This window comes from Lytechinus variegatus, chromosome 1, assembly GCF_018143015.1.
Source record: "Lytechinus variegatus isolate NC3 chromosome 1, Lvar_3.0, whole genome shotgun sequence".
NCBI lineage: Eukaryota > Metazoa > Echinodermata > Echinoidea > Temnopleuroida > Toxopneustidae > Lytechinus > Lytechinus variegatus.
The window spans coordinates 19,421,431-19,543,326 of NC_054740.1; the positions used below are offsets into that span (position 1 = coordinate 19,421,431).

At 36.1% G+C, this 121,896-nt stretch overlaps 3 protein-coding genes across 4 annotated transcripts; 2 read left to right on the forward strand and 1 right to left on the reverse strand.

Annotated features, from left to right (window-relative positions):
- The first annotated feature begins 10,783 nt into the window (after nt 1-10,783).
- On the forward strand, nt 10,784-14,195 carry LOC121408411 (beta-1,3-galactosyltransferase 5-like). The gene has a single exon (XM_041599889.1). The coding sequence runs from the start codon at nt 10,954-10,956 to the stop codon at nt 12,067-12,069; it is 1,116 nt and encodes a 371-aa protein (XP_041455823.1). The 5' UTR covers nt 10,784-10,953; the 3' UTR covers nt 12,070-14,195.
- A 7,961-nt stretch (nt 14,196-22,156) lies between these two features.
- Nucleotides 22,157-44,345, reverse strand: LOC121408420 (lysosome membrane protein 2-like). The gene is made up of 13 exons (XM_041599901.1): nt 43,909-44,345; nt 40,283-40,423; nt 38,993-39,150; nt 36,271-36,418; nt 35,208-35,408; nt 34,293-34,434; nt 33,590-33,659; nt 29,670-29,851; nt 28,735-28,853; nt 27,877-27,950; nt 26,694-26,745; nt 22,875-23,057; nt 22,157-22,508 (listed from the first exon to the last, which is right to left on the reverse strand). The coding sequence occupies exons 2-13, from the start codon at nt 40,403-40,405 to the stop codon at nt 22,458-22,460; spliced, it is 1,503 nt and encodes a 500-aa protein (XP_041455835.1). The 5' UTR covers nt 40,406-40,423; nt 43,909-44,345; the 3' UTR covers nt 22,157-22,457.
- Nucleotides 44,346-47,368: 3,023 nt separating this feature from the next.
- Nucleotides 47,369-121,065, forward strand: LOC121408430 (E3 ubiquitin-protein ligase HERC2-like). Of its 2 annotated transcripts, none has more exons than XM_041599909.1 (75): nt 47,369-47,655; nt 48,562-48,800; nt 54,378-54,495; nt 62,145-62,336; nt 62,787-63,009; nt 63,657-63,917; nt 64,808-65,099; nt 65,655-65,819; nt 66,332-66,541; nt 67,159-67,310; nt 67,690-67,847; nt 68,176-68,289; nt 68,657-68,828; nt 70,457-70,739; nt 71,342-71,542; nt 72,089-72,317; nt 72,691-73,045; nt 73,578-73,771; nt 74,117-74,272; nt 75,372-75,566; nt 75,980-76,165; nt 76,405-76,496; nt 76,830-77,519; nt 78,656-78,857; nt 79,527-79,753; nt 80,068-80,241; nt 80,522-80,658; nt 81,081-81,433; nt 81,814-81,989; nt 82,507-82,699; nt 83,378-83,572; nt 84,289-84,473; nt 85,312-85,462; nt 85,961-86,160; nt 86,694-86,912; nt 87,393-87,552; nt 89,033-89,319; nt 90,028-90,280; nt 90,914-91,095; nt 91,433-91,594; nt 92,167-92,392; nt 92,864-92,972; nt 93,482-93,618; nt 94,831-95,021; nt 95,486-95,683; nt 96,084-96,377; nt 96,799-96,880; nt 97,265-97,405; nt 97,622-97,712; nt 98,270-98,447; nt 99,043-99,296; nt 100,813-100,957; nt 101,344-101,569; nt 101,884-102,055; nt 102,355-102,523; nt 102,859-102,951; nt 103,536-103,730; nt 105,208-105,760; nt 106,188-106,318; nt 106,678-106,803; nt 107,319-107,590; nt 108,133-108,331; nt 108,952-109,166; nt 109,615-109,792; nt 110,327-110,580; nt 111,221-111,360; nt 111,736-111,831; nt 112,230-112,525; nt 114,212-114,437; nt 114,910-115,104; nt 115,528-115,662; nt 116,078-116,246; nt 116,862-116,967; nt 117,424-117,636; nt 118,011-121,065. In XM_041599909.1, exons 2-75 carry the CDS (start codon nt 48,681-48,683, stop codon nt 118,278-118,280), a joined length of 14,889 nt encoding a protein of 4,962 aa, XP_041455843.1. In that variant the 5' UTR covers nt 47,369-47,655; nt 48,562-48,680; the 3' UTR covers nt 118,281-121,065. The 2 variants fall into 2 exon arrangements, with proteins under 2 accessions (XP_041455843.1, XP_041455850.1); XM_041599916.1 differs by having other exon boundaries at nt 47,369-47,630.
- Nucleotides 121,066-121,896: the final 831 nt, after the last annotated feature.

Here is a 121,896-nt window from a genome sequence, read left to right on the forward strand (position 1 = left end):
ACTTTGTTATGGTTTGCCCGATATTGTTCAAACTTTGACCTATAAACTTGTCTGATTTTTCATTTTCCTCTAAAAACAAGTGTTTATTTGGGTTTGATTCCCCTTTATAACGTCATATAATAGCGCAGGGTATTAATCACTGTCAATAATATTTATAGGCTTTTTTTTGGGGGGGGCGGAGAAGGTCCTTAAAAACTGACAACATAAAAATATAGAAGGTTAAAGGCCATGACCATGAGGAAATTAAACACTCTTAAAAAACACCCCTTACAGTTTTTATTGGGGGGGGGGGCTTTAGAAAATTGCCACATAAAGATTAAAATGAAATTATAACGACTAGGAACTTAACCCCCCCCCCCAAAAAAAAAAAGGGAAATCCTTTACACTTCAGTATATTAATTTAAAGCCTCAAACATTTTTTCCGGAATTAAATGTTTTATTTGAAGCATGAAGCAGGGGCTGTCACAGAAATATACTGAAAAAATTAAATGAAAGAAAATATAAGGCTAAAATCTATTGTGCACATAAGTATATTTTTGATATGGTATGTTTCTGAGTCATGGATTTGCAAGTGAATTTCTAAAACAAGTGCAGATAATTTTGTATATATTTATATTTCTATAATAATTAGTTGCATGATTAAAGGTACACTTTAAAATATGTCAGAAAAAATAAACTTAGAGAGACAGAAAACAGAAGGAGATGGCATGGTGAAGCTCAAAATCAAGAGTGATGTGAAAGTTAAAAAGAAAGTAGGAACTGAATATGAATATGAATAAAAGACTGAGTAGGAGAATATAAATAAACAATGGTTAATTGGGTACTGTACACAATTTTTTTTTTATCAAATCAGAATGCATTAAGCTTCAAATGAATGGTCTGAAGTGCAAAGGACTCTTCTTACCTTTGAAGGGGGGGGGGGCATTTTCTGCTAAAAAGTATTATCAGCCCCCTATTTTTTCGGGGGGGGTTAAGTTCCTAGTCATAATCCTTTAACTGTAATTTTAATGAGGTCATTTTCTAAAGACCCCACCCCCCCCCCCAAAAAAAAGAGTAATGTCTAGCTTTAAAAATGCATTGACCCCTGAGGGACAAAGGTGTAGACTGGTTTGAGCATGGGGAAGTAGAACTAAAAGTGGTATGGGGAGGGGTGCACATCTCGGGGAGGTGGAACTAAGGTTTGGAAAATCAGCTGTTGAAAGTAGAAGGGGTACACATTTTGTTTTGCTTGCCAGTGTTGGAACTCCTCTGCTTCAGCGGAAGGTTTCATATTCACCCACTGTACCTCCAGCCTATATGCCCTTAAGGGGATGCGTTTTTTAAGAGTGTTTAACATTTTTTTTGTTTCTAATGGCCACTGCCTTTAACCTTCTTTGATGTCAGATTTAAAGGACTAATCCTGCCCCTTCCCCCAAACCCAGAAATATTAATGAAGGTGATTAATACCCCCACATTCTAATGCAGAGAAGACATTTAGAATTTAATATGAATCTTTACCCTAAGATGAATATTTCTTCCAATTTAAATGAGCACTGACTAAAAACAGGGGAAGAAGTTTGATCCACAATAAGTTTTCCTACATTTCTGGCTATCATATGTGGCTACCCTGGTACAGTAATGCACTCTCTGACAAATGCAAAAAAAAGGTTCTTGCACATCTTTACCCCAAGGCCAATGTGTAAGCCGAATTTCACGAGAATTGGTTCAAAACTGATCAAGTAGTTCAAATTGCAAGTTTTTTACCTAAATTTTGCCATATGATATTTTGTTACCATGACATAACAGTTTCTGAAACACACACAAAAAGTGCCTAGTACATCTTTAATTCAATACCAACGTGTGTGCCAAATTTCATTAGAATTGATTGAAAACCGACGAAGCAGTTTGAATTGTAAGATTTTTTCCCAATTTTCACCATATAATATGTTGTTACCATGGCAACAAGATTTCTGAAAGACACACAAAAGTGTGTCTTAGACATCTTCACCTCAAGACCAATGTGTGTGCCAAATTTCATGAGAATCGGTTAAAAACAGAGGAAGTGGTTCTAACTGCAAGATTTTTACCTTATTTTTGCAATAATACACTGTTACCATGGCAACACAATTTCCAACACATGAAAAAATGTGTCTTGCACACCTTTACCCCAAGACCAAAATATGTACACACACACCAACATTCAACCCCCTCCACAGTCACCCTTCGGCTTGGTTAGCATCTTCATTTAGATATTTGGTGCATTGAGATGCGAGGACAAACAGAAGATCTGTTCAAAAAGGGTCTGAATTCAAGAACTAATCCAATGCAAAATAATGCACTGCTATTGAGTTTTGCACTAGCGCTAGTCTATATACCTGACAAATCTGAACTCATAAATTCTGACATTTTCACCCATTTTTTCACTGTTCCTGCAGCCAGATTTTTTGGAGCATACCCCATTCTTAATTCTTATACATAAACAAAGGTCTGGAGAAAAAATCACGCTTTTGTCCACCGTGTCCACATAATTCCGCTAACTGACCAGACTATTAAGGGTAGGGTTTCACACGCAAATACCTGTTAAGGGGTGCATTTTCAGAATATGGAAATTACGTGTTTAGGGTGCTTTTCGAGACCCCATGGTCGCGCATGGTATCCACTCGTAAATGGAAGTGGCCCCCCGGGCCTTCATTTCACATGACAATGATGAGAAAATAACAATATTTCATATTTCATATAATAAAATACAAAAGAAATAGTGAGTGAGTGATGTCATCAGTTCCCTCATTTGCATACCGACCGAGATGTGCATATGAAGCGAAATGAAGCGAAACTTTAAAATGTCATAACTTTCTTATTTTACATCCGATTTTGATGAAATTTTCAGTGTTATGCTTGTTGAATTTTTCTCTTTTTATTCAAATCAATTTTTTTGGGGTGGACTTGTGTCCTTATACTGTATCATGGTATCTCCCAGATAAAATATTACAGATCGGTGATCATGGTGTCAAAATGCACAGATTCTTACAAGAAGATCAAATAAAATCGAATCAGGTACCTACAATGCTCATTCACCAATGAAATTCAAGGTCAAAGCCTTTCAAAGGTCAATGACCTTTTTACATAATATACCATATACGGTATAATGGCATCTCTGAGATTAAAGGGGTGCTCCATGCAGGCTGAAAATATTTACAGCTTAATACACAGAGTAGAACTCACTGAGCAAAACGCTGAAAATTTCATCAAAATCGGAAAGCAAATAATAAAGTTATTGAAGTTTAAAGTTTAGCAATATTTTGTGAAAACAGTCGTCATGAATATTCATTAGGCGAGCTGATGATGTCACATCTCCACTTTCCGTTTTCCTATGTTATTACATAAAATCATATTTTTTCATTATTTCATACTTGTGTGAATAAAATGTCTCCCTTATAATGAAATAAGTTGCAGCAATAAATATCTAATGCACTAAATCAGTTGTCAAATAAATTTTTCTAGTTCTTGGAGGAAAAAAATTGAATAAACCTAATTTTATATAATAAAATACAAAAGAAAAAGTGGAGACGTGACATCATCAGCCCACCTAATGAATTTTCTGACGACTGCATGTTTTTACAAAATATTACTAAACTTTAAAATTCAATAACTTTGCTATTTGTTGTCCGATTTTGACGAAATTTTCGGCAATTTGCTAAGTGAATTCTACTCTATTTATTAAGCTATAAATACTTTCAGCCTGGACCACCCCTTTAAAAGGCACAGGTTGGTGATCTTGATGTCAAAATGCAGAGGTTCTTACAGGAAGATCAAAATAATAAAACGAAATTAAGTCACCTGAGTGCACATTAAACAAAAAAATTCAAGGTCAAAGCCTTTCAAAGGTCATTAACCCTTTTTTTTTATTATATACCATATACGGTATAATGGTATATCTGAGATGAAAAGGCGCAGGTTGGTGATCTTGGTGTCAAAATGCACAGATTCTTACATGAAGATCAAATCAAGTACCTACACTGCTCATTCAACAATGAAATTCAAGGCCAAAGCCTTTCAAAGGTCAATGACCCTTTTTACATTATATACCATATACGATATAATGGTATCTCTGAGATTAAAAGGCACAGGTTGGTGATCTTGGTGTCAAAATGCACAGATTCTTACAAGAAGATCAAATAAAAATCAAATAAAGTACCTACAGTGCTCATTTACCAATGAAATTCAATTTAGTCTAATACCAGTTCGTCTAAATAATCGGTTGGTCTAATACCAGTTGGTCCAACCTTCACTTGGTCCATTATTCATTTGGTCTATATTGCAGTTGGTCTAATGTGCCGTTGGTCTAATTTCCATTTCAGCTCATTTCCACTTGGTCTAATATCCACTTCGTCTACATGCCACTTGGTCTAATTTGTAAATTTTAGTAACTTGTTGTCAATTATCTGGTGAAATATTACGTTACTTTCCGCGCGACGGCTTCGAATCTTCACACGTGCGCCCCTCGATATTGGAGTACAATAGAGTGACGTATATTTCCATCCCAAAATTTTGAAAATATGGGGATTTTCAAAAGCCTATGTGCCGGGATGAAACAAAATATATTTGGGGATTAAACAAACTTCTATGTCTTCATAACACTCATGGGGGTGTGGAGGAGGGCGTCTATAGACAAAGCACCAGCATCTATAATCATCTTACCAGAACGATAGGTCAATATTATATCATAATTAGCCAATCTGCCAATGCGTTCGAGTCTGTCGTCTGCTAAATATTTATTCATGGCAGTGAAATTTTGATTTTAATGTTTTAAGATGTTTTTTATGTTTTTTTATGTTTTCCCTTGCTTTTGTTGATGACACTAGACGTGGTTGGCCCCTAATTGTTATGAATCCCTGTTTTATGTTATTTTATGTATCAATGAATGTCCAGAATGAATTTGGAATTAATCAGGGAAGGGAACTGAATATTATCAGCCCGTTTCAGATGAAAGGGTACGTTTATTTCCATCCGTATTTGCATAGGACCGGTGGGCCACTTTGATGGTAATGAATGTACTTAATAGTAGACTTGTTAAGAGGTTGAACGCTGCATTTTTTAGTACAAAATGTCCCACTTGGCACAAAATGTTCCTTGAGTCAAAAGAAAAAGATTCATCCAAAGAGACACGCTGTATCTATGCAAATAAGCAAGTAATTTGCATAAATTTGCATATTATGTCGATATGGTATAAACAAGTAATTCAGAATATATATTTCACCAGAACTGCCCTAAAATTGGAAATAAAGACTTAGGGTAAGACAGGGAAGAAAATTGTCATAAAATAATTGGGATATCCTTGTTTATTATTACCTAATTTACATAAATTATGCAAATTATAATTTAAAACAGAGTATTTTTTCAAGAATCCTGAACTGTTTTATAAATAACAGCAATTAATACAAAATGTCAACATTCTACATGAAAGAGAATATATTAGCGAAAACATCGATATGCTTCATGACAGTATTAGTGTCTTAATTTGCTTAGAAAGAGGGCAAATATGTCAAAATGTATGACGTGATATTGCGCTAAAACGAGACCAAAACAACCTCTATGTTACAGTCACACTCACGAATCGGGCAATAAAGCGATCAATGGTATGTCATTCGAGATAACACAATCTCAAGACATTAGCTTCCATCGGCTTCTCGTATCGCTTTTGTTGGTGTGTCTGCGACACCGTAATCTGTGCTATATACGGGCAAAATGCATTTCGGTATCGGTAAAATGTTTTATTTGTTTCTAATTTGTTTCTCTTGGAAAATTTACAGGAGACATTGCTTTGCAGGTTACCGCTTTAATGAAGCTCTGGCACATGATTCATGACGAATGTACCCCACCTCAATCCATATATTAACTTTCTTAAAATATATATCTTTTGGAGACCCCAAAGTGGCAAAACTGCATCTCCCCGGCATTCCCGCTACTTTACAAAACCAGTTTGACTTGTATTATCAACTTGGAAAACACAGATATATGGGACATCAGACAACATGATTCCTGAAAAAAAATTATTTTTGTTTATTTAAGCCCACGGGAGCCCTCCGAATTTACCCCATTACCGCTCCGTATTTCGACTTTAAATAAAAAAGAAATATCATGTTTTACAGCCATCGGCAAGGCAAATTGCGTTTTTTGGTATAATAAAACAACTTTTATATCTATATTTTTATATTTACATTCATCATTATTGATATTATTATAATTATCATTAATATTATTATTATTATTATTACTATTATTATTACTATTATTGTTCTGCCGTTTGTAATAGTGCTCTAGCACAGTAAAGGCTATAACCCAACAGGAGCATGCCTATACCCTTTCCCTTTTTGGTTTTATGTATTAAAAATAGTTTATTGTCTTTAGAACTCTTAAAAGATTACTTTTGTTTGTATTGATACCTTGGAATAGATTGAGGAGAAAATACTCTTCAACTGACATGTAGACATGGTAGAGGAGCTTTGGTAAATTGAAGAACAGCCACACGGCCCTTTATTGATTCCGCTCTATGTTGAATTTAAATATTTTGAGAGCCCAATCGGAAGAAAGATACATTTCTACTACACACATTAAAGCCTCTTTGCGTTCTCCTCTTGAAAAAACAAACATAGAAGGCATTGTTTTATATCTTATAAAATAAGTTCGTGTACGTGACGGTGGCCTGTCGAAGTTGCCAAAACCGTTTATTTTGTTTTGACAATGAAGCCCTCATCTGGAAAAGGGCATTTATTAAAGGCAGCATCTACATTATATAGAGGAGGCCTTGGCACTGGGAAGAGGGGGCTGAAGCTTGTTTAATTTCTTGGGACCAAAATTTTACATTGAACCTTTTTTTTTATTTTCAAATTTACATCAATTAATTTTACAGGCAAATAAACAAAAAGGATTGCACTACAAAATGAAGTTTTTTGGGTAACGTTTCTTTTTTTTGTCACATCTGCCGGAATTCCAGGGGGTGCTATCTATCGAGAATAATACACGCAGCACCCCCCCCCCCCCCCCCTCTTCCGGAAAATCTTGCGGGTGCTTCAGCCCCCGCTTCCAAGTACCAGGGCTTCCTCTATACAGTGCGTATCAAAAAAAAAGTTTACACTTTGAAAAAATCCTGTAAAATTATACATTTGTAATATCCTGAAGATTTTTCCACTTATTAACATTGGTACAGATCCATTTAAGCAAATGACGATATAAATATCGAAAAATATTTCCGCTTGAGTGAGCACCGCTTACTTTTGAAAAGTTAGTGAAAAATGATTTGCGCAGAACTTTGAAATAGCTATGCGAATAAAACTAAACCATTATCATGAAGAACACGTAGAATTTAGCAAGTAAAATTGATTTGAAGATATCTTTGACCTGTTTTAACTTGTTTCCTTGCCCAATACACTTCGAAGAGTGCATTACGCCTCGCCCCACTCCCCCACACACCAAGGCCATCAAGACGATATTTGATTTACACTGAGCTGTTATTTACATAAAATGAATTAGGATTGATTTTCAATTTGTTAATGATTGTTAAGCTTGGGAAAAGTGTGGAGAAACAAGTATTAAAATAATAAAAAAATTAAATGTCAACCCACTAAAAATAATAAAAACTTAGTGAAAAAGTGCTGGAGATGTCTGATGTAAACTTGTGCTCAGATTCAATTATGTCCTCAGATCCAGCTGGCACAAAAAGGGTAAAAGTTGTGCTTACTAAGTGTTGAAATTTCAATTTGGGTGGCAAATTTGTTTTAAAATGCTTGAATGTATCTGTTTTATCTTAATTGACTAAAAGTGCAAGGGAAATGTAGGAAAAATGTATCGCAGGGTAAGTTTGATTTCGCCCTTTCCCCTTGACACTGCGTGAAAACGAGCATTTCTGCGCAAACAGATTTCTGCGAGCTTTACAAAAATGGACAGTGCTCACTCAAGTGTAACATTCTGTCAAAACCTTTACTTTCATTGGATAGATGAGAACCAAACCCAAGATTATATGTGAAAAAATTACTCACATAATGTATATTTTTTAATTCCCAGAGCTTTTTCAAAGTGTAAACTTTTTTGATACGCACTGTATCATGTAGATGCCTTTAATAAGTGCCCTTTTCCAGATGAGGGCTTCATTTAGACGATATTGTCAAAACAAAATAAAGGGTTGGGCAACTTCGACAGGCCACCGTCATGTACACGAACTTATTTTATGCGATATAAAACAATGCCCCCGGGGGGGGGGCCACTTACATTGACGAGTGGATACCATGCGCGACCAAAAAAAACACGTAAAAAAGATGTCTTTTTCACGATAGGGCACGTTACGTTCGTAACGTGATAAGGGTGTCAAAAACACAAAAATAATGAAAAAAGGGTATCTATTTCGCGAGGGAAATTACGTGTTTAGGGTCGAATTTGCGGGGATGATAAAACAAAATTAAATGTTTTATAAAGGATGTCCTTTTTGCCCCAACACTACGTGTTTAGAGTCCGATTTGCGCGAGGTGTAGAAGGTGGGGTCGTACTAAACCAAATAAGGTAAAGCCGACGACCGAAGGACCCGTAACAATAAAACATTCCTGTACTTGTTTAGGGGTTCATTTCAGGGAATATTTGCCAAGAGTATCGTTTTGTTTCCAAGACTTGTTAAGGGTAGGGTTTCACACGCCAATACTTGTTAAGGGGTGCATTTTCAGAATATGGAAATTACGTGTTTAGGGTGCTTTTCGAGACCCCATGGTCGCGCATGGTATCCACTCGTGAATGGAAGTGGCCCCCCGGGACAATGCCTTCTATGTTTTTTTTTTCAAGAGGAGAAAGTAAAGAGGCTTTTACTCTGTGTAGTAGAAATGTATCTTTATTCCGAATGGGCTCTGAAAATATTTAAATTTAAAATAGAGTGGAAGCAATAACGGGGTTTGAGTATTATAGAGCTTACGTGTGGCTTCATTTTTCAATGTACTACAGCTCTTCTGCATGTCAATTGTAGAGTATTTTCTTCTCAATCTATTCCAAGATATCAATACAAACAAAAGTAATCTTTTAAGAGTTCTAAAGACAATAAACTATTTTTGAATACATAAAACCAAAAAGGGAAAGGGTATCCTAGGCATGCTCCTGTTGGGTTATAGCCTTTACTGTGCTAGAGCATTATTACAAACTGCAGAACAACAACAATAATAATAATAATAACATTAATAATAATATTAATAAAGATAAATATGAAATATAGATAATAAGTTGCTTTATTAAACCAAAAAACGCAATTTGCCTTGCCGGTGGCTTTTAAACACGATATTTTTTTATTTAGTGTCGAAATACAGAGAGGGGATGGAGTAAATTCGGAGGGCTCCCGTGGACTTAGGCTTAAATAAACAAAAAAAAAACTATCTTCAGGAAACATGTTAACTGATGTCTCATACATCTGTCTTTTCCAAGTCGATAATACAAGTCAAACTGGTTTTGTAAAGTAGCGGGAATGCCGCGGGGGAATGCAGTTTTGCCACTTCGGGGTCTCCAAAAGACATATATTTTAACAAAGTTAAAATAATGGATTGAGGTTGGGTACATTCGTCATGATTCATGTGCCAGAGCTTCATTTAAGAGATACGATCTTACGTATACGTAAGCTCCCGAAGTGCGCCAAATTGACGCCTGTATGTTGCCGCGGTTATCAATGCTATTTTTTTTTTATTAATGAGTCCTCTGTTTTTATTCATGAGTCCACTTTTCAAACAGTGGACTCATGAATAAAATAACGTATGTAACCATGGTAACAGGCGTCAATTTGGCGCACTGTGACAAAAGCGCGCATCAGCATTGGACATGTTTTATACACGCACCCGATATGCGCTAAATTAAGCGTAATTTATACAGGAAATCTGCATAAACCATCGACTCAACCGTGGGATTTTAAAACCACCTTTGTGAATTCGGGTCTAAGGGATATTCCAGGCTGAAAATATTAATATCTCAATGAAGTAAAATTCGCAGAGCAAAATGCTGAAAATATTATCAAAATCGGATAATAACAAAGTTATTGAATTTTAAAGATTTGAATTATTCCGGTGAAACAGTTTCAGGCATGTCTTTATGAATATTCATTAGGTGGACCGATGATGTCATATCCCACTTGTTCTTTTGTATTTTATTATAGGAAATAGGTTTATTCAGAATTTTTCTTTCAAGAACTAAAACAATTGGATTGGCAACTGATTAAGTGCATTAGTTATTTATTGCCGCAACCTATTTTATCAAAATGGAGACACATGTATGAAAAGAAACATTCATGATTTCATGCAATAACATAAGAAAAGGGAAAGTGGAGATGTGACATCATCAGCCCACCTAATGAATATTCATGACGATGTGCATACTACTGTTTTCACAAAATATTTATAAATTTAAAATTCAATAACTTCGTTATTTGTTATCAGTTTTTGATGAAATTTTCAGCATTTTGCATTTTACTCTATTTATTTAGATATAAATATTTTCAGCTCGGACCATCCCTTTTTAAGTTTCACCTCCCCAAGATGTGCACCCCCGCAGTTCTACCCTACCTCACACCAGGATGTGCACCTCTCCATGCTCACCAGCCAACGCCCTTGGCCTGTATACAAGATCCACAAAAGGTATTCATGAAAACGGTGACATTGAACAAAGTCAAAGACCTGTCAGAAATACAGCTTGACTGTGATTTCACAAAAAAGGGGCAGTCCCTTTGTCTGGTGGTTAGGTATGACTGATCAATGAACAACGTGGCTGGGGCTATTCATTTGTATTTAACCAAATTCAATACAAAGATCAGCTCATCAAATCATTGTTCGTTAACGCATATTCCGGCATCTCTTTACTTCGTTTCCTCTTATGCATATTGGTCTCGAGTTGGTAGAGCAGACCCAGCAGAACGACTTCGAGGAAATCTTCTCTTCAGGCCTCCCAATCTAGTAAATAAATATGCTGTCCAAAAAGAGAGCAATAATTTACATCGTTCTTGCTTACACGGTGTTTGCATTTTTCTATTTATTCGGGCCAACAATTTTGCATCTGGATAGTCCGCTTGAAACTCGTTCTAAAAAGAAAGATGATACGACTACTATAGACCGCCATGTTACTACTACACAGAGCATGCCAGATAATGTTGGTGACAAAGTCAAAGGAACCCCTGCCTCGATCCAAAAACCTTCCTCTAGAAAGGCACTTGGTTGGAGAAATAAATTTCATTGGGAGTCCAAAATAGACCAGCATGGCTATCGCGTCCTCATTAACCCTCGGAATAAATGCAAGCAGTCGGAAAATATAACTTTGCTTATCCTCGTCAAGACAAGAATGAGTAGCATAAGAGAGAGGAATATGATCAGAGAAACGTATGGTCAGGGGATAGTGAAGTATAATGTGTCTGCAACTATTATATTTCTACTTGGAAGAGAAAGTACACATACTTCAGTTGCACAGGTTGATCTCCAGAAGGAGGCTGATCTACACGGAGATATTCTTCAAGAGGACTTCATAGATACCTACTACAATCTAACCATCAAACTTATTATGGGCTTCAAATGGGCATCGACATCCTGCAGTAATACTTACTTTGTAATGTCAACAGATGATGATTGCATCGTCGACGTCGTTAACCTTGCCAATGATCTCGAAGCAAACACATCTTCGACGTTTCTTTCGAAGTTTGCCTTGGCCGAGCGAGCTATCAACTGGGTTCCGCACCGCGATCCTGGTGATAAGTGGTACACTCCACGGGAATTGTATTCGGCTGATCGCTGGTTACCCTTTCCTCGAGGATACGGTTATGTTGTTTCCAGGGAGGTGGCTCACCTTCTTTACCAAGCTTCTCAGAAGATTGCTCCTCCTGCACCCTGGGATGATGTCTACTGTGGTATACTCTTACATTCATTGGGGATAGAGATGCAAGATATCAAAGTTTGGTTTAAGACCAAGCATACACATGCACCATCAAGAGCACCATTGAAGGTTCAGGACCACTATGTGATGGGGGTAAATGGAAATGCAATGAACATGATGACCACATGGACGGCAGTTGAAAATAGGTACCAGAAATAAGCATGAAGGTATATAAGTATATAATAATGATGATGATTTCCCGGGAGTTTCCTGATTCAGGAAATATGTGCTACATACTGTCAAACTTTATTGTACCCAATTGCTGAGTTGAACTCTTTTAGCCGAAATATTAGAAAAGTCATTTTCGCAAAAAAGTAATGTTGACCGGAGTATCAAGCTCATCGACGCGCTTAACACCTTGATGTCATCATCAGCAGCAATCGCACCTGCAGTGCACCGACCAACACCGCCACCGTGACCAATGTATTGATCAAGTGCTTTCTTGAATAACCTGTTTACCAAGGCTCTGGAACAAAGCTAATCTTGTTCACTTCCTGGTTGATTTTATATTCCATCTTGCCTTTCTCTCCCGCAAAACTGGACATTAACTGGAAAAGCCATATAGAATTTCGATTTTTATCGAGTTTTTACAGTCATTTCAATAAGAAGTGTTACAAAAAATGGAATATATGATTATCATACAGTATAGGAATAACAATAGTGAAGGTAGGGGCCTACTGGGTTATCCCCTCACAAATAAATAGGCCTATATTTAAAAGTACACAAGCACATATACGGTTAAACACTAAAAAGAAAAATTTGTATAACTATTTTATTCTTATCATAATCGCCATCTTCGTTTCCAGTATTATCGTCATTTCTGTTTATATCATAATCTGTCATTATTGATGGTGTAGGCCTATTTGTAATGTAAATTACAATATACCATTGTCTCACTAAACACATTAAGAATTAAACGCAGAATAATTATTTTAACCGCTTAAGAGCTATGATTTCAAAAGTATTATTTTCATTTGGTAGATAAAGTACTTTATCATATAGTATTTAGATTTATCATTGTGTACAGATTTTGTTGAATCCAGTATGCGAACGCATAATTCGAACAGTCACAATTGGACCTTTTGTTCCAAAGAACTAAACATTCCTGTTATTAGAATGACTAAGGAAATGTATTCATTCATGAACAAAGTTGAGTCAGTTTAAACTTTGCTTAACAGTACGTAATCCAAATGAAATGTATTTTGAATTAATGCGAAAATGTGATCAGACCACACTTGACTTAACATTTTTGCTGAATACAACTGGTACGGATTTTATTTTCTCGAGTTTTGTGTGTAAGAATTGCTTGGTTTTCGGATGCTGCTGTAGCTGAGTAATTTTTTGTCACGTTCATGTTCACTTGAAAATGCCCATTGTATGATGTGTTATTGTAAGTCATACAACCGATCTGGGGTGTTTCACAAAAAAAAGGTAACTTTGTCATTTGGTAAGAACAATGGTGGCACAGCCCAGCAACCAATCACAACTCAAGGCTTCCATGGTGGTTACTGCAATGGCAAAGTTACCATAGTTGTAAGTCTTTTTGAAACCGGGTCCGAGTTTCCATTAACTTCACTCTTCGCAAAAAAATCAAGGAAATTGAATCTTTATCTCTTGTCTTCCAGAATTAATCTATTTACTCATGAGCAAATAGTTATAAGAATTTGCTCTTTTCACTTTCTGGTGGATTAATATAATAATAATACAAAAATTATATTAGCCCTTTGAATTTGAAATGGCAGTTAATTGTCATGTGCGCTGTATAAGGAAACTTGGCCCTCGTTTTATAGAAGGGGTAGACTCTAATTATTGTTTGCAATCTTGATTTAATTCATATCGATATCTATGATTAATAAATGCGCTTCGGAAATTAATTATATTATTCTCTGACACATATTTTGTAAAGATATTTTAAAGATGTGTTTACAGACGCGAAAAGAGGTCCTATCCCATTTCCATACCTTTGACATACATGAGAAACCACGTTTCACATTTGTTTCACATTATTTACAATTGTATCAAAAGATATTTCTTATTACCAAGGCTGTCTGAAAATCGGAGACCACTAATTAAATGACCGACAACGCCGTCCTTCATTATAGATCGGACGTTCTTACCGGCGCACAGTGGGCCAGAATGAGTTGAAAGTGCGCCAAAATTATATTCCATGTTATATTTTTATTTTCACATGTTGGTTATGGGTAATTTAATGGGCGTAGAATCGACTGAATATAATTTAACGCCGATAAGATGTCACCTTAATACCTAATTTTGATTGGCTACTTAAAGGAAACCAAAACCCAAGAAGAGAAGCAATCTTATTGGAAAGAGTAAAATGAGAGGAACAATTTAAAAAAGGTTTCATCAAAATCAGTTATGAAATAGGCAAGTTATGGACAATTAAAAAGTCTTGTTGTACTTACTATGTGGATCCTCAAATTGGCAAACGTGCTTGAAAATGGCTGATTTTGTGGACAACTCTCCATTTGTTTTGTACATATTTTCAGATTTTCCCCTTTATTTTACATATTTCACATTATCTCCTCCTGACCTTGGCAAATATGGTGTGGATTATATTTTCCCATGACATATGTTGTTCTCAGAAGGAGGCAAGATGCAATTTGAAAGATAATGAGGAAAATGTGAAAATTTGTGTACAAAACAAATGGACAGTTGTCCACAAAATCAGCCATTTTGAAGCATGTTTGCCAATTTGAGGATGCCCATAGAAAGTACAAGAGTTTTCAAATTCCCATAACTTGCTTATTTCATAACCGATTTTAATGAAACTTTTTTTTTAAATTGTTCCTCTCATTTTACTCTTTCCAATAAGATTACTTCTCTTCTTGGGTTTTGGTTTCCTTTAAAACCATCTGTGAAAAGGCAAATTACGCTAAACAATGTGTAGTATATAAGCTTTGTGTTATGTGTAACTTTAAGATTGACCAGAGTGATTGTTGGTTTATGCTTCTCACATGCCTAAAAAGTGTGTAGAGATCATGAAAATAATTTTATGGCATCAAAATGATTAGATTTTAAAAAATACTGAAAAATCTGAAAAATATTAACCGTGCTTTATCAAGCGGTGTAGTTTTCGGTAAAACGCAGAGTATATAACACCACGAATGTTTTACTATGAGGAGGGTTTTTGGCTAAAATTATTCTACAAGTAACTTTTATATCTGGAAGAGGGGCGGGTAGCCCTTATATGCATTATCAACCTTTATTTTGTTTGCATTATGCCGGGATTTATGTAATTTTCATGGAATGGAAGTGGAATCGTTATAGTCCTCGCCGTGCAAAAATGAACGACAATGTACATCCCACACTGTGCGCTGTGATGACTGCGCGGTATAAAAATGACCGTTTTTGAACAGTTTGGGGGTGTTGTGTCAAGTAAAATCGGCTCTAACATAAAAACGGGCAGCTAAATTTGGTATCGACTTAAAGCTTATATATCTGGCAAAATGATGATCAGGGTTCCCACGGTCATGGAAAATCCTGGAAAAATTTGTGGTCCTGGAAAGTCAGGGAAAAGTCGGGGAATTTGGAAAATTTGTGAAAAGTCATGGAAAAGTCATGGAATTGCATATACCTCATGGCTATGGAAGCTTTCCGTTTTGTCGTGTCTCGCAAAGTTCTCTCATACTTAATTATCATACTCTGCTATGTCTGATTTTGGAAACCGTGCCAGAAAGCAAGTCATGAAAAGCAGCAATTCAGTCATGGAAAAGTCATGGAAAAGTCATGGAATTCTGTTTTCAAATTTCTGTGGGAACCCTGGATGATGATATCATTTAAACGGAAACCCACGGAATTCGAAACTTTTCCAATGTAAATGCAAAAACATGGATTATCAGCCTATTTCGAGGAATAATTATCCTATAAACCTCCTGAAATGTATCTTTTATCTACTTTGAACCCTTTCACACGAAAAAACTATTTCTATCCGGATTATATGGATGAGATTTCAGATTCCTACTTGAAAAACCTCCTGTGAAATGGCATGTTTTTCCACCAAGGCATTTCGCAAAATGTCACATTTTACGATTTGATGTAGGAAATTAACGACCTTTATACAAATTCCAGAACGAAATATTTTGCTGAAGTATTCGTCAAAGTGTTGTCTTTCAGCTGGGCATGACAAAAATAAAAAATCTGAAATTGCCCAAAATGGCTTTTGGCGCACTTTTGTTTCACGTACCCCGACCCACTGTGCGGCGTTCTATGCATCTACATGTAAAGGCTCTTGTGGGGGTTATACTTCGTAATTCCGAAACACGTAAATTGCCTATACCTCGATGTTCGTTAATCCGAACATTTGTGGCATTATTCAGAATAATCCGAAAAACGAAATAAGGTTCGATGTTCCGAAGGTTCGTTAATCCGAAAACGAAATAAGGTCCGTTGTTCCGAAGGTTTGTTAATCCGAAAACGAAATTAGGTTCGTTGTTCCGAAAGTCCTAAAACGTAATAAGGTTTTTAGTTATCGGACTAACAAACCTTCGGAATTACGAACCTTCGGAATAACCGAACCTTCGGAATTACGAAGCTTCGGAATTACGAATGTATGCGTCAATGACCATGCATCTCTGCTATATATTATACGTATATTCACACCTACATGTATTTGTGTTATCAACACGTATTGATATTGGAAATTTTGTTTTAAACTGCGAAAGAACAGTTGCCTTCTCGAGGCTAAAATTAATCTCACTCTGAATATGAATTTTCGATTCTTATGAAGAGAGATTGATGTTATGCTGTCTATAGAAAAGGATCGTATTCTAATTCAATGTGAGATGATGATCGAAATCAAAACATCACCATCATGAACTTGATTAAGTGCCTACTCTATTAAAGGGGAAGTTCGCCATGTTTGTTTTAAGAAGAGCAGAATGATATTTTTAGGGGGTATAAGGATTTGATGTAAATCCATCCAAGAAAAACAGTTATAATTTTAGTTTATTCTGTGACGTCATATAGATGAGCAGATTCTTTGTATGTCGTGTGATACAAAATGCTATTTTCTCAAAACAAAAATTGTTAGTGATTTTATTTGTTTGGTGGATATTTCATCAGAAACACAGTGATACCCTATTCTATAAGGAAAGAATTAATTTTGTATTCATCATATTCCACTAAAAAACACGAGTTTATGTAATTTCTGTTATGAAATATAGGGAAACTGTTCAAATAATGAAGTCATGTATTCAAATCTTCGCAATTTCAAACCTCTCTTATCTTTTGATTTTTTTCGAAATTCTTTACCGATATTTCTTATCTGACATTACTTCTTTTATCAAAGACAACTTATTATCAGGGAGAACCGTTCCCCTCTGACACATACAGTATAGACTATACAGTGTGTCCCACAAAAAAGAAACCGAGACATAGCGATGATTTATCACAACTTAATCATAAATACAATGGATAAATGACCTACTCAATGTAAAGCTTAGAATCTCCTATTTCATCTGAAATTACTTAGATTATTCCTCATTCTTTGCAAGTTCAAACCTCTCTTATTCTTTGAATTTTTAGAAATTCTTTATTTCTTATCTGACATTACTTCTTTTATCAAAGACAACTTCAGGGAAAGCAGTGCCCATCTGACACATACAGTATAGACTATATATTTAATTGAAATTCTAACAATTGCTCATTGGATAAGGCTTTATCATTATCTATTTCTTAATTTAGAATCATCCTTTAAGACAATCATCAAAAGTGATTTCGAGCGTGAACCAAAAACCTAGAAAGCGACATGAATAATTCAGCACTTATTATGGCGATCGAAGGCAAAATTTTGTTTAAAACCACAAAAGTAAAGGTAGCTTGTAAAGGTGAGTCATGTAGACAGAATAGGCAGACCTCACATTATTTTTCTGGGGAGGGGGTTGGTGTTTTAAATAAATTATCCCAAAATAAATATACATTAATGGTAGCTAGTTACAAGATTCCCCCACCACTGATGTTCAAATATATATATTTCTGTTTGATTTAAGGTAAACTTCATACCAGCCTCTGATGGGCAAAAGGAAATAATATAGGCCTACATTTACCAAAGGAAAATAAAACGCTGATTTTCCGGTATAAGTACAATGGTTATCTGAGGCTGAGAAATTAATTTTTGATACGCGAATGTGAATATGAATCGTTCTCAAAGATAACCATGGTCTACTCCCAAAATTTTATTCGAAACATTTTTCTCTTACAAATTAGTCGCTTCCATTTATTACATGCATGTTAGAGCTGCAGTGGACGTGCACATAATACCGATGTACTAAATTTTCATCCTCGCAATCAATAATTCTTGGATAGGGCTTGGCTCTCCCACCTGTATCTCCCACATATAATCGTCATATTGATCATTTTCCCGTTATTAAATCAATTGTTGTGACATTAATGTATGTTGCTATCCCGAAGTACAATATCACATCTCATAATCTAGGCATGTTTTTTTTCCAAGTATAAAGCTTACTGATTGAAATCAATACATATTGCATTTTACCTAGCAACAAGAAAACAAATTGTATTTCACATTATTTTATCATCAAACATTATTTTACATTCCCTGTTTTCAGTAGGCCTCTGCGAGAGACTTGATCATGACCGAGCAAGAAAAAATGAAGATGGAATTGTATGTTAGAGGTCTTGATGGAATGGTAAATAGTAGGCCCTATTCAAAGCGGTGGTCAGAATATGTACTATACCGCCAAAAGCGGTAAAGTTGGTAACTATTTGTATTTAAATGATGAGGTTTATTTTTGAAGTGCAATGTTTGTATGATTTACAATATAAAAAGGTGCCTGATTGGTAGACTGAATATCATATTCGGATAAAGTAAGATTGTTGCTATTAAATAAACACTAAATCCCATGTCATACGACCAAACAACATCACATCTTGTTACAAGATTCTTGTAGATTGACTCTTTATTTTGTATTTATTAACGAGGATGATTGTCAACCAATAAGCAATATGCTACATAACTAAAATGTCATTTTACATGAAATATTTTTATTTCAATGTAGATTGGTTGTAAAAAGGCTTTTGATAACTTTAATTATTTGCAGTACATTTAAATCGGAAAAGAAATCGAAACGTTTATCTTTATTGAATACCATTCATGCTGTGTACATTTAGTTGTTAGTGTGTTCTTTTATTTTACATCTAATTTAGCTTAGTTCTTTTTTTTAAAGAAAAATTTGCCTGTTTTATTTTCTCTATTATTATTTGAATCAACTTGATTTTTGGGGTGGACTTAAGACATTCAAAAACTTTATGAACATAATAGATTAACTTCTTTTGAGTACAGTATTCACCTATCTTTTATGGGGTGAAGGTATATCTTTTTAATCATACATAATTATACGCAACTATTACAAAATCTGGTTTCATTTGAGAAAAAAAACCGCAGAAATATTAATGATCTTAATTGTTGTGCGAAGTGCTTTCAGCACAGTATGTAGTGTAGCCTGTATCATTATTCATTTCGTTTCTATATTAATGACAATGTGGAGGTTTTTCTTTAAAGAATATAAATATTTTGAAAATAGAATGAAGGTCTGTATGTTGCTGACAAAATTGCCTTAATGTAATTATTTTTGGGGTATTGCCGTAATGCTTTTAAGTATAGTGTAAGCAATAGTCCAAGTTGGACAGTAGAATGTAGAATATTTATTTTCATTTTGCTCTGTGAAAACATGGACCAACTGTCAATGTATTATGGATTTTACCTGTTTATATTAGAAATAAATATGGACACAGTATTGTTGGAAGTTAATTTTGATTACCTTTGATTTTTTTTTTCTTACTTGACCAAAGTTTAATGTCGCCATCTTTTATTATAGCGAGTTTTCGCAAGTGAAACCGAGGTCGGATTCTATAATGTAGTAAATACTTTTTAAAGAGGTCTTTTTGTCGAAAAAATGGTAAACCCGGGCAGCTGATCGTATTATGATTCGGAGCTGACCCAAAAAATGCCAAAATGTCGTTTTCCCAGAGTCCAGGGGGCCGTTTCATAAAGCTGTTCGTAAGATAAGAGCGACTTTAAGAACGACTGGTGATCCTTTCTTACGCGCAAAACCATCGCTAATGAATGTACCATTTGCCATAAGAAAGGATCATCACCAGTCGTTCTTAAAGTCGCTCTTAACTTACGAACAGCTTTATAAAACACCCACCAAGACTACCCTGCTGTTCATAGTGATTCACCGATTTTCGACAAAGGTTGCTCTGTCACGAAGGGCTTTTGACAATAGATCTACTTTCCAAGAAAACGTCTGCGTAGTGTTGCAAAAACTACGTTGTTGGAAAAATGACGAGGGATGATGGACATACTAGTATATAGATAATAATGTTACTTCCGTCTCACTTGATTACTTTACAAATGGCGGAAGTATGGCAAGCCAAATTCAAGGCGAAATACATTCCCTCACAAATCATCTGACATTCGAGTAATTGATATACAAGGTTATGTTATGACAACATGAAAACCACTCAATTTACATCCTTTCATGTCTCGGTATTTAAATTTTTCTATTAAAGTCATGCTTAAATCTAATGACAGCTTTATAAAACACCCCTGCGGTATTTTTGAAATTATGGTTGTGTATTTTTTGTTACATTTTTCCTTGAAATGATATGTTTGAATGGTGAGGAATTCTCTGATTAACTAATCTGAGCTCATGCATGAGACAAAAGCTTGCAGATATCTGCCTGTGATCTGGTAGAATTGTCATGGAGTAATTTGAAATGAAGAAACAAACACATCTCTTAAATTGTGAAATGAAAAACAAAACACGACAAAAATAATTCAATATCATTTTATTACAACGTTATTTGTTATATTCTTAATGCTTAAAAACCTTGTGCTTTCTATTCGTTGTACTTATTATTACTATCATCAATAATATTATTGTTATTATTATTATTATTTTTATTATCATTATTATTACGCCTATAAATACAGGCCTACAGTGTGAAAACTGTTACCCTCAATTCATTATTCATCGTTCAATAAATAAAGATATATAATATTTGGCCAAAACGTATGCTATGACATGGTTCTAACATGAAAGCGTAATGACTTAAATGGAATAAATAAAGGTAACCAATAACTAAGAAAAATTCTACATAATGATTTAAATTATTGCACATTATTTAACGCAATGTGTACTGTTTAAATATACAGTCAAAACAAGCCGAGTAACGTTTCAAAAAATGAGGGTTGTTTATATAATATAGTAATGCAAACACTCTCAACAGTAATAGATAAATGTTAGCCAAGCAGATTCATTTCAATCAGGGTACAGATGTGTCAAGGTTGTATTATTATATTTCCTGATGACACAACCACAACATTCCGTCAATGACACAATAGCTTCACCTTCCCAGTCCTTCTTATGCTAGCAGGAAATAATGTACATTAAAACGTTGTTTAAATTGTTGTACAACGCTATTCAATTCAATTCAATTTAAAAAAATGGTCTTTATTGATAATAAAACATGTTAACAATCATACATGAAAAACAGCAAGAGCTGGAAAATCATGTTTACAAGTTGGTGTTGGCACAATAAAATACATTGTAAAATCATAGTGAAATGCATTAAAAAGGCAATAATTATACAACTTAGATAAAGCATAAAAGGCAATGAATGAATAAATGAAGGAAGGAATGAAATGAGCGAATGAATTAATGTAATATGATAACGCTATTAACTATATAAACGTTACAGTAGCTATCAAACACTTTAAAGAACTATGCAGACTGGATTCATTTAAGTTTAATTGTTAGATACTAAAGTCTGTTCCGTAAGATTTTAAACACATGTTAAAAATGATAAACAACTACTGCTCATGTTGTTACCAGCGTTGTATACAAATTTCAAACAGCGTTTAACTTTGCGGAATTTCAGAAAATAATGCTTTCTCACAACGAAAAAGAAAGTGATAATGATGATAATGATAATGCTTGATCAATAAAGATATAGTACTACAACTACTTCTACTATTACAATATACTACTACTACTACTACTGCTACTACTACTACCATTACCACTACTACTACTACTACTACTACCACTACTACTACTATACTACTACTACTACTACTATTGATGATAATATACAAATATACCGGGCTTTGAGTAATATAGCGGGAATTATTCATCCGAGGTTGGACTGGCATTACTATTTTTCCAAACTAACCCCTGCTGTATATTTTTTTTTGTCGAAATTAGGAAAAGACTATAGTATAATTGTTTTACCTTATTCAGTTATTAAGTGTAGGATATAAAACAAATATACCAGGCCTTTATTTCAAAAGTATAAAGGGTATTATTTATCCTCGGTTGTACCGGCCAAATTACTATTTTCCCTTCGGGGAAAAATAATAATGCCAGTCCAACCTAGGATGAATAATTCCCGATATACTTACTCAAAGCCCGGTATATTTGTATACTATATTAAAAGTGCTTAGACCAAAATAATACTCCTCGCCCTTTGTGCATCATTATCTACATGTCAGGAAGCTCAAATCACATACAGTCATGCATCATTGGTTCTATTTCTTCATCCGTCATCACACTCTGGCGAGTTAAATAGAAAAAAGGAGATGATGAAAACATGTTATACTTCGTTTCAAAATATTTTCATTGGCTTCAATAATCAATCATATATACAATGGAAGTTTGACGTGGACCATGTGACTCTTAATGATAATTATTGATATTAACTAATTAATGACACACCAACACATTAATACAAACAATGAGAACTTAAGACCGAAACATTATTTAAAAAGGCAGACCAAAAATCACCTTAGTCTCCAACATTCTGTTCCGAGTCAATAACTGTAGTTCTCATTTTTTTATTATCATGATTTAATAGATTGCAATAGAAAGACAATTGACAAATAATGTATAGTTTTGTTATTTTTCGTAAAACAGACTTACATTTATAGCTAAGCTCGGGTTTTCGTTCCATTGTTTCCATTGATACCTTGAACATCCTATCCCTACTAGTAATATAAGGATTCCTAAGCTGAATGCTACCCATGGTGAATACTTTCCTATAGCTAAAGGTACCATCAGCTGTCGCTTAAGTTCGTCAGCAGCCTCCTTGGTAGCGAAGCTTCTCTGCAACAAATCAAATACGAAACGTACCTTTAATTCCACTTTATATTCATGTTGTTTCTTCAATGTTGAGTATTATGCTTTCTCTTCTTTCAAATTATTTGTATTGATTTATTAAAATAATAACCGTAATACCATCATCATCCTAACAGGCCCCAGTGTAACATCTCCTCAAATTCATATAATGTTAAATCAACAATGTCATAATAAAAGCTCTTTTCATTTGTACTTGGGAGTCAATGGATGCAGGCCAGAAAGGGGGGGGGGTTCAATCCTTTTCTGTAATAAAGAATGGTCTTTATGGATAATGGTTATTATGAATAACGGTCCTTATCACTATTCTAACGGATGTACCTCGAAAAAGAATTCCGTATGATAATTTCAAATGTCCAAAATATATCGCTGCGGCGTAACCATGGTAACTAAGGGCCAAGGGGCACATGCCACGGGCGCCACTTTCAGGGGGCGCAAAAAAAAGGTAAAATGAAAAATTAACCAGCTTCAATGTCTTTTAAACTGATATTCAATTTGCACTTTTCAATTCAGTTCTGCAAAATCAGCTAATTTGCCGACTTTCGGAACTTAATTTTGCATGAAAAAAAGGTTATATTCATGTTTAGTTATTCAGCATTTTCACTGAGCCATTCCGAGGTATTTATTTTAGGCAGTGATGCAGTGAAAGTTATTGTAATTTTCACTACAAAGTTAATGTTTAGGTCTTTCAAAATGTCAGTTATTAAGATCCTTGAACATCAACTCCAGGGGTCTTTTGCCCAACAAAATAGCAGTAAAAAAATAAAAACTACATATACAACAGCTTTTTGGCAACTCTTTTTTTTATTTAAATATTGTAAAGAAATGGATGAAGAGAACAATGGTAGGCGTAGCTTAAATCAATGTTCCCCAGAGCTATCTACCCTTTGGAAAAATTGGTGATGCCGAAAAAATGTCTCTGCCGGGACACTATACCAATTATATTTTCCTTTGTCGGGTGAAGGTGAGTTTTGAACAATGACAAGCCGCCATGCCTCATTGTTCAAAACTCACCTTCACCCGACAAAGGAAAATATAATTGGTATAGTGTCGAAAATCTGTCTATCTGACGGTCACCCTAGCCACTAACCCGTCTCTGTGGTCTAGTGGTTAAGGCACCGGCGTTCAAAGCTGGGGGCCCGGGTTCGATTCCCGGCAGAGACATTTTTCGGCATCACCAATTTTTCCAAAGGGTAGATAGGTCTGGGGAACGGCTACCACTGTTCTCTTCATCCATTTCTTTACAATATATAAATTGATATATTTTTTTTCTTTAAATCTCCCCTTAATACTTCCCCTCTACAATGAATTCTCTTTAAGATACCTCTTTTTCAGACATAATTATGCCCCAATTTAAGTTGAAAGGGGCGCGATTTTAGCATTTGCCCCGAGCGCACAGTGGGCCGGGGTGAAACAAAAGTGCGCCAAAAGTCATTTTGGGCAATTTCAGATTTTTATTTTTTGTCATGCTCAGCTGAAAGACAACACTTTGAAGAATGCTTCAGCAAAATATTTCATTCCGGAATTTGCATAAAGGTTGTTAATTTCCTACCTCAAATCGTAAAATGTGACATTTTGCGAAATGTCGCGTATATGACAACCTAGTTGAAACACAGGCCATTTCACAGGAAATTTTTCATGTAGGAATCTGAAATGGCTCCCACATAATCCTGATATATTCTTTTCTTCGTGTGAAAGTGTTCAAAGTAGATAAAAGACACCGTTTAAGAGGTTTATAGGATGATTTTTCCTCGAAATAGGCTGAAAAATCCATGTTTTTTGCATTTACAATATAGAATAGTTTAGATTTCGGTGGATTTCCGTCTAAATTCTATAATCATCATTTTTCCCGATGTCTAAGCTTTAAGTCGATACCAAATTTAGCTGCCCGTTTTTGCCCGTTTTTATATTAGACCCGATTTAACTTGACACAACACCCTAAAAACCTGTTCAAAAACATTCATTTTTATACCGCGCAGTCATCGTAGCGCACCGCATGGGGGTGCATTGCCGTTCGATTTTGCACGGCGAGGACGATTCCCCTTCCATTCCATGAAAATGACATGAATTCCGAGCTTAATGTAAACAAAATAAATGTTGTTAAAGCAAATACGGGCTATACCCACAACTCTTCCAGGGATAAATCTTACTTGTAAAATAATTTCAGCCCCAAACCCTCGTCATAGTGATACTTCGTGGTGTTATATATCGTTTTACACAAGTCAACACAGCTTGATAAAGCAAGGTTAATATTTTTCAGATTTTAAAGTTTTTTTGTTTATAAATGTAATTAATAATCATTTTGATGCAGTAAAAATTATTTCGGCATTTCTTAAATCACTTTTCAGGCATAAACTGACATTCACTCTGGCCAACTTTAAAGTAGCACATAACACAAAGTTTATATACTACACAATTTACTTAGTGTAATTTGTCTTTTCACAGATATTTCAAGTAGGCAATCAAAATTTGGTATCAAGGTGACGTCATACCGGCTTTAAATTATGTTCAGTCGATTCTACGCCCAAAATTACCCATAATCAACATGTTAAAGTAAAAATCTAACACGGAATATAATGTTGGCGCACTTCCAACTCTTTCTGGCCCACTGTGGAGCGCCGTTTTGCCTCGATACGCTACTGAATATGCAGAGATCAAAGGGTGTTAATTAAAATTTACAAGTAAAGGAGAAAAATAATAGACACCAGTTTGTTATCCAACTTGTCCAATGATCCAAATAAGGAAAGGCCTACATTTGCTACGATCATCGTAGGATGCGTTATTCTACGATTTTGTTTTTAAAGGGGCTAATGCAATCGTACGATTTCATGTGTTAGGCGATTAGAGGTTGTCTTTGGTCTTCCGTACCAAACACATGAAATCATGCGATGACCGTATATAACTAACCCGAAGCCCCCCCCCCCTCGATGGAGGGGTTTAAGAATTTCCACTATAGATCACGCTATAGATTCACCTGCTAACCCATTTTGATGAAACAAATAATGCACAGGTGCAATATCTAGGGACTATTATTTTTTTTCCAAAGCTATTTTTTTAAAGACTAGCCAAACGTATTTAGGGTATGTTTTTTCCCCAGGCTTTTTCCCCGAGGTCATATTCTGGCGACAACTTGTTTAGGGGCCAAATTGTGTAAATAAAGCCGGCGAAAAACTTATTTAGGGGTTTATTTTGAACACAGAGAAAAAAAAATCTCGTTTAGGGGGTGTTTGGAAATAATTTGGTCACGCGTGTCTACAGCAATACGTTTGACTGCCCCCCCCCGCCACACATAATCATTAAGGATGGTTGAAATTTAAAAATTATTCAATGTTTGACCATTTTCACACAATCATGCATCTGATCATCACATTCAATTCAGTTTTTCAATTCATTTGTTTTATTTTACTCTTTCAATTTGTTTCAAGTATTACACAGTTGACAGAGTAACATAAATTACATCAAATTTAAAGGACAATTTCAATTGCCATTTCCTTTTACGTTTTAATTTCCCCATATACATGCATACTTATTTATCCATAATTAATTAATTATCTATCTATTCATTTATTTAAAGATTCATGAAATATTTTGTTCTTGTGTACGTACCTCTTCCATCCAGACAAGTGGTAAGTATGCTTTAGGAACGTTCTTATAAAACCTGTGCAACAAAAAAAAAATAAAAATAATTATCTTCTTTCCAAGCAGAAGAAAATAGCAGGGCCATGCATGAAAACGATTTTTTTTTGGGGGGGCTGGGGGTGCTGAAATAAATTTGACAAGCAAAAAAAAGGTTTACACTACAAAATGAAGGTCGTTTTGGTCACAGAAAATAATAAAAGCAAAATAAAGGGGGGGGGGTATCACAAAATGTCAAATTTTGACACACCAGAATTCTAGGGGGTGCTGCCCATGGAAAATAATACACGCAGCCCCCGTTTTCCTGGACCATGGGTAGAGTGCAATATGGAGAACATCATATTAATCGGTGGAGCGAAGCGACCGGCTTGTTTTGCAGTCTAAATTCAAATCGATGTATTTGTTTTTATCTTTGAGTTGATACTTTAGATTAGAAGTTGAATAGTAGACGGGGATAACTCATCTCTGCACCCCATCCCCCTCTACCAACCGTTATATGCTATACTATTCATTTCACGGACCCCATAAGCAAGGAAGAGCAGTATTATCAGAATTGGGGTATCCGTCGATTTATTATATTTTACTACTAAATTTTCTATAATGTTCTCTAATGTTGCTTTTCATCTGTTTCAGACGTGACGAAACAAACAAACATCATATCCAGATTTTACATTGAGTCATCTTTGATTCTTCTCAGGTAAATATTCCCCACGATCGATTTATGGCAAATATATTTTGTTATAATCGTTTTGCTACCAATCGTTGTCTATAAAGTATTAATCTAGATAAACAGGAATATACCCTCTTAACGCCCATCAATGAGCGTGGTTTATATCAGTTCAGTAAACGTGAAAAGAATCTGTTGAATTTCGAGCAGAAAAGGAGGTTTTAAAGATTTTAATTGAATTGATAGTTTATGCACAGAAACCTATACACACAATTATGGTCTACCATGCGGTATTTATTTTTAATGATTGAATTATGAATGTATGAAAAGAGGGATTGCTATCTAAATTGTACATATCAATATATTTCGATCATTTTTCGATTTCCATTAGTCGTATAAAGTTGAATCAGTTCTATCAATGTATCCTTTAAAAAATGCCCGCCCTTTTATCAGGGTACGTGACATCCCTTATATATTTATACTTACTCGATAAAATCATAACTATGGATATACGTGTTGATTTGGCTTCTCTTACCAATCTTCAAAGGAACTCCCGTGTACTATAATGATAATAAACAAAAAAGATAAGATAATCATTAATAAACCGACAGCAAATTCAAATGAATATTATGGAGGTGAATAAACCCGCTTTCTTTTTTACCATTTGGGTTGATAACATCAAACGCTGTATGATTTGTTTTCTTATCCCAAATAATTTCTGCAACTTTACCACAACAAGATTTGTGAAAGCATATGACTAAATCACTAGCGTACCTACGGGGGGTGGGGGAAGAAGGGGCAGACTGCCCCCCTGACTAGTCACAACCCATGCATGGGACATATCCCTGCACCCCCCCCCCCCGACCAGTTCCTTTGAACTTGAAATCCTTTTTTTTTTTGCTTGTCATTTTTTTTCTTGAACGAAATCCTTTACTTGTGGTTGAAGACCTTTTTTTTCTTGTCAATTTTTTTGGCGGACGAATTTGCCCCCCCCCCCCGTGGAAAATCCTAGGTACGCCACTGGACTAAATGCAGTCTGCAGCCTTTCGTGAAAAGCTCCACCGGTTGTTCCGAAAATGTGCGTTGATCCCCCCCCCTTAGCCCACGTACCCTTCCGAGAAAAGCTCCCTCGATTTTCTCGAAAGGGTGCGGCCATCCCGTTCCATCCCCATTCCGCGAACGCAGACAATCGTCACAAGCCTCCCAGTGTGCTATTCACCTGGGGCTATGGGTTCTCTGTTTCCTCTTATTAAAAGTTCTTCAATCCAAGTAATAACCATCTCACTTATACCAAAAAAATGAAAGCTTTCAAGTAATCGACGGTATGACCCCTTGTATACGTACTGGTTCAATTTCAAGATATGATTGATGTAATGTATTATTAGGATGAACACCATTTATCATCTGAAAGACTTCATTATCGGCAAAAAGGAAATGTGGTGATGAAAAATAGATTGGAGCACCTGAAAATGGAAAAGGTGAAAGTTTTTGTTTATCTGATATAGATCCATTACACTTTCGTTGTAATCTCACGTGATTTCTCTTTATATTTATCATACACCAAAAGTGTTACTCAACGTAATGATAAAAACTAAAATAAGTATCTCCAGTTTAAAAGATAAAATTGACTATAGACCAGAACATCAAAATAACTAATTTTATTATTGATTATTCTGAGTTATTTGTTAACGGATAATTCAAGTAGGCTACTATTTATCCTTATTTTGTAGCTGATATTTCAGGTACGCAGATTTAGACAAAATAATGTGCAGCTCAATTTGTAGGAACTACAATAAATTATGTGGGGATCTACAAATTCGTTATACTAATAATTTCAATTTTTCGAAAGTTCTTATACATGTTCCACAAATATGAAAAAAAGAATCGAACAAAATCAAAATCTAAAGCTTTATAATAAATTCATTGGTAGAAGGGGGAAGGGACCCGAACAAAGGTCTTTTTGTAAAAAGTCACCGTAAACTACAACGAAGCTACTTTAAGTTGACGAACAACTAAAATAAACTATCGAAGATTAAAGAAGGACTGAAATTGGGAAACTAGCAGGACTATAAGGCAAAAACCAAACGAGGACGCAAAACTGTGACAATACAGACAAGACAAGAAAGGATAGAAGATAAATATACTCATTTAGTTTTATTTAATAAAAATTGATTATTTGAAGCCATCAAACTTGCTTATATCGTTGAATTAAACAAAGTATATTTATATTAAATTGGTCAGAAAAGCAATAGAATATATATAAACAGCCAAAATATTACCGTATTGACAATCAGTGATGTTTAGAATCCCTCCTGGTGGACAGCTGTTCTTATCGGGTGTGCAGAAAGCAGCATTAGATGGTTCGATGTAATGATTATCAAATACAGATTTAGGGATGACGTATCGCCATGTTGGAATCTGCCGTGTTTCCGATTCATTTTGAAACGTTGCATACACTGAGCTGAATGAAACGACATGGATATACATTAAATTACATAACCAAAAATAGTAAAAATTAACATCCACCAAAAATGGTTGGTCATATATTGATTACAAAATCGCTTTGCTTAGCATAAGTGCCGTCAGCTGACACTGTCTGATAAATAAGTATAGCAGATATATTTTCATTCATTCTCAGACAGTCATCCTTTGAATAAATTTGCTTTACCAATAGATTACCAACTTTGCCTCCGACGAAGATTCTGCTAGGATCGAAAGCTTTGGCCCCTTTTGACTCTCTAACTTAAATAATAATAATCCGCTTTTAAATAGCGCTTAATACATCGGAACGACGTGTCTAAGCGCTTCACAGATTATTTTAAGGTGTCACGCGCGTAAAACATTCCCCATAGACTTGTGTGTTAAAATGGCACTTTTGAAAAATTCATAAAAAATAAATGTGAAATTAGAGGGTGGAATGTTTACTACCATTGGATAGGATATATATCTGGCATTCCATATCTGACCAGGAAAGGGTAGCGTAGCCAGCTCATTTTAAAAATAAATTGCCATTTATGAAGATAACTATGAATGGATCAAATTCATCGATTCAAACAGTAAAATAGCCCTAATTAGTCCGCCAGTCAAAAAAATAGTTCCAAGTCACTTTTATATCTTCCCACTTTGGGCGAAGGGAGTTCAGTAGTAACCATTTCTAGAATCAGTGTTAGATTTTGAATCATATTCATACAGTTTTGTCAATTAGCAACATCAAATTGAAAAAAATTCGAATGGGTTGGGTCGAACGAATATCTTGAGCCCTCCTGATGTAATTAGGCTCATGGCACCTTAATTCAATGTTAAGATGGGTAAGCAGCAAAGTAACGCGAGAAAGTAGTAAACTATGACAAAGCATAAAAATAAAAGAAAGAGAGCAAGGAGTGGTGGTGGTAATTTTTGAATAAGTCTACTGAGCGATATTATCTTCTCTCATATAGCTTCACTGCTTGTCACATTGTGTACAGTGCGTCCAAACGAAACCGAGATTTAGCGATGATTTATAATAATAATAATAATAATGGTCTTACTTTATTGATACTCAAAAAACATTCGTTGCAGCCAAAGGCTGAATTACAAATGCTAGTACAAGGTAAAAAATATAACATATAGATTGACAAAAAACGCAAATATACAAACAAGGTATATATTATATATAGGTGAAAAGATAAAAATAAATAAGTAAATAAATACATATATAAATAAAAACAGCCAGTCAATACAGAATACATAGTAACCTCCATTCGCGACCTTGCAAAAGTAGCAGGAAACATAAATGAGTGGCGTATTTAACACGTGTGAAACGGAAACGGTAAGAATAACAGGGAAAAGAAATGCGTAACAATTGGCAAAATCATTGAATAGCATTGTGTATTATTGGATTATAAAGAGAACGATAAATCGGTGTAATTGAACAAAAAGGCGTTTAACAAGGTCGAATGGAGCGCTGAAACATAAAACAGGTTGTTGGATATGCATCAAAGTTTTAACAAAAGAACAAGTCCGCCCCAGCAAAAAGTCGACCCGAACGAATAGATAACCGAGATATAATAGGCATAGTACTCAACATTTTACATTCTAGCCGATCCACCTCTATTCATTCGAATCAACCTACAGTCGGGGCAGACTTGGCTTAAAAGAGAAAAGGGATAGGGAGAATGGAGAAACAGAAAAAATGGAATAAATAAGAAAAAGGATATTGGAGAGAGAAAGAAAGCAAAGATAAATGCAATGCCAACAATATGAAATATTACATATTACAAGTACAACATGCTATTAAAAAAGGAAAACGTTAAAAATGTAAGAGGCAAATTTGGAACTCTTCTATCATGTCTATCCGGTTATCATAACTTAATCATAAATACAATAGACAAAATGACCTACCAATATAATCTTCTCTTTCACCTGAAATTACTAAGAGTATTCCTCATTCACGCATTAGTTAGCAAAAACAATTTTATGAAAGGATACCAAAAACTAATTTGGCGGGGGTATCTGAATTTTTCAAAAAGAAAATCACATGCCCAAACAGTTCAATATCTGCTCTTTAATTATTTTGATACCCTAATCACAGAAAATGGTGAAGAAGTAAAATAGTTCTGTTACTTCTGTTCTCTCGAAACAATGCCTGTATTACCATAATTTCATTAAATAAACATGTTTTCACCATTTTTCCACTGCAGAATTAAGCCCAGTTCTAAGCTATATCGCACGCGGACGGTGAACAAAAGACTTAATGCATGGCTGATCGGCAACGACGCGGAGTGTCGAGTGAATCTGGACCATAGAGATATATAGGGGAAGGCGGGGTAAGTTGTGACAGTTTTTGCTTTTTGCATGTTAGAATTGATATGATTAATAATCTTGTCGAAATAAGTACCTTGCTTTGAAATTTCATTCTTCTGAAATATTTTCCACCTATATAATTATAACTTTCTACCCCAACACTGAAACTCATTGTGACCTTTGAAAAAACCGATGTCAAATGGCTGAACTTGCCCCATATATGGGGTAAGCTTGAGCCACCTTCTGGGGTAAGTTGAGCCACAAAAACTATGTACAAAATGTATGGGGGGAGAACCAGCATGTCATTTTTTTTGTTTAAAGTCTTTTCACTTGCTAATTCTTGATAAATACTAACACCCTGTAAAAGGAAAAGAGCAGTCATGTAAATTTGCTCCTTTCAGCCTGCATTTCAATCGATTTTTATGGTTTGTTTGTTTTTTTAAGATACATTATATAGAAATTACCATGGCTCAACTTGCCCCATGCTGTTTGGCTCAACTTGCCCCAGTCCGGACTTAGTGCGATAATTTTGTATCCACACATTTATTATGCATCCATCATATAAATGACTATGACAAGAATGAAGATTCATACCTGGACTAATAATGTTGTTATCATGTCTTTATTATATTTCAAGACGTGTGTGTTTATAAAGCACTTATCTATTTCACACTCTTTTTTACTTTTTTGGCTGAAATTCATATTTTTCCCTCTAAAAAACTACTTTTTGTTTCAAAGTTGGAAACAATGTGGTGAGGTTAGGGGTTATGCTATGGGTCATCAATACATGACACCACCACAATGTCTGACTCATTCATTATTGACCTGGGGCTGGTGGCTCAACTTGCCCCTATGCTCAACTTACCCCGCCTTCCCCTACATGTACATCTTTATGGTCTGGACGCAATAGCCTGTAAAACCTCTTAATTTTTATAAAATTATTGAAATTCAAGCCTTATTTCAAATAACTAGAACTTTGTTATATCTTGACCATTTTCTGTAATTGAGGTATCAAATTAAAGAGCAGATAACGAACTTTTTAAAACTAAGGTTTTTTTTTTGAAACCCAGATATAGCTCGGCAAATGACTTTTTGTATCCCCTCTTTAAATTGTTGTTGCTCACTCATGCATGAATGAAAAATAATCTTAGTAATTTCAGATGAAAGAAGAGATTGTCTATTGTATTTGTGATTAATTTATGATAAATCATCGATAAATCTCGGTTTCGTTTTTGTGGGACGCACTGTATAACACTTTAAACATGTCAACAAAACAATGAAGGAAAAAACTGAAAGGGAATAAATTAGACGATATTGTCATGTAGCGATATACGAAATAATTTATGATACAGACATAACAGAAGTAATCTGTCGTTGATCATGCAGATAAAATCACGTTATCACACATTGTACTTACCGACAAATGTCAGAAATAAAAATGTAAATCTTTTCTTCCTTCGTTAAAAACTGTCTAAAGTAGGTTCCATCTGCAAGAAGATGATCATAAAAACAAATATTAAACATACATTTATAACTCATGTGTTTGGATTTATTGTTTGCGTTGGCCTATAATTAAGATGCGGTTATATTTTTTTGCTTTATAATGTAGCAAAAAATTATTGAAAATGACACCATTATAACTATAAGTGCTATAAGATCTTTGACCTGTTTATTCAGGTATATTAGATGCCAAAATAAGTCAATAAAAAGAAATATCAATATGCTAAAATAATGATAAAAAGGAATGTTTGCGTGCCCGTGCATGTGTCTATATCACCTTGATAGACATGATAAAAGGGTGTGTATATGAGTTACGTTTATACTTTGATCATATGTGAAATTTATGTTTCATGTAGGCCTAGGTTATCATTCATAATCAACTTGCTCCACATTTACCAATCTATATTTGTTTGAAATTGATATTAAATTAACCTAATGATTTTACCTTTTTGTATTTCTTGTTTAATGTCATTGATTGTATATTTCTTTTTTATCGTTTATATCTGGGATGCCAACTCGTATAGGTCTCCTAAACCTTGCTTTGCAACACAAGACATGTAAATGTTTTATATTTAGTCTGAATCGAATTAAATCTTGAAAAAAAAAGTTTGACAGAATACCTGTGCCATTAATCCTGTTTGCATATTTGGTAGTCCAATACGACACATCATCCTTTCCATTCCATCTCTCTATCTCATTAGTTTTAGTGTAATTTCTTACTCCATCGTAGACTGTGTAAACGCCATCAGAAGAGTTGTTTTTCTGTATTCGTGAATAAAATAGTTAAATTTAACTCTTTTCTATTCTAATTCAGATTTAATATGTATTAAAGTTGTGCCCCCTCTTTTACCTATATCTTATTTTAAATAAATGAGAATGAACCCCATTTGAAGTGAAGTCATAATGCACTCAGTGCCATCCCGCTCCTGAATGTATTATTATTAATAATAATACATATAATTTATATAGCGTCTTTTCCATTTTGATTAAATGCTCAAGGCGCTTAAGAGAGTAAGACATAAAAGTAAGGAGAAGAACTAAGAGAAGTACAAAAAAGGGCAAATTTAAAAATGAGGAAAAATGACTGTCTTCAAACCTCGTACCTGCTGGTGAACAAAAGCGATTATTGCCGTAATAATAATTATCCTCTTCCTCACTATCACTATCCTCCTCATCCACATCTTCCTCTTCCTCACCATCTTCCTCATCATCATTATCACCATCCTCATCATCCCATCATCCTTTTTCTTACCATCCCCATTGACACCCCCTCATCACCATCTTCATTATCGCCAACATCCTCATCCTCATCCTCATTATCACCATCCTCATCATCCCCATCATCCTTTTTCTTACCATCCCCATCACCAACCTCAATCATCACCATATTCATCATCGCCATCATCCACCATCCTCATCACCACCATCATTGGGACCACAACAAACATCATGTTCATCACCACCATCATCACTACTACCATCATACATCACCATTATCTCCATATCCATTACATCCTCATCGTCATATTTCATACCCCAACGTATATTCCAAACTCATCCGTGGCCACCATTTCGGGCCTAAGAATCTTAGCAAGGGCGAGTAGCGGACTGAAATATCCCCAGATGAAATCATGAACCGTGTGTGTCGCATGGAGATGTCTCTCCAGTAAGTTTGCAAAGACGTTGAAGAGATATCTGTAGTTTTCAGGCATATACTGAAGTTGATTGATGATTGTCTGTAAAAGAACGAAATTGGAAATAATCCTTCATAAATGGCAATGATTATTGGTGATATGCTGACTAAATCATTAATTTTGAAAATTGGTTGACAGAACAAATAAACTAAAACAATTAAAAAAACCCTGGAAATTCGCAATCATTTCAATAATTGTATAAAGATGGAACAAAATGATGATATAATGAAGTATTAAAGGAACCAAAAAAATATGATGAAAGTGTATATGCATATCTACATTTTCTCTTGAAAGTGAATGTCAAAAATCGGATTCAAGACGTTGCGGTACTTCGTAATTTATTCTCAATTCAGTGAAGCTGGGGCGGATCCAGCATTCGCCAATAAGGGGGGGGGGGGGGTTACCATCATTTTTCCTTTGAAAGGGTAATCCTAACAGTCACCTCTTAGCTATATTCTTATAAAACAATATAAAATATACGACAATCTCATGAGCCCTATTTTGATAGTGCGAGCGTGAAGCGTGAGTAAAGATTTTTGGAAATTTCATGTATTTATCATGAAAATTGAATATTCTTGGCAATGTTTTTGATCCTGAACAAGATGCGTATTTTTTCCTCCGCCTCCTTCTTCTTCTTCCTCCTCTTCTTCTTCTTCTTCTTCTCTTTCTTCTTTTTCTTCTATACTGCTACTTCTACTACTACTACTACTACTACTACTACTAATAATAATAATAATACTAATACTACTTTTACTACTACTACTTCTACTACTTCTACTACTACTACTACTACTACTACTACTACTACTACTACTACTACTGCTACTATACTGCTATTACTGCTACTATACTTTCACATGAACAATGAGTATAAAAATACAAGAACAAAAATAAATTTACTTACTAGTAGTGGCATATTGACTGTGGTAAAGTTATCAACTTTAGGATCGCGGCCTTCAGAATGAACTGGATCAAAGACGTATCTTTCTGGCTGAACATATGATAATGTTCCATTTTTGTTATTCTGGATGAAATCTTTACTCCGAGTTTCTCTGTAGAATAATATAAATGAGGGACATGTTATGAAATATACACTTCAAGTATGCTGCCTTATACCACATACATATTGTGATTTTTCTTTGATTCCCCCCCCCCCCCGAAAATGACCAACATGAACATAATTAAGTAAATGGCCGAATTAAAATAATTCCTCGCTGGTCATTCAATATATGCCAGAATACAAAAAAATTAAAATAAAAAGTAGAATGCCTCTGGCGGTCTCACCTGCATCACGCGATTCGATATAGCAGCAGTGCTGACTTTGAAAACTACTATAACTCGCACAAGATGTTCAGTCATACTTGGTTACTCTTATTTCCTCGTTTTATGAACTAGACCAATACACTTACAGAGATATGATGGTAATTCAACAAATACCCCCAAAGTTCATTGACCTTACATGACTTTTGACCTTGATCATGTGACCTGCAACTCGCACAGGATGTTCAGCGATACTTGATTACTATTATGTCCAAGTTTCATGAATCAGATCCATTAACTTTCAAAGTTATGATGGTAATTCAACAGATACATCCAATTCGGAGAAAGTTCATTGACCTTTGACCATGTGACCTGAAATTTGCAGAGGATGTTCGGTGATATGATTACTCTTATGTCCAAGTTGTATGAATCAGATCAATAATATGATGGTAATTCAGCAAATATCCCCAATGTGGCCGAAGTTCATTGACACTAAGTGAATTTTGACCTTAATCATGTGACCTGAAACTTGCACAGGATGTTTCGTGATACTTGATTAAACTTATGTCCTAGTTTCATGAACTAGGTCCATATACATTTTTTAAATTGTGAAGACATTTCAAAAACTTAACTTTAGGTTAAGGTTTTAATGTTGATTCCCCCAACATGGTCTAAGTTTATTGACCCTAAATGACCTTTGACCTTGGTCATGTGAGATGAAACTCAGGCAGGATGTTTAGTAATACTTGATTAACCTTATGGCCAAGTTTCATCAACTAGGTCTATATACCTTCTAAGATATTATGTCGTCATTTCAAAAACTTAACCGTCGGTTAAGATTTGGTGTTGACGCCGCCGCCGCCGCCGCCGTCGGAAAAGCGGCGCCTATAGTCTCACTCTGCTATGCAGGTGAGACAAAAATCAACTTGTGTTTCGCACACGCATTATCTGTGCCTGTGTGTGTGTGTGTGTTTGAGGGCCCTTTTTGCCTCTCTTAAACCAAATGATATTGCATTGTTGGCATGACACAGGGCACCCCTTTACCCGATTTTCCGATCGTGAGAACTGATCATGTTTACTTTTTTAAAGGTGCCACCAATATATACTTTTAAAAAAGGGCACACCTTGTTACCAATAATGCGTACAGCATTTCCATTTATTTGAATGCAGGATAAAAGAGCACTGTTGATTAAATGCCTTGCTCACTTACTTATAGGTGCCACGGCCGAGTATCGAACCCCAGACTTTCCAAGTATATAGCCAGGCGCCTAAGACAAGGCACCTCCACGATACGCAAAAACATGGGCACAGCTCGATCCGCAAGCCCCCCCCCCCCCTATGAATTGGGCCCTTGGACTTTTCAGTAAAAATTTCCAAAATGTTTTTCTCGATCTAACAAAGAGTTGAGGTTGTTATACAGTCATAATTTGATAAGAGCGAGAGTTTCTATCCATAATCCACGCGGAGTCAATGTGCAAATCACATAAGGGGTAGAATGATGACCCTTTAATATTGAATTATAACTTAAGACCCTCTTTTCCAATTCTGAATATAGCGACCATGTTTGTCCCTTACATGGGCGGAAATCCCAGGGGGACATGTCCCCCCTACCCAAAATAGTAGGGGGGACAATATCAAATGTCCCCCTATACTATTTTCGGTCTTTTATGATGGAAAGAAAGAAATTTAAATAAAACATGTATTTTTGGACGACATGACCTTACTTATTTTCTGTTTCTGTTTCTGTTTGTGGTAACTACCGCAGGAACTCGGCAGGACAGCATTTTGCTGGTAAACGCCAAGCTGGTATATAACCAATTACCTATGAAACATTTTACGTCTAGGTTAATCAGTCATAGTGGCTGACGTTATAGGCGACAGATATCACTCTCGGGCCTTTTTATCAAAGTGGAGACAATGGCAGAGTTGGGATTCGAACTCACAACCTTGTGATTATGAGTCCAATGCTCTAACCACTGGACCACACGACCCGTGTGGTGATACCCCCCCCCCTTTTTTTTTTTGCTTATCAAATTTATTTGGTCGAATAACTTCTTAAATTGGGGGTGATAACCTTTTTTTTTGCTTGTCAAATTTTCCAGTTCCTGGTCCCCCTACCTCTGGAGACAGATTTCCGCCCTTGGTCCCTTACGAAATACGACACTAATGGAAATAAAACTTTGTGAATAACGACCTTCATACGTCAGTCATGAATACAACTTTATTAATAATTATCTTTCCTCGAATTATGAATTGAGACCCTGATGGTGAACACCACCTTTCAGCGACCCCCCCCCCCCCTTATAATAAAGATTGTATATAGACCTTCGTATGACCAACGGATGGACACCGCAATGACAACTCACCTATATGTGTACGGTCCTCGCTGGGTGACGTTGGGCTTAGCTCCTTTCTCCACCTCAAGTGGGTTTTCAAGATGCCACACATAAAAATCAATGAAAATATCAGCAGGTGGGCTCTCCCAGATATTATAACCTGTGCTCCCCTCTACTAGCCGGGTTTGCTTGTAAAGGAGTGATAAGAAAGGATTGGTTATGGTAGGATCTAGGATAACATGCAGAGAGGGCAAGCGAGAAACGGAGTGTCTAAAGCGCTATATTACTTATCATTATTATCATTGTTATTATTATCATTATTTTTATTATCATTATAATTGTTATCATTATTATTATCATCATTATTTCATTATTATCACTGTTGTTGTTATTCTTATAAGTCCTGGGAACTGACAATGATCCATCATGGGCATGATGGGGATAATTTGTTCTTATAAAATCTTGGGTTTGGGTGTCATCTATCAAAGGAAAGTAAAAAAAAAAACAATTACAGAATGATACTGTCAATTTCTATAAAATTCACAGAAATTGGTTTGCGCAGCTAAGCTCATTTCACCCTGTCTCAAGGAAAAACGGCGACAACAAACCGACGTGCACTACATTATCTCTATAGCATTTTCAGCCAATAGTGAAATAAGATAGATACATTTTAACATTTTGTAACAGCTTTGCCATCCAAATTAATATTTTAACCCTAAATAGCACAACCTTTACCTCTTTTTTGTGCCAGCTGGATCTTAAGACATTGAATATAAACATGTTTATTTCAAACATCCCCGCAAGTTGCTATCATTTAAAGTACGTTTACATTTCATATTTCATTCAATACTTGTTTCTCTACACCTTTTCCAAGCATGACAATGATGCAGAGGGAAAATCAAGCCTAATATAAGCCATTTCATGCGGATCACTGCTTCATGTAAAGCAGGCCTCTGAGTGTGTGTGTGGGTCAGGGAATATGTTTGAGGGGGTGCATTAATGGAGTTCTTTGGGCAAGGAAACAAATTAAAAATGTAAAAGATATATTCAAATCAATCTTTTCAGCTAAAGTCTATGAGCTGTTTTCATGATTAACCAATACCTATTTTCAAGTTCTGCGCAAATCATTTTTCACGAACTTTTCAAAAGTAAATGGTGCTCACTCAAACGGAAAGATTTTATCGTCTTTCGCTTAAAGTGATCTTTACCAATGTATAAATGCGGAAAAAAGGCTTCAGGATATTATAAATATATTATTTTATAGGATCATTTCTACGTGTAAACTTTTTTTATACGCACTGTATAATTGATTTAATTTACCTTCTTCAATGCTTCGTCAAAAATGATCGGGAAAAAGTGAAGAAATGACACGCCCACCACTGCGATGATCAAACCCACGAATAATGTTGTTGCTGAGATACAGAACTTGGTTCCACCTTTCATTATTAGTTCGTGTCTGATCTGGGTAAGAATATAAAGACCGATCACCATTGCCTATATTATTTGAGAAATTCAACAATTTCAAAGAAAAATGAAAACTGGACGCATGATAACATAGAACACTGCAATGATTATCAGATACACCGCCAAAAATTATTTACCAGTTGATTTACATTATTGCTAGAAAGGGTCCACAGTATTATTTTAAACACTGATTTTCAAATTCCATATAAATTACAACGAGAAGAATTTCATAAACGTAATTCCAACAGATTATAGATTACTTTACGGCTTTGTCGAAGATGACAATAGATCTAAAAATAAAAATCGGTATTATATCGTATTGTTCACAAGTCGTGGACTCGATTTCAAATACATCGTCATCTGTGTTATTCCTTCATCCTTTCATTCCTCCCTTCCTTCCTTCCTTTATTCATTCTTTCATTTCTTTCTTCCTTTATTAATTCATTAATTTATCATAAAACATTAATTCGCTCTTTAAAGGGGAATCCAGCGTTGGCCATAAAATGTTAATTGTGTTGGGAAGGAGAAAAATAAATTAAAGATATTGGTGAAAGTTTGAAAGAAATCAGACAAGAAATTAAAGTTATATCTGCTTTAAACTTAAGATCACTAATACTATGTAGATTTCAAATTGACAACTGGGTAAGTAAATTATGACAAGGGGCAAGGACAACTTTCCCTAGGCCATGTACTTTATTCTCAGGGATTTGTGGTTGTCTCCTATAGTACCCATTTCCCGGGTGCAGTAATCTAAATATTACCCAGGTAGTATATTGTTTTATGTCCTCATGAAAGAAAAATAAATTTTGAAATAAAACTTTTGGGAAAAATGACAATAAAGCCATAATATGTATTGGAGTACATGGAAGAGTAGTCCTTGCCTTACATCACTATGACATCCCATTTGCGACCAATTTGAAGTCTCCATGGGTATTGTGATTACCAATATTTACAACATTTACAAATTCATAACTTTCTTGTTGTTTGTCCAATATTGTTCAAACTTTCACTCATCAACTTGTATGATATTTCATTTCCTTATAAAAACAAGTTTTTATTTGGGTCGGAATACCCTTGAATGCAACAATTATTCACCCATCTATCCGTCCATCAACAATCATTTATTCATCCCGTTATTCATTTTTACCAAGTGTATATTTTTATCGAACAAGATAGGAATGAAGTCACACTTAATGAAGCAAAGTATTTTTTTACAACATGTTACATAAATTATGCTTTACAACAGGAGATTAATTTCCATATTATAAAGACGGGTATCGTTTCTCGGTAGTTGATTAAGGCATTACTGATCAAAATAGGCCTACTTGTCAATGTTATATATGAAAGAAAAAGTAATTATTAATAAAATTCATATTATAATCAAGCCCGTAGCCGGGGAGGGTGGGGAGGTGCGATCAGGGGCGGATCCAGGATTTTTCGAAAGGGGGGGGGGCACATTTTTCCCGAGAAAAAAAATGACAAGCCAGCCCCGCCCCCCCCAAAAAAAAAGGGATTCACTTTCGGAGGGGGAGGGACACTTCCGTTTTAACGGCATTTTTACATCAAACAAAATTAGTTGTGCCTCTCAAAGAGGGGCACAGCCGGCCCATGCCCCCCCCCCTCCCTTGGATCCCCCTTGGTGCGTTGAAACCTCCTAAATTTTCAAAAGAAAAAAAATATGGGAGGAAAACAGTCTTTTACGGGACGAAATGTCCAGCAATTTTGACTGATGACCCTTTTCTTCCTTTTTTTTGGGGGGGAGGGGGGCTTGTCAATTTTTTCTTCTACTCCAAATTGTTTTTTACAACTGTCGATTATTACAAGAAATGCATCACGTGCATAGCTTAGCCTGCAACCTGGCCCTCCCATTCCCTATATAGTTGGTCAGTTGTATTATGAATGGAAGCAAACGTGGATCCAGGAATCCAGGATGATTCCCACCCAACATCTAATCTCTCTTTTCTTTTCCCCCTTTGTGAACATTGATACGAAAAATGCTCTCCGAGAGAGGTTTGGTTATTTTTTCCCTGCCATGCTTTTGAGAAAGCCCACCCTCCCCCGGTAAATCCTGGATCCGCCCTTCATGTGTTCCACAATTTTAAGCGTATATATATGCATAAAGATTTGCAGTTAGTAACTCCATTGTTTATCATTGTACACAACGAAATATTAGGTAGATCGTGTCCCTAAACTTAACAATTATTTTATTTTCATGATGAAAGACACTCTTGGGGAATCCCAAGGGGTAAAGGTCCGCCTCAACGAGGTTAGATTATTGACCCGTCATGACTGAGTTGTGTTTAAACGTAACCTTTTACGCAAACAACACTTCCCCATAAATTATGGTAAACAACAAAAAATGAAAGAGTCCCCAAAACACACACACTCGCACCCTCAACATCACTCACACGCACACACCCACAACTTTTTTTAAAATAATATTTCATTTTCTTCCTCTTTCAAAACAATAAGTTGACAATCACAATTCATATTAATAAAGATTCTTTGCATGTATACAATCAATAAACAATCAAACAAATAAATATATCAATATAAATGAGATAACAAATATTTTAAAAATGAATACAAATGAAATCAAACTGCCAAATTTCTCTTCTATAACAATGTGAAACATTTTTTTGTGAAAGAAAAAAAAATTACCTCAATATTTATATCATGTTAATATCAAAATTATGTCACAACAAATAAACAACTTTTTTATGAAACTCTACAATCCTTTAAGAGGAAGATTACTTATATAATCTTTCACTCACCCACGCACCCCACACTCCCTACCACACGATCATACCACCCCCAAAACACACACGCCCTCACTCACAACACACTTTTTTTTTTTTTTTTTTTTAAAGATTCTTTGCATGTATATAATCAATTAACAATCAAACAAATAAATATATCAATATCAATTAGATTACAAATATTTTAAAAATGATTACAAATGAAATCAAACCGCCAAATTTCTCTTCTATAACAATATGAAACTTTTTTGTAAGAGAAAAAAAAAATTACCTCAATATCATGTTATTATCAAAATTATGTCAAATCTCTACAAGCCTTCAAGAGGAAGATTACATATATATGTTTCACTCACCCACGCACCCCACACTCCCTACCACAACACGCACCCCCGTACACACACACCCACCCACCGACAAGCGATTTCTCAATTCGTGTCCACTAGTACTGTGATAACAGACAATATTCTGTTTCAATTATCCGCATTCATAAATCGTTACAACGAATTGAGGGGAATCGTTTAAATGGTGGGCTATATGGCCTATCAATAACAAAAAACATGCTGTCCAACAATCAGATTGCAGTTAAGTATTCAAGGAATATATAGGCCCATACGTTGAATATGCCTATCAACAACATATGCACTATATTCATGATAATATAAGCTTTTGTACTATGCATGAAGCGAGTGAAAAGAGAATTCATAAACTGCACCTCAAACTTACTAAAAGTCTCGATCACCGTGACAAGCTCCAAGACAGGATTCACATTGCTAGTATTCCGCTGAATGGAGATACAGACAATCAACCAACCACAAAACACAACTTTTGTTGCTTTTTCCCCTTCTTTTGTTCAATAGAAGCACAGGATTATTCCTTTTTTGATAGGCTAGCTAGGTACGTTACGAATGACTACAACACTGCTTACAAAAATGCAACACTGGTCATGATTATCACGGGGATTATCATTTATGAAATGAACTTCGATACTTGTAAGATCACTGAATAAAAGGGGATTGAGAGCAGCACTTAATTACTGTCATTTAATAATTCTGCGCTTTCATCTCGAGGTTCAATTTAATATCTCCGATTAGAAATGGCATGAAGCCAGGAATGTATTCTTGAGGGAAATGTCTGTCCAGGTAAGTGCCACCAACCGTCTACTAGCAGAGGCGTCGATCCTGGGGGGGGGTCACCCCACCAATGAAAATATTGGCGGGGGCAAACATATCGTTTTGCCCCCCCCCCCAATAATTCCGCATATGCAAAATAAAACAAGATTGTAATGTTACACAGAAATCAGCAAGCGAGATACACAACTCGTTCTTTATTTAAAATCGTGCGATTGGACTCGCGCTTCGCTCTCGCATGATTTTTTGAGCAAAAACACATACTTCTCATGATTAAATAGGTAAATAGAATTTCCCATTTTCAATTCTATACCTCAAAAGAACTCTCGCTTCGATAAGCAATATTTTTTGTTGCATATATATCTTGTTTTTTTTATTATGTATGCATGTATAAATATGGGCCTATGTGCGTGTGTGTTTGTTTTGTGAGATCGAGTGCCTTTGGAACGTTGATTCATGATTTGGCCCCCAGATCTGAAAAATGGATCGACGCCCCTGTCTACTAGATAACGTATTTATTTAGATTAGAGATGTGTTAGGAAGGATAGGAAATTATCCGCTTATTATCAGTCTGTTTTAACCTCATGTGACGAACCGGTGACAATAACAGGTGTTTCAACAATGCGTTTCATGACTTGTGTTTAAAAAGAATACAGACATTTTCTTTTTTTATGAGTTTCTCGGAGCAACATGATAAAGTCTGGTTCTAATTTACTGAGTTCAGTTCTTAATGAAGTATTAGTACGTTGTGTGTGCATAACGGGTATCAATGAACAGAAATAAGCATGATTCGATTCAAATATTAAAAGTTAATTATCTCAGATTCAGGAACGTACATAAAGTCAAAATATATATTCATAATGAGCCTGCTTTAAAATAGCGTAGCGTAAAGAAGGAAAATGCAGAAATTTAGTGCATTTTGTAAGTAGTTATAAAATAAATTGTTTTTGTCTTTTTATAATTCTTTTTACAAGTTGTCATGAAAATATAATGAGGGCTTCACGTTTGTATTCCATAACTAATTTTAAATTTGAAAAAGAAATCTATTCAGAACATACGGTTCTAATTTAAAAGACATATATAGTAGCCTCATCCGCAGAAGCCAATTTGGCTCCAAATTCATGTTAACATCGGTACGCTAAATATCAGACCCCCGTGGATGCTTTGTCAGTAATTAGGATACTTAAATTTGTATTGCTATAGATCTTTAATGTATTGTTTGCTGAGTTTCCAATCCTTCCTATCAAGTCCCTGTGTAGTCAACACTACGAGCAGTTTACTACACTTGAAGGTCTTCAAGTTCGGAGTCAGATGGCTGCAATTAAATGAAGAATTTTGTTCCAACAGGAGCTAAATCCACTGTTGGTATTTTTCTGTAAATCAAGTTTTTTTTTATTTACCACCCTTTGCCATGATAGTACTACCATCTTAGATTAATTAAATCATGATTTCAAAAGTCTAGCATTCATTATCATTTAAGAATTTTTGTATTAGCTCCTTTCAACACAACCATGCCAATTTTTGCCAATTTAGACATTGTTGGTATTGGAAATTGAACACGAAACACATTATGGCTAGAAGAGTTCATTTCACTTTTTTTTTTAATGTTTATCCATCAAAAATTACAAAAAGAAAGAAAAATATATTTTGTAACCTTTTCTCAGGACGGTGACGTTTCGATATCTAATTCCAAAATGAGCTAAATCCAAAAATTTTCATAACAATTTTTCAGAAAAAAATTGCTCAGATGGTGTGAACTTGTATCCACAACGACATTTACCTTCAAAATTTAATGCATAACTTCATTTATAATAGAAAAATAATCAATTTTAAATAACCGCATAGTGGATTTAGCTCCTTTTGGAACAAAACTCAAATTTGCAATCAATTATTTTAACAAGATATTTTTGCATTGGGCCCTACGTCCAAGATACACATAGGCGGCGGAAGCGGGGGGACGTGTCCCCCCCTAAATATTAGGTGGGGGGGGGATTTTTTGCTTGTCAAAAAAAAATTGGGTTACCAACTAATAATCTCTATCGATTCAAATCAACAATTTTCTGGGGTGGACTTGACCTTTAACTGCAGGGCTAGTGCTGGGAAGTGCATGGCTCCGCCCCTCTGGCTTGCAAGCATATTGGCCTTCTAGACAGTTTTGATAATAAACGTATACATACATAGCTATGACTGCCTGTCATTTATCGAAAGAGAAAGCAAAGTATGTAGTGAGTATACATATACATACTAGCTCAGCGACCAAGCTATAAGGCAATGTTTATTCGAAGCTGTCATATAGCGAAACGAGTCGGTCATTTTTTTTACCCTTTTCAGGTACTCGTACAAAAAAAAAACGAAACAGCATTGACTAAAAAGCATTACCTTAACATATAAGTTAGCAATATTATCTCAGATTCCCCTCAAAACTGACCTCAAAATTTCCTGACTAATGAAATTATGCATACTAGCTGGTCCTTAATATACTGTGTGGGCTAGTGGCTAACTTGAACTAGGCATTTTAAAGTCTCTGAGAAGAGTCGTTGAAACATGTCACATCAATAGATAATCAACTTGGCTGCCAGAAAATGTGAAGATGTCGCCAGATGTAACCACATGGTTCACGCAAAATATAGAACAGTTGGGGCCAACTCACGTATTGAATTTTTGGGAACATGACTAAATAATCTAGGCCAATGCCTCAGTAGCCTACCTTTTTAATGTGAAAATCTTAATGTGTGATTTTGGAAATGAATGGATATATCATATTTCACCCTTTCCCCTTCTTTTGGCCTTTCTCCCTTTTTTTCGTGATTTTGTGTGTGTGTGGGCCGGGGGCGGGGCTGGGGCATGGGGCATCCCCCAAGTCCCAACCCCTCCCAATCCGTATGGAGGGTCTTTGGTGCTAAGCTGAACTGCGTTGGTTCCACTCATAGTAAAATGACAGAAATTGTTAAATAAATCCCCAGAAGGTTATATTCCTGTCAAATTTGGTACGTGTTGCAACACCAATTATGTTCGCGACTGTAACGCAGAGGGCGGTCACCAAAGGTGGTACATTTTCTGTTTTATACGGTATGCCATGGGTTTTTTAATTGTTATTTCGAGATATGGCCGCACATGAAAGCTAGGCTAAATTCCACTCTCTGGCAAATTAAGATTCATAACTGTCTGAATCAGACAAATGTGACTGTGCGGCAGACTGTGTTTAGAAGGTCCACATCATTCAACAAACGTGATTAAATTAGCAGGAGACAGATTTCAAGTTCAAGAGCTAAGTTACTCACACTACGGAGTACGGTACCGGTACATAGTCGACGTCGGGTGAGTGCACTCATCAATGAACAAGGTGAGTGAGCGTCGGTGTCTATGACTATGTGACTTGTTTGTGTATGACCCTGGGCCTGGCGCTATGCCTGTGTGATGTATCAATATCATGCCATAGCCAAGGCTGGCATGCGCTTTTGTTTTGACGTGCACAGATCCAACAAATTTCCCGAAAATTGAGAAAGTCATACATTATTTTCCTGGAATATTAATGTTTGAATTTTAACGAAAATCGGACGATGGTCCTACATTTAAACAGCTGGCGGCCGTCTGTACATGTACCGTAGTCTGTAGCGTACTTTCAAGGAGTTTTTAAACATTTTCTAAAATAATTATTTCTCTCCTCTCTCCTTGATTTTTGTCTTTATTTCACAAATGTACCAGAAGTTAAATTAAAAGAACTGAAATAATGATTATTAGGCCTAGTCCATTTTGGCCAGAAATGCATCAAAGGCGGGTGAAAAACAGTAATTACTTTGGCTGTCGCGCGACTTCCAATTCCTTGGTTTTATATCCGAACTTAACACATAAATATGTGGTAATTGAGTCCCTGTACAGATCTATAGAATTTCAGCCTTTGTAATTGGTGAGTTGAGCCAACGCAGTTGGTACAGTTAGACTGCTGGTAGCCGTCTGTTTCAAGGAGTTTTTTAACATTTTTTTTTTAAAATTTCTCTCCTCGTACACTGACTGCTCACGATCGCGATCGTTTTGATATTTTCTCTCAAGTGGGCTGTATTCCTTGATCACTTTGAGTTTGACAGTGCTGCTCTATTTTAAATGTAATGCTGGGGAATGGGGATGGTGTGATATTATTTATAAAAGAACAATTTTCTACAAAAACGTATTCAATAAAAAAATCAACATTGAATTGCAGGATTTTTAAAAGTTTAGTTAAAATATGATGCTCATTTTATTATTTTTCCAGACTTCACCAAGCTGTCCAACATTAATAAGAGTGACCACTTGTGTGTGAGAGAGGATATTCTTTCATTTTAACCATGAACTGGATTTGTGTGCACTACATGTAGAACGGAGGCATTCCCAATGAAGGAAAAACAGAAAGAGAAAACAGGGCGGGCCAATGATCTGAAGATGAGCCGTCATGGCATCCGGTTAAGAACGCAGCCTCGTCTCGACTCCAAGTGGCTCAAAATTGATATTCAAGTAAGTTAAAGTTTTGAAATAGAATGGCGTACACTAATCAGGATAATTTTTCTCCCTGGATCCGCAGTTTTGATGTGGATTTTGAAATCTATTTTAAAAAATAACAATTTTTTTTCTTCAGTAGCATTTTTGTGTGCTTTGAATGTCTGAATCTTTTATTTCGTACCAGTTGAAAAAATGTGAAAAAAAATCAACCATTGCTTATGGTCATGCGTCATGAGCTAGATCCCCCAAAAGGGTGGTGCTGTTACACACTTTGGCTTTGTGCTATAGTAATTCGTAATTATTTTCAAAAGGCTATTCCAACAAATTTAGTATCATTTTAGAGCTGAATTAATAATAGCCTGGAAAGTTTCATTTCTGTAGACTTTATAGCTCTCAAAAGTCAGGACACCAGAGGTGATGAGGGGTGGTGCTGGAAGCGGCGCCGCCTGTACAAAGTCAATGGGAAAATGCAATTTTTGGTGCAATTTTGGGGGAAACATCAATATTTTTGTCAAAACTTGGCCTAAACCTACAAAGTTGGTATCAAATTAAAGCTAACATACTCTACTTTACTGTCTAATGATTGAAGAGTAGGTTTGGCCATGTCATAAACCTGTGTGATAAGGTTGAAACATAAAAATCTGATAAATTTGCAATGTCTTAATTTTGACATTTCTTCCTGATTGACACATATTTGAATGACACTTATTGTTAGCACTAAACTGCATCAATTACAAAAAAACACCTTCTACAATTCTGAGGGGATGAAAATACTACTCAGTATTAAGGCAAATCATCCAAATTATTAACTGACAAAGGTCAATGACCTTCAAACATCCAGAAAATGTGTTACAAATTTTAGAAGTTTTAGCATTATTTTCTTAAAAGCACCAAGTTTGTACATCTTAACTGATGTCTTATTACACATGCATGTATACATATTTCACTAAATACACACACTGACATAAAACAATAAGTAACAGGATATTACTATGAACAAGATGCAGGCAATCCACATCACTATAAAGCTAATCCTACCTCAAATGCTATCATACCAAAGGACTGCATACTGTATTTTGGCATTGAACTCATCAAAACCTGCCATGGCTTTAAACTATCAAACACAGACTATGTGGATATAATGTGTGCAATTGCACTTTAGAAATTTCTTTCATGAAGCTGCAGTAGTCATGTTTGTAGATACAGCATCTGCAAACTTGTTTCAGTCTTTACTCCTGAACCTATAGACATTGTCTCTTGCATGCCATCATCACTTTGCAGATCATTGTAATAAGAGAATCGGTAAGCAAATTGTGTAACTTACATTTCAATTGTTACTTTTCCTTTGGATTGTTTATGTACATGTACCTACATGTACATGTACATGTACCATCAATTCCTTTTAAAATGTTAATATTAATAACTTATAAATTCTGATGTACAAGGCAAAGAAAACCCAACAAATGTTGGTATTGCAAGCATCATAACACCTGATATATAGTATACGATTCCTGAAACACATGATTTTGGAGGGCTAAAGTCGGTGTCAATTTTCAGATCATTAATTGAACATGAACCCTACACAATTATATATTGTTAGAAAGGTCTGAATGTGTTCTGTCATAATATAGCATTATTTTTGTCATAAGGGGACTACACAAAATTTTATGACAAAAACCATGAGATTAAAAAAAAATCAGAATTTCCCTATTCAAGTCAATGTAAAACTATTGCCTTACACCTAATGCTATTTTGAGTGCAAATTTGGATTCCTTGTGCAATTTCCTTTCAGAAAATGTATACTTTTGCTATCATAGGGCGTATACTTTGTCAGATAAATGTTTTTAAAGTTGAAAGTGCGTCGAGAAAGCGAAAATCACCATGTAACGCAAAAGGGGGTGACCTCATGACGCATGACCTTATTTGTTTTGATAAACCATTGTGGTAGCACTCATTCTAGCAAATGATGGTTTATGATAGAGATGGTAGACAAATGTAAAAAATGTTTGTAATATGTACAGTCACGTATTGTATTACCGGACACTATCATATTACCGGACGCGCATATTACCGCATACGAAATCAATTTCGTACCGTATGACTTCCGCAGTTCAATTTCACAGATCAATTCAAAGAACAAGATTGCAATAACAAGGCGAAAAAATCCAACTTTTACCTTATTTTTCTCTAAAATGACAGAAAATGCTTAAAATATCATATAACATAGCTTTGCATTAACAATTGATCCCAATTAATCTATTTTCTGATGGAAATACGGACCTGATTTTCCGAATTTCAGTCTCGTCCGCGGAGCCCGCTCCATCGATCACAGCTGTGATCGCGACGGCTAATTCTCAAGGTACCCGCGGTACTCCGGCCGTGCATGCGAGAAGTTTACCGTGATAGAGAGCCGTCGACGGCGCACCGATAGAAGGGTCACGATATGAACGAGAATTAATATAAGTGCCATATCGAACGCGCAATAAAAAAAAACTTAGTTTGCAAACACAAATTTAGTTCAAAGATCTGCTCAGAATCGATATAAGAAAGCAACCAAAAACTTAGAATTTACTCATGATATGATGTATCATGAAAAAAATCACACCAAATCTTTCTTGCATCATTATAATCAAGAATATTTTTACCAATCCAGCGCGCGTCCGGAATTATGATGTAAAATAATTGTTTTTCACGGAGGGGTATGCGGCAAGTGCAGTGCAAAGAAAACGGTTGGAAAATATAAAATGATTTCATCATATTCATAATTTTCAGAGTATTTGCAATAGCAAGTGATAATTTTTCTTGATTGTATTTCCTCTAGTTGTCATTTCTAAAGCACTGAAATAAAGGTGTCCGGCAATAGGATACACTGCCATATATAAACCCCCAGATACTTGTACATGTAAAGGTGTTTAAAGGACAAGTCCACCCCAACAAAAAGTTGATTTGAAAAGAAGGAGAAATATCAAACAAGCAAAACACTGAAAATTTCATCAAAATCAGATGAAAAATAAGAAAGTTAGATGACATTTTAAAGTTTCACTTAATTTCACAAAACAGTTAAATGCACAGCCTGGTCGGTATGCAAATTGGCAGACTGATGACGTCACCCACTCACTATTTCTTTTGTATTTTATTATATGAAATATTCAAATTTTCTCCTTCTTGTCTAGTGAAACAAAGTTTTATTTCTCCCTGATCATGTGGAATTACCATTATTTTAACATTTTATTGTTAAGTTAAGTTGGTCCTTATTGACAAATTTGTAAAAATTGAAATATTGTATTATTCAAACAAAAAAAAAAGAAAAGAAATAGTGAGTGGTGGAGATCATTGACTCTCTCATTTGCATATCAATGAGTTGTGCATTTAACTGTTTTGTGAAAATAAGCGAAACTTAAAGATGTCATAACTTTCTTATTTTACATCCACTTTTGATGAAATTTGCAGCATTATGTTTGTTTGATTTTTCTCTATCCATTCAACTCAACAATTTTCTGGGGTGGACTTGACCTTTAAATACTGGCTAATATTAGCTCCAGTTTAAAAAATAGTTTTTTACCTGGTCATTGTACATGTTCTACGTGTATATATTGCGTGGAAAACTAATGATAGTTCTATGGGTCCATGGGCATTGTTTGAAAATGCTACTTTATCCTATTGGGTATTCCCCATACAAGTTTGAAGGGATATATTTATATAATATTGACTGGCCTTGAGGGGAACATCAAATATATTGCCAGCAAATGAATCATATTGGCCCGAGTCTTTAGACGAGGGCAATATGGGTCATTTAAGGGCAATATATTTGATGTTCCCCGAAAGAAGAGCCAGTCATTATTTTTATTATCATCCAAATCAGATATCTAGAGCAAAATCATGATAATGGGGATATTTCTTTTAAAAATAGAGTTCTGTTGTGTCATGTAAATATCGGTCTAGGCTCTGCACTTTACCATTATGACGTACTTGCAAGCGCTCGGATTCAGCGTTGTCTTTATTATGACGTATATTGTTGGTGGGCGGATCCTTATGAAGCGTATCTCTTTATACGCATCCACAAATTCCCGGATGTGAGACCAGGGAAAATACAAAGGTATATTTTGCTTCGTCTCTGCATGCAAAGTATATATGCGCACTGAGACCGAGGAAAAGACAAACAATATACCTACCCTTCCCGATATTCAGAAAATGTAGGGCAATACGGTTTTGTAAATGACCAGCTCAGATGTCTGAAACGGGTGATAATCTGTATTATTTTATGCTCATATCATATGTATTGTAATATATAATAAAATGCTATAGAAAATATTTGTATCATGTTCTTATCATTGTCAAAATATGATTAAACAGTGATTCAGTCACAAAGAGCACCATTTCCAATCGGTATCAATTGAAAGTATTTCTACTAATATGCAAGTATATTGTTTGGCAGCATATTCTCAATTGTTCGGTCAAATATTGAGAAGAAAACATCAAAGAGTATTGGAAAGAGAAGTATCAGAAAATGGATTTTATTTTTTTAAAGGGTAACCTTGTAATCTACATGTATATTTCCTTCATGTAAATTGTATTATTCTAACACACTTTGCTTTTTTAGTACATGATGACATGCACACATAATGAAATGTACACATAATGCATAGGTAACATATTCAGCTCTTTAGTCTTGTATAAATAGCACGAGTAATACTTGTCACTCAAGAGTCATCTAATTATAGGTGAACATGGACAGAGAGGGGTTCTTAACCTTGGAGATCAGTAGGAAGTTAAGGACTGATTTAGAGGATTAACAGAGAAAGGAAACAATTTATCATCAATACTTTTCTGTACCCAGGCAAAATGAAGTTCCAAACAACTATACAAGTCTGTACAAACTTTATTTTGAAGGAGAGGTGGTGGGGGAGGGGAGGGGGCTGGGGGGGTAGTGCATGCTGGTATACTTTTGTGAATTGGATCTTGATGCCAAAAGTGGTTAACTTTTTCCTCTTATCAACATCAATACATTATGTTGACACCTCGAACATACCTTGAAGTACCACACTTCCATCTTCACGTAGATCTACAGTGTGGCAGGGGGGGGGGGGGGTTTGTAGCCCATTATTAACGCCTCTCAGAAATTGCCCTCGAGCTCTCAAAATTTAGTGGCAAATAAGCATTAAATATATTGGACTAAAACATCTTCATTCATCAATTGTCTATGATTACATAACAAAGAACATGGTCACACACATTTATGTAAATTCAATTTGTTTTTATAACTATGCTTTTTTGTAATTTATGAGCCCTGCTTAATGCAATATGGTATTTTTCATATAGGGTGCTACATGTACATGTATCTTCAAAATCACTGTAAAATATGTGTTATAAAAAGTTTAAGAAAACACTGCTGGATTTACCCAATTCATGCCACCACCATGGTCATGTTCATGTATAAATGTGTAGCAACATTTGCACCTTTAATTGGATAAAGTGTAAATGTGTATAGACAGGGTACATACAACCTGTACATCATTATTCTTTGTCTTTGTGGTATTATACTCTGAAAATATTCTATTATTCATTACTTCTTATTTTGTCAATTTCTTCTAGGGAGCGTTTGGTAATGTATCTTTGAGTCATCTATGGAATGAGTTAGTACGAGAAGGTGAAGTGACAGTAGGATTATCAGACAGCATCATCAACTCAGCTGGTTTTCCTGCAAGAAAAGGTACATTGTCTTTATTTCTCCTAATGACTTATAAAATAATTTTGTTGATATTTCACTTGTATTTTAGCAATAAAGTATTCAAAAAATGAGATCAGGAGAGCGTTTCATGAAAGGACTTGTCAGACATTTTATCCCACAAGTCCCATTTTATCCGACAGTTACCATAGTAACAGTGCCTCTCAGCCGATCAGAATCAAGGGAAGTTGTCAGATTTGACATCTTGTCAGACAAAAATGTTGATGAAACGGTCCCATGAACTTTATTATTAGTTTCAATAAAAAGGTTTGATTTCTTTGAGTTAGGTCTTTGAATACAAAGTTACATGAAAAGGAATGGAAGTAATGGTTTATCATATCCTGTCAGAGTAGGAAATAATTTCTATTTTTAGGGGCTATCTTATCCACATTAGGGCAGAATTTGGGGGCTGTAAGTTATCATCTATATAGAGCGTTTTAGCCATACATTAAAACATAGTTTGGTCTGCATCAATTGCTTGTGCAGTATCAGAGGGTATCCCTAAAATGACCGAAATCTGACGAATATCCCATAGGCTCCTGTACAAAGTTTACCATTGAGTATAAGACCATATTCAACAGTCTAGTGTGTATGCGCGAATGTATGAAATATATAACAACAATGAAAGCAACGTGACGCACAGCATAGATCACAATTGTGCTCAATGACGTCATGTAAGTAATGAACTATATGTACATGTAAGTCGCATGTCAGTGACCAAAATTGATCCTAAAGTGATGATGTCATAATGTAATTTAAGTGATATGACTTGTTAAATCCAATTTCTCCCTCTTTTTTTTGGGGGGGGGTTGTGTAGATGATGATAATTATATTGGATGGCTTTATTTTCATGAAATACCAGAAATATTCCACTTGTTAGGGCCAATATTCCACTCATCTTCGATCCAAACTCTTTGAATATTTCTGGTATTCCATTCTGAACCATCCAATATAATATAGTAGTGATTTTTTTTTATCTTGAATATTGTTTTTGTCTCTAGATAGAATTGTCTCCCCAAAGCATGCATTTAGGGGAAATTTTAGTGGCGATTTGGGCTGTCATTGGGAAAAAATCACCTGGGGAGCGTTTCATGAAAGGATTTGTCAGAAGTTTTATCCGACAAGTCCTGTTTTATCCGACAGTTTCCATAGAAACAGTGACTCTCAGCCAATCAAAATTAAGGAAAGATGTCAGTCAGATCTGACAACTTGTCGGACGAAAATGTTGATGAAACGCTCCCCTGATTTCCTCATGTACAGTATGTCCTAGCTGTACCCTGAAAAAATAAGAGGTTCTGCTCCATGTCTTTGATATACATGTAAAACAGTCAGGCTCTTTGCCCTGCCTACTGAAGGTGATTTGACCCAGGAGGCCTTTTATTATTTGCTTTTGAGGCACAATGGAGGAAATAAAAGCTGGTTGTCTATAACATTGTATAAAATGAATCACATTTTTATGCACCATATTAAAACAAAAGAAAATAGGGCCTTGAATTAGTGCTGTTATTAGTAAGAAAATTCTCTGTCGATATATCGCTAAGAACATCTTACCAATATCGATAACTATCGACTAAAGAACATACATGTAATCGATATGCATTGATTTCGCGATGTCATAATACTCGAGTTGGTCAAAATTGTATCTGCCACTGTACCAAGAACAATTTAAAATCCATGTTCATCAAATGTAAACGATTACATAACATCTTTTAACAAACATATTTAGCATAAATATTTCCTCACCTTTCACGTCATTAGCATTATTTTAGGGTTGAAGTTTTTTCAACAGTTTTAGGGCTTTTTGGACATTGCTCTGAGCAGTGAACGACTTTTGCCTATCCACCATTTTGATATCGCGCTGTACAATGTACATACTTGTAGATGGCAGGCAGCTTGTGAATGTTTTTGATACGATCGAGTGCAGTCACGATGTTTGGATTGTCATGATTATAGCGAAGTGAGACTGTGTTTTGTGGCTAGTAAATTGTATTCATATTTTGTTGAGATTTTGTAGTAATTCCTGTTGTTGTTCTGTGATTTTGATGAAAGTATGTTTTTCGTAATTTTTGTCTCACCTGCGGCAGCGTCAACGTCAAATCTTAACCTGAGGTTAAGTTTTTGAAATGATGTCATAACTTAGAAAGTATATGGACCTAGTTAATAAAACTTGGCCATAAGGTTAATCAAGTATTACTGAACATCCTATTAGAGTTTCATGTCACATGACCAAGGTCAAAGGTCATTTAGGGTCAATGAACTTAGACCATGTTGGGGGAATCAACATCGAAATCTTAACCTAGGTTAAGTTTTTGAAATGTCATAACTTAGAAAATATATGGACCTAGTTCATTAAACTTGGACATAAGGTCAATCATGTATCACCAAACGTCCTGCATGATTTTTATGTCACATGACCAAGGTCAAAGGTCATTTAAGGTCAATGAACTTTCGCCGATTTGTGGGTATCTGTTGAATTATAATCAAAACTTTAAAAGTTTTTGGATCTGATTCATGAAACTTATACATAATAGTAATTACATGTAAGTATCACTGAACATCCTGTGCAAGTTTCAGGTCACATGATCAAGGTCAAAGGTCATTTACATGTAGGGTCAATGAACTTTGGCCGAATTGGGGGTATTTGTTGAATTACCATCATAACTTTGAAAGTATGTTGGTCTAGTTCATAAATCTTGGACATAAGTGTAATCAAGTATCACTGAACATCCTGTGCACATTTTAGGTCACATGACCAAGGTCAAAGGTCAATGAACTTTGGCTAAATGGGTTATCTGTTGAATTACCATCATAACTTTGCAAGTTTATTGATCTGACTTTTGAAACTTGGACATAAGAGTAATCAAGTATCACTGAATATCCTGTGCAAGTTTCAGGTCACATGATCAAGGTCAAAGGTCATGTGAGGTCAATGAATTTTGGCCACATTGGGGGTATTTGTTGAATTACCATCCTATCTCTGTAAGTGTATTGGTCTAGTTCATAAAACGTGGAAATGAGAGTAACCAAGTATCACTGAACATCTTGTGCGAGTTATAGTACATGTAGTTTTCAAAGTCAGCAATGCTGCTATGTTGAATCGCGTGATGCAGATGAGACGGCCAGAGGCATTCCACTTGTTGGTTTAAAAGCCGGGGGGGGGGGGATGCCACTTCCATTCACGAGTGGATACCATGCGCGACCATGGAGTCTCGAACACGTAATTTCCATATTCTGAAAATGCACCCCTTAACAAGTATTGGCATGTGAAACCCTACCCTTTTAACGAGTATTGGAAACAAAACGATACTCTTGGCAAATATTCCCTGAAATGAATCCCTAAACAAGTACAGGAATGTTTTAATGTTACGTGTCCTTCGGTCGTCAGCTTTACCTTATTTGGGTTAGTATGACCCCACCTTCTACACCTCACGCAAATTGGACTCTAAACACGAAGTGTTGGGGGCACGAAGTGTTGGGGGCAAAAGGGACATCCTTTATAAAACATTTTGAATTGTTTTATCATCCCCGCAAATTCGACCCTAAACACGTAATTTTTCTAACAAAATAGTTACCCTTTTTTCATTATTTTTGTGTTTTTGACACCCTTATCACGTTACGTACGTAACGTGCCCTATCATGAAAAAGACATCCTTTTTACGTGTTATTTTGGTCGCGCATGGTATCCACTCGTCAATGTAAGTGGGCCCCCCCCCCCCCCGGTTTAAAAGCCACTTTCAAAAGGCTGTTTCTGTGAATTCTGTCCATTTTCCGCAATCGCGGGAAATTTCTTATGTCCCTATAGGCCTAATTATCGACAACGATAGAAAGGTTTATGTTGCTATAAAGACTAGTGATAAAGAGGTTATTATGTTCAGCACTACTATGAATGTACATACAGAATGTCTCTCTATTTTGTACAATACTGCCTCTTGGAAGATTATGGAGTTGAGCTATTGCAAAATACCTAAAATCTGTGTGTGTGTTCTTTGTGTGGCATTGTGCACATTGGATATAGTATGCCAGTGTAATTGCACAACATGTTGACAAAGTAGGGGATTCCCTTTTCCCATGCATTAGTCTTGTTTACATGTACAGTACTATATAAGTACATCTTGGCTATACTGTAGACATGCATGTTATGTATTTTGAAGTTACATTATTAGGTCAGAATGTGAAGCCCGATAATGTAGTATACACGGCCCATGGCTGTCAGGCGGTGGGTTTATACCTGTACCACTGATTTTGAGGCATTGAGTTGCTGTTTTAGCAATTGTCATAATTTCTCTGTCACTTGGTCAAAATGCATTTTGTGAATTATCTGGTTTTCGCTGCCCACTAGACTTCTTTAAATGAAAAAAAAATCAGTTGTCAATGTCTAAATGGTTAGTTTGACCAACAAACTACAGTGTCCATGTAATTTGCAAATTAATTAGTTGCTACAATTTTCATTTTGATTCAACTGTTTTTTTTTTCAAATGATATGACTACATACTTCCACCTTTCCTAAGCTGTTTATAATGAAGCAGAGTCCCACACTATTGATAGTCCTTTTAAACCTATCCCAGATGATAACTCGTTGTGTTGTTGATCATCAGTTCCGTTTAGGTTAATATTAGTTTTTATACTGCACTGTTATTTTAACAACTTAATCTGAGGAGTAAGAATTTATCATCAATATCCTCTTGTCCAGAGCAAATTTTTGTGATAAGTCTTTGATAAAGACAAGTGTATTCAATTAGGATTCCTTTGAGACGTTGTGATATTGCCCTTTCCAATGTGAGTGAAAACTTGGTACCCTTGAATGCTTAGCACCATTGGACTGAACTGAGCAAGTGATTGTATTTTCACACTTGATTTCCATGATTGATTGTACATTGTAGCCATTGCAAATCAATCAGGAACATTTGATCTATGATCAATTGCTATTGCACAGGGCTCAATCTTTAATGTATCATGAATTTGGTTTTCTGAAATAGGTACCAACAATGCTGTTTTTATCTTATGAAGAAGTTGATCTTTATTTTCAATTTCATCTACACTGCACATGTAACAAATATTTTTCCCCCAACTTGTAAACATTAGACAAGATTTAACAGAAAAAACCCAAAACAAACAGATGGCATGGATAAATGCAGTGTTGAAATACTGTAGTATAATGTGTGAAGCTTGTACACTGTACAAGCCTTTATGAAATGAGTCAGAAACTAATTCTGTAATGTAAGCCAACATGAATAATACATTCAAGAGTGCTCAATGATATTGATGTACATGTACATGTCACATGACACATGGGGGGGGGGGGAGCTGTGACCAGAATAAAGAATGCCCTAGCTGTAGACCCATATTATTTTCGTCTTCTACATGTACGGTAAGTACAAATTCAACAGATTGAATCATTTTGTACTAATTGAGACCTTTCGTCTTCTGTGACGTGCCATGTGGACGTACGAGATTAAGGAATTTTGGGAGCACTGCGCATGCGCGAAGTAATCTGTGACGATCCTTCTCGTTCACTGACCAAATCTGTGACTCGTATTTGAGGGTTTTGACGTTCGGTGTCATAGTGCTCGAACGAGCGCTAGTTCGTACATGATGACGTCATCCCAGCTTGGCAAAAATGAATGAAGCCGCATCAACACTCGAGTTTTGTTGATTCAGCAGGGCTGGTAAACTGCAAATTACTGCTTGTTACCAGCTTTTCCATTACATTTAGTGTTTCCTGTTTTCAGACACTACATATCCGATAGGTAATTGATGTTTTATTTCCAAACAACCGTGTTTTTTCGGCTTTTTGCGCAAGAGTGCAAATGTTGCACCCACAGTCGCCCCACTGGTTCGTAGCGTGATGCTACGCCTGATTCTCCGGCCAAGCATCGGCCCACGGCCCGCTCGCTATCACGCTGGTATATGCTGTGGCGTGGTATGGGTACGTCGACTTAAATCGAAACTGTTTTCATCAATGTACGAACGTGATACTGAACGAGCGGTGTCACCACTTCCGGTGAACTAGGAATACGTTGCAGTCGCAGACAATCGAAATCTCTCTATTAATACTGCATGTACGTACATGTAGGCATGGAATGTTTTTGTAATTGCATCACATAAACTTACATGTACAGTGTACACAGTAATTATTGGAATTACCAACGTCTCATGTTCATAATCATAATAGAAAAAATGTATTAAGGAAGCATAAAAACAAAACCTTAATATAAATAGTATAAAGCATTTCATTTTCAAAATTCTCAACACATACAGTGTACAAGTACATGCAATACATTGTCAATGTTTATTTGCCAGCTGTTACATGTAGTTACAATTATGGTTTCTTTATCTGTAGAGAACTAGAGATATCATCTTACAGGAGCACAGTTCAATTATTTAATGTATATGTAACAATTTTAAACAATAATGATCAAAGTACTAAGAGAACTGAAGGTGCATCAGTTTCATGAATAGTAGAGTGAGTATTAGATCTTTGTATAAAAAACAATGTGTACATGCCCTACAAATTATAAACTGGGATTCAATAAAATGTAGGCCTACATGGCATCACCCATCGATTCTTCCTGTTACTACCTTCTGTCTACTACCAATAATGTTAAGTTTATACTACATGTGATAATAGGGACATTAATGCAAAGCTGGATTCCAGTTTCAGGACATCAGAGTATTTTGTGATAAACACATTACAGGCCCAAAGGTGGTATCATCCTATACATGTATGTACATGTGCATGTGGATGATAAATTTCCATATTTTTAAAATAATGTGAATGCAGTACATGTACATGTAGGTTCAATGTTCAATGTCCATGCATTGTTGAGGTTTCAGTGTACATGACTTTATATGGTTTCATTGTGAAGAATAATACATGTAGTTTTAATGCTCTGAATAAAGAGAGTTGAGTGAGAGAAAAATACCACAACAATGGTTATGATGATGATGGTGGTGGTGGTAGTGGTGGTGATGGAGATAATATCATGATAGGCATGATGGTGATCTTGGTGATGATTAGGATGATGGTCTAGAAAATGATGATGATGATGTGATATAAATTACAATTATGATAACAATGGTTGATGTTGGCAATGATTTTCATTGTGAATTCTTTAATAGAGGGGCAGTTCATTTTACAAGTAATAACCAGTGCCTTGAGACAAAAATTAATGATATTCTCTGATCTGAATCATCTGAGGGTGGGCTACAAGGGAAAGTGAATAATAATAATAATATAGGATATTTATATTGCGCACATAACCACCTTGTTAGGTGCTCAAGGCGCTGCTATATTACCCTGCTAAGCTATGCGTTCATAGCGCACACAGCTTTTTAAGGAATTACATGTACATGTACTTCCTACTGGTACCCATTTACTTCACCTGTGTTGAGTGCAGCACATTGTGGATCAGTTTCTTGCTAAAGGAAATTACGCAATGGCTGGGATTCGAACCATGCATATTTACTTTATGTATGATGTACATGTAGTAGATTTAGAGCAATTTAAACATGTAGACCAGTTTCTGTCTTCTGGAATGAGGTGATCCATGTACAAAGTATATGGAAATCATGCAAACAAACATTTGCTTTTCTTTCTCCTTTTTTAAAATACATTTTCTTTTCTTTTGATAAAGGTGAGACAGGGAAGTACTACTGTGGCCGTAGGGTTTTGACATGCACCTGTTGTGAGGGACGATGTGGGCCAACCAAGGGGTGCAACTGTTCCTCCTGTCAGAAACTAGATGATGAAGAGAAGCACACAGATACCAAAGATGCCCTTCATTCTACCAGCTTTATTGAGTCTTGGACATGGGGAACTCAGCCAGGTACATTAGATTTAAGAAAACAGTGTCATTGTGTTTATAGTCAGTGTCATGTGGAAGCTGTTGATTGTCTTCATTACAAAGGCCTTGTGTATAGAACACATTCTTTCCTTGTATACTGGCCTGTTCAGCACTAATTTCACATGTTCAGAAGAAAATTGTATGAAAATTATATAATTCTATTATTTTAAGCCTTGTAATCTACTAAAATTTTTCCCTCACCCTACATATATACATTGTCCTTCATTGGCCAGGTGTCAGGTGATACAATTATTATCTCTAAAGAGTCCATGATGGCAATTCTGATTCTGAGGTGAATTGTATTTGATAATAAGAATCTTTTCTTAATCGTTTGAAAATAATTTGTGAAGGCATTGTGTATAATTCATGTGAAGTCCTCCTTCCATTTCAAACTCTTAATATTTATGAAATGTTTGTTTATTGGTTTGATAGATGTGGGTGAGTTGAGGAATTGTTTGACATCTCTGATCACTGAGCAAAGAGACCTTCTAGCTCAGGCTGCATTGTCCACCCTATCATCAGTCAGATTACGTCAGAGACTTGTCATCTTAGAGAGATACTTCTTAGCACTCGCAAGGCAGAGTCCAGAACAGAAGGCTACTATTATTGGTAAAATACAGGAAGAGACAACCAAAGAGGTTGAACAAACTAAGAGGTAATGATATTAATAATTTTTACCCAGAGTATCAAGATCAGCATTAATTATTAGTTGGTCTTCCACCAGACCCTGTATAACATATAATATTTCATTTTTACCCTTCTCCATTCTAGTATGCCATGTGCCTGGCTGGATGGCAGCAAAGGTCATTGGGTAATTTGACTGGGGATTGACCTCTAGCCCTTGACCTGTTCATGTGCTGGGCACTTCACTTCTCAGCCACCATAACCACCATATATTGATATATTTTGAAGCGTATTACATCCATTGTGAGAGGCAACATTGATTAATGATAATCCTAGAAATCTAGCAGATGCTTATAAATTCTAAGGAAGTATCTTTGTTGTTGTTAGCTTAGTAATTGTTTTGTATCTTGGCTATTTAAGAGAATAATTTCACACATCATTGCATACATGCAGCTTAAAATCATGAGGTAAATTGGTGCAAATGGTCTGTATGTACTGAATGTTTTACATTTGAAATGTATGTTGTCCTTCCATTAAAAAAAGAGGGTAATAAACTCTTTGCGATAGTTTGGATAGAAGGGGGTTCTGAAGAAGAAATAGAAAGTATCAGTTGGATTTTAAATGAAATGACCTCATTAAACTTCATTAAAATCACTTTGACGATTCATATCTCTGCAGCGTCAAGAAACTGAAGGAACGTGCCACTGCATCTCTAGCCAGGGTTGGTGCCAGGACAGCTCTATCCTTTGCCTTTGCCTTCCTGCGTCGTGCTTGGAGATCAGGAGAAGATTCTGACCTGTGTTCAGAGCTACTACGTGATGCATTGGAAGCTCTTCAGTCACTCCCAGAGGCTACTCTCTTTGATGAATCATCTATGTCAAGTGTTTGGGTGGAGGTGGTGGAGAAAGCAACCAACTTCCTCAAATCAGTTGTTGTCGGGTGAGTTTAAAGGCGACGGCACACCTTACGATTGGTCTGTGACTTATTTCAGAATAAAACGTAGAATTTGATGCTAATATTGAGACTTGGAATATCTTACTGAGTAATGTTCTAAATCATCGTACGAATACCTACGTTCAAATCTTTGACTATGCTATCATCATTCTTAGAATAAAAGCGAATTTGATATCGAGTCGTAATGACCTCATAGCAATCATACGATTGGCTACGATTTGAAAGTAATTTGGCCTTTACTCCAAAATAAAGGCTTGCGGTCTTTCAAAATGGTTATATTAGTATTCTTTCAATGAATTTTAACCTCAAATAAAATGATACATTCCATTCATATTTTCAGAAAATGAGCAAAATGCGATTTGTTCTAAAATCGGATCGCAAACAGTCGTAAGGTGTGCGACTTAAAACTCAAGAAGGGATATGCAGAGATTTAGACTTTCAGTCTATTCATCTTCAACTCCATGATTCTACTTTTTTTTCAATTAAAATATAGGTTATTTTTAAATTATTTTTCTTATTCTTTTCCTGCATCTTTGGTGGTATCACTACCTGGTTAATAATTAAGACTTGTTTCAAATATTGGCTAGGATCAGCCAACTATGAATTGTTTTCTCTCCTCAACCACAGTTTTGATTAATGAAAAGGGATGAAAATTGTTGATATATTGATGAGCTTGAAATTTTCTTGAAAGTAAACTATGCCGTAAAAATCATTTTCATCACAATTTTAATGTTAACTGGTAGTTGAGAGAAAAGAGGATGAGGCTAAGGATTATGTTGACCAAATAAAACCTAATGTCTTAGGTAGTATTAAAGTTAGAATCCTGTGGTGATTGTAATATAATTGTGGAATCTCATTTACACATCAATCTTCAGTGACCTGAATGCTTGCGCCAGTGCCAAAGGAGTGGACACCATCCCAGTTGCAGACCAGCATAGTGCCCTAGCCCTTCTTCTAGAGCTTGCTGTCCAACGTGGCACCCTTGGCCATCTCCTGGATGCCACACTCCTCCTACTTCAGCTATGGGACAAGGGACGTCAAGAACCCGATAACAGGAACAGTCCTCAAGGTACTACTGCACCTATGGTACCTCTCCTCAAGAGGTTTGAGAATGTACCAAGTCCTAAGGGAAGGTTCCTCATTGAAGCGGTCAGTGGAAGTCCAGAGGTGAGTCTGCTCATCTTATCTTTTCATACTCTTTGAAAGATCTATAGGGGTTGAGAGAGCTTTAGTTTAGGAGGGCCTTGGAAATGGAATTTTCCTCCAGAAATCTTGACAGTGACTTATGAGATTTGTCCATCAAGACAAAACAAAAAATGCATTTCTTCAATTCTGTGTATTTGCATTAATTGTATTTTTTTTCGCAATCCTATAAAATACTATAATCAAATCTTGTACTTCAGGCCCCCTAGTTTTCTCCATTCTTACTTCAATCCATGATGAATTGCTCAAGTCATAATGATATGAGAGCATTACATCTTTTCATATGAACCAGAAAAAAAAGAGGCAAATCATTTCAAATATGTCCAACAAATAGGGGTTCAAACGTCCATATCTGATGGAAATGCTTACTATTGCCCGTTAATTTCTTCTTACACTGTGAACACCCGAGCTCAGCTTGATATAATTCAAATAAGTATTATTTCTCTCATTCTTTCTATATCTTACCTCATATCTTGTATCTGTGTTTACATCCATGGTCTCTATCTGTTTATATCCTAGGCTCCTCTTGGTATGACACCTAGTCCGACAGAGTGTTTCCTGCGTTATCTTGAGATTCCTGATGATGAGGATGCTTCTATTGACTTCCAGCAGGCTGCAGTCATCATCATGTCTCACCTAGATAGACTAGCTGCTCCATACATGCCTCCTCCACTCACTCAGAAGGTCAGTCAATAATCTATCCGGGTAGGGTTTCAAAAACTTGTCAAAAGTGAATTTAATACACACAGTTTGATATTGGCAAAAAACATTCTGTTCACAAAAAAGTTCCTTGTCAAAGTCTAGATTTTGAAAAGCTTTTCAAAGCTCTTGCAATAGAAGAGGAATAGACATTGTGCCTTGATATGAGTAGGCATACATGTAGCATAACTTTGCTTTATTTTGTAGTTTTGTCTCTTAACAATTTGTTATGCCCAGAAGCTGTATTGATAAGTGATCACTGTATAGATGAATTCAAATTTGTAAAAAAAATCTTGACTGTGTGTATTGATGTCCTAGTGTTATTATAAGTTATACCTTTTCCATACTCTGCTGCAAGGTCTGCATTTTTTGCATTTAATGACAACTTTTATTGTATATCTAGCTAATGTTTGATATTTTGTTCCCACACATCATGATATTTAATGTTTGTAGTCTCATTTCGTTTTGTAATCCATTTTCTACATTTCTTTTTGAAGGGTCCTCTGATTCCTCAAGGTCAAGAGGTGTGGGGATGGGGTTTACTGCCATTCAAGATGTCTGGTAGTAACCCTACCTGTGCTAGCCCCTGTATGCTAGAGTCTCTCAGTGAGTTTGGTGTGGTTCAGATGGCCTGCTCTGAGAGATGTCTCATTGTCCTGACTAGAACCAGCAAGGTCTACATACAGCATTTCAACAACGAACCTCCGGTGAGTCAGTGATTGATAGATTGAGTTGAAATAAGAGTAACAGTTTTCTTCTTCTTCTGGGTGTAGTACAGAATCTGTATAGAGTATATTGCACTTTGTGCAGTGCTGGAAAACTAGTGTGCCATGCTGCATTATTGACCTTCGGTAATATACTGTTGAGGTTACAGGTGTATGTACATATTAAGGTAAAAGTGCCCCATGTGCAAGTAAAAACTAACTCTTTTTCCATCTCAGCATGGCACAGTGTCATCCGTCCAACTGCCTCTTTAAGTGTTGAACCTTTGTTAACAGTCTCCTAATTTTCTTGCTTCTACTAGAACATCGTGCATACATAGTTGATGGATGCATAGCAAGATATTTTGATAATATTGTGTGTTAGAATGACCAGTGCTTGTGTAACTTATATTTGAAGGAATGGTGCTGAGCTGACTAATTTTGGAAAATTATTCCATGTTGCACCTATCCTTGGACTAAATCAAATTTTCATATCAACTTCTTGTGTGCTGAATTGATTCTCGGAGAATAATAATGACAATTATTAATGATGACAATCTTTGATTATTTATACAATGATAATTATAATAATTACATTCTTGACTTCCTTTCTGCCTTCATAGGGATTTCATCTAGTAGATGGTTTATCCAACAAGGATGTGATACAGATTGCAGCACATCCTGAGGGCAAGCATTATCTAGCTCTAACAGCCGACTGGGAAGTCTATGCATGGGGTAATGGTGAAGGAGGAAGATTAGGTCTAGGAAATTTGAGGTAATGTGACAGTCTATGCTGGTGTCCCATGAATTCTATAAGCTGAAGTTCATAGATAGATTTTCTCTTGTACCATTTCTCCCATGCTACATATTAATTTACAAGAACAAAGTTAAAGCTAATGTGACATTTTATTTTTTAGCATTTTTTTTGGAAGTTTAGAAAAATGTAAATGACATAAAATAAAGCACTAGGGTTGAAAATTCAAAATGTAGTTATTGTAAAGAATTTGCATTCGTTGTTTATCATATAAATGAGTTTTTCTTGTGTCCTGCGAAATTGCATATATGTGGTTCTTGGTCAATAAAGTAATAATTTGATGATCATTTTTCCATCATAAATTGATATAAATTTTTGTGGAACTGTTATCACTCTGCAGTGCTAAAGAAGATCCCACCCTAGTTCCTGGTTTACCATCAAAGATTACTGGTCAACATGTTGTTCAGATAGCCTGCGGGAGTTCATACAGTGCTGTATTGACATCTAATGGAGAAGTGTATACATGGGGAAGGGGTATCTACGGCAGATTAGGACATGGTAAGTTGGATTACATAATAGCTGCTATTAACCTTGAAAGGACTGGGCTATTTGAGATTTATTGAGGACTGGGGCCATGATGCCCCCTCCCCCCCTTGAGACCCTCTCCCCAATGGAATATATGATTTGAAGCCTGTCATAAAGTTTATTGTTAACCCTATTAAATCCAATAAATCTGCTCAATAATCCTAACCAATAGTAAAGTTGTATACTTTGGTTTTCTTACTTGATCGCTGTGATTTTTTTTTAGTTGGAATGATGCTTCATATAAAAGTTCTTTTCGGAAAGCAGAAGATGGTTCACATTGCTTGTATTTGTTTCATTTTAGGTAACAGTGAAGATCACCTTACTCCCAAACTTGTCAATGGGTTAAAGGAACAGAAGATTGTTCACATTGCTCTAGGAAGTAACGATGGTCAGACTCTTGCTGTTACAGATACTGGTAAGTTACACTAATTTTTAGTGTCAGCTTTGCAGCTTATATTGTATATTTTCAAGTTCCATGAATGAAATGCACATTTTCATTTATTAATTTTCCTGAATCCAAAGGATAATGTTGATGACATAATGTGTAATTGCTTTTATGATTGCTTAAATATACTGTGAGTGCCCCTTTACTTAAATTCAATGTGTTGAGGATTTTATGGAGACTTTGTACTGGTGTCCGTTGGGTTTACAGTAAGGTTTATGATCTAGTACTAGACTTGGTTAGAATTTGATGTTGTCCTCAGGATAATATGTCACTGGAGCAACATATCCCACAAAAGACGTATGAATATAGAACTGTTACATTTGAGATCTTTCTGTAGGATTACTATACTCCTTTGGAAATGGTGACTATGGTAAGCTAGGACGAGGTGGTAGTGATGGATGCAAGGTTCCTAAACTGGTTGATAAACTACAAGGACAACATGCTATCAAAGCCTGCTGTGGAAATCAGTACTCAGTCATACTCACCAAAGCTGGAACAGTCTATACCTGGTAAGTCACTATCCTGAACACTGGTTCAGTGGACTAACTCTTTGTTAACTTTATTGAAAGCCGAACATGTCAAAATTTGTTCACATGGTATGTTTCTTATATTTACTGTGCTCTTTCCTAATTGGTGAAGACAGTTATATTTTCTATCCTTGCCAGACAGTTGAGAATAATTTGATAGTCAAGAGCGGTGTTGGCTCAGACGGTAACGCGTCTGCCCGTCGAACCAAAGATCGTGGGTTCGAGTCCACCCCGGGCGGATGACTGAAGCCAGTGCGTTGTGTGTAAACGTCTCTCCCATGTATCATAGAAGCAGGCTATGTTACAATGGAAAACACTCCGTCCCTCGGATAGGACGTTAAATGGAGGCCCCGTGTAGAGGAGAGTCACCACCTTTGCACGTTAAGAACCTATTGCACTATTCGTATAAGAGTAGGGGGAACTCTGGTGTAGTGGTCCACCTGCATTCCCCCCAATCAGTTATATCAGGAGGAGAGACCTGCGGGTCACAGTGATTCAGTTCGCTTTTCGCCTCCCAGGCACAGGTGACGCCAAATAAATAATAATAATAATAATAATGAACTGATAAGATGAATCTTGACTGTAAGAGATTTTTGTCACTATTGGCTGTCCATAGTTAAACCACAATTTTAGACAAGAGTTTGAATTAAACTCAACATCAGAATATGGGCCACTTTGTCAAGGCCCTATGTGGAATCTATGTAGATATAATCAGTGTTACTAAGATTGGAAAAGCATGAGCATGATTTAATAGTCACTGTTTCAAAGTACTACTCATGGACAGCAGTCGTTAGCAACACTAAGACTGGTATTGTGCATACGTGGGAAGTCACCCTATAATGGCGCATGCATATAGGCCGCTGCACAGCGTACAATCTGTCTGCTACCCGATTTGGAATAAAACTTGTGAAATTTGGTGCTAATATTTAGACATGGAATATTTATTGTGTAATGTTCTAAATCTTTGTATGAATATCTATAATCACATCTGTGACTATGTTATCATCCTTATTAGGATAAAAGTATATTTAATATCTAGTCATAAAGACGTCATAGCATTTGTACGATTGGCTATGATTTGAAACTAATTTGGCCTTTAATCCAAAGTAAAGGCTTGCAGTCATCCAAAATTGTTTTATTAGTATTCTTTCAGTTAATTTGAACCTCAAATAGAATCTTTTAATTAACATTTTCTGAAAATGAGTGAAATGCGATTTGTTCTAAAATTGGATCATGGACCAACTGTAAGTTGTGCAGTGGCCATATGAGTGCATTTTAACATTTCATGAACTTGAATTTAGGTGCATTAGATTGAACACAGTGTAAGTGAGAGCCAGTAAATCGTACAATGAACAATTGAAGACTTTCATCATTCGTTTCATGCACTGACTCTTTTAGATACTTCTATTCGACAGATTAGAGAACCTGAATATATAAAATTGAAAGCAAAAATATATGTCCCACTCCTTTATCCAATTTTGATTATTAGCCTGCCCAAGCGATTCTTTTTCCCTTGTAATGGAAGGGACTGTTTGCTTTCTTTTGTGATATAAATTGCTATACTTAGCTTAGAAATGATCAACATTTAATATTTATATTTGTTTTTAAAGGGGCAAAGGTGATTTGCACAGACTTGGCCATGGGTCTGAGGAACACCAGAGATTTCCAAAGATGATCGAAGCGTTGCGAGGAAAGAAGATTGTTGACATCCAATCAGCAGGTTGCCATACAGTGGCCATAGCAGAGTCTGGAGAGTTCTTCTGCTGGGGACGTAACGATCAGGGTCAGTTAGGGCTGGGTGAGGCTGCATTGAAATCCAGCAAGGGTGAACCTACTCTCATTGAATGCATGGAAGGAAAGAAGCTTTGCGGATTGGCTTGTGGAGTTGCTCAGGTAAATTCGCTTATCACTTAAAAAAAGACAATACAATCCCCTCCTAAGAGAGATTGTCTTTCTCCCCTCTTAATTCCTCTCTCTATTTTCTTCTCTTCTTTTCCCCCTCTCCTCTTTTTTTCTTTTCCTCTTCCCCTCTTCCTCCCTCTTTTTTTTTTTGAACGGGGGTCCCCCATGGATCCGGGCCTGATAATGGTATATGGACAATTCCATAAAATACATAAAATATTCAAACTTTTGTTAATCCGATTCTTATCTTTCTCCATTTAGACTTAGACTTGAGCTATGATGAATTGATGAATCTATATGAATTAGAAAACAGACAAATTATTTTAGAAAAGTCTTCTATATAGGGGGTTTGATGTTTATAGTTTATAACATTGTCAATATATCAAACAGATGAATTATATTATTCAATACAAGTGATTGATCTTTGATTTACTTTTCTCACTGGTATGGAGAGTATTAGTAATTGTCCTTTACTCCATATGTAATCATGAGAAAGATATATTTCACTGTTGTCAGGTTCTAATAGTGTGCTATGATACATTTTATATGTATCTAAGGCTATCTTTATTTCTGTTTTATTATTGTATTTTCAGACTTTTGCTTGGACATCTAGTGCCCACTGGTCAGTTGGTCTTCATGTACCATTCAGTGTTGATGTTACTCGGACTACCTTTGAGAAGCTAGACTTGCTCCTACAGAGAGTTTGTGAGGGTATAGAAGGATCAGGAGACTGGCCCCCTCCACAGGAGAAGGAATGTATGGTTGTAGCTGCTCTGAATCTCTTACGGCTCCAGGTATAAACAAAAAATAACAGATGTAACTTCCTTCTGGAAAAATAGCCTGAATTTTCTCTCACATGACCAGAGCAAATTGTTTTGTTTAATTTCTAACTTTCAAAAAGTAAATTTGAATAAAAGTTCACATTGAGAGAAAAGGATCATTGACTTGAAATGTGTTTGCAAAAATATTTTCATTGAAATGTTAATTTGTTTGTATTTTAGAATACAATATGATAAAGTGATGTGGCATTCATCAATATGAGATTTTTCAGACCAAGATATTGATGATTTGTATTCATGCAGCAGGACTGATGTATGAAAAGTTGAAACCAAACTTGAATAATAGATTCATTTTGGTCCATGGGTAATTGCTATAGAACAATATCTTCTGTCATTACTCCATTTTATAATCCAAATTGAATTCACTTGGCAAGACTCTTGGAACTTACAGGGGTTATCTTTGACACTTTAGAGATTGGTCACCCTTGACCTCATTTCCCACACCTTAGTACATGTATATGTTTAGTATAATGGGATGTAACTTTGAATTGTTATTTACAGCTTCATGTAGCCATCAGTCAGAGCCAGGATCATGAACATCTAGGACTAGGTCCTAAGAGTCCTCTTCTATCAAACCTGAAGCAGAGGATAGTAGAGCTTGCTAGTAAAGCAGGAATCATTACCACAGTCCAGAATGCTGCACAAGCTACCTTACAGACAGGATGGTCCATGCTGCTTCCTACTGCTGAGGAAAGGGCAAAGGCTCTATCTGCTCTACTGCCCAGTGGAGGTAGGTTGTTGCTAGTGTCTTTTCTCAAATTATCTAGCTTTTCTTGTTGAGAACATGATATGTGTCAAACCATGATATATGTATATGATTTTGTTACTTCTTGTGTTGTGTAATTATTGTATCATGATAATTTATTGCATTCTGTTCTTTTGTAATGTCTTTCTTGGAAACTAAATTCATATTTGTCCTTTAGGATTTGTTAAGAATAATATATATATATCAATCATAATATAGCAATAAACAGACCTCTAAAAGGTCTAGAAGATGATTATTACATCATAAACTTTCAAATTTTATTTGCCATTGAAGGGTCATGCACAAGTTAGAGCAAATAACCTTTATCATGGGATGTTTTCAAATGTTTTGTATACAGGGACTGAAACCGTTTCAATGACACCCGGTCGTCGCTTCATGATGGACCTATTGGTTGGAAGTCTGATGGCGGATGGAGGCCTGGAATCAGCCCTCCATGCTGCTATACGAGCTGAAATCAGACAAATGGAGAACCAGAGAGAAAAAGACATTGCAGACCCTGGTAGTGAGGCTGAGATGGAGGAGGAGGATGGACCGCATCTTGGTCCAGAGGTTACCAGGGATTCTGGAGATCAGGTGCCTATAGAAGGCAGGAGGAGACATAGTAAGAGGAAGGCAATCGCTGTGGCAGCCAGTGATGATGAGAGCATCAGTATGAGTATTCCGTTGCTTCAGTTGGTCCAGCAACTATTGAGGTATGCTCAATTTGACGGAATCAAAAAGTTCTAAGAAAGTTGAATGACTATTTTGTGCCTAACCGATCTTCTTATCTGTGTGCTAAAGGATTAGTCCCTGTCTGCCATCTCTAGATTTGTAATATGTATATACTTTTATCCCATGTTGAAGAATTTTATTCTGTTGGCTATATTTTGAAATGATCCATAAAACTGCAAATTCTTGTAAGAAGTCCTATTTGCAACCTCATGTACCGGGAAATAGCATATTTCAAATAATGGTATAAAGAAGGATAACATTTTTCAATCAATGCTTTTCTCATTTTGTTTCTCAGAATGCATCTTCATTGACTTTATCTAAATTCAGTGCAATCACCATGTTTCTAAGAATGATATAGGCAAGGATAATGTTTTTCAATTAATATATTTTCTCATCTTTCCAGGAATGCTTCTTTACTGCCTTTATCTAAGCTAAAGAAAATCATGATCGTGTTTTGAAGAATTATATAAGAGAAGAATATATTTCAATTTATACTTTCCCCTATCTTTCCAGGAATGCTTCTTCATTGACTTTATCAAAGCTCCAGGAGCTCTCGGCTGAATTCAACAAGATGGAGCCCCACCCTGATAAATCATCTGGAGTCAAATCCACCTCCCTGGAGCTCCTTCTTAAGTTCCAGCGGCTCCTGGTTCATACACTATTCCCCTACGAGGAAGAGAAACAAAAGGCTTGCGCTCAAGGGATTGGTAAGTGGAATGATATTTCTTCCACATTCAGGGCTGCCACTTTATAGACTCAAGTCTGAATTCAAACCTTTTCATCATATTTTATGCCAGAGAAAACACCTTTTTCATATAGGAAAAGGGTCTTTCTAGATGATTTTCAGACTCTGTAATCGTAAGTGGCATTCTTCCATATTATAAAGATTAATTATAAGATACATTTTCCCACAGGCATTGCTTCAGCAATATCATTAGATTATTGTTTGATGCCACTGACCAAGTGTTCATTTGTGCTGTTTGAGAATAAATTATTTTTTTAAGTCTGTAAAATCATTTCATTTGGTCATATGCTTTGTAATTCATGAACAGATGCAGAGCTGTTAGGTGCTGGATCGTTGTTGAAGAAGTACATTACATTACTAGTAACGCATATCAAAGACATCATGCCAACAGCCACTAACCTTGCTGGAAGATCTCCCAAACAATTTGCATCAGTAGCAGACATCATTCAATCTGACTTATCAGGTAAGGGAGAGAGAATTTCATTGATTGTCATTTCTAACTGAAGTATACATAATTCTTTTACCATTATTTAACTAGGCTTTTTCAGACCAGGATATACTGCTGTTGGGGGCCAATTTGACCCCCCTTCAGATTTCTGCCACTGATTGCGGGAATGCCACAAAAATTTGCATGCGCGTAGAGCCGGTTGTAAACTACAAGACTATATGGTAAAATTTTCAAATATTTTTACAAATTCATATAAATCAATTATGCAAATAAGCATATGAAATGTCCCCTTAATTTTTTTATGTATATGTTTTGCCTTTAATTCAGTTTATATGCTAATTTTGGTGAAAGTAACAATTTTCACATTTCTAACAAATATCTCCACAAAATTGTCAAAACATAATTAACTTCCTATGTATTTTAGTGTTTTTCAATTCTTATGTATTTCTTTGTTGTGGAACCTTTTGTGATCATAAATAGCATAAAATGAATCCATTTAAACCTTCAAATGTAAAAATAATCCTGCATTTTTGGTTGAAATACAGAATTGCACTGACGTAGTCCATGGAATCACGTTTTTTGAGCAATTTTGGGTCTGACATACACTTACAAAATGTTGCGTAATTTCAGAACAGCATACCTGGGCATCACAACTTTTGGTCTCAAAAGTTGTGCAAGAATTGAAAGTAAAAAGTTAGTGAGTGGTGCTGTAAAAATGATATTCGCGCAACGGCGTAGTGATGAAATTTGTTGGAGGGGGCAGTGTGACCCCCCACCCAGTTAAATAAGGATGAAAACTGTATGACTTTGTGTCATGCATTGTCTAATATACATGTATGCTCTTCCGAACTCTGTTACAAATTCTGTACTCCCATTGATCCAAAATGTCAATCTTAAACTTATAAAGTTATCAATTCTAAACCATATTGTTGTCTAATAGCAATGAAACTTGATGGGTATTAAAGATCTAGTTGTATATCTTTCATTAGCCTTGAGACACCCATGTATACAGCCACATGATAATACCTTGCCTAAGTGTGATATCAATTTTACATTTATTGATATGAATTAGAAAACACTAATACTCTTTTCCCTGAAACATATTTGCTTGTAGGTGTTTTGCTTCCCGAGTTGGTGACCTGTTTGGTGTTGCTCCAGACCAAATGTCCTTTGATCATCCAGCGTTGTGGAGCTGTCACTGTTCTATCTGGTCTCTTGGATACCTTAGATTCTTTCAATCGTTTAGCTCCTGCTCTTGAGAAAGAGGATTCTGATGATCTAGCCTGGCCTGGTCTCTCTGCTCCTACTAGTATGTATTCCTCTGTGCAGGGTTTCAGTATTGTTCTCCCTAAGTGTTTAAACATTAAAAATATCTCAGAGCTTAATAATTTGACATATTCTTATTCAAGAACAGATTTTAAAAACTGATTTTCAGAGTTGGGTAAAGCAGTGAATTCTAAATTTTCAAGATATATTTCAGTACTTGGAGCAATTTTATTATAGTCATTTCAACTTCTTATTATCATTATCTTGTTGTTTGTTTTTGGGCAAGGCAACTTACTGCTGAATAAATATGTGACATCCACGGTCTTAGGCTGGATGAACTTGAAGTCTTTGGAATGAGGTGGTTGTTAAGCCATTGTAATATCCATCGATAAGGTAGGACAATTTCCATTGATATTCCCAATTTCTATCAAGTTCTTCACTAAATAACTTTCCCAGGAACGCCTGTGAGTCTACCATCTGAACCAAACTCCCCTGATGAGCTTCCAATGATCCGTAAAGCAGATCTTGAGAACCATAACAAGGATGGTGGGCTGTGGGTTGTCATCGACAGCAAGGTGTATGACTTGAAAGACTTTCATGAAGGAGCTCCATGTGGAAGTGATACCCTACAGCAGTATGCAGGTTTGTATGATAATGTTGGTGGTTGTGATGTGGTGGTCGTGGTGGTAGTGATAGGCTGTGGTTTACTATGATGCAGGTTCTTGTGGAAGTGATACCTTACAGGAGGTTGGGAGGATGGTGATGATGATGGTGATGGTGGTGATGCTGGTGATGGTCATCGTCTTTATCCCAGAGGAAGGGTAGAGATGTTTTAATTTTAGGTACATATAAACTGTGCTACATGCTTTGCTTTCTTGCAGCTCGGGATGCTACAGAGGCTTTCCATGCTGCTCATGAATCACCAGAGGTGCTCCAGCTAAGAGAACAGTATCTTGTTGGAGTGTATGTAGAGGTGAGTTAACAAGCATTTTCAAAATTCATCTTTCCCAATTATTGTATTGTGATGATGACTCACTAAACAAATGTTATTCCTTTCACTTTTCTTTGAAAGGAGCTTGTTACCATGCTTTAAGAAGTGTTTTCCTAATGCCTTTCAGTAGCAAGTATAATTTCGAAAGTAGCAAATATTGTTCAAAGGATTTAGCTGTACAGATTGCATATATATTTGAGCCATTCATGTAGTATGTATCAATACTGCTTTCAAAACTGAAAATATAAAATATAACTTCAAGGTACATTAACACAAATGTATGATATTTGTTTATTTCAATCTTCCACCCCGTAGCCTGAGCAGGATGAAGTCTTGATGTCTACCAGCAGTGTGATTTCATCTCCCTTGATGGATACCGAGAGAGCTCTGGGACTTTTACTTGGCCTTCATTCTTGCCATCAAGCCAGGAGCCTTCCTCTCACACCTCCAGAGGTGGAGTACCAGACATGGCTCAAGTCACGTCTCTTCAGTAGTGGCATGCAGCTTGGCCAGCGACCCAGCTTCTTTGATCGTGGGAGTGAATCCGACCGTTCTGCGGAACAGACCCCATCCATGATGACTTCACCCCTGCAAGGTTTAGCACCACAGCTCCACAAACTAGAAGACAACATGAAGTCGTTTTCACGTTGCGCCTCACAGGCGGACATCGCCAAACCCTTCCTGCAGGCCCTTGCAGAAGGTCGTCTCCAGGACATCAATGTGAAGACATTCCTTGCTCAGTGTGATAGATACTGTCGCTCACATCATCACACACTACCCATTGAGTTCTCACCAACCCACAGCATTGAGGTAGTTTGCCGTCTGTTGATGGCTTGTATTCTCAAGCACCATGATCTAGGACATGTTGCTCTGGCTGTAGTAGAACATAGTCTTCAGACAGAAGGTGTCCCAACGGTTGTACACAGACATCATCACACCTTTGTACCAAGATCCATTGCTGATGTCTGTAAGGTGGCATTCCAGGCCAAACGCAATCTTGTCAAGGTAATTTGATTCTACCAATGTTAAGTTGCATTAAACTCATTTTCTTGGGAGTTGCACTAGTCTAAATTTGAATGTTCTAAAGTTAAATCGTTGAGAATACAAAGTGGATGGTTCTGTTATATAAACTGTGGTTCCAATGGGGTAAATAACTGATTCTAAAGATTTTTTTAACAAGATCCTGGCAAATGGTTGCCTCAAAAAGGAAGAGCTGGTCATATGGAAAACTGCTCTGGGTGTAATCAATTGAAATAGTTTCTTTTTTTTCAATATTACTGACGGCTTGCTCCATAATTCTTTTCATGCTGACTCACATTCCCTATGATTTGTAAAGGGTCCATCAGATTCTTTCATAGTAAACGGCTTTATCTAGACTGTACAATGAAAGCTCTAGCCTTTGGTATCCCTTATCTGCCAAAGGGATTACTACATCAAGTGTAAAGTATGTAGTTGATCTATACTGTTGTAGTGCAAGTTGAGTGCTTCTACATGTACTATCATCATTAGCACCTCTATAATCTTTTCAAAGAATGACCACCTTTTTCATTCAGGATATATGCAGTTGGCCCTCTCTACTTATAGAAATTGAACTTGTCATGAAATCATTTCATTGAGCAAGACAATGAGTTCTTAATCTACTATAATCCCTCATATAAACAACCTGCTCATAATCTGAAAGTGCTTTTGAAATGTCTTCTCTTGTATGTGAACATATTTGATGAGATGAAACTGAGGCACTGAGCTTAGTATGTATTTTCATATACTGTTGAATAGCCTGTAACAATATAGACTTGAGTAGAAGAAATAAACAGTTGTCTCACGATGTATCAAACTTAGTAGGAAAGCGACGTTTGATACATCGTGAGACAACTGGTAATTTCTTCTACGCAATCCTTCAACACGATGAACCTCTTCCACATCATCAATAGACTTGATTCCAATTACGCAACCCATTTAAAGTTATCTATATGTATCTCTGATTTAAATATTACTTTTATTACAATTATTTTCCCCTCCTATATGAATGTAAATGCTAGTGACAGACTCATTTTACATGGCATAAAAATAGATTTCATGTATTAAAGAAAGTGTAATTGGCCCAACATTGATTCTCATTCATGCCCCTGTCTTGTCTTTAGACTCATCAGGAGAAGTCTATAGGGTATGAAGAACTATGCATGCCTGTGATAGAGAGACTAAGGTTTCTGTTTAATGAGCTCCGACCAGCCATTGCCAATGAGGTGTCGGCTCTATCACGTCTCAAGGTTCTTAACACACCACCAAGATGGAAAAAGGTTGTACAGAGAATGATCAGAGAAAAACGAGCAGCAGCCTCTGCAGGTAAGGTCAAAGGTCAAATGTCAGTTCTATAAGATCAACAGTAGAGAGCTGGGTAAAACGCCAGTGTGCATACTTGCTATTGTTCACCAAGTGGGCCATCAGCCTTTGAAGTTCTATCTGATGTACTTAGTGATGAAAGGTCTGTGCTTACCTTAGGGTACTAATTGATAAAAAGCTGCACCTCAAACACCTTGTAACATAAGCATTGCTCTACTTTTGATCAACTCTGTGTTTGTCAAAGTTAATTATGACATGAGGATAGTCCTGATAGTTTAGTTCTTTGGATTCTTTTTCGATAATCATCCGAGCCTTGAGATAACATCCTCAACTTTGATAGACAGACATACAGTAAGTCTGCATGAATTTGACCTATGATCATTGTTAGTCAAGGCATATATTAAGATCAGAATATGCAAGACATGTGTCATTTACATAGATCTTCTAAGTCTAACAAATTTCTGTGGTTCAAAAAGAATCAACTAAGACAAATTATCCTATATTTTGTTGGCATACATTAGTATGCGCAGCTTTTGCTGGTCATGAACTAAAGATTATATTGAATTTAAAAAAAAAATTCACACCGCCTAAACAATTATTAATTCAAGACTCCTTTCCACTCTCGCAGTTTAAAGAGTAATTTTGAAAACTTTTATGCTTTCTTTGTTGAAGGAGGAGCAAGAGGAGACAAGGAGTACAAAGAGAGCCAGCTCAAGGCCGAATGTGATCCATCTGATGAACCAGACTCGATGACATCATCTACCACATCTACCACATCAGCTACCACACCTACCACAGGCCCTACCACACCGGCAGGGGCTCCTAATGGTGGAGTGGTCAAGATCTTCCCTGGTAAACCAAGTCAACATGGCAAGACAGAAAGGAAACTCAAAGATAGGGTAGGTTATTACATTTCTTTATTCTTCCAGGTTTCCTGCAAACGATGTGATCAGGGAAGGGGGATATTCCCTAACTTCTAAAATCAATTTTAAGCAAGATGACATAAATCTTCTATGTATTTTCATTGGTCTACAGCTTTGAAAAGTTGATTTTAGCTGTTTGTGAATTGCCCTTGTAGTCTTAGAGAGCCTTTTACCTAAAATATTTCATGTGAAGCCATTTTCATGATTCTTTTTTTCTACAATGTGCTTTTGATCTTTCACACGCTGTCTGATATTGATACAACATTACATCTATTTTCGTTGTGTTGTAGGATTCCTGGAAATCAGTAGCCAATGCCATCACCAGCGCTCGTAAGTTCAAATGGTTGAGACAACGTATGACAGGTTCTGCTTCCCAGACAGCACTCATGACTGAGATCATTGAGTTTGCTATACAATCAGAGAATGTCAATGTTGAGAAACTCAGGAGAGCCCTCTACTGTCAGGTATGTCCTTCATCCATATAGCCAATCGTGTATAAATTGTATCTGCTGAATGAATATATGCAATTCTGATGACTTCCTTGTCCCCACCCCTATTAAAAATTGTAACAGAGCCTTTTCATGTGATAACATTGAATTGGACAATGGTGTGACTTTTCAATCCACATCAGTAATACAAATGATTACACTTTTTTGTGAAGTCTTTTATGCTCTCTTTGGCTCTGGTTAATAGGTCATGCATGTTTTTATCACTGTTATTTGTAATGATTGATTCTGTTTTCAGTTGGAGAGAGCTGAATGTAGACTAGAAGGTTCTGAAGCCATGATAGCTCAGCTAAAGAAACAAGATCTCATCCCTTCAGTACGTTATGCTATGCTGTGTGGCTGGCAGGGGCTACTTGAACCAGATAAAGATCCAAAGTAAGATATCCAGGATATCAACTTTCCATCATCTTATGATTATGTAAGCCTAATCTAGAGAAGAAAAAAAATGGTCAGCGTTATAGAAAAAGATGTAATATAATTTTTTTTATTGAGTCTTCAATGATTTTGCAAACTTTGTAATAAGTAGTGGTTATCATTAATTATTGCCATGATATTTGTTTTTATTTACCATTTTGATACATAACAGTCAACAGTACAGTGCACGTAAGAAAAAAACAAACATTAACATTTAATGCAGCTCCTGTTTGGATCCCATGTTTGCTAGTTTAAAATGAAAGATAAATCGCTTACGCAAGTGGGTATATTCCATAAATCAATGCCATTTGGTTGTCTATGGACAGTTATCACCAAACAGTTGACATGCCTTATTCATATCTGTGAAATTCCTTTTTACTCAGTGCCTCCTGGAACTGTTTGAGCAATGTAAACCTGATCCCTCCCTACGATCGCATCGTACTCCAGACCTCATTTGCCAAACTGAACCGATGGTCCATCGACCACCTCCGAACCCTCATCCTAGAGACCCAGGAGAGTCTTGATAGTCATGCTACCAAACCCATGGCTCAGGGTGGTCTAGGAACACCCTTAGGGAGTGAAGATGAGAAGGCCATGACCTTAGGAACCCTTCCTCAAGCTCGCTTTGTTCTTGCTATGCTTGGTCTTCTGACAACGGAGCAGCCTGCAAGTGGTATCAGTCTCCTGCTCAACTCTGGACTATTGGCTCTACTACAGTCACTACTCAGACTAGCTGGTGAGTTACTTTTTGTTTCATCATTGGTAAAATGATAACCGGATTGGGATGTTTTTTGTTGATTATTTTATTTGCAAGAGACATTAAGAATTCAACATTTTTTTTGGTACAATAAAGCAATTAAGAAGTTTTTCAAAATGTTTAATTTTTAGTATTAGGGTATCTTTTGAATTGAAATTGTATCATAATTTTTTTTTCTGTGACAATTTTTCCTCCAATGAAGTATGATACTTTCTCTGCTAATTTCCACTTTTCGTGTGTCTGAAATTTTCATTGCTGATGTGTCAAATTGTGAATATGATGTACTTTGATTCCTATAAGCCATCATTTGGTTTCTTCCTCCTAAATGAATTGTTATTCTATTTTTTATCTTTTAACAGGTCCTAAGAAAGGTAGATTAGAGCAGGAGGAAAGCCCAGCTCCTAACACAGTGTTTGAAGAGACACGTAGTCGACCACAGCCAGCTCCTGTACCTACCAGTGGTCCTGAGTTAGCTGCTCTGATGAAGATTGGTACTAGGGTTGTAAGAGGACAGGATTGGAAGTGGGGTGATCAGGTCAGATTACATTACAAACTTTCATCTTCTTCAGGGATGTTGCCCCTTTGAACTCTGTCAGGAATGATGTGAAGGGACATGATTTCAACTGTTTCGAAAACAAAGAGCTCTGATAATTGCTATTCTTGTTTTTGGTTCTTTCACCATTTTGCATTCCACATGATAATTCTAAAAAAGAGATTCCTATATAGTTGGATTTTGTTGAATCTTTGATTGTATTATTGATTTCGATAAATAGAAAAAAAGTTTGTTTTAATTCATTTTACTGAAAAATGAATGTGTGTTGTTCATTTCAACCTTAAAATATGTGAGTAAAAAGTGTTTCATTTTACATTTTTTCTTCCTTCAGAAATATTTGACTAAATAATATATGATACTGTATTTTTCAAAAGCCTTGATATTTGTCAGTCTAAGAGCAGAGATATTTGTGTTTTTAGTCAATAATAGTTTTGAATATATTCATATATTCTTTATCTATTCTAGAAAGATTATAATCCAATTCTAATCCACATTCTAGGATGGACCACCTCCAAGTGAAGGTCGAGTGATAGGAGAGCTAGGTGAAGATGGTTGGATACGAGTCCAGTGGGATACTGGTAGCACTAACTCTTATAGAATGGGTAAAGAAGGAAAGTATGATCTGAAGCTAGCTGGTCCACCTCCTATGATGGAACTAACTGAAGATGAGAAAGATTGCATCATTGATCCAGGTAAGGTTAACATCATTCAGTTACCTGTTGCATACTGGAACAAGATTATCGCATAGAACTTACATGATTCACCAGAGTTCAGTGATTCAATTACTACTGGTACTATTGTGATAAAGTCAAATTCCAGCAGTTGCAATGATAAAACATTTTGTGAGAAATCTTCAAACTTATGGAGAAGTGTAGTTTTATCATTATAGAGCTTGTAGCCTAAGTTCTGATAACTTTTCAACATTCCAATTGTGCAATCACCCACACAGATAAGCTCATGAAGGCACATCTTTGTAGTTATGGAAAAGACAAAATGGAAATTACCAAGTAATGCAATCGTCATGTGTTCATTTCTATTGTATTTCATGAGAATTCAATTTGTAATTGTCCCCCTAAATGCAATTCATGTTAAATTTGAATATAAAGACAAAAAGATGTATTACAATGTGTATATTTTCAACTGAATGTTTCCAAATCTGATTTGTTTCAAATTTCTACCTTAGAATGTATTATCTTGCTTTGACAAATTTAGATCATAATCTTGTTTGAGGAATGCTCAGCTTATTTTTTTCTCACACATCTTTGCCACCTCGTGCATCTGTACTATTCTTGAGACTTACGATTTTTCTTGTCAATTCCTTTAAGAATGATTTCAATTATATATTCCTTCTTCTATTGTCCTTCTCTTAGCTGAGAGTAAGATGTTGGTTGAGTGTATGATGCCCACTGATCTGATCCGTCATTGCTGTATCTGCCTCCTCCGCTTGTTATCCCTAAGCTGTGGTGTCCATGCTGATAGTGTCCAAAGAGATGCTACCAGGGTACTATGTGGTCAGTTACAGTCACTGGTCAGTGTTGGAACCACTGCAGCCACACCAACTAATGGTCAGTAAATCAATTTGGTTTATGTATGATTACATTTATATGATACAAGTGGAGAAAGTTTGGGTTGAGGAAGTAGGATGGATAGAGGTGGTAAGGGGGACTATCGTGAATGTATCTGACCACCTCATGCTCAACCGGGAATATATGCATTTGTCCAATTACATTCTGACCTTTTTAAATTACACAAACATAGGTTAGTGATATCCAAAAAAAGATTATCATTTTCAAATCTTCAAGAGATGTCAGTTTTAGAAATTGTTATATTCATGTAGATTCCCTGTTCCGCTCATGAAAAGTTGAACTGTTGAAAATCAGGAGAATCTTACCCTCTTCAACTCTACACCAAAATATCAGAGGAACTATTTTACTTTGGGTAAAGTTGTCGTGTTTCCATATAAATGTGTTTTCTAATGATGTTTTTTAAATATTTAATTTTCTTGTAAAAATTAATTCAATGCAGTTATGTATTTTCAAGTGCAATGAAAAATTGTATAAAAGGAGATAAAATCTAGAGGAGTTGTGATGATTGCTTTTGTGTCGCAGAATTTCCATTTATCGTTTTCTCATTGTGATGGTGTTTCTATGTGTTCTCTGCCCTGTAGCATAAAAGTTAGTCAATTTGTAAGTCTATAACAAATTGTGCAAAAAAATAGTTACAATCATTAATATTAAATATTGACCATATCTCCTTGTTACATAATCCTTGCCATATCCAGGAGAGCAACCACTGGCAAGCATCCTAGCTCATCAGCAATACAAAGAATGGTGTAGTCTTGGATTCATCAAGAGCATCTCATCATGTTCAGGTCTATCCGTAGCACTGAGTACACCATCATGGATTGATCTACTCTTTAGCCTTCTCAAAGCTGATCAAGTTCAACCACTCAATATTACTACTCAGGTAGGAAATGTTTGAAGACATCCACTAAGCACAGCTATGTCATTTGATATACATGACTCTCAAGCAAGTTTTGATGTTAACTGTCTTGATGAGGGTGATTTAGGGCGATAATGAGATGATTATTAGTAAGAATAATAGAGATGATTGACAATGATGAGGATATTGGTTAGATGGTGGTGGTGGTGATGGTGATGGTGATGATGACGACAGTGACGGCGATGATGGTGGTGGTGATAGCGATAATGATGGTGATGATGATGATGTTAACGACAATGATGGCTACACCAATGATAGTTGTGATGGTGGTGATAATCATGGTGGGTGATAATGATGGTGATGGTGATGATGATGATGATGGTGATGGTGATGATGATGATGATGATGGTGATGATGATGATGATGGTGATAATCATGGTGGGTGATAATGATGGTGATGGTGATGATGATGATGATGGTGATGGTGATGATGATGATGATGGTGATGATGATGATGATGGTGATAATCATGGTGGGTGATAATGATGGTGATGGTGATGATGATGATGATGGTGATGGTGATGGTGATGATGATGATGATGGTGATGATGATGATGATGGTGATAATCATGGTGGGTGATAATGATGGTGATGGTGATGATGATGATGATGGTGATGGTGATGATGATGGTGATGATGATGATGATGATGATGTTGATGGTGACTAAGAAGATTATAATATCCTAACAATCATGACATACTCTCCATTAAAAGTGAATTAGTATTAATCTGCAAATAGCAACACACAAATGTGGTGGTATTAGAATATTGAGGTTAACCTGTATAGTATGTATCTTTTCAGATCTTAGGCTTGCGTCTTCTGCAGACTGTTCTACCAGCATGGTCTGAGAATGAGTCCCAGGACAGAACTGAAGATCTTGTCTCAAGATTGTTTGGTGTCCTTGGAACCTGTATGCTAACATGCTGCTCAGATACACCCTCTCCTATATATGGTAGGTACCTGTTTTCAATTCAGCTTTTTTTATATTGCATTTAATTTGTTCTGTGGTTTCATCCATCTCAGAGCTCAAGAAGAAAAGGGAACAAACAGATGGAAATGAAGTATGGGATGAATTGCACGGAGAAAAATTTGACAAAAAATTGAGATGAAACTTCAGTAAATAACAAGAAATAATAGTATAGATTTATACATAACATTTTTTCTGAAATTAGATACACAATACATACACACAAAAAGACAAAACAAAAATATCGAATTAAAAATAAGCATATTTTGATGGAAAGGAAATACAAAAACAAATAATAAAAATATGTGTGTGTTTTCAGTGATTTATGAGAAAGTAGATAAGAGTGCATGGAAAGAGAGGAAGAGAGAGGCAAGGAGCAAGAAAGCTTTTTTTGTATGAGGCTCAGATCCATCGGGAGCACAAAAAAAAATTATTCATGATCAATTGATTACTACATTTCATTGTTTATTGTTGTTTGATCAGAGTTTGGCAAGAAACCCAAGGCTGGAAGCAAAGCTAAGGTTTCCCTGACTGCACCATTTGCCAGCACCGTAGCTGAGGAGATTGTCCTCTTACTTAGGAAGCTTCATATGCTACCAGCATGGAATCTCTACATCAACAAGTATATCAATCAGAGACTCTGTAGAGTGGTTTCCATGGTTACAGATGAAGCTGGCCCTCAGGTAAAATCACAAATCATTTACCTTTTCCTTATAGTTGCAAGTAAAAGTTTGTTGTAAAATGTATTCTTTTATGTAAAGGTTCACTTCTGATTGAAAAAAAATCTGAATGATTCATATTCTTTTCTTAAGGAGTTATGGATTTTTGTCTGGATAGTATTGCCTTATCACTCTAAATTGACAGATACTTAGAGTCTAATTGATGTTGAAAGTGTGAAATGTCTTCTGCAAGAATTTAATTTTTGCGTGACAAGTGAAGACAATAGACCACAAAGAATAGAATTCAGTGATATTCTTTACCAGCTGATAAAGTTACATTTAAGTATATATTTCCACCCCTCCCCTGCCTTATCAGATATTAAGTGAATTAAATTTTATTTTATGAAATGTTACGTTATAAACTTGTTATGTCAACTATTAAAATTCAGAGCAAAAGTACAAAAAGTTAAAGTCTGAATGGCAGTGTATCTCAATGATTTTTTTCATAAGTGCTTTTGAAGGCTTTTATTGAATATGATTTCTCTTTATTTCTCTAGCCTGGAGAACATGAATCCTACCGTTTTTATCAAGGTGAAGTGATGGCTGTTCTAGCCATGATAGGAGGAGTGGATGACCGTCCAAGATTAGGTGGTCAAGTAAAACATGAAGAGTATGGAGTAGGGACATTGGTCAGCATGGCTGCTAATGGAAGATTGACCGTTCAGTTTGAAGGTCAAAGAGTGTGGAGAGTCTGTCGCATCTCAACGCTATCACCAGTAAGTTTCTCCTGTATTATTCTTTTTTTAGCATCATGCAAATGTGCATGTCTTCACTGATTTACAAGCTGTCCTAAACCTTGGCTGGTCTCCAAAACAAGCTTTTTAGATAATTGTGTTCAAATTTTGGTTGCTCTCCCAATGGCCACAACTTTGCACTTTGAAAGAAACCACCGCAATTATTTATGCCAATTTATATTGCAATTCAAACGTTTTATAATTTGCCCAATTCTGTTCACAATTGAAATTTATTCTTTCAATATTTACAATAAAACAAAAGAATCTTTTTAGAAACTGATGACATAGTATTTTACCCCACTCTATAAAGATTAATGGAGGGGATTATGGTATATTGACAGGGATTTGAATTTTATCTATCTAGTTTGTAACCTTTTAGTTTTCTGTTAGAATACTTTTAGGCATCCTTGATTTAAATATCTACAAATAAGATTGATGATTGTTTGTATTTTCTCATGTCAGGTTGTATCAATCCCATTCTGTGTTGAGAAGTTAGTCTTGACTCCAGCTGTTCTTGATATGTGGAGTCAGTTGATCAGCCTTGCTGCTAATGGTTTCAGAATCCATCGAGGCTCAATGAGCAGAGATAACAGTGGAAGTACACTAAGCTCAGTGGAACATGGTAAGTAACTCATTTTATACTGAATTCTGGAAATTTTGTAGGCTATGTTGTTGAACCACCAGGGACCCGTTGCATAAAAGATAATATTATGGTAACTTTTCCATTCTAGTAACTACCATGATGGTAATGCTGATCCACTGCCAATCAAAATCAAGGATTCCATGCAAGTTACCATTGCATTGCAAAATTACCACAAATGTTAAATTTAATGCAACGGGGAACAGGTGGGTGTTTCATAATTTCATAAATTTTCTTTGTTGGTGAGTTACATGGATAGATGTATATCATTTAGCACAAGAAAGGGTCACCAGTCATGTGTAAAGATGGGACGATTTAGTAACAGTATCCCATGCTAATCTCAGCTTGGCAAAGAGGTGGACTTGGGTTGTTTATATACTCAATCTTGAAGAAGTATAAATTTAGACCAATATTGATATTGATTGATGTTGTGATAAATTTAGAATAGTTCTTATTTATATCCATCCATTAAAGTGGCATGTCAGAATCTGACTTTGCCCATCAAAATGTGTTCTCGTCTTTCTTGGCATTGGTGTATGATGTCAATGGGCTGTATGCTAGTAGCATCAATAAGCCAAGAGTATACTATTTGTATACATGTATATATTACAATTTCATATATAAGATGGGTGGTATGAGAGAAGGCTTCTGATTGGTCAATTGCAATTATGTAATCCGGTATATGGCCACGGTCGTGGCATATACCGGCAATTTCAGCACGGTACGGTAGCTTGTGTACAAAACCCCATAAGGTGATCCGTCGATCGATACCTTGAGGAAAACAAAGAAAACCAAGGATGTAATTTCGTCTTCTCTAAGAATTCTGATGAGATACTGCAGAGAGAAAACATCGAATTCGGGTCTCTCGACAGTTACTCTGAAGCGAGCTCTGCACTGCAGTTTTCTGCGAACACTGTATGCAGAGGTGCGCCAGACTAACGGCGACTAGTACGCCAAGCAATCACTAATAACTCTCCGATACAGGCTTCACAGGCATTTTCAGAAGGTACGTTCTATCGTCATTAACAATAAGATTACATAAGCTGCAAATGATGTTTTCAGAGGAATGCTTCACAAGCTCAATGAAGTTGGGAAGGGTGCTGTGCAGCACTAGGAGCCAGTTACACCGGATGATATGAGAAAAATGAGAAATTGAACTGCGATGGACACAATTTTGTGTTCCCATCTCATATAACGCATAGTACATGCTTATTATCGTTCAATATACAATATCATTCGTGTCCATAAATTTCAAAATTCTCTTGTGTGTTTATATTTAAACTCGGCCTACGGCCTCGTTGAAATATAAACGCACGCGAGAAATTTGAAATCTATGGACACTCATATTATGGTATATTGAACTCAACAGCATGCAGCTTATATGTATAATATGTAATGGCCTACTTTTCCCAATTCCTCACTACATATGATTAAATCCTATTGTACATATCAACCCAAACAGAAGGAATTGATCTCCAGCTTCTCCGCAAGCAACAGATGCGTCTTGGTCTGCTCCAGGCTGCTCGGAAGGTGTTCAGTCGCCAAGACAACCTCCGCCAACTCCTCTCCTTGACGACGGCAGCATGGGATATGACCTCACCTAGCAGCGGAGGTACATCATCATCAGAGGAGGGTAGTAGTCCTGATGAGATAGGAACCATAGAGAGGTATACACTTCTACAACAGCTCATGTGTGCTGCTACTCAACCATCACCGGTCAAGGCTCTCTTCATCAGACAGGAATTAAAAGTAAGTCAGATCATTCAACAGTAATTAGTTTGCTGTTTTTGTTGCATTTCTACCTCATTATATTTTATCATCATGACTTACAAATATTTGATATCATTTTATTTAAGCTAGATAAAGCTGAGAGAAATTACATCAGAAAGTCAAAAGGGGCCTAAGCTTTAGATCCTAGCAGAATCTTTGTCGGAGGCAAAATGACAAACATAGCTTAGGCCGCTTTTGACTTTCTAATTTACTCCATCGGCTTTCTTTTATTAGATAAGCAGTTCTCAGCAGCTTCTTTTTGCCAGAAATTACATCATTTAGACTTATTTGCACATCACTTTTGACCATTATTCTACATTTTCCTGACTTCTCTGTAATTGTGTCACCTTAATTTCTTGTTTCACTCCCACCGAGATGCAATGAATTTAGATTGGAATACATATCAGTAGATTGGATATCTTACTCATTCATTTAAACTTGAATGCTATCCATCATTATATGGAAAAGTTAAACATTATTCATACATTGTAATTGCAATTGTTGGATGCTATCATAATATTCATATAGTGTGTAATCGGTGTGTTTGTCATACATTCATCGAAAGTCTTAGGTTGAGAGATTCTTAGCAACAAAGAATGCAGTCCGTTTTAATCCTTCCGCACTCTTCCGACCAATATCCTTTTGTTGCAATAAAACAAATCTTTGTGGGTTTTTTTCACTGACCAGTGCGCTGCACTAGCCCTGACCCAGCACTTGGTGAAGGAGGCCTTCTGTCCATTGAATGGATCTGACCAGGAGCCTATCATAGTCAAGACTGACTTTACTCCATCACCAGCCATGGAGACTGTAGGTCTCCTTCCTAAGTTGCTCCGTTCACATCGTGCTAAACCCCTGGAGCAGCCACCGTCTCCTCTGGTCACTCAGATGATGGAGATGGGTTTCCCAAGGAAGCATGTAGAGTTTGCTATCAAGGCTATCAGTAAGTAAACAAAAAATTGTCTCTCGGCCCGTATTCTGTATTCCTGCTTAACTTAGGGCATGGTCTAACTATGTGTTTTAATCATAGGAATCCAAAATTTTATAAATGTATTTACATTATGTTTCATATCTTTACTTGCCTCTCTCCTTTGCATCGTAATGCCAAAGAACACTATAACAGTAATTATCCCCAGTCATGTATGGATGATTTGGGTGTCAAATGATCTGACAAATTGAACTTGTACTGTTAGAGATACCTGTCACAATTAGCTATCCATAGTTAAACCACAACTTTCAACTAGAATTCATATCAAACCAAAGTTCAGAAGATGGGCCTGAGTATCTTGGTAAACCTAAAATGTAAACTTTGGGGGGGGGGGGGTATAGGATATGTGCTTGCACAATAAATGTTGCAAAGAGAGAACCAATCCCCCCCCCAAAAAAAAAAAGATGTATGATTCCAATTAAGTTAATTTTAAGGCTATTAATTTCATCTTGAAAATTATAATTTCATCTTGAAAGTCATAATCCAGCATGTCCTCAAATAGCATGTCCAATCAAGAAATTGATATTTAATACAATATATCATTGTACTTTTACTCTGAATATGTCCTTGATCCCTTGCCTTATCTAGCTGGTGTATCCGATGCTCAACCCGGTCCTGAGGCTGTAGTCAATTGGTTGGTTGATAATCCTAACATTCAGATCCCACCTGATGTATCTGATGTAGAGAGTAATTCCTCCTATGATAACTGCTCTGACTCCGATCTCAACATTGATGATGAATTTGAAGACCTTGAAACAGACTATGAACAGGTGAGACTTTGTCTTCTTTTCCTATTTTAAATCTAAAATTATGCTATCACACATTCTATTACATCAATTTTCCATTCTTCATTCAATCAAGTTTCCATGATCCTTTGATGGCTAGATATTTTGCAATGTGATTCATACAACCCAAGCCAAAATTTCATTTTCCGAAATAGTCATCTTGACGCAACTGCCTTGTAAATAATGTCCACATAACATTCACCCTTCTGTTCTGTGCAGGACAAAAATATACAAAATTCGTAAAGTCTCTGATGTTATATGATTTTCATACAGTTTGTTGCTGCAAGGATAAACTTTGAATCATACTTTCTTCTCTTCACAGTTGTTATCACCCGAGACGACAGTGTTCAAGAAGAGAAGTGATTTCTTGAGCAATGATGACTTTGCTATGTACGTTAGAGATCATATACAGGTTGGGATGATGGTGAGATGCTGTAGGACATATGAAGAGGTTCAAGAAGGTGACATTGGAAAGGTTGTTAAGGTAAGATTATGATGGTAATAGAGGTTTGAATGATATTGTGAAGGTCAGCAATATATGTACGCGCAACCCCCTACATGTGGGACTGCCCTGTAATGATTTGCCACCATTTTCTAACTCTTATATTTTGTAATGCCCTTAAAATTACCATGAAATAAATTACATGGAAGATTGAAGAAAACCGAGGGTCTCTTGTACAAAGAGGCTGATCATTTTATGAAATTGCCCAAGTGTGATTTTATTTGCCCTGGACAGTATTTTGATGGAAATAATAATTTACATCCAAATACATGATTGAATTGAAAAAATAAAAAAATACAGCATACATGAATGAATTACAGATAAAAAAAATATATACTTGACTTCTTAAAATTGAAAACATTTAATTGATTTGATGATAATTTAAGAGAAAATAAATCCTGGCTACTTGTTTTATATCATGAAATGTTTTATGCAACATAACTCTTATAAAATGTGCTATGTTTCACTCTTCATATTAATCATATCAATTTGTGATTTCTTTCATTTGTATAATCCCCATTCTTTAATATTTTTTTCTGTTATTTTCTTTCTAGCTTGATCGTGATGGTCTTCATGACCTGAACGTCCAAGGAGACTGGCATCTGAAAGGTGGTACCTACTGGGTGAGATACATCCACGTAGAGTTACTAGGATTCCAGCCCCAGTGTGCTCCTGGATCCAACATCAAGGTCGGTGATAGGGTTAGGGTCAAGAGGTCAGTCTCTGCTCCAAGGTATAAATGGGGATCAGTCAACCATCAGAGCATTGGAACAGTCACTGGTGAGTGGTTTTCATGATCAATATTCAAGTTTGCTGGATTAAGTATTATAAAATATTATAGGCATGTGCATGTCATGCAATATTGAGGAATTATGAGGCTTGCAGATATCGCTTTAACCCTAAATGTTTAAGGATATTTTTCGTGAAGTGTCAAATTCCTGATTTAACTACTTAGGTATTGCTGGAAGCCCAATAACATGTAATCAGTTTTCTCAAGCCAGGGAAATAGTAATAGTGCAACTTATTAAATGTTGGATAAAAGACAAATATACTAGACCTTTATTTCGAAAGTATAGAGGGAAATATTCAACCTTGGTTGTACTGGCAAAATTACCTCGGGGGGGGGGGGGGGTTAGGAATAGTAATGCTAGTCCAACCTCAGACAAACAATTCCCGCTATATTTACTCAAGCCTGGTATATTTGTATACTATAAGATAGAGCTATGTTAATGTCTATTTTATTTCTTGCAGGGTTCAATGCGAATGGTAAAGACGTGACAGTAAACTTTCCTCAGCAGCCTCATTGGACTGGTCTGGTTTGTGAGATGGAATTGGTTCTTAGCACACATCCTGGAATAACGTAAGATAATCTTTCCTTATATGATGCAATGTTTATTGTTTATACAGATGAAAGCTGTTGATAGCTTGTGATTGTAGTTATAATGATCACTGATTTATTTTTTAGTAGAAGTTGTTAAGTATACAACATAAAACTCCATAATTATATCTTTGGTTTTGCACAAGTGGGATGCTCGCATTTCAGTTTCTAAGTATGTATTTGCAGTGGTAAAGTTTAAAAGTAAAATCTTATCTTCTAGTGAAGTAGTCTTAATCCCTGTAGCTTATCAACTGAATTATGATTAGAAAACACATAATGAATTTTGCTATTTGTAAATTAGCTTATTCAACAGCTGCACGATTTCCACTTCTAAATGCGACTGTTCATCTGTAAATCATGAATATGCTGAATAAGTCACAAAACATGAAAATATAAGCAGACCAAAATATATGTATCTCTTTTTCAGTATTAGCATTTGTATATTTCCTGTAAGGAATTGAGTGAATGGCTGATTTTTGTTGTATTCACAGGTGTAATGGATGCAGTCAGAGTCCTATTGTTGGCCTGAGATTCAAATGTAAGACATGCGGAGAGTTCAACTTCTGTGAGAACTGCTTCAGAACTAAACGCAATCATAGGCATACCTTCATGAGGATATCAGAACCTGGTAAGTGGAGGATAGTAGTATTATTCCATCTCTATCTTGATGTTTATGGAAAGCCAAAAGAGTGCATTGATTTTTAGTGTATATTCATATTTGAAACTCCGAAAGCACTTAGTCAAGCATGAAAGCTTCTCATCGTGTAATTATATTCTGTGATCAATACACTGTCTAGCTCCACTAGAAATATTCATTTTTGACTTAACAGTATATTCTTTGAGAATCCAAAGTTTCACCTGTCTTAGCGGATGAAGGAACACATCTAAATGAGCTGTCAGCTATGGATTGGAAAAAAAGACTTTCCGATTCAGATTCTGATATTTAGATTCATCTCAATTTATTACAAAAACTTACTTGTTAAAACAGTCAAGAGACTAATACAAACTAAGGTTAGAAAGTAGACATTTAGTCATGTTGTGGATCTTTTTCCTTTCCTGGCATTCATGTGACTCTCCTTATCCTAATGCTTGTATATGTTCTTTAACCCTATCTAGGCCGGGGAGGGGGGGGCTCGGAGGCCCCCCCCTCAACGAATCACGCGATATTTTCGCCGCCCAAATTTTTTTGACCGCGCCGCGCGCTGACTTTTTATTTTCAAGTCTTGCGCAACTTTTGAGACCAATTTTGCGTCATCGGGGTACGTGGTTCTGAAATTATGGAACATTATGTAAGTGCATGTCAGTTTTTTTTTTTATAGTTTTACTGGTCTAAATGTATTTATTTTATGCTCTTTATCATCTCAGAAGAGTCCCCAACAAATTTCATTGAAAAAACAGTGAAAAACAAAAGGTCAAAAACATAGAAATACATAAGAAAATGATTTGATATCGCAATTTTTTTCATGTACACTTGCTAAGAACACCACAAAGAGTTTCTATACCAAAAATTAGTACATTTGGAGCTTTATTTAGGGAGTTAGAGGAAAAAGTATGATTTCGCATACTAATTACGCATAAGTTAGCATAATCACTTAATAGCGATTCGCATGAAATAAATTACTATACAATTTTGCAGATTATGTCCAAGCCGCGTGCCATTTTTCGGCGCGATTGTGCGGTCGACGGCCGAGATCTCCCCTGGCCATATGAACTCCAAAATACCCTGGCCTAGATAGGGTTAACTTTGATTATGCTGAATGAATAATGAAAGTAATGATAATAATAATAATAATGGCTCTGATACAATATTTCTTAATTATTAATATTTTCTTTCACAAAGGTGTATCCCCAGTGAATGTAGGTCGACCAGGACGTAGCTGCAGTAAGAAGGCTCCTCCAGCCGGCTCCCTGATAGAGGAATGGTCACGCTGTGTTAAGAACCTAACAGTGTCATCTAAAGAAGGTCAAATGTCACGTCTTATTGATGGTAATCCTAACACTTACTGGCAGTCATCAGGATCACAGGGAAAGGTAGGTTATACCATCAGCAATAGCAGATTAATTGCTTCAAATGTAGTGTCATACATGTAGTAGCAATACCAATGCTTTACATCATTTTCACTTGGGAGGGAATTGTGAGCTTTGAATGAATTCACATGAACTTTTGGGAATATGCATATTCAAATATGTATCAGATAAATGTTATTTTGAACCATTGTAAATTTGGAAAAAACAAAGGTTACAAGACTGTGAGGTACATACAGAATATTTTGATGAAACAAATCTTAGTTAAACAGATTAATATTAGTATACCACCTCTCCCCCCACCCTCTAACCTTGCCCATTATATTCTGAAATTAGATATTATCTCTTCTTTTGGGGAATGGGTATTGTTGAATCTTGGATATGATGTAGTCATGCATCATGCTAGAAATACTGTAATTTAGTGCTGATAACAGATGTATAATCAGTAGTTCTCTTCACTTATATCACAGCATTGGATCCGTCTTGAGATGCACAACGATGTTCTCCTCCACCGTCTTCGGATGGTAGTAGACCCCAATGATAGCTCCTATCAACCTTCTCTTATCATCATATCTGGTGGTGATACTATCTCAGGAGTGAGAGAATTAAAGACTATCAGAGTTAGTCCATCAGAGTCAATGGTTACCCTCCTACAAGATTGCACTGAGGTAGGATAGTTACATTGTGTTTCTTTTAATTTCCATGGAAACTTTTATATAATGTATTGGAATCTCTAAGAAGGTATTTTGTATCTATAATTTTATTGATTTTTTTACCTAATTGGCTATTGTGTTTTTCTTTTCCTGATTGAGAATTTTCTGATCAATTTTGTTGTAATTGCAATAAGTGGATATTTGGTAGGTTGTTTGTCTTTTTCAGAATCTTTAATTGCTAGGCAATTAGTTTGAGATAGAGGAAGGGAAAAATTGTACTGTTGATTATAGATATGCAATTAATGGTTTGAACATATTTATGACTTGTATTATATCAGTGTATTTAATTAAAGTGCACTGAAGATCACGTTTATTTGTTGAAATTAATAAATTGAATTTCTTCCTCTCCACCCAGTTCCATCGTTTCTTAGAGATTGCTGTCAAGCAGTGTAAATCAAGTGGTATAGACTGCAAGGTCCATGGTCTCTCCATCATAGGCCGATCCAGACCAGATGAAGATGACCTCGCATCAACATTTGCTTTCATGTCTTCGGACAATGAGGATGACCATAGTACAAACATGATGACTAGACTGTCATCAAGACAACGGTCAGCGGGTGACCATGCTGGTAGCAGGGAGATACAGACTAAGGTGTTTGTATGGGGTCTGAATGATAAAGACCAACTGGGAGGACCACGAGGGTCAAAGGTGAGATATGATTTCATTCTTGTGTTAATCCTCTACAATGCACTGATATTTAGTATGATATGGAATCAAGATGTTTGAATTGAATTGGCTTGGTGTGGTCGGGGAGATGATGAAGACATTTGTAGTGTACAACCCTGCTCCACAGAAATACATAAATTATCAATGAATGAAAAAGTAATGTAAATTCTCAAGATTTTTCTATCATCAAGGTCTTTTATTTCGAAGTTCTTTTCTCAGGCCAGTTTTATAAATGATTTATAGTAACTTCCATGATGACATGAAAAGTAGTCAATCAAATATCAAGGTTTCATGGTAATTACATTGGGCTATAACCCTCACATTCATCAAAACCAGTTTTTATTTATGATGCACATTCATATACTCACTCTCAAATAATGTTCATTTTTCTCATGATTTACAGATCAAGACACCTGTTTTGAATGACTTCCTGTCTAGTCTGAAGGTTGTGTGCTGTGCTGGTGGATCAAAGAGCCTCTTTGTTGGTAAGAATACACCCATCATTACAATTTTTTCCTATGTTCTTATGATAGTCTGTCAATATGTATATGTATCAATGGTAGAGTTTCTGTGAATATTGTCATTTACCCATTGCTCCATGGATAATAAAACAATGAAATGAAAGCAAGGAAATTATATTCATACATCATATTGTGCTGTGCACTCCACCTAGGTGAGGTAAATGGGGGGAACTGGCCGGATTCCTTGCACTGCAGTGCGTGTAACTGCTTCTTTGCCAAAGACAGAATGATTATGCTGCATTATTAAAGAGACTTCTAATAGTGGTAATCATCATTTAGTATAGTTATCATTATTAACTTGTGTAGTGAATGCATAATAATCGTTGTCCCCTGTCTATCATTGCATAGTTACTGCTGAGGGTAAGGTGTATGCCTGTGGAGAAGGAACCAACGGACGATTAGGGTTAGGATCATCACAGAATGTAGACATCCCACGTCAGGTCAATGGACTCTCACAGTATGTAGTCAAGAAAGTAGCTGTGCATTCTGGTAAGTAAACACTTTTACTTCATCTATTATTCTTCTTAATCTAATGATAGATTCAGAATTTTTTTTGAGTTATTTGATCTTTTATAATCTAAGAAGAGATAAAAAAGACAACTAAATCTTCACGAAACTATCAATTCTTTGTGTTTTCCTTTGCCTCCGAGCTGTGCCAATTGAATATGTAGATGTTATTCAAATAATTTTCTATTTCTTTATCAGGTGGTCGTCATGCTATGGCATTGACTGTAGATGGCAAGGTATTCTCATGGGGAGAAGGAGATGATGGCAAACTTGGACATCTTAGTAGAATGTAAGTTGATATATATTCCTCTTTGTGTCATTTCTTTTGCTATGGTTTGATATTGAATTTTGTGCTTAGCTACAACGTTACATGTACATGGTAATTCAAGGCTGCTGTAAACTGATAACTGTCACATCTGCACCCAACTACAGCGTCATGGAACTCTCGTTCTGTTGCTATGTACCTGTAATAATGATGATGATGATGAACATTGCTGTGTGTAAAACTGTTACGCACTGTGAGCCTAACTACAGCATGATTATATGTATTTTGTATTGAGCTTTAGAAAATAACATGAGGACTGGCATCCCCATGACTGTTGATGGTTTGTGTAAAGTCTGTCTGATTTCTACTTAAAATGTATAAGATAATTACCCAAAGGCATCCATATTTTTCAGTGGTCTATTTTTTCTTATAATGAAAAGTTGGGACCACTTAGTCAGACGTATTTTTGGGCCTTGGTATTTTTTACCGAAAAAACACATTTCTTAATTTACATCTATTGTGCAAAAAAGTTGTATATTCAGAACTGAATGAATTGATATAGCTCAATGAATCTTTTCCAGGAACTGTGAGAAGCCACGTCTTCTTGAAGCTCTGAAGACCAAGCGAATCCGAGACATAGCTTGTGGTAGCTCACACAGTGCAGCAGTCACATCTAGTGGTGAGCTGTATACATGGGGCCTAGGAGAGTATGGTAGACTAGGACATGGTGATAGTACTACACAACTTAGACCTAAACTGGTAAGGTGGTATGGTGATTTCAATAGAGATATTAGAGAATTCATGGAGATATATTATATTTATTTCAGTTTATTGCAAATGTAGTGGTTCTCAATGTCTTTAAATTAACAGGAGTATGAAGAAGATTTTTTTCCAAAGTAAGACTTTATTCAATATTTCTCCACAAATCTTATACTCGGTAATCAAATACAAAATGTTTGTAATACATAACATACATTATTATGCATGTATGGAAAAACAAAATTATTAGAGAAAGTAAAAAAAAAAGAGTTCATTAACCCATTCAAGACAAGCTTATTTTGATATAGCTTGTGTATTCTAGAGACACCAGCCTGAGTATACTGAGGACTAGACGTGGGCAAGTTGAATAGAGGTTGTTAAAATGGAAAACTAAATTGGAAACCAATAATGTTAACAATATGTTGCTATCATGAAGGATTGGGGGGTCTTTAATATTGGTTTAGTGATTGGGACTTACTTTGGTAACCCCCCCCCCCCAATATATTGCTAAAAGTGTTTCCATCAATTTTGGAGAGCACTTATTCATCCTTTCTTTAACTATTGCCTTTCTACTTTATACTCTCTTCTCATTCAGGTGAAAGCACTGGTTGGTAAGCGTGTGATCCAGGTTGCCTGTGGAAGCAGAGATGCACAGACCTTGACCTTGACAGATGAAGGAATGGTCTACTCCTGGGGTGACGGTGACTTTGGAAAGCTAGGGCGGGGTGGTAGTGAAGGATGCAGCGTACCTCACAATGTAGAGAGATTGAATGGTCAAGGAGTGATACAGATTGAATGTGGTGCACAGTTCTCATTGGCTCTCACCAAGGCTGGTCAAGTATGGACATGGTAAGATTGAAGATTAACTATGCCCCAAATATCATGACTGCCATTATCTAATGTTGAATTTAGTGTGTAGTTCACAGAAAAGGTTAGACTATTTTCAAATTCAGGACTTATGATAGCAATGTTTGATTTGATGTATAAGACATATTTATTTCATCTTGTTATTCGAGTGTGGTATGTGCAATGTACAATTCTCATTGGCACTCACCCCGGGGGGCCACTTCCATTCACGAGTGGATACCATGCGCGACCATGGGGTCTCGAAAAGCACCCTAAACACGTAATTTCCATATTCTGAAAATGCACCCCTTAACAAGTATTGGCGTGTGAAACCCTACCCTTAACAAGTAGGCCCTATTGGAAACAAAACGATACTCTTGGCAAATATTCCCTGAAATGAACCCCTAAACAAGTACAGGAATGTTTTATTGTACCTGGTCCTTCGGTCGTCGGCTTTACCTTATTTGGTTTGGACGACCCCAGCTTCTACACCTCGTGCAAAACGGACTCTAAACACGAAGTGTTGGGGCAAAAAGGACATCCTTTATGATACATTTTAATTTTGTTTTATCATCCCCGCAAAGTCGACCCTAAACACGTAATTTTCCTAGTGAAATAGATTTCACTATTTCATTATTTTAGTGTTTTTGACACCCTTATCACGTTACGTACGTAATGTGCCCTATCGTGAAAAAGACATCCTTTTTACGTGTTTTTTGGGTCGCGCATGGTATCCACTCGTCAATGTAAGTGGCCCCCCCCCGGGGCACTTACCAAGACTAGTCAAGTATGTACTTTGTAAGATTTAATAGGAATTGTGCAAAATATGTCAATGAGTATCTTGATCCAAAGTTAAGTCTACTGTGCAGTTTCTATAAAATGAGGGGCCTTTTTTTTCAATTTTGAGTCTGGAAAATAAATCTTAGATTGAATAAAGACTTTTTATTTCATTTTCATATTTAAGTTTGGAATGTGTTCATTGTAATGTTTATCTTTATAATTTTTGGAATGTACATGTTCCAAGACTTGGGCAACTTCACACTAGTCTGCCATTATTTTTAGCAGGAATCTTGCTCAGAATCTTCATGTATCACAGATGCTTTCCTGCATTTGCCATTACTTTATCTATTGAAATTGGAAGATAAGTGAGGATTCTCGGCAGGAAGAGGTAGCTTAAACTTTTGTGAAGGTGGATGAAGCAATACTCCTTTTGCCATCATCTGGGTCCCGTCCTACAAAGAGTTACGGTTGATCCAATCAATTGTAACTCTATGGAAAGCCATCAGTGTCATAATTTTTTCTACAGGAAATTGCAAAATGTCCTTTGTAAACAAAGGAAAACACACCAAATTGTCAAGAAATCAATGACTTTATGGATATACATTCTTATCTAGAACAATATTTGAATAAACATGCATTTCATATATTGACTTTGCTGGCTTTCCATAGTTGCTATCAATTGGATCAATTGCAACTGTTTGTAAGACAGGCCCCTGATTTCATTTTGTTTGTATTCCAGGGGTAAAGGTGATTACTTCCGTCTTGGTCATGGAACTGACTCTCATGTCCGCAAGCCTCAGGTTGTAGAAGGTCTGAAAGGCAAGAAAATAATCCATGTCGCGGTGGGAGCACTGCATTGTCTAGCAGTCACCGATACAGGACAGGTATGGTCTTAAGCCATGATATGTTAATAGGGTTTGTCAGATTAGAGATTGGTTAAGAATTCTAAACATGATCATGGTATAACTGATTTATAGGTTTATGCTTCAGTCATGGTATATTCCCTCTGATGTTAGACATCCATCTATATGAATTGCCTGAACTTGATCTTCCTTAAACCTGTATGATCGCTGTCTGAAACCTTTATTGGTCAAAGTCTAGTTGCAGTTATTTGTAAAAGAAAACAAAACAGGGCAAATATGATTATGGAGAGAGAACATATATATTGACTTTAAACAGGTTTTAAAAGATGTTTATATTGCATGTAGAGACAACCAAAACTGTAGGTATGACATTTTCAAGTTTGACTTTCTTCTTGATTTTCCATCAGGTATATGCCTGGGGAGATAATGACCATGGCCAGCAAGGTGATGGGACCACTACGGTCAACAAGAAGCCTGCCCTCGTTCAAGGTCTAGAAGGGGTCCGTATCACAAGGGTAGCTTGTGGATCCTCCCACAGTATCTCCTGGGCAACTACCGACACAGCCATTCCTTCAATGCATGAACCTGTTCTCTTCACGACACCAAGAGATCCACTAGGTGCTACAGAATTAGGTGAGTGGATTTTAAATAGTTATCCAATGCCTGATAAGTTAATCCAGCTGTCCTTAGACTCAAACTGCATTGATGAAATGAGTTAGTAGAGTCAGATCTATCTTGCAAAGTTGTCAACCATTTTTCTGAGGTTATTTCATCAAACAATAATCATCAATACTTTTCAATTTAAGACCTTGAAAACACCCAGTATTTCCACTATTAACATTCAAACCTTAATTGATCAAATCAATAGAAGGATTATATCTATGGAGTGAGTTCTTATAAACACTCTTTGATTCATTGTGATCATACTTTTTCTCCTTTTGTGGCAGGTGTATTTGGAGACCCAGGTCAAGAGGCAGCTGATAAGAGTTCTTCCATTGGAGGTAGTTCATCTAAACAAAGGCCTTCTCTTGCCAAGGTAGTACTGTCCCTTGACAGCAATATCACCAAGCAACAAGCACTTAGTCAGATCTTGACTACTCTACAGATCATCTATGCCAGGTAATTATCTTGATATTGAAAGCTCATTGCACATGTACAAAGGGTATAAATTTTTCTTTCTGTATCTCAATGTAATATGGTAAATGATACCCGTTTGTGTGAATTCAATTGAATAGGTCTTTGTTTTGTTGATGTATATGTTGTAGAGGTTGGCTTCCATTGTAGCATTAATTCTATTGATCTAAAAAGGCACAGTTTGCAGGAAGAAAGAAAACAACAACTTGTAAATTTGCCATTTTAGATAACATATGGATTCCATTTTCAAGAAGGTTGATGTAATGTCATATTTTCCTGAACAGAGATGCTGTAGTTGGTTCCCTGATGTCAAGAACAGACACTAGTATGTCTGAATCAGAAGGTAATTCTATTGTCCCATCACCCAACGATCAAAGCCCTCTATCAGCCGTCACTAGCCCCATGGGTCTGGGTAGGATGATGGCGGCAGGAGACGCTGCTGCTGGCATGGATGTGAGTAACTTGTCTCTTTTCATTATGAAATCATATGAATTTGCATTTATTTGAGATAATTTGTCACACTTTATTATTCAAATCTACAGTAATCCTTTTCCATGAAATGATTATGATTAATGTAGTGCATGAAAATGATTGATACAGAGATACCAGAACTGACTCCAAAACATTGTTTATCATACATTGTGAATAGTGTTTTTGTCATATGAATTTTTTTTAACAAAAGAAGTGAATTGTCAAAGCTTTTGAGTTAAAATATTCTGTAAGTATGTTACCTTATCTTGAATGATCTATACAATTCTTATAAAAGATATATTTATATCTTTGTATAGTTACCTGGAGACATTGATTCAGATCGTCCTGGTCCATCTAGTATCAACAGACACTCCTCAATTGTAGCAGAGACTATCACCAGTGCAGACCAGGTGAGCTTCACCTTATGAATTAAGTTAACTCAGATTGATAAAAATATCCTGTGCATAGTAAAAAAAGAGAAGAGGTTCTAAATGATAAAGAAGGCACTCTGAAATTCTTGCATTGATATGTTTTTCCAACTCACTCATTATACCATGTCATATCAAATTTGGCCTCCTGGAAGGTACGTGCATCAAATCGTTTTAGAAAATGTATAGAATCAGGATGAAAAATAATAGCAATGTTGATTGGGTGGGGGGGATTCCATAACATATTTATGCCTGACGATTTATACATGTCTGTATTACCTTTGTGAAATTGTTTGTCTTTGTTTTCTAGTTTATATGAAAGTTTTCATGCACTCTGATTATCATAGCTTGAGCAGTTTTTGATGTTATTAAAAGAGGAATCGAGGAAAATGGTAGTCAGACATACAAAAAGGTTGATTATTTCATGGAATTGCCACAAGTAAATGTGTGTTGGCTGTGTTTCCTTATGAAGGTAGCAAGTCCTGTAGGCCAATTTGTGGGTTTTTTTCCTTTGTGAAGGTAATATGTCCTGAAGACCAGTTTATTATTATTTTTTCTTTGTAAAGGTAACAAGTCCTGAAGAGCAAGGAGGTGGCGCAATCATCTTACACAGTCTAGATGAATTCACTGGTAAACTACAACCTGATGATGCTCGTATCTTGGTTGATCTTCTCAAGCTAGCAGTAGCAGGACGATGTGGAGAGCATAGTCAACAGGCCATCTCAGATACACTTACTGCTATGGCTAAGGCTTATCCTGAGGTATGATACAATAAAAAAGAATCAGAACCCCTAAAGATATGTTGTAAAGACTAAATTGGAATGAATGCCAGTTATTGTCTCACCTGCGAAGCAAAGTGAGACTATAGGCGCCGCTTTTCCGACGGCGACGGCGGCGGCGACGGCGTCAACATCAAATCTTAACCTGAGGTTAAGTTTTTGAAATGATGTCATAACTTAGAAAGTATATGGACCTAGTTAATAAAACTTGGCCATAAGGTTAATCAAGTATTACTGAACATCCTATTAGAGTTTCATGTCACATGACCAAGGTCAAAGGTCATTTAGGGTCAATGAACTTAGACCATGTTGGAGGAATCAACATCGAAATCTTAACCTGAGGTTAAGTTTTTGAAATGTCATCATAACTTAGAAAATATATGGACCTAGTTCATGAAACTTGGACATAAGGTTAATCAAGTATCACTGAACATCCTGCATGAGTTTCACGTCACATGACTAAGGTCAAAGGTCATTTAGGGTCAATGAACTTTGGCCGAATTGGGGATATCTGTTGAATTCCCATCATAACTTTGAAAGTTTATGGATCTGATTCATGAAACTTGGACATAATAGTAATCAAGCATCACTGAAAATTTTGTGCAAGTTTCAGGTCTCATGATTAAAGTCAAAGGTCATTTAGGGTCAATGAACTTTGGCCGAATCGGGGGTATCTGTTGAATTACCATCATAACTTTGAAAGTTTATTGGTCTAGTTCATTAAACTTGGACATTAGAGTAATCAAGTATCACTGAACATCCTGTGCGCGTTTCAGGTCACATGACCAAGGTCAAAGGTCAATGAACTTTGGCCGAATTGGGTGTATCTGTTGAATTACCATCATAACTTTGAAAGTTTATGGATCTGATTCATGAAACTTGTACATAAGAGTAATCAAGTATCACTGAACATCCTGTTCGAGTTTCAGGTCACATGATCAAGGTCAAAGGTCATGTAAGGTCAATGAACTTTGGCCATGTTGGGGTTTTTTTTTGAATAACCATCATATCTCTGTAAGTTTATTGGTCTAGTTCATAAAAAAGGGAAATAAGAGTAACCATGTATCACTGAACATCTTGTGCGAGTTAGAGTAGTATTCAAAGTGAGCACTGCTGCTATATTGAACCGCGTGATGCAGGTGAGACGGCCAGAGGCATTCCACTTGTTATACATTTAAAACCACTTGAAATTACTATTTATTAAAAGAAGGGCTGAATGGATATTTATGAAAGGTCGACTCTAAAGGTATTGTCATTTATGAATAATCATTTGTATTCCTTTAGTGCCTTTTCGACAAGATCATAGTGCTTTGAGTTGCCATCCCTGGTCAGATGAAATGGATACAATTTATCAGGCAGTGACATAAATCTAGGATAGGTAGGTTTTCAAATTTCAGTGATAACAATGTTGGTAATGAATTTTATTTACTTTATACACCACACTTGTTCCAACTCTCAGGTTGCTGACATGTTGCTAGAACTATGTGTAACAGAGCTAGAGGATGTAGCAGCAGACACTAAGGCAGGTCACTCAGCTATGCAACCAGTCATCCAAGAGAGCTCCCATCCTTACGCCGACGATACCACCCTCGTTGGTAACGTCCGCATTCCAGGTGCTGAAGCACTTCGTGTAGAATTTGACCGCCAGTGCTCAACGGAACGACGACATGATCCCCTGACCATCATGGATGGTGCTGGTCGAACAGTATCTGTGCGGTCCGGCAGAGAGTGGTCCGACTGGTCAGCAGAGCTTCGTATCGCAGGAGATGAGCTGAAATGGAAGTTTACGAGCGATGGATCTGTCAATGGCTGGGGATGGAGGTTGACAGTGTTCCCTATGATGCCTGCTGCAGCACCGAAACACCTGTTATCTGATAGAGCTATCCTATCTCAACCATCTATTGATCTAGTCACCTGTCTCCTAGACTTCAGATTGGAAACCAGTCGAGATAAGAAGATCATGCCAAGACTGGCTGCAGCATTGGCTGCTTGTGCTCAGCTAAGTACTCTAGGTAAGACTCTAATATAACAACACATTGTTCTACATCATGGTATCTGTCACAATCTTAGAAAATATTTTTTGCTGTAAAAAAAAAATAAATTACACTCATGCCTGACTGGCAATGCAGTGTGCACCTTTAAACAAATACATTGGCATCTGTCTTTATCTAAACATCTCATTTAATTAAGGTGAATTTTCTCCCAAATGGTACTGGCAACTTGTCAAGGTCTACAGCTTCATTAATATAGAGCTCTGGAATAGAATAAAATTGTTGTATTTCATAAGTTGTCTCTCCAGTAGCAGTTTATATGAATCATATTTGCTAGTGACTTCAATAATGTTTTCAGTGATACTGTATTCACTTGACTGTGTGAAATAAGCAAGCTGCTAAACAGCTAATGTCTGATCTCAATCTTTTCTGACTCTGTTGATATCAGCTGCTGCACAGAGAATGTGGGCATTGCAGAGACTTAGGAAGCTCATCTCTACAGAGTTCAAAGGTCATCTCAATGTAGATGCTATCTTATGCCAACATGAACAACAGACAGACAGCTCCTCATCCTTTGGGGTAAGACAAGATTTTTAGTTCCCTAGTACTGTATGATTTATCTTAGAAATTGGAAACATTCTAGTTTCAGCCCAAATCTGATCAGAATCTGTGTTATTTATCACTCACATTTACCTTTTTATGTCATTAAAAAACATTAGGATATTTTTATCAAGGGATACTTATTTCCCTTTTCCATTTGTTCATTGTTTATTTTTTTCCTTTTTGTTCCAACCATTATTTGAAATATATTGCATAGGCCAATATCTGTGAATCAATGTGCACAGAAATATTTGCTTGACTGTTTGTCAAGTATGTATCAATAGGTTAATTGGTAATGATAGTTTAGAAGGTATTAATTATTTGTTATTCTTTTCCAGGATTTCAGTGGCACTGCACTGGCAGCATTGGTGAAGGGATTACCCGAAGCACTCCAGAGGCAGTACGAGTATGAGGATCCTATTGTAAGGGGAGGAAAACATCTCTTACACAGCCCATTCTTCAAGGTAGGCAAAGTTCTTATTAAGAAAAAAAGTTATCAAATATACTAATAAGACAAGAATAGGTACACCATGATAATAGTAAGTTATTTACAATTTATTCAAGGTTGAATATATCCTTATGAAAAATACAGCTCAGAAATGCAACATCAAAAAAAAATTAAAAATGTCAAGCCATAGATTAGTGAACATATTACAATATAAAATGTATGCATATTTCAGTTTTAATGGTTTACTTGCTTATAAGGCCAACCTTTCCCAAGTTGATATTTGCCCTAGTCAAAGCATTTTTTTAGAAGGCATTATGCAAAACAATAACTCTTCATAGTCAAATTCCACATCATTCAAACAGATTTCTGTGGTCACAAAAAAGTTGAATTAAGCAAAGGTACCTGTGGCATAGTCTGTTTGGATTCAGGAAGGACTTAGCTTTCATGTATTTGCTTAAATGCATAATTAATGCCTATTGGTTGGGTATTGTGTCATTATGGGATCTCTGTTGTGGTATGCCATTCATACAGGTGCTTGTCGCCCTAGCCTGTGACCTCCAGCTGGACTCCTTACCCTGCTGTGCTGAATCCCATCGATGGGCTTGGTTCAGACGATACTGTATGGCCGCTAGGGTAGCTGAGTCTCTTGAGAATCGAACCACACTGACCAGGGTGTTTGGTGAAGAGGTTATGAAGAAGGTTACTCAGATCAGTGCTGACTGGGAGGATCCTTCCAATGAACATGAGAGTCATAAGATCTTCAAGAGAGAACAAGATGAACAGATACTGCTATGGATGAATAGGTAGGAGGCATCTGCAAAGGCAAACAATCACCTGCTTATTGTTGAGACTAGTCCCCTATTGCATAAGAGTTTTTGGCAACTGTATATCAATTGTATTGGTAATCTGGCTCACAAGCCAATCAAAATTAAGGTTACCATAATTGGATAGATTTCCAAGGTCCCAAGAGATCTGTTTCAGGCAAAGTTACCCATTTTATTCTTTGAAAATTGCTATAATGCAACAAGCCATTCTGGATAAATTTTGATGGAACTTGTATGGATCATCTTAATTGAACTTTAGGTAACTTTTTTGAGAGCTTGTTCTTTCTTAGGCGTTCTAATTTGGAATGAAGTTATGTGTCGTACCTGACATTTCAAAAGTGTACGCTATTTGATAAAAATTGCAAAGCCCTTTCACATAACATCTTTATACGTAGAAGTAACTGTTGCTCTTTGGCCAACTGTATGAATATATGAGAGCCTCCAATGAGCTAGAGCCTCATTCCATTTGTCATAATGTGCTGTTTGTTTGATATTGACTATTATAAATTATTTCTGTCCAGACGATCTGATGACTGGACATTGTCCTGGGGAGGCAGTGGAACCATCTACGGCTGGGGTCACAATCACAGAGGTCAACTAGGTGGTATTGAAGGGGCAAAGGTCAAAGTTCCTACTGCTATCGAGTCATTGACCTCTCTCAGACCAATCCAGATCGTTGGTGGTGAACAGACATTGTTTGCTGTTACAGCTGATGGCAAAGTAAGTTTATAAAGTATTTCATTTTCTTTATTATTATGAGTCCTGGGGCAAGTAACACAAAACTTAGCAATGATCGTAGAACATTTTTCTACGATTAATTGCATTGACTACAATTTACAATCAATCATGAAAATTAATCACCAATCTTTGTGTTACGGGAGCCAGCTCTTTGTGAATAAGATTTTTCTAAACTAAAACAAAGATCCTATGAATGATGTAAGATTTTATTTAGCCATGGGTGCATACATGTTGCTCCTTAGATGCATAACAGCAAATCTTTATATGAAACATTCTGTGATTTATTAGTGTAGCTCTTCAAGGTATCCTTCATACCATGAGGTGGAGTCAGGCTTCTCATTCACATCTCTTAACTTAACCACCCTCTTCACTCCATTTCCCCTTTTTTGGACCATCTACTTAATGTAACCATAAAACTTAGTTAATTGTGTTGTCCTCTTATGTATACTCTGAAAACTTTGAGTAGAATTCATGTCAGAAGATTGTGCACTCAATGACAATAACTAGCTTATTTCTTACTTACTTGTTCATTTTATATTGATAATACAAAAGTCACCATATATAGTAGGTGTGATAATAAGTCTTTACTTTGGTTTATGTAGTTATATGCTACAGGGTATGGTGCCAGCGGTCGTCTAGGAATCGGAGGAACTGATTCAGTCTCCACACCAACCTTATTAGAATCCATCCAACATGTTCATATCAAGAAGGTTGCTGTCAACTCTGGTGGAAAGCACGCCCTCGCTCTGTCCGTTGAGGGAGAGGTGTACTCATGGGGTGAAGGAGAGGATGGCAAGCTGGGTCATGGAAACAGAACGTAAGATATTTTTGCCCTGGTTGTTTTGACAATCAAGTAATATACAGGAAGCAGGATTTATTTCCTTGGATATCCTTGCATACAGGGAGAATTATGCACTTCAGGGGCTGAAGGGATAATACCATCCATCTTGTCCATAACATTTATTTGCTGAATCATCTGGCTTAAAAATCATTTGCTAGTGGATAGGGCAGATAGTTTTCAGCTTATTCTTAAAGAATTACTATGTTGTGGTCTTGTAGCAGCAGGGTACTTTTCTTTCAAACCTAATTTTTAAAAAGAAATACGAATTAGAAAGGTGTAAGTGGACATGATCGACTAATTTTAGTTTTGTGCAAAATGATGTGGTATACATGTTCATGTACCATTGGCAGTTAACCTTAGTTTGACAAGAAAAATGAATCTGTATATCTTAGAATTTATGATTTCAAATTGTTTTTGTTCACAGCCAATGTGATAGACCTCGCGTGATAGAGAGTCTTCGTGGTAAGGAGGTGATTGATATAGCTTGCGGTGGTGCTCATAGTGCGTGTGTAACATCTAGTGGTGAACTCTACACTTGGGGGAAGGGAAGGTATGGTAGACTGGGACACGGAGACAGTGAAGATCAACTCAGACCAAAGATGGTAAGTAAAGCAAGAGATTATAAAAGTAACAAATGCACTATAGATGATGGAAAATGTCTGGCATCACGTTTGATTAGGATTCTCTAAGTTTGTGATATCAGTACGTTCAAGAAGCACCTTAATACAAATTTCAAGGGAAATGCCCATTCAGATCGGATTAAGTCAAAGCTTCATCAGAAATATGTGTTGGTCATTCCATTAGAATTCCTCATGTGCAATAAAGGAGTACAATAAAAATCACTGAAGTATAGGATTGTGTTTTATACTTCCACCATATTGTTATACAAGAAGTGCATGTATATTACCTTTTTCCAAAGTGTGCAAAGTCAATTACCAGTAGTCTGTGTTCATGCCAAATTAGATTGTGTATTGAACCTACAACCATTTAGCATGGGTTATGTATATCTGCATTGGTTTTTTTTCTGTGACAAATTTCACCTTCAGTTCTGATGTATCTTTTACGCTCTGTACCCTGTCTGAAAACCAGCACCTGTGAAATAATAAGTATGTTCCCCTTTCTCCCTTCTCCCTCAGGTTGATGCCCTGAAAGGCTACCGAGTCATTGACGTAGCCTGCGGCAGTGGCGACTCCCAGACGCTATGTATATCAGATGATGATAACGTCTGGTCATGGGGAGATGGTGACTATGGCAAGCTAGGTAGAGGAGGAAGTGATGGTTGTAAGGTACCTCAGAAGGTTGATGCTTTGAGTAGTCTTGGTGTATGTAAGGTGGAGTGTGGATCACAGTTCTCCATCGCTCTCACAAAGTCTGGATGTGTATATACATGGTAAGCTCTCTACAGTATACTTTATCTAGTATTGAAGGAGGACACAATGAGAATACATAGTGCTTAATACTTAAGGTCTCTATAGCTCAGTTATGATGAGGCTCACAAACATGAGAAGAATGCAAAGCTGATAAAAGGCAATGTCCAACTTTCACATTTTATTTGGCTTGACTTTGTCATGTTTTCACATTTGCTTCCTTTACAAAGCCTTCACAAAACGTTTATGAGTCCCTTGAAAACTAGTCTTAAGTGCCATACAGACATATGACCCCAGTCTCTGGATTCTGTACATAAAGTGAAAGTGCAAAGTGTTTCATATTTGACTGCACTTTATTAGAACACATTATTATCATTGTTTTGTAATTACACAAGAGGGAGACAAACAGTGTACTTCATGGGTGTCCAGTCCTTTAGCTGCAGAGATTTCTTTTGTCTAGGCTGCAGTTGAAAATAGTTTCCATGAAACTGTTGAAGCGGTTGATGAATGAACAAAAAATTACAACATATTAAAATGAGACAATATTTTCAAAGCATTTGACCATCCCCAATCTACCTTATGGGTTACTTTCATCTACAGTGTATTTAATATTTCTATGTACATAGTACTAATCTAATGAAATCATTCTTCTCCCAATCCTAGGGGCAAAGGTGACTACCATCGTCTAGGTCATGGATCAGATGATCATGTACGGCGCCCTCGTAAGGTAGCTGCTCTACAGGGAAAGAAGATCATCTCAATAGCGACTGGTTCACTACACTGTGTGGCTTGTAGTGATCAAGGTTAGTCAATACAAATTGCCAATTAGACAACGTTAAACTATTGAGGTTCAACTGGATAATACTAGTTTTGCATCTTGTAAGAATAGTCCTTTAGGATTTATGTGAATAGAACAGTTTCCCATTACTTTTAAGTGTTGCATCTTTCTCTGTATTTAGATGCTGGAAAGTACTATGCTTTCTCCTTTATTGTATATGTTTTGTCTTGAGATGGGGGAATTTTACTGTTGATGGGACTAAAATTTGTACACTGAAGCAGTGAATTGTTCCGAATAGTGAAAATAGCAATGGTATAGTCATCATTGTAGAGACTTTCAATATAGAGGTGATGTGATAAACTTACTACTCATGCACATTTATTTTGTTACTCTCTTTCAGGAGAGGTGTATACCTGGGGTGATAATGATGAAGGTCAGCTTGGTGATGGAACCACCAATGCTATCCAGAGACCGAGGATTGTAACTGCTCTACAAGGTAAGAAATCCGGTGACCCTCATGGAGTGATTAATAGCAATTTTCTCGTGGATTAATATGGATAAAAAGTGTACAGGCTATGACATGCATGACTTGAATACATGATGTTAATTAATTGAAGATGATTTTGAAAAATAGTGTTTGAGTTCCCAATTATTTTGGTTTTTAATTGGTTCGTTTGAATAGTTTCAAAGAGAAGGTTCTCTAAAGGTAACTTTGATTGTTATGCTGTGCACGGATTAGCATATTGAATAAGCTTTAAGAAGTCTTAAAATTACATAGATATACTTCATATTTTCATTTTTGTTTGCTCATATTTCACTTGATTATCATTTAACCATTCCCTTTAATTGGATATTATTCAATAATATTGAATGAATTAACCTTGTCATGAGCAGATAAGAAGATCACCAACGTTGCTTGCGGCTCTGCCCACACCGTCGCCTGGTCCACCAGCAAACCCCTTCACGCCGGCCGTCTACCCCAGACCGTCCCCATGGAATACAACCTCCTTAGAGAGATCGCTATCCCAGTCATCAGGAATAGATTGGTCCTTCTTCATCATTTCTCAGAACTCTTCTGTCCATCCATACCTATGTTTGATATGAGAGATAAACAGGATAGTTCTACTGCAGGGATGGGTATCCTGGTTGGCATCGATGCTCTCAGAGGTCTTCTGGTGTCTTCTGGAAAGGTAAGGCAACGCATCAACTGCATTTTCTGTATTCTCATAATGAGAACTTGGACACCATTTCATGAAACTTCATATATCTGAAATAGATACTTGAATTCTGTGATCAAATTGCTTTTGGCTAATAAGGTGTCATGTTTTCAGAAGCTGTGACGTGAGCCCATTACTTTTTCTTGATAATAAGTTTATGAATTTGGCCTAGGAATAAGTTAAGTAAGTTTCTCTGCATATTTATGTAATCCTTTGAAGTTTTGATTAGTTTATTTATTTTATATCTGGAAATTTTGCACTTATTTGTCCTTGTTTTATAGCATACCATAAGTAACAGTGTATTAACCGCACCCGTGTATTAACCGCACCCCCAACTTTGAACTAAAAAAAAAAAAATCTTCTCACATTTACATGCATATTTGAGGTACGAAGAAACAAAAACTAAGTTTAAGATTTCAAAGTATCCAAAGAGATTACCGGTATGCGGAAATCTGCTGTTCTTGATCAATTCATCTACAAATGTTAGAAAGAAAGAATGGTCCCAACAATATTGGCCACTTACACACTCACCTCACAGTCCCAATGTACACACAGCACTGCCATTACATTGCAAACTACGATACAGTATCAGTCATGCCAGTACATCTTATCAAATTATGATCTGTGTCTTTCCCAGCATAGGAGGAAGAAACATTCACATTTCTTGGATCACAACCTCACAATCACTTTCAGAAATTTGATGTCTTAGCATGAATTTTGGATACGGGATTACAGGAAGGTTCAAGAAACAAAGAAATTGACATTTTTTCCAGTTGTTTTTTACGGCTTCGTGCCGTCTCTCTCATGCGTGGTTTACATGGTATCTTATGAAAAGCAAACAGGAAGGAAAAAAAACAAGCTGGCGCGAAACGGCGCCAGCTTAAGTCGCACTATAACCATATTACAACGCAATCTCTAAGCTCACTCAACTCTCGCTCAGCGGTGACAAAATATTACCGAGTATGCTTGGCGTCTCTTTTAACTTAGCCAGGGAACTTCACTACTTTGAATCGAGAATAAAGTCAAAATTAGTGTCATGAAGGTGGATGCGTTTGTTTTGGACAATATTCAATTAAGATCGTAATAATCGCTTCCCATTCCCTGCGGCTCGTACCCCTCTAAACATTGCCTGGGCGGCTACGCCCGGCCACTTGATGTGTTGTGAACTGGCTGACATGTACGGGAGGGGTTACGGCGGGCTGGCTCAAACCCGTCACCGTGTATAATCCGCACCCCCGACTTTTGCATCTATCCCGCCGAGAAAAAGGTGCGGTTAATACACCGTTACTAACGGTACTCATGGTTGTGTACATTGTTAATTTCATGATTTTTTTTTTAGTATGATTGGAAGAAATACAAAATATCTTTGTGTCAATTATTAAAAAAATATGAATGTATATATAGTCTTGAAATTTCAGACTGAAGAGCAGTAAATTCTCAACATCTCAAGTTATTAACTGTTCGTCCATTTTGCATTCTAGTCAGGAAGTATCCCATGTCATAAATAATGACAACATTTCTATTGCGCCTTTTCTTGGAAAGGAACAAAGCGCATTACATATAAAGAATTTACAACAAAATATAAATATACATAAATGTATCTAGTTTTATCAGATGAATTTATTAAACTATTGACCCTTCGCATTGGTTGTTATACAGGAAGCAGCATTCCGTAAGGTAGTCCAAGCCACCATGGTGAGAGATCGTCAACATGGACCGGTCATTGAGCTGAATAGGATACAGGTCAAGAGGTCAAGGAGTAAAGGTGGTCTAGCTGGACCCGATGGAACCAAGTCAGTCTTTGGTCAAGCTTGTTCCAAGTTGAGTCAGTTTGGTGCTGATAGTCTTCTCCTGCCACACAGGGTTTGGAAGGTCAAGTTTATAGGTTGGTTCAGTGAGCTGTTTTGATTCCCTCTTATTCCAACTAACTTTGCTTAATTATTCCTGATTGTATGGTTGCAGCTCTTATGATTTCCTCTTTTTCCGACTACCAGAAATTTTGTTATTTTTTTCTAAACTAGCCCTAAATATTTCTCTTCATTTATCCATGATTCACTCTCTTTCAATGTTTCCTATATATTTTTGTCATTATTCTCAAAATATGACATATGACTGTCTGATAGTTCAGTTTATTTTGTTATTCTTTTTCATCTCTTTTTAGAAATATTTTTTATTCTATTTGTAAGTATTTTATTACAATGGCGATGCAATAATTTGATAATGAAAAACATACATATTTCCTGCTTGATAACATTCCAGAAAGATTAAGAAATCAATCGTCCTTATATCACAGAATTGCAAGTATACCTACCATTATGGATTGAAATCTTCATGATAATATTTTTTCTTCCAATCAGGTGAGAGTGTTGATGATTGCGGAGGAGGTTACAGTGAATCTATCGCTGAGATGTGTGATGAGCTTCAGAATGGTTCAGTACCTCTCCTTGTCCTTACACCCAATGGAAGAGATGAAGCTGGAGCTAACAGGGATTGCTTCCTTCTCAAACCTACAGCAAGATCACCAACACATCAAAGCATGTTCAAGTTTCTGGGTAAGATTTCATTCCTTATCTGTGTTCGCAAAGTGAAAGAATGGATAGTGTGAACAAAGAGACTAGATTTGCTCATATGCTGTGGCTGCTGTAGTGTCTAACTTCGACAAAAATTAGTTATTGTCAAATTTGAGTCTGTTTACAGACTCTGTGGTGATTGTGGTGGTTTTGGTGGTGGTGATGATGGTGGTGGTGGTGAAGATGGTGGTGGTGATGGTGGTGATGATGATGATGATGATGGTGGTGGTGGTGGTGGTAGTGATTGTGGTTATGTTGGTGATGTAATTGTGGTTATGGTGGCGGTGGTGGTGGTGATGATGATGATTGTGGTTATGGTAAAGGTGGTTGTAGTGATGATGGTGGTGTTCATGGTGGTAATGATGCCAATAATTTGTTCCATCATTCTGTAATTCACTGTCATAGGTATTCTGATGGGTATAGCAATCCGTACTGGAAGCCCTCTCAGTCTCTCCTTAGCTGAACCTGTCTGGAAGCAGTTAGCTGGTATGCCTCTCACCGTGGCTGATATCACTGAGGTTGACAAGGACTATGTAGCAGGTTAGTATTCCATGTTTAATCCTATCCTCCCCTCCCCCCCCCCCCATTCATTATAAGCTTAAACAACAGTCCTTGTTTTTTTTATTTTGGCATCAGTTGCAACTAGATTAGTAACAGGGTTCAACAGGTATGACAAAATCAATGTTCCCACAGTCATGTTCATTGATAGAAATGATACCATCCTTGTTCAGTTTGGTGTATCAAGGTCTAGGAATTTTCACTGATTAATTTTTTTTTTTTTAAATTAATCATTGTAATTCATATGATGATGAAGCTGCCTACACTAAAATTGCAGCATCAATACATTACAAGAATCTGATGCATAGGCTTTTATGTATTAAAACGAAAACTCCATTACATTTTGGCACTCATTTTAATTTAATTTTACCCCTTTATCCTTGCACTTCTCACTCAGGTCTGATGTGTATCCGTGATATGGAATCTGATGCTGAAGCTTTTAATCAGATGGATATGCCTTACAGTACTCCTAGTGCTACTGGTCAAGATGTACCTCTCAATACCAAGTACTCAAGAATCACTGCTGATAACAGGAATGAATACGTCAGAGCAGCTCTCAACTACAGGTACAAGATTGAAATATATCAACATTAGGACCAAATTATTAGCTATATGCTAACTTAAAAAATTAATAACTTAAGTTTCAATGTGTTTTTGATCCGTCAATAGTTGGCTTTCTCTCTTCTGATTTGGGGGGGGGGGGAGGGGATGAGGGTCTTTGCACTTTCTGTATTCTTAAGTGCCTTGAGAATTTGTTTTGAAAGCGGAGATGGTGGTATAAAAATATTGAGTATTGTATTATTTTTTATTTAAAGTAAAAAGAATGTTGAATGAGAAGTTTTGCTCTTATTCTTCTGTGTTTATGGAAAGGAAATGACTTGATTTAATCATGATCAATACAGGGTTGTGTCATGTCTCATATGATATGGAATCTCTTTATTAAGATGTTAATAAACATCTCCCAAGGAAGTGTTCTGTGTTTCTTCAGTTCGGTTTCGTTTCCATAACTCATTCCACTCATTACATTTTGTTTTCATATGAACATTAATTGTCAGTATTTATGTTACACAAATTGTAGCCAACCTTCTAGAAGTTGCTTGTTAACTATATTTTCACAAAAATTTCATAGATGATGCTATATTTCCTTCTATTGCTTAGTTTATTGTATTTTTCTTTGCCAGATTGGGTGAGTTTGATGATCAGGTACAATGGGTGAGAGAAGGTATGGCAAGGGTCATTCCTGTGCCTCTACTATCCCTCTTCACTGGATCAGAGCTAGAAACCATGGTAAGAAATTATTATTTGTCAAGGAATAGGATAGATCTATTGATCAGGTATCTTCATTACTTGGTAGGGATAAAGAAAACAGCTAATTATGTGAATTGTCAATGAAACATTTGATACATACGGACAACTTGTACAAGCAACCAGTAATGTTTGACTTTAATGAGTCTCCTGTTGTGAATGGATTTGTTCTCTACTTTTGAAAGGATATTTACAATTTGTTTAGTTATGTTCATATTTTTATTCCTGGATTAAGCTTACACCAGTGCCTGCATAATGGCAAGAATCAATGCATATATGAAAATAAGGCCGGACTGATCAAGGTATTTATTGGTTGCTGATAACTTCATTTTTATGAAAGTAACTGATGAGACTGAAAAACTGCCAAAATTTTTTTATTCTGATCAAAGAAACAATAATCTCTTACGCTCTCCCTACTCTCTGTCCCCCATGCTGTAGGTGTGTGGAAGTCCTGACATACCCCTAGACTTGTTGAAATCAGTAGCAACGTACAAGGGTATTGATGCCACTGCTCCACTGGTGACATGGTTTTGGGAGATCATGGAAGACTTCACCAACAATGAACGTTCTCTCTTCTTACGATTCGTCTGGGGACGTACAAGGCTACCTAGGACTATCGCTGACTTCAGAGGAAGGGACTTTGTACTGCAGGTAAATATATCAGAAAGCAGGTACAACTTCTAAATAAGTTTCAGGGTTCTTGCTAGAAATCACAAACAAAACCGGCAGAAATGTAACTTTGTATATATCTCTACATAATCTATACAGAATTAGTTTAGTTTGTAAGTTTGAACATAATTGTGGTCTGCGATCACTAGAAACTGGAGGTTGCAAGGTTTGTCATATTTAGTGATAGGTTTGGAGAGTGTCAAAATCATTTTTAGATAGTTTCATGAGCTCTACACAGTATAAAGCCTTTAGTTAGTTTGTGAAAGTAACTAATCAGTTGTTATTGATCGTGGATAATGTCATGCACAATAAGCCTCTTAAATATTTAATTTATCTCTTCTGTGTTATGATTTCAGGTGTTGGACAAATACAACCCACCAGACCACTTCCTCCCTGAATCCTACACATGCTTCTTTCTTCTCAAACTGCCACGATACTCCTGCCGTGAAGTACTCAGAGAGAAGCTCAAATATGCCATCTACTTCTGTAAGTCCATCGACACTGATGACTACGCTCGCATTGCCTTGACTGGGGAAGCCGCAGGAGGGGAATCATCGTCTGAAGACATTGAGGAGGATGAGCTTGATAGCATAGACTTTGATTCTGAGGTTGTGGAATTGGCTTGAGTAGGAGCTTGAAGTTGAGGATGTGATTTGCTCATTCTATATCAAAAGGAGACTTGAGATGAAGCAAGATAACATTCATATGTAATAGAGAATGGTTTTAACCACTGTTACTGAAAAAAACCAATCTTTATAATTTGATATACAATTGTGGATTTGTGATTGAATGCAACATAAATGTGTGTTATCATGTATTTGAAATTTTGACTTCTTTTTGCCATCGACAGGCTTTATACCATGCAGTGTGGTGTGATGTTAACAAGGACTCCATTTGCCTTTAATAGAAAATAATTGTCAATGTTAAACATATATATTTGCCGTGATTTCTGAAATTAAAAATCTTCACAACAAAGGATTGTTCACTTACTTTGTAATGACAAGATAGTGTGAATATATACAGTAGATATGAATTGTACTTCAAATCCAATGCCCCTTCCCAATATGCAGAGTAGTTGAATCAGCTTATTTAAACAATTTCTTTTTTTATATATCATATTCATTATGTTCAAAGAGTCTATAAAGAGATTAAATCCAGCCTTGTTTTGTATTGAAAGGTTATATACAAATAAATTACTAAATTCATGAAAAGTGCAGGCATATATTCTAGATCTTTTTAGTCAGAATATAGTGCTTCTGCTTGATTTTTTTTTTTTAAGTATACATTTCTTGTATTAAACTCAAATGAATATGTAGCATTTATTTCTAGCTGGTAATAAAAGTCTAGTCATGATAGAGATTAAGGCAAACCAAATATGATTACTTCATTACTGCAGTTAGGCTGTTCTACATGTATAGTCTATAGTAAATGATCTTTATCTTTTATCATTCCATATTTGCATTTTGTTAAGAATAAACCCTTTGAGCTCTTTGGGAGCAAAGTTGAGAGATATATGTTATTTTTTTTTCCTTTAAGTATAAGAGATAAGAACTGATGCATTGTAGATTTTATTTTTTACTTTAATGTGTTCTGTATACTGGTGTACACTGGTACTTGAATGTGTATTTATATATCTGTATAAAATAGTATTTGATTTATTGTTCAATTATCAGAAGACATTTTTTTAAGTGAAATGTAACTCTTTATCCATTTTGCAGTGGAACACATTGGATATTATAAAAAAAAGAAAAAGGAGAATACATTGCTTTTATAATGGAGCCCAATTGAGGGTTTATTGTCTTTAATATGTTGGTTGATGATAAATTCATGCATTGATTGTTTGTTCTTTCTGCCAAGAATTAGAGATTGATGTGCAACAAAATATGCAGCTGTAAACTCAAAGAACTCTACATTTTAACAGCATTCAATAGTGTTCCTGTATTGGAGATTTTGTGATGGTGTATCCATGTTAGTAAAGAATGACTAATTGCATTGATCATTCTAATTCATTTTGATATGGAATGCAAGTTTTGCAATTTTGCCTCTCATTTTATCCACTTTTGTTATTTTTGCTTGTTTCTTTGTTGTAATGTGATGATTTAAAAGAAAGGGTCATTTCATTTGTGATTATCTTAATCAAATTCATGTGCCATGAAACTGATAACTGTGTGGATATGAAAAAAATAATAAAAAGTTTGTAATGGATCTCGTTTTGTAATGGATCTCGTTTTGCATTTGATTGTTCTATGTTCTAGCCTTAAAGGTTATAATTTCTATTAGCATTGTGTGTATATTCATTTTGTTTTGCACATTGCATGCTTGACATGTTTAATACCATGTACAAACAATTGTAAACATGCATAACTTATGTTGAAATATGTTTATAAATTATGACATCATTTTGAACTTAAAAGAGATCAAAATTGATGACTTTGAATATTTCTCAATTGATAAAAATGTCAGTTACCATGTGAATATTTGGTGTATATTTATGTATTTAGTTTTTTATAGCATAAAGAAATATATATTCTTTTTGTATTACAATTAAAGCCCCAATGATAATCATAACAATTTAAAAATATTTTGTTCCATTTTTTTTCTTGTTCAGAATTATTGATTCTTTTTCATCACAAATGTTCATGAGTGTTTAAAGATGCAATATCATTCAACTATTAATATGATAAATATGTCTTTAAGTATTTACTTGTTGAGTACCTTGTGTAAATATTGTTTATAATTGTGTTACAAGTAATTAGCATATTACATGTGCTTAACAAAGTGGGATTGTATACATGTATTAGGATTTTTGGCTCAAAGATTAGAAAAACTGATAAAAATTGTATATTGTAACAGTTTTCTAATGCAATGTTTGTACATCTTGTAGATTCTTGGCTTAACTTTGAGTGGATTGTTTTCTCCAAGTCAACTTACTACAATTAAAATGATGAAAACCTAAAGAGCGTTTTAGGTGAAGCTGGTATAATGTTGTGTAATGGTGATTTTTTTTTAGCATGAAGAAAAGCAAGTTGAAAAAACAGTGTTATACTTCTTAATGCAGATTTGAGACTGATCTGGATATATATTGATTATTATCATTTGTATATCAAATAGTTATATCCTTATAGTTGTATGTTGGCAAATACAAGTGTAAAAATCTCAATATTTTTTATTCAGTTTGTAATGCAATGATTTTTACCTGGTATAATAATGTCACTCTCACTCTTTTGTCATATACAAACTGTGCATAGTGCATAATCAGAAAAATGTGTGAAATAAATGTGTTTATTAAAGATCTTTACTGATAAATAGAAAAGAATAAACCTTGATGGGTGTGAAGAGAATTGAAACTGTGATATTTGTGTGCATATATGTGAAATAAAAGTGCTATTTAGCAGCTATTGAAAAAGGGAATGCTCACCTTTCAGTATTATGTGTTTTGTGATGATCAAAACTTGAATGTGAATGAGGAAGATGGGAAATGGAGGGGATAGAAGTAAGAGAAATGATTTACAAGCAAGCAATATTTATAAAGGTGGGTATAGATGTACTGTCAAAATTGATATAAAGACCACTATCATGAAAGGATCACCTGCATGTTCATGACAAGGGTGTGAGAGTTCAGATTTTTATCTGATTTCAGATTTTTTTGTTTTGATTTTCAGCTGAATTTCAGCTTATATTTGGCTTTCCTTTGTACAAAAAGTGTGGGAGCTCTTTCTATTTCAGACTTTTTCAATACTCTTCAGCTTTTTTCAGATCTTTGTGACCACTCGCACCCCTGGTTCATGAAGACCACAAGTTTGGTTTCACTTGAACAGTCCCTCCCCTCCTATTGAAATATGTAATACAAGAAACAGTCCATGTGACCACTTGCTCATTAAAGACTGAATATATTCTTGTCTTACTTGAGTTGGCCCCATAGAAATATATACTAATATATCGCTATGGTTGACCCTTATGTACTGATTTTGTTTTACATGAGAAAATTTATAATACATGATGAATGAGAGAAACCGATGGAGAGGAGAGGGAATTTTGATTTTGATGAAGGCATTGAGGGAGCCTGGATGTATAGTGGCACTTTGCTCTATAATACTGAGCAAGTCAGAAAAAAAATCACACCTCAATAATCATCATTTCAGTATAAACGTACAGTATATGTATACCACACAAAATCGTATCTCATCATTTTTGACAAACATTCAGCGATTATGCTTTCATGAGCTTTCTCTTTGTTTTGTA

Excerpts from the sequence above, each read along its gene's own strand:
- LOC121408411 (XM_041599889.1), top strand. The coding sequence starts at position 10,954 with ATGCTGTCCAAAAAGAGAGCAATAATTTACATCGTTCTTGCTTACACG.
- LOC121408420 (XM_041599901.1), bottom strand. The coding sequence starts at position 40,405 with ATGAAAGGTGGAACCAAGTTCTGTATCTCAGCAACAACATTATTCGTG. Across the intron at positions 34,435-35,207 it reads AGTTTGGAATATACGTTGGG|AAAAACAACTCTTCTGATGG; the intron begins GTATGAAATATG and ends TCACGAATACAG. Across the intron at positions 27,951-28,734 it reads CATATCTTGAAATTGAACCA|TACACGGGAGTTCCTTTGAA; the intron begins GTACGTATACAA and ends TTATCATTATAG.
- LOC121408430 (XM_041599909.1), top strand. The coding sequence starts at position 48,681 with ATGAAGGAAAAACAGAAAGAGAAAACAGGGCGGGCCAATGATCTGAAG. Across the intron at positions 73,772-74,116 it reads GGCTTGCGCTCAAGGGATTG|ATGCAGAGCTGTTAGGTGCT; the intron begins GTAAGTGGAATG and ends ATTCATGAACAG. Across the intron at positions 97,713-98,269 it reads CTTGGACATCTTAGTAGAAT|GAACTGTGAGAAGCCACGTC; the intron begins GTAAGTTGATAT and ends AATCTTTTCCAG.